At 43.6% G+C, this 144,179-nt stretch overlaps 2 protein-coding genes across 3 annotated transcripts; one reads left to right on the top strand and one right to left on the bottom strand.

The window, feature by feature from the left end:
- Positions 1-43,895: 43,895 nt before the first annotated feature.
- nanp (N-acetylneuraminic acid phosphatase) lies at positions 43,896-63,528 on the top strand. Of its 2 annotated transcripts, XM_068019477.1 has the most exons (3): positions 43,957-44,043; positions 50,506-50,533; positions 61,801-63,528. In XM_068019477.1, exons 2-3 carry the CDS (start codon positions 50,519-50,521, stop codon positions 62,437-62,439), a joined length of 654 nt encoding a protein of 217 aa, XP_067875578.1. In that variant the 5' UTR covers positions 43,957-44,043; positions 50,506-50,518; the 3' UTR covers positions 62,440-63,528. The 2 variants fall into 2 exon arrangements, with proteins under 2 accessions (XP_067875570.1, XP_067875578.1); XM_068019469.1 differs by lacking the exon at positions 50,506-50,533 and having other exon boundaries at positions 43,896-44,043.
- A 16,446-nt stretch (positions 63,529-79,974) lies between these two features.
- polr1b (RNA polymerase I subunit B) lies at positions 79,975-133,106 on the bottom strand. The gene is made up of 15 exons (XM_068027648.1): positions 132,894-133,106; positions 131,110-131,277; positions 129,441-129,587; positions 122,909-123,041; positions 118,732-118,868; positions 116,812-117,035; positions 113,726-113,897; positions 109,067-109,238; positions 106,742-107,023; positions 103,585-103,718; positions 99,944-100,114; positions 99,225-99,381; positions 83,329-83,525; positions 81,714-81,967; positions 79,975-80,975 (listed from the first exon to the last, which is right to left on the bottom strand). Exons 1-15 carry the CDS (start codon positions 133,071-133,073, stop codon positions 80,093-80,095), a joined length of 3,411 nt encoding a protein of 1,136 aa, XP_067883749.1. The 5' UTR covers positions 133,074-133,106; the 3' UTR covers positions 79,975-80,092.
- Positions 133,107-144,179: the final 11,073 nt, after the last annotated feature.

The following is a 144,179-nucleotide window of genomic DNA, read 5'->3' as shown; positions in this document are numbered from 1 at the left end:
CTGCGCCAGTTCTCGGTGCTGTGCTTTTGGAAGGATGTGAAGGAATTAGAGATGGTGCAAAAAATATTCACAAGAATGATTCCAGGGATGAGAAACTTCAGTTATGAAGACTGATTTGAGAAGTTGGGACTATTTTCCTTGGAGAAGAGAAGGCTGAGAGAAGATTTGACAGAGGTATTCAAAATCACAAGGGTTCTGGACAGAGTAGAGAGAAACTGTTCCCACTTGTGAAAGAATCAAGAACGAAAGGGCACAGATTTAAAGTAATTGGTAAAAGAAGCAAAAGTGACATGAGGAAAAACTTTTTCATGCAGCGTGTAGTTAAGGTCTGGAATGCACTGCCTGACAGTGTGGTGGAGGCAGGTTCAATCGAGGCATTCATAAGGGAATTAGACAGTTATATGAAAAAGAATAATTTATTTATTTAGAGATACAGCACTGAAACAGGCCCTTCAGCCCACCGGATCTGTCCCGACCAACAACCACCCATTTATACTAATCCTACATTAATCCCATATTCCCTACCACATCCCCACCATTCTCCTACCACCTAACCTACACTAGGGGCAATTTACAGTGGCCAATTTACCTATTAACCTGCAAGTCTTTGGCTGTGGGAGGAAACCGGAGCACCCGCCGGAAACCCACGCGGTCACAGGGAGAACTTGCAAACTCCGTACAGGCAGGACCCAGAACTGAACCCGGGTCGCTGGAGCTGTGAGGCTGTGGTGCTAACCACTGCAGAGTTACAGGAAGTAGCACTAGGTGAAATGCTCGTTTGGAGAGCCGGTGCATACACGATGGGCTGTAACAATTCTATGATTCGGTGATTCAGTTCTTTGGTCCATGTTTGGGCCAAGGCTGTGATGAGGTCTGGATCCAAGTGGCCCTGGCAGAACCCAAACTGAGCATCGGTGAGCAGGTTATTGCTGAGTAAGTGCCGCTTGACAGCACTGTCAACGACACCTTCAATCACTTTGCGGTAATTGGCCAGATTGGATTTGTCCTGTTTTCTGTGGACAGGACATACCTGGGCAATTTTTCACATTGTTGGTAGATGCCAGTGTTGTAGCTGTACTGGAACAGCTTGTGACTAAAACCTCTGCAGTTTCACCCTTATTTTGCCTAGAACCTAGGATACATCCCATCAACTGACTTTCCTACTTTGTGCGCTGCCAACCATTTAAGTAGCTTCTATTTGCTTATTTTTATCCTATCCAATTCCTCTACCACCTTCTTCCTTACTGTGATATTGGCAGTCTCCTCTTTTGTGAAAACATACATAAAATATTCATTCAAAATCTCAACCATGCTCTCTGCCTCCACAAACAAAATTTATTGTTAATCCCTAATCAGGCCCACCTTTCCTTTGTCTAACTTTTTGTTGCATTATCATAGGTTCTAACCACAAACTCCAGTCGACAGCCACCCACTCCATTCCTCTCCTAGCAACTATCTGAACCAAACTGTTCTCAACCCTGGTGTCATATTTGACCCCAAGATTAGCTTCCAGCCGCATATCCATGCCATTACAAAGACTGCCTACTTTTACCCTTTTATCACCAGTTCCCACCTGTGCCTCAGCACATCTGCTGCTGAAACCCTCATCTGTGCCTTTCTTACCTCTAGACTTGACTATTCCAATGCTCTCCTGGCCACATTCTATTTTCTCTAAGCTTGAGATCATCCAAAACTCTGCTGCCAATGTTCTTACTCACACCATCCCATTCAACCTTTGCGCTCACTGAAGTTAGGCAATGCCCCGATTTTAAAATTTGCATCCTTGTTTTCAAATCCCTCGATGGCCTTGCCCCTCCCTGTCTCTATAATCTTCTCCAGCCCTCCAATCCTCTGAGATGTCTGTGCTCCTCCAATTCTGGCCTCTTATTGTTTTGTTTTACGATTTGCATGTTTGTAAGAGACTTTAATGTTCCCTTTTATGTTACCCACTAATCTTTTCTCATCTACTTTCTTTGCCCCTCTTATTTTCATTTTCAGTTCTCCTCTGCACTTTATGTATTGTGACCTTGAACCATTCAGAAATCAAGGCGTCCAAGAATACAGTGAATTTTATACCTTGGAGACCTGGAATTGAGCCCAGGATAAGGAGTGTTTTTTTGGCAGGCATTTAATTGCCCACATTGCCAATATAGACAAAATAGCTGTGGAACAAGGTATCTAATAGAGGAAACGTCGTACAAGTATGCAACTAGATGAAACACCTGGGCCGGATGGCTTCATCAGAATTTTATAACTATTCTTGCTGTAACTTGCTTCTCTGCTGATTAAAGTGCTTAACCAACTTATTCCTTTTAACTGGGATAAGAATATATTTTTCATTTTAAAAGAAAGGATATTTGCTGTTTATGTAAGTCATTAGGTTTACTAACAAAAAGTGAGAAACCAAAAATTCTTACACTCCACTTGCAAGATAATTTATTTAAACAAAGAACACCAAACCATCAATTATGTAGGAAGCTGACTGAATTTTAGTCACACAATAGTCTGGATAAAGACAAATAGAACAGTTTCAAGCATTTGTAATAAAAACTTCATCACTATGAGAAAAAAGGGTCGAATGCTATTGACATCTTTGTACACTGGATTCAAATACTATACTCAGGCCAATAGCTTCTAAGTGAAGGTAACAGAACGAAGCCCCCATGCCCACCTACCTAAAGCTGCAAAGAAGCACAGGACAAGTAGATTCTTCAATGTCAATGCCCCTTCTTTTTACCTGGTTATTATGTCCTGCCAGTCCTGCAAAGATCTAGTAAAAACAATAGTGGCTATGTTACTGGACTAGTAATCCAGAAGCCTGGACTAAAAACTCAGAGAACAGGGCTGAATGTTTGCTCTGGGTAGGGACCGCAACATCGGGTGAATTTCAGGGCCACCTGTGCAAGTTTTGACCCTCTTTTGGGGCCGAGGTGCTGCCCTGGGACTGCCTTGACTGGCTCCCCACTCTCTACCCACCTCCCTTTAGCTGATCAGAAGCTGACAGCTCCTGAAGCCCATGCGCCCCTTTAAATAATCCACCCTCCCCCTTCAACAAGCTCTTCATGGGCTTTGTGACAAACTTAATTGGCATCAATAGGAGGGAGAAAAGGATCCCTGCCCTACCCTCCCCACCCCCCGCCCTAGTGAATATTCTGGCATCCTGTAACGGTTATGTCACACGGCGCCGGTATTTTCTGGCCCCCCCTCCCCCACCCCACTGCCTCCTTTCCTGACTTTGTGAGGGGGGCCAAAAATCCAGCCCAACGTTTCAGGTCGATGACCTTTCATCAGTTCGGATGAAAGCTCATTGACCTGAAACATTCACTCTATTTCACTCTCCATAGTAGATGCCAAACCTGCTGAGCATTTGGAGCATTTTCTGCTTTTATTTTAGATTTCCAGCAATCTGCAGTATTTTGCTTTTTATAGAGTTTGAGAATTTCAATTCAGTTTATAAAAAATATGAAAATAAAAAGATATCAGTTAATGTGGCCAAGAATGTCATTAAAACCCTGCTGTTTCAGTAGCATCCTTTAGGGAAGGAAACCTACAATCCTCAACAGGACTGGCATTTATGTGACACCAGTCCCATACCAATGTGGTGTCTCTTAGCTGCCCAGAAGTGGCCTAGCAAGCCATTCAGTAAGGCCACTAGGGGGTGAGCAATAGATGTTGGCCTTACCAGTGACGTCCGCATCCCGAGATGAAATACATGTTAAAATAAATTCCAGTGAGTTGTGTTCAAGGTGTGGATCATAGCATCTTATTTTACATAGACTATTCATTGCTATTCATAGAGTCATAGAGTTATACAGCACAGAAACAGGCCCTTCGACCCATCGTGTCCACGCCAGCCATCAATCCTGTCTATTCTAATCCCATTTTGATCGAAGATTTTACATTATGTAGTGTCATAGCCCGTGACACATGCAGAGCCACTAAAGTTAAATTTTCCAAATTTGCTAAGGCCAGTAAAAAGACAGATCTTCCCAGTCACCAGTTTTAGTGAATCTGGAAATGATATCTTTTATATTGCCACAGTTCTGTGGGACCTGCCTGTCAGGAGCCAGCTAAAATAGCACAACATAAAAGTAACTTGATACTCTAATAGTCATCCCTAATATAATGAGCAATTAAAGGAATCTCACCACAAAATGGAACTAAGTGTACTGACATCTAGTCTTCTTTCTTTTTTCTTTTTTTCTTCTTTTGGGCCTCCTTATCTCGAGAGACAATGGATACGCGCCTGGAGGTGGTCAGTGGTTTGTGAAGCAGCGCCTGGAGTGGCTATAAAGGCCAATTCTGGAGTGACAGGCTCTTCCACAGGTGCTGCAGAGAAATTTGTTTGTTGGGGCTGTTGCACAGTTGGCTCTCCCCTTGCGCCTCTGTCTTTTTTCCTGCCAACTACTAAGTCTCTTCGACTCGCCACAATTTAGCCCTGTCTTTATGGCTGCCCGCCAGCTCTGGCGAATGCTGGCAACTGACTCCCACGACTTGTGATCAATGTCACACGATTTCATGTCGCGTTTGCAGACGTCTTTATAACGGAGACATGGACGGCCGGTGGGTCTGATACCAGTGGCGAGCTCGCTGTACAATGTGTCTTTGGGGATCCTGCCATCTTCCATGCGGCTCACATGGCCAAGCCATCTCAAGCGCCGCTGACTCAGTAGTGTGTATAAGCTGGGGATGTTGGCCGCTTCAAGGACTTCTGTGTTGGAGATATAGTCCTGCCACCTGATGCCAAGTATTCTCCGAAGGCAGCGAAGATGGAATGAATTGAGACGTCGCTCTTGGCTGGCATACGTTGTCCAGGCCTCGCTGCCGTAGAGCAAGGTACTGAGGACACAGGCCTGATACACTCGGACTTTTGTGTTCCGTGTCAGTGCGCCATTTTCCCACACTCTCTTGGCCAGTCTGAACATAGCAGTGGAAGCCTTACCCATGCGCTTGTTGATTTCTGCATCTAGAGACAGGTTACTGGTGATAGTTGAGCCTAGGTAGGTGAACTCTTGAACCACTTCCAGAGCGTGGTCGCCAATATTGATGGATGGAGCATTTCTGACATCCTGCCCCATGATGTTCGTTTTCTTGAGGCTGATGGTTAGGCCAAATTCATTGCAGGCAGACGCAAACCTGTCGATGAGACTCTGCAGGCATTCTTCAGTGTGAGATGTTAAAGCAGCATCGTCAGCAAAGAGGAGTTCTCTGATGAGGACTTTCCGTACTTTGGACTTCGCTCTTAGACGGGCAAGGTTGAACAACCTGCCCCCTGATCTTGTGTGGAGGAAAATTCCTTCTTCAGAGGATTTGAACGCATGTGAAAGCAGCAGGGAGAAGAAAATCCCAAAAAGTGTGGGTGCGAGAACACAGCCCTGTTTCACACCACTCAGGATAGGAAAGGGCTCTGATGAGGAGCCACCATGTTGAATTGTGCCTTTCATATTGTCATGGAATGAGGTGATGATACTTAGTAGCTTTGGTGGACATCCGATCTTTTCTAGTAGTCTGAAGAGACCACGTCTGCTGACGAGGTCAAAGGCTTTGGTGAGATCAATGAAAGCAATGTAGAGGGGCATCTGTTGTTCACGGCATTTCTCCTGTATCTGACGAAGGGAGAACAGCATGTCAATAGTCGATCTCTCTGCACGAAAGCCACACTGTGCCTCAGGGTAGACGCGCTCGGCCAGCTTCTGGAGCCTGTTCAGAGCGACTCGAGCAAAGACTTTCCCCACTATGCTGAGCAGGGAGATTCCACGGTAGTTGTTGCAGTCACCGCGGTCACCTTTGTTTTTATAGAGGGTGATGATGTTGGCATCGCGCATGTCCTGGGGTACTGCTCCCTCGTCCCAGCACAGGCATAGCAGTTCATGTAGTGCTGAGAGTATAGCAGGCTTGGCACTCTTGATTATTTCAGGGGTAATGCTGTCCTTCCCAGGGGCTTTTCCGCTGGCTAGGGAATCAATGGCATCACTGAGTTCCGATTTGGTTGGCTGTATGTCCAGCTCATCCATGACTGGTAGAGGCTGGGCTGCATTGAGGGCAGTCTCAGTGACAGCATTCTCCCTGGAGTACAGTTCTAGGTAGTGCTCAACCCAGCGGTCCATCTGTTTGCGTTGGTCAGTGATTATGTCCCCCGATTTAGATTTGAGGGGGGTGATCTTCTTGATGGTTGGCCCAAGAGCTCTCTTCATGCCATCATACATTCCTCTGATGTTTCCGGTGTCTGAGGCCAGCTGAATATGACTGCATAGGTGTTGCCAGTAGTCGTTTGCGCAACGCCTAGCTGTTCTTTGTGCAGTACTTCTGGCTGCTTTAAGTGCTGCGGATGTTAAATCGCTGGGGGCTTTCTTGTAGTTCAAAAGTGCAATGCGCTTAGCGGCTATGACAGGTTCCAGCTCTTCATTATGAGATTGAAACCAGTCTGCATTTCTCTTCGCACTTTTGCCGTAGGTGGTCAAAGCTGACTCATAGATGGCGTCTCTGATGTGGGCCCACTTGGTCTCAGCATCCCCTGTGGGAGTGTTTTGAAGGGCTGTTACAAGTGAATTTAGAAATTTTTGTAACAGCTGTGGGTGAGAAATTCTGCTCGTGTTGATGCGCGGGTGGCCCTTCTGCTTGGAATGATGCAACTTCTTTGGTCTGAGTCTAACCTTGCTGCACACCAGGGAGTGGTCGGTGTCGCAGTCCGCACTGTGGAAGCTGCGTGTGATTTGAACACTGTTTAAGGCGGCTCGCCTTGTGACAATGAGGTCTAGCTGGTGCCAACGACGTGATCTTGGGTGCCTCCATGAAACCTGGTGACAGGGTTTAGTGTGAAAGAACGAGTTGGTGATGCAGAGGTTATGATAGGTACACAACTCAAGCAGTCTCTGCCCGTTCTCATTCATCCTTCCAACGCCATAGCGCCCAAGGCAGGAGGGCCATGAGTCATGGTCGGCCCCAACCCTGGCATTAAAGTCCCCCAGCAGGAATAGGTGTTCGGTGTTGGGGATGCTGCTAATGATGTTATGGAGTTGTTCATAGAACTGGTCTTTAGCTTCAGGTGCGGAACAGAGTGTTGGAGCATAGATGCTGAGTAGGTGTACTGGACCAGAGGTGGTGAGCAGTCGGATGGACAGTATGCGTTCCGAGCCATTTGAGGGAGGCTCTATCATGCTGAGCAAGGAGTTTCTGATGGCGAAGCCCACTCCATGCTGTCTTGGTTCTTCAGGATCCCTGCCCTGCCAGAAGAAGGTGTAGTCTTGCTCTGCTAGAGAGCTACTCGCGGGGAGGCGAGTCTCCTGAAGTGCTGCAATGTCCACATTGAGTCTACTGAGCTCGTTGTTAATGATGGCGGTCTTCCGAGAATCGTTGATTTGTGTAAGGTCTTCCGACAGGCCAGGACACATAGTTCTGACGTTCCAGCTTGCAAAGCGAAGGGCTGGTACCTTCTTTCCTTTTTTCATGTTGTTTGGTGCGGTGTATCAGTCCACCTTTCGGGCAATGACCCTGAGCTCCAAGCACCCATTGAAGCAGGCAGACTGTGGCGGGACAGAACCTTATTGACCGGGGGCTGCCCGGTTTGAGGCGGGCGGTAGCTGTCCAGTGAGGTGCAATGACCTCTTCCACCGACAAAGGCAACCCGTGGTGCCCAGTTTCTACGCCAATTTATCTGGACTTATAACCCGTAACTGCTGCCTTCCGTGTTGTTTCAGTCGCTGTGAGGCAACTATGGAGTGACCTCTCCATGGCGCATGCCTGGGCAAATTTATGGAGGTTGAGAGTTGCCCAGTCGTCAAAACCCCCCTCTCGGCCTTTCTGGTGGGGTCCAAAGGAGTGCAGGACACGACGTTTGGCACCAGTATGGCTGCAGGAACTGCCGGAAACATGCCAAAGGTGACACATGACCGCCTACGGGGTTCCGCTCCGGATTTTCTGTTAGGGTTTACTCCCTTAGCCTTGGTCTCTCCCGAGACGCCCACAAGGCAGTGGGGTTGACATCTAGTGGCATAACATAAATACTGCATCATATTTCATTTTTATATCATTCCAATTTGAACGCCTTGCAAAAGACATCAAATTCAAAAATCAACCATCCACTGAACACTTTAAAATATTACTAGATCTGTTTCCCACAGGCTCATTCCGATCTCCTTTAAAAGGCTTGTCTCCTGGACCTCTCTGCTAAAATGGATAATTTTACAGCTTTTAATGGATAATTAGTGTCTGAATCTATAGCAAGTATGGAGGTAAATAAGCAATGGGAAACATTTAAAATACATTCCATTGAAAAACAAAAACTTAGCAAGAAAGATCCATCCTGGCTCACTCAGAGAGTTAAGGATAGTATTAGATTAAAAGAGGCTTACAATGTTGCAAAAAGTAGTTGCAAGTCTCAGGATTGGAAGTATTTTAGAAACCAGCAAAGAGCCACCAAAAAGTTGGTAAAAAAAAAAGGAAAAAGTAGAATGAGAGTAAATTAGCCAGGAATATAAAAACAAGTTGTAAGAGCTTTATAAGTATATAAAAAGGAAGAGAGTAGCTAAGGTAAACATTGGTCCCTTAGAAACAGAGACAGGAGAAATTATCATGGGGAATGAGGAAAATGGCAGAGGCATTGAACAAATATTTTGTGTCTGTCTTCACAGTAGAAGACATAAGTTTCATACCAGAAATAGTCGGTAACCTAGGGACTAAAAAGAGTGAGGAAATTAAAGAAATTCATATCAGTAGAGAAAATGTACCAGAGAAACTTAAGGGGCCTGATGGTCTACACTAAGATTCTAAAAGAGATAGCTGCAGAGATAGCGGATGCTCTAGCTATAATTTTCCAAAATTCCTTAGATTCAGAAACGGTCCCATCAGATTGGAAGTTGGCAAATGTTACACTACTTTTCAAGAAAGGAGGGAGTGAGAAAACAGTGAACTACAGGCCAGTTAGCCTAACATCAGTCGTTGGGAAAATGCTGGAAACCATTATTAAGGAGTCTTAACAACGTACTTAGAAAAGCACAGTATGATTAGAACAAGTCAACATGGTTTTACTAAAGGGAAATCGTGTCTGACAAATTTATTAGAGTTTTTTGAGGATGTAACTAGTAGGGCAGATAAAGGAGAACCAGTAGATATAGACGTCGGCATTCAATAAGGTACCACACAAAAAGTTAATAGGCTAGATAAGGGCTCATGGAGTTGGGGATAATATATTAGCATGGATAGAGGATCGGATAATGGACAGGAAGCAAAGAGTGGGCATAAACAGAGCATTTTCAAATTGGCAGGCAATAAATAGTGGGAAGTGCCGCAAAGATCAGTGCTGGAGCCTCAGCTATTTACAATTTATATCAATGACTTAGATGAAGACACAGAGAGTAATGTATCTAAGTTTGCTGATGATACAAAGGTAGGTGGAAAGGTAAGCTGTGGGGAAGACACCGAGAGGCTGCAAAGAGATATAGACAGGTTAAATGAATGGCAACAAGATGGCAGATGGAGTACAATGTAGGGAAGTGTGAAGTTATTAAACAAGATGGCAGATGGAGTACAATGTAGGGAAGTGTGAAGTTATTAAACAAGATGGCAGATGGAGTACAATGTAGGGAAGTGTGAAGTTATTAACTTTGGTCGTAAGAATAGAAAAGCAGAATTTTTTTGAAAGTGTGAAACTTGTAAGTGTTCCTGTTCAAAGAGACTTGGGTATGCTCATACAAGGAACACGGAAATTTAACATGCAGGTTTTTTTTATTCTTTCATGGAATGTGGGCATCACCAGCAAGGCCAGCATTTGTTGCCCATCCCTAATTGCCCTCAAACTGAGTAGCTTGCTGAGCCATTTCAGAGGGCAGTTAAGGGTCAACCACATTACTGTGGGTCTGGAGTCACGTGTAGGCCAGACCAGATAAGGACAGCAGATTTCCTTCCCTAAAGGACAGCAAGCAATTAGGAAGGCAAATGGTATGTTGATCTTAATTGCAAGGGGATTGGAGTACAGGAATAAAGAAGTCTTACTACAATTGTACAGAGTTTTGGTTAGACCACCTCTGGAGTACTGTGTGCAGTTTTGGTCTCCACATTTAAGAAAGTATACACTTGTACTGGAGGCAGTACAGCAAAGGTTCACTAAATTGGTCCCTGGGATGAGCGGGTTGTCCTATGATGAGAGGCTAAGTAAATTGGGGCTATATTCTCCGGAGTTTAGAAGAATGAGAGGCGATCTCATTGAAACATACAAGATTCTGAAGGGGCTGGTTAGGGTAGACGCTGAGAGATTGTTTCCTGGTCAGAGGAATTTGTCAGAGGCACAGTCTCAGGATAAGGGCCCAATCATTTTGGACTGAAATGAGGATAAATTACTTCACTCAAAGGGTTGTGAATCTTTAGAATTCTCTACCCCAGAGGGTTGTGGATGCTGCATCAATGAATGCATTTAAGGCTGGGATAAACCGATTTTTGGTCTCTCAGGGAATCAAGGGAATGTGGAATTGAAGCCTAAGATCAGACACAATCATATTGAGTGGCGGAGCAGGCTTGACAGGCCATATGGTCTACTCCTGCTCCTATTTCTTGAGTTCTTGAGTAGAAAATTGTTTTTTAAAATTTGTAATCTTATTAAGTTGTACTGTAATAGAGGAACAATGTAAAGTAATGCTATGTTAAGGCATTCATGTTACTCAATCCTTCTGTTTGTATAGTTTGAAATATTTGTAAACTGATGTGTACTTAATTTTTCAACAGAACTTTATCAGAAATGCAACTATGGGATGAAAACAAACTAATATTCCAACAGAAACATTGTGCATCATATCACTTTACATCGCCCTTTTCTCTTCATTATTCCAGCCCCTCCATTTTTTTTCTTTTCCCTTTCCAGATGCTGAAAGGCAGGTTTCTCTGTATTCCAAACGGTCAGGGCTAGACCTCACATTCTAGATTTCCCTCCTTAAACCTCTTTGACTCACCATCACACTTCAATCATTTAAGACCATTCTTAAAATCCACTTCTCCTTCTCCGCATTTAAGTCATTCCTCTTAATATTGCTTTCTTTAGCTTGACAGCCATTTCTTTCTGAGTATGCCTCTGTGAGGCACCCAAAGACGTTGCACATCAATAAAGGTGCTTTATAAATGCAAGCTGTTGTTGTTATGGATCATTTACACTACCCAGCATGTGTCCCTCCATTGCCTTCTCCTAGAAAAGGCAGTTCAGTTGGTCTGGTTCCAGAACTAAAGGACATTAGTGAACCAGATGGGTTTTTATGACAATCGATGATAGTTTCATGGCATCACAACTGAGACTAGCTTTCAATTCCAGATTTTTATTAATTAATTAAATTTAAATTCCACCAGCTACCATGGCGGGATTTGAACCCTTGTTCCCAGGGCTTTAGTCTGGGCCTCTGGATTACTAGTCTAGTGACATTACCATTTTGCCTCACCGTTGATATATGAACCAATAAAATTCAACTACAACATATGAAAGTAAAGACACAGAGGCAGAGAAAAGAAAGACTTACATTTATATAGTGTCTTTCATCCCCTCAGGACACCCGAAAGCACTTTACAGCTAGTGAAGTACTTTTAAAGCATAGTCACTGTTGTAATGTAGGAAAAGCAGCAGCCAATTTGTGCATAGCAAGCTCTCACAAACAACAATGTAATAACGACCAGATTATCTGTTTTTTAGGTGATGTTAATTGAGGTATAAATATTTGCCAGAATACCAGGAATAATTCACTGGCTTTTCTTCGAAATAGAGCAATGGGATTTTTTTATATCCATCTGAGAGAGCAGACAGGTCCTCAGTTGAAAGTATCATCCAAATAGGTTGAAAATGAACAAAGATACATGCTTTGGTTCAATCAAAAATATGAACCAATAAGTAGGAAAGCGTATAAGGGAAAAACAGTTCACAGCAGTACTTTTGTTTATCATACTCCTTCATTCTATATGAAGTAATTCTACTTCGCATTTTACAAATGTGTCAATTTTAACACCATCATGAAAATGCTCATGCCAGGTTCTCTCATTGCCAAGCTTTCCTGTGATGTCACTGATAAAGAGAACCTTTGTTTTATTCCATAGTAAATAGTGGGGGGTGCAACTTTAGACATGGCTCAAAGTCACTTTGGATCACAGGACACAGAACCTGCTAGCTGAGAATGCAAATTTCTCAGACTGTTAAATAGATTGGGTGTTTTTTGAGCTGCTCCTGGGATGTCCGAATAAGGTGATTCTACAATAGCTCTCAGGCTACTCTGAACCTGACCGCAGCCAGCTGTGGGCCATCAATGCCCACTATAAACTTTTTCTCTGATAACACATATTGATTGGTATAAAAGTTTTGAAAGCATCTGATACAATCCAGATGTTGCAGTTTCTGGAAGGTTTCTGAGACTTTAGAGATGGCACGAATTCAACCTGCTACCTGATAGGAGGAAATGTATGCTCCAACCCAAGGCTACCCGTGACTCATGCCGTGAAACACGTACTTTGAACAAAAAGTACTCTCCAAAAATTTCTTCCACTGTTTTGATTCCTAAAGAGGAAATGATGACAGAGCAGGTTTACATTATTTCCATCGGGAAAATATTTTTCCAATGCACTGACAAATTCCTACATGATTTGCATTTTTGAATTCAACTTCTTAACACAAAAAATTTCAAACATTTTAAAAGCATATGCAAAAAAGCTAGGGTTCTAGTCCTTTCAAAATAGGATTTGTGCCTGGCTAGTCTTGGAATGAGAGCCCAGTTTTTGAGCCAGTTGCTAGGAAATTTGTAGCATGACATGAAAAGTGCAATTTGCAAACAGATTAATTTTTCCACCTCCTTCTGTATCATAAAATGCTCAGGTATTGATTTACTGAAAACCTTAAAAATTATTATCTGAAAAGGAAAACACAAAATTAAGTTCAATACTTCAGATTTGGTCCATCCAAATGGATGGGAGGGACATCTCCTCAGGAATAGACAGGAACTTTTTTTATTCTTTCATGGGATCTGGGCGTTGCTGGCAAAGCCAGCATTTGTTACCCATCCCTAATTGCTAGGGGTGAACCACCTTCTAACTGAGTGGTTTGCTCGGCCATTTCAGAGGGCAGTTAAGAGTCAACCACATTGCTGTGGGTCTAGAGTCACATGTAGGCCATACAGGTAAGGATGGCAGATTTCCTTCCCTAAGGACATTAGTGAACCAGATGGGTTTTTAGGACAATCAATGATAGTTTAATGGTGCCATTACTGGGACTAGTTTTCAATTCCAGATTTATTTTTATTAATTAATTGAATTTATTAATTCATTGAATTTAAATTCCACCAGTTGCCATGATGGGATTTGAACCCATGTCCCCAGAGCATTAGCCTGGGCCTCTGGATTACTAGTCCAGTGAAATTACCACTATGCCACCATTTCCCCTGATTTTTGGATTGGGAGGGGAAAGATCCAGTTGTCACGGTCCACATAAGTACCAACAACATAGGTAGAACTAAGATGTTCCGCTGAGAGAGGTATGAGCAGATAGTGGCTAAATTAAAAAGCAGAACCACAAAGGTAATAAATCTAGATTATTACCTATGCCATGAGCAAATTGTCATAGGGTTAATAAGAGTTGAATACGTGGTCTCAAAGATTGGAGTGGAAGAAATGGGTTTCAATTCATGGGGCACTGGCATTGGGACGGGCTTCACTTTAAACATGCTGGGACCAGTGCTCTGGTGAATCGAATAACTAGAGCTGTAGATAGGGTTTTAAACTAAATAGTGTGGGGGAGGGTTCAAGTGAGGAGAATGTATAAAGTTAAAGAAAAAGGACAAGTCAATAGTGCAGGGTTACAGACGGAGCGTACAAACATAAGAATGCACCAGCAAATAGGGTCAGAGTAGCGAAAAATGGTAAAAGACAAAACTAAAGGCTCTTTATCTGAATGCACCCAGCATTCATAACAAGATAAATGAATATTTGACACAAATAGAAAGACATGGGTATGATCTGATAGCCATTACAGAGATGTGGTTACAAGACGGCCAAAGCTGGGAACTGAATATTCAAGGGTACTTGACATTTCGGAAGGCAGAAAGGATAAGGGGGTGGGGTAGCTCTGTCAATAAAGGATGAGATCAGTACTGTACCTCAGAAGATCAAAATGTAGAATCAGTTTAGGTGGAAATAAGCAGCAGCAAGAGAAAGAAAGTCACTGGAGAAAGTAGTCTATAGGCCCCCTAACAGTAGCTACACTGCAGGACAGTGTATAAATCAAGAAATAATGGGGGCCTGTAAGAGAGGTACTGCAATCATTTTGGGTGACTTCAATCTTCATATAGATTGGACAAATCAAATTGACAAAGGTAGCCTTGAGGACTAGTTCATAGTGTGTATTCAGGACAGTTTCTTAGAACAATGCTTTGTGGAACCAACCAAGGAATAGGCTATGTTAGATCTGGTAATGTGTAAAGACAGGCTTAATTAATGATCTCATAGTAAAGGACATGATATGATTTAACCTCCATTACCCGCACCACCTCGTCCCCTTCCCACGGCACCTTCCCCTGCAAGCGTAAGGAGGTGTAATACCTGCACATTTACCTCCTCTCTCCTCACTAACCGAGGCCCCAAACACTCCTTTCAGGTGAAGCAGTGATTTACTTGTACTTCTTTCAATGTAGTATACAGTATTCGCTGCTCACAATGTGATCTCCTCTACACTGGGGAGACCAAACGGAGACTGGGTGACCGCTTTGTGGAACACCTCTGCTCAGTCCAAAAGCATGATCCCGAGTTTCTGGTTGCTGGCTATTTCAAAACACATCCCTGCTCTCATGCTCACATCTCTGTCCTGGGATTGCTGTAGTGTTCCAGTGAACATCAAATCAAGCTTGAGGAACAGTGCTTCATTTACCAATTAGGCACGCTACATCCTGCCGGACTGAACATTGAGTTCAATAATTTCAGAGCATGATAGGCCCCCCATTTTACTTTTATCTATAGTTATTTTTTCTTTCTTTTTTTATTTTTGTGTTTATTTTAGTTTAGTTTGTTCCTACTGTGCCTACCTACCTTTTCATGTTTGTGCTTGTGGCTGTTCATTAGTTTTCAGTCCATTAACACCCTATCTGCACTAATGTGTTGTCTTTCAGCACACCATTAACATATTGTTTGCCTTTGCTCCATGACCTTCTGGTCAGCTGTTCTGTGACTTTGTCCTAGCAATACCTTGTCTTTTGTTATCTCTTGCCTTACCCCTGCTTTACTTGCTTAAAATCTTTTACATTTCTTATATTTGCCAGTTCTGAAGGGTCACTGACCTGAAATGTTAACTCTGCTTCTCTCTCCACAGATACTGCCAGACCTGCTGAGTTTTTCCAGCACTTTCTGTTTTTATTTCAGATTTCCAGCATCTGCAGTATTTTGCTTTTATATTTGATATAATTTAACATTCAGTTTGAGCATCAGAAACTTGAATTTGAAACTAGTGTCTTAAACTTAAATAAAGACAATTTCAAAGGTATAAAGACAGAGTTGGCTAAAGTGGAAAAAGAAAGATAGTAGATAAGCAGTGGCAGACATTTAAGGAGATATTTCATAATTTTCAACAAAGATAAATCCCATTGAGAAAAAAAGACTCTACGAGCAGATGAACCATCCATGGCTAACTGAGGAAGTTAAGGATGGTATCACATTGAATGATGATAATGTTGCAAAGAGTAATGGTAGGGCAGAAGATTGGGAAAATTTTAGAAACCAGCAAAGGGTGACTAAAAAAAAGCAGCGAAAATAGATTGAGAGTAAACTAGCAAGAAATAAAAAACAGACAGTAAGAGCTTCTACAAGTATATAAAAATAGTTGTTTGGTAGTACAGAACTTGAGTATTGCTGAAAACAGAGACATTTTGTCGAAGTTTTTCATCTTGCACTCATCAGGACAATCTGAAAGAATACCAATGTAAGGTAAGCAACAAATTTATACTATATGAGAAGAGAGTGCTGATTAGTTGGCCAGTGGACTCTAATTGGTAGAGGCATTTCCATGGAGAATGCACCAGTTTATGGTGACTGACAGTTAACTGCCAAGCTTTGTTTGTAATTTAAACCAGGCGGCTTGATTCTGAATGGTCAAAGCATTGCTCTGAGGAATGAACGAGCAAATGGCTGTCACTTATTTTGTTTAGCTGCAACAGGTGCAATGTTCGTACATGTATTTTCTGTCTGCAAATAACAGGGCCCTGTGTATTAATATATGTAGTTTCCAGTACATGCAAATGCGCCACACTGTGAGCCCGACTGACGATCTTAAATTGATTGTGAGTTTAATTCGTAGCACACTGAGGATTATTTAGCAAATATTGTCCAATCGCAGAATCACATCTAATGTTGGACACCGTGTTTTGAGTTTTGCAAGCACAGGCTGGTTGGGTAAGGTCTGCACCTTGCCCGTTGCGAACAGAGGAAGGGACATGTGGCCTATATACCTAGCATCACACTGGCATTGAAATTCATATGTCATATTACTCATTTGTATGATAGGCAGAATGTCTTTTTGGCTTGACGACAGTATCCTGTTAATGGTGAAAACCACATGTGTTGCTACTGCATAGTAGCAGTGTGAAATAGCTAGCTTCACCTGTTGCTCAAATTCTTGGGATACATTACCCTTCCAGGGTAATCTGAGGTAGACTAGGTACTTTTCAGGCCGAAAATGAAGGACTTGGGCCATTCATAAGTTTGCACGATATACAGCAAGAGATGATCTGATCAGGGTAGCCACTGTCACGCAGGATGGCTTTGATTCACCCTATTTCAGCATCAAGCTTGCATGGTGAGCAAATGGCTCCGGCCCTATTTATGAGGTTGTCGATAAGGCCAATCTTATAGCGTGTGGAACAGTATGAATCCCAATGCATGTATTGACCTGTGTAGGTAGGCCTGTGGTAGACCATGGTAGAGAATCCCTAAGCAGATTTCTCAACTAGTACATCAAGGAAAGGGAGCTCATTTGACTGCTCCATTTCAAAGGTGAATTTGAGAGCAGGATGGAGCCCATCAAGACGTGTAAGGAAATTATTACATGCAGCTGCGGATCCAACTATAGCAAATGTAGCATCTGCTCTCTTCTCATATAGTATAAATTTGTTGCTTCCCTTACATTGATATTCTTGTGAATTGTCCTGATGAGTGCAAGACGAAAAGCTTTGACAAAATGTCTGTTTTCAGCAATACTCAAGTATATAAAAAGGAAGAGAGTAGCTAAAATAAATGCTGGTCCCTTAAAGGATGATACTAGGGATTTAATAATGGGAAACAAGGAAATGGCAGAGACTTTAAACAAATATTTTGTATCTTTCTTCATGGTAGAAGGCACTAAAAGCATCCAAATAATAACAGATTACCCTCTGATGTTTTCTGAGTCTGAACCAAATGCCCAGTGGAAGAATGAAGTGGATATGTGAACATGCGCGAAGTCCCTACTAAAGAGGAAATCAGGTATGGCCTAGGCATTGTCATTTCCTACTAAAAGTAAAATCAGAAGTAAAGTGTTTTGTGAACTGGATGCTCATCAGTTGGATACTGATGAAGGTTCATGTCTTCTCTTAGAATTCTTGGATGAAATTTTACAAGAAAGATGACCTACTGAAGCCTATGAGGCATGGTCAGACTTTGATAGATTTTGGAAAATTGATTGTTATTCAATGGAGGAATATATCATGCACTTTAACAGACAGTATAGAAGATTGAGGAAATTCAATTTGGAGATCCCTTGTTCAGTGGTAGCATTTAAATTACTAGATTGTGCTAGGGTGTCACATATGGACAGGCTCCTGGTTCTAACTGGGGTTTGGTTCTTGGAAAAAGACTCCCTGTTAGATCAGATGACTGCTGCCTTAAAGAAATTCCTGGGGAAACTGTCATTTCCTGCAACCCTAGTAGAATAAACAGGGCATTCTGCAGTCACACAAAGAATGGAGGACTCAATGTTTACTGGATTTTGAAATTGTCCAGATACTGGATGCAGGCATAAGTACAATAGAACAGTTAAAGACAGGAAGAATGAGGATGAAAGCACTTTTAGCAGGTCTGACTATTACAGTGGAAGACAGAATTGGAACAGTAATCATAGGTGAACGAATCCCAGGATTGACCAAGGAACCGTTAATAGGTACTTCAGGTGTGACTCAAAGTATCATTATGCAATGAACTGCCCAAAGTGGAGAGGCAGAGTCCTCAAAATAACACATGACACAGAAACGTCTGAGGCAGAAGAGGAAGATAATGATGAATCTGAATGAATTGTACTAGTTACAAGGAGTTTTAGTCCTGTGATGAATGTGTTAATTGAAGATTCATTCAACTGTGCTGTATTAGATAGTGCTTGCACATCAACAGTATGTGGAACTCATTGGTTACAATGTTATCTGGATTCACTTTGTAGTGAGGATCAATGCAAGGTTAAGGAGTATAAAAGTACCATCAGTTTAGGTTTGGTGATGACAATACATTTAAGTCACTGAAGATAGTGTAAAATATGCAAAATATGTAAAATAGCTGGAGTGAGCCACTTCATCAGTACTGATGTAGTCTCCAGTAAAGTACTTTTTACTGTTGAGTAAACCTTCAATGAAAAAGGCACAAATGAAACTTGATATAGAGCACAATAAGGCAATTGTTTTTTGAAAGTCAGTGAATTTGCAGTTTACCCAGTCAGGGCATTATTGCACCCTTTAACAAAACCTGATGTTTCTAGTCAGAGTGTTAGAGTAATATTAATGGCATCAGGTTATAAGAATCAAAAAGATAAAAATCAAATTATCTAAAAGTTACACAGACAACTTGCTCACCCTTCTTGTGTTACAACCAAGGCGGGAGTAATGCACTATTAATTCAGTTTCACTACTCCACAGGTCACAGCATATCAAGAAAGTCTACCAAAGAATAGCCAAATTAGACAGTCTATTTGTTCCCCAGAATAAAGCACCCCAAAACTATGTTTCTTTAAACAACATTAACTATTTATTAGAAAAGAAGTAATAAGTCTTAACTACTAACAAGATAAATCTTTATATATGAAAAACTCCTTATTTGCTTAACCCTCATGCACACACACATAAATTAAAAAAAAAAGTTAACTGGGGAAAATGGATTTTGGTTTACAGCTGTTTCTTAGGAATAGAAGGAATAATAAAAATAATTAAGTTTATCACATTCTGGTAGGATGTTTTCAGTACAGTGAGGTATCCCAAAGTCGAATAGTCGGATGCCATTGGAAGTCTCTCCAGGTGAGGTTGATGAACAGTCTGTGATGGGTAGTTGTTCACAACAATTTAACTGCAGCAAGCGTCACATAGGTCTTCTATCAAGGGTGTAGCAACAGGTCAGCAGCAATCTAGCAGTAGAAAAATTCTTCAGAATTCAGGATTTCTTGGAACACAGGAAGCAACAGGAAACTCACTGGATGCAGGAATTCTTCAGAGACAGGAGGCAACAGGAATCTGCCACCTTTCAAATGTAGGATTCTTTTTCTTGAGATGCAAGTCTCCTTCACAGAGAGTGGTAACATTTTTCTGGGTCTTCCTCTCCTGCTCCTGGCAGGTCAAAACAAAGATTTCAAATTCCTGCTCTTTGTCCAACTCACTGGCCTTTTAAAGGTCCAAAGTGAAAAAAAACTTCCTGAACATGGTCACATGTCCAGACTCAGTGTCTCTTGTCATTCAAAAAAAAATTGCTCTGAGGAAGGCCAAATCTCTGTGGTTTCATTAAAACTGCCTGCTTTCCTGTCCTTGTACAAGTTCAACTTCTTTTCAGAGTACCCATCAAGTTCATCTTTTGTTATGAACTTCCTTTCAAAACATTGCAGAAATTCCAACTATTTGCAGATGTCCCAGTCTACTGGAAATCCATTTTTCAGTTTTTAAAACACACAGAAGTCCAAGATTTTAGTACAAAAATAAAGCCTTTTGTAACACTTGTCAGAAATTAAAAACCATGCTTAAGGATGCAGGTGTGATTGATGAAGAGTATATGGGGATAATAGAAGAGATTAGTGAAGTGTGAAATCTGTAAAAGTATCAGAGAACATCATCACATCCTGTTGTAAGCCTTCCATTGTCATGTGGCTTTAAGGAGGTGGTTGCCATGGATTTAAAGATATGGGACAAAGACAAGAATATTTTCATTTCACATTTTATAGACCCAGCAACTAGATTTAATCTTTCTACAATAGTAAATAGCAAGGACAAAAGGGTGATTATAGACAAAATTATGGAGAAATGGATAGTGACTTGACTTGGGGCACCAGCTAAGTTTCTGACTGATAATGGAGGAGAAGTTGCCAATGACGAGTTCAAAGACATGTGAAAACATGAACATTATGGTTATGAGATACGCCGAGCTCAACCATGGTTTGGTAGTATTTTGAAGAATGATTGAAAAGCAGCTCGATGTATATCATCTGCTGAGGAACTCGTCAGCCGCCTGGGTTGTGGAGTTCTACTCATCCTGTTGAGGCCACTGTGTGAGCTACATGCCCACCTGGAAGGCGCTGGCCAGGGACATGAAAGGCAGCCCGAGTGCCCATAAGACGGTCATCGAGGCTCAGGGCCTCAATCCAGCCTCGGTCGCCCTTCCGCCGTCACAGCTGGGAGCTGGGAAAGAAGCTCCATCGTGAGCTGGATGGTGACCACGAGCACAGCGTCAGCCTGGAGGACGGTGATATCGAGGAGGCCATGCAGGCTGTGGGCTGGCCCGCTCGCCAGGGTCTCGACCCCCGCCAGACGCCTGCCCCTTCCCCCCGCACCCCCTCCCCCTCGCACCCCCGCACTCCTCCGCACCCCCTTCCCAGCTCACCCCCTTCCCCCCACCCCTCGCACCCCTTCCACCTTCTTCTGGCAGGGTAGGGAACCTGAAGAACTGAGACAGCATGGAGTGGGCTTCGCCATCAGAAACTCTTTGCTCAGCATGATAGAGCCACATTCAAATGGCTCGGAACGCATACTGTCCATCCGACTGCTCACCGCCTCCGGTCCAGTACATCTACTCAGCGTCTATGCTCCAACACTCTGCTCCGCACCTGAAGTTAAAGACCAGTTCTACGAGGAACTCCATAATATCATTAGTAGCATCCCCAATACCGAACATTTGTTCTTGCTGGGGTACATAAAGCCAGCGTTGGGGCCGACCATGACTCATGGCCCTCCTGCCTTGAGCGCTATGGCATTGGAAGGATGAACAAGAATGGACAGAGACTGCTGGAGCTGTGTACCTATCACAACCTCTGCATCACCAACTCGTTCTTTCATACTAAACCCTGTCACCAGGTTTCATGGAGGCACCCAAGATCACGTCATTGGCACCAGCTGGACCTTATCATCACAAGGCGAGCCTCTATAAACAGTGTCCAAATCACACGCAACCTCTACAGTACGGACTGCGACACCAACCACTCCCTGGTGTGCAGCAAAGTTAGACTCAAACCAAAGAAGCTACATCACTCCAAGCAGAAGGGCCGCCCGCACATCAACACTAACAGAATTTCTTATCCACAGCTGTTACATAAGTTTCTAAATTCACTTGATAAAGCCCTTCAAAACACTCCTACAGGGGATGCAGAGACCAAGTGGGCCCACATCAGAGACGCCATCTATGACTCAGTAATGACCACCTATGGCAAACGTGAGAAGTAGAGTGCAGACTGGCTTCAATCTCACTTTGAACAGCTGGAACCTGTCATAGCCATTAAGCACATTGCACTGTTGAACTACAAGAAAGCCCCCGGCGAGTTAACATCCATAGCACTTAAATTAGCCATAAGCACTGCACAAAGAACAGCCAGGCACTGTGCAAACACCTATACAGTCATATTCAGCTGGCCTCCGACACCGGAAACATCAGAGGAATGTATGATGGCATTAAGAGAGCTTTTGGGCCAACCATCAAGAAGATCGCCCCCCTCAAGTCTAAATCAGGGGACACGATCACTGACCAACGCAAGCAAAAGGACGGCTGGGTGCAGCACTACCTAGAACTGTACTCCAGGGAAAATGTTGTCACTGAGACAGCCCTCAATGCAGCCCAGTCTCTGCCAGTCATGGATGAGCTGGACGAACAGCCAACAAAATCGGAAATCAGTGATGCCATTGATTCTCTAGCCAGTGGAAAAGCCCCTGGGAAGGACGGCGTTACCCCTGAAATAATCAAATGTGCCAAGCCTGCTATACTCACAGCACTCCATGAACTGCTTTGCCTGTGCTGGGATAAGGGAGCAGTACCACAGGACATACGCGATGCCAATATCATTGCTGGCACAGTGGCGCAGTGGTTAGCACCGCAGCCTCACAGCTCCAGCGACCCGGGTTCAATTCTGGGTGCTGCCTGTGTGGAGTTTGCAAGTTCTCCCTGTGTCTGCGTGGGTTTCCTCCGGGTGCTCCGGTTTCCTCCCACATGCCAAAGACTTGCAGGTTGATAGGTAAATTGGCCATTAGCAATTGCCCCTAGGATAGGTAGGTGGTAGGGAAATATAGGGACAGGTGTGGATGTGGTAGGAATATGGAATTAGTGTAGGATTAGTATAAATGGGTGGTTGATGGTCGGCACAGACTCGGTGGGCCGAAGGGCCTGTTTCAGTGCTGTATCTCTAAACTAAACTAAACGTCATCCTCTATAATAACAAGGGTGACCGCGGTGACTGCAACAACAACTGTGGAATCTTCCTGCTCAGCATGGTGGGGAGAGTGTGGGAAAATGGCGCACTGACGCGGAACACAAAAGTCTGAGTGTATCAAGTCTGTGTCCTCAGTACTTTGCTCAACGGCAGCGAGGCCTGGACAACGTACGTCAGCCAAGAGCGACGTCTCAATTCATTCCATCTTCGCTGCCTCCGGAAAATCCTTGATATCAGGTGGCAGGACCTTATCTCCAACACAGAAGTCCTTCAGGCGGCCAACATCCCCAGCATTTACACCCTACTGAGCCAGCGGTGCATGAGATGGCTTGGCCATGTGAGCCGCATGGAAGATGCAAGATCCCCAAGGACACATTGTACAGCGAGGTCGTCACTGGTATCAGATCCACCAGCTGTACATGTCTCCGCTTTAAAGACGTCTGCAAACGCGACATGAAGTCCTGTGATAATGACCACAAGTCATGGCAGTCAGTTGCCAGTGATCGCCTGAGCTGATGGACTGCCATAAAGGCGGGGCTAAAGAGTGGCAAGTCAAAGAGACTTAGCTGTTGGCAGGAAAAAAGACAGAAGCGCAAGGAGAGAGCCAACTGTGTAGCAGCCCCGACAACAAATTTTATCTGCAGCGCCTGTGGAAGAGTCTGTCACTCTAGAATTGGCCTTTATAGCCACTCCAGGTGCTGCTTCGCAAACCACTGACCACCTCCAGGCACTTACCCATTGTCTCTCGAGACAAGAAGGCCAAAGAAGAAGAAGAAAGAAGACAAGAAGACATGGTTATGAATACTACAGCTGAAAATTCTTTCAGCAATGGGCTCTGTGAAAGGAATCACGCACTGACTGATGAAATTTTGCATAAAATCTTAGCTGACCAACTGAACTACAATTGACAACCACCCTGGCATGGGTTCATGCAAAGAATTCACTTCAGATGGTTGGAGGATACAGTCTCCATCAACTGGTCAATGGGTGGAATCCCAAATTGCCTTCTGTACTGTACAACAGTTCTCCTACTTGAAGGTACAATTAGTTCCATTTTCCACATTTAAATGCTTTATGTGCGGGGAGACGGGCTTTCATCTAGGCTGAGGTCCCTGAGAAAATTCAGAGAGCTCTGAGGCATCATATAAGACCATCTGAGGTAGAATTTAATTCAGGAGATTTGGTGTAATAAAAGAGAGGGTCATAGGGAATAGAAGGGCCCTGGTAAGGCAATAGGTCATGATGGTAAGACAGTAGTTATCAAGCATGGAAATCAAACTGTTAAGGTTCATTCCTTGCAATTAATCGAGATTGATTACAAAATCTCAGAATCTGAGCAGCTGATAGAGGGAAACGAGGCACCTTGTACCTCAAATGCTCATGTGTTTTGTGATGAAGGTCCTGATGAACAGAATACGCTAGATCAAGGGTTGGATGGGTAATGTGAGCAATCATGATGCTCAGGAAAGAGCAATCGCATCCAAAGGACAATTGCCCCAAGTAGGTACTCAAGTAACATATATTCCAGAGGGGGGGTCTAATAAATGAAGGGATGCAACAATTGTGGGACATGCAGGAAAATCTACTGGCACGTTTAAACATTGGTTGACTGTTCAAGATAATGGCCAAGAAGCAAGGTCCATGGACTGGCAAAATGCAGTGAAAGAGTGGAGAGTAAGAAAGTGCAGTACAAGTTCTAATAATGAGTCTTGAAGCGACTCTTGCATAAGGAAGCGACCATGTACTGGACAAAGAGCCTCCAACAGTGTGCAAGGGAGATCCTTATAGTAGTAGTCCCGAAAGACATCAAAGCGCTAATAGAGGCTGTCGTTTGAACAGAATGCACAATGAAAGAAAGCTAGATGCAGAAGTCCTCATGACCGTGAAGTTTTAGTGGCTGCCAATAAACTTGAGGATAAACTATTAAGAGATGCAAAACATAAGGAATTAGAGAGTTTGGAGTTTATTCTGAGGTACCAGATAGGGGACAGCCAGCCTTGTCACATAGATGGATTTGTACTGAGAGAGTCCTTCCCAGTGGGACTTACAAGGCTAAAGCAAGGCTAGTTGTGAAGGGTTTTGAAGAGCGGCTGAATGATACTTATGTTAGAGTGGACTTTCCCAGAGCTGGAAAAGTAATCTTGAAAATCTTTTTGGCTCTTTTGGCCAAATATTCATGTGTAGATTGTCACAAGAGATTTGCTTTTTTTAAAAAAAACTAAGAGGTGCGTGTCTTTAAGACTGAGAAAAGGATTTCTCTGAGAACAGTGAATGCTGAACTGGGTGGGGCAATTGTAAGGTAATCTGTTTTTCCAAGCCACTCGGCAGAGAGAAATGACTGTCACACGACTGGCTACTAGGGAGTTTTTTTTAGTTTCTCTTTTGCAAGAAGAGACCAGTTTTGGCTGGAACCTGTTTGGAGACCAGAGAAAGAGATCTCTCTCTGAAAGAAAGTAAAAGACCAGTTTGCTGCTACAAACCAGGAAGGAAGGTAGCCCAGAAAATCTTTCTCTTGAAAAATAATTCCTGTATCAAGGGAAATTCTAATTTCTTCATGAAGCTAACAGAACTTTAAAGGAGTTGCAAATCTAAGGTATGGGAGCTAAAACCCTTGTTGCTGTTTATGCCTGAAGAGAGAGAAAAGACCCAGCAAGAGGAGTTGCAACACTCTATGGAGATTCACTACTTTGGTGAAAGGCTCCTTTGCCGATAGGAAGCCTTGCATTGTTAAGGGTGGAAAGATTCCTGTTGTCTCCAGTCTCTGGAAACTGCCTCAAAAGTGAGTCCAGTTGCCTTTTCTGTGTGTTGGAAAGATTCTGAAACCTCAGGAAAGTTTCTGCTGTTGGACTGCTACTTAGAAATCCAAGTAGACCTGTTGCTACACCTTTTGCTGGGTGATCTTTGTGACGCCTGCTGCAGACAAATTTCCTTGAACACCTACCCATATAAACTGTTCATTAATTTCACCTGGAAACTTCGAGTGGCATCTGACTATTCAACTCTGGGACATCTCACCGATCCAGAAATATTCTACCAGAAGTTACAATCCAATTAGTTTATTATTTCTAAGAAACAGTTCTAATTTAAAACATCATTTTAAAACAGGTTAACTGTTGGGTTTTGAACGTATGTGTGTGGATGAGGGTTAGGAAGAATAAGAAGTTATAAAATCTGTTCATACATATAGATCTATCTAATTATCATTTAAAATTGGTTTATTAATAAATAGTTAATTTGTTATTGTTTAAAGAAACCTGGTTTGATGTGCTTTTTTTCTGGGGAATAAATACTGTGTTTAATTTGGCTAATTTCCAGTAGGTAGGAAACTTTATTAATATGCTGTGACCTGTGGAGTGGGACTGAATTAACAGTGCATTATTCCCGCCTTGGTCACAACAAGATCCATTAACATAAAAGCCGCATTTCTGCAGCGTGATACTTTTCAGAGAGAAGTTTTTCTGAAACCACCTAAAGAGGCAGCAGATGCTGAAGGAAAATTATGAAACTGAAAAAATGCATTTATGGCCTTAATGATGCTTCCAGGGTGTAGTATTTCTCGGTGAGATCTATTTTGCTGAAAATTGGTTGTGTTCAATTAAAATCAGATCCTCCAATGTTTTATTGGTATCATAAAGGGAAACTTTCAGTCATCTTCATGATGCATGTTGATGATTTCTTATGGGGTGGTACTATGGATTTTGAGAAGTATGTTATTAATAAGATTAGGGCAGAATTTAAGATTGGGAGTCAGGCTTGTGGGACCTTTGAACATATTGGTTTAGGGATAAAGCAGACTAAGTTTGGAATAACTTTAAATCAACAATCCTATTTAGAGAGTGTTACTCCCATCCCTGTTAATCATACTAGGTCATTACAGAAAGATGATGATATATCTCAAGCAGTCTCTGAGCAATTGTGAAGCTTGCTTGGTCAATTAAACCGGTTGTGCATTCAGACTAGACTGGACGCTAGTTTTGATGTGCTGGAGTTAAGTATAATGATGAAATATCTGAAAGTTGTGAATGTTTTAAGGGCAAATAAAACACTAAAAAATTAAATCTGGAGAAATGTGTACTGAAGTTCATATCCTTAGGTGGCCCAAAGAACATGAAGCTAGTAATTTTTACTGATGATTCACATGCTAATCTTCCTGATGGGTATTTGAGTACAGCTAGTTTCATAATATTTCTAATGAGTGAAAATGGGAAATGTTGTCCTTTAGCTTAGGAAGCTAAGAAAATAAAATGGGTCTTTAAAAGCATTTTAGCTGCAGAAACATTGGGTCTTGTGGCGGCAGTGGATATGGGTTGATGTCAAATTTTGGGTCAAATTTTGAACAAGGGACATACTGAAGATAGGATGCCCATTGAATGTTATGTGGATGATCATTCTTTATAGGATGATGTACACTCTACAAAATGTGTGAGTGACAAAAGACTACACATTGACAGAAAAACAAGAAATGCTGGATTCACTCAGCAGGTCTGGCAGCATCTGTGGAAAGAGAAGCAGAGTTAACGTTTCGGGTCAGTGACCCTTCTTCGGAACTGACAAATATTAGAAAAGTCACAGATTATAAACAAGTGAGGTGGGGGTTGGGCAAGAGATAACAAAGGAGAAGGTGCAGATTGGACCAGGCCACATAGCTGACCAAAAGGTCACGGAGCAAAGGCAAACAATATGTTAATGGTGTTTTGAAAGACAAAGCATTAGTACAGATTAGGTGTGAATATACTGAATATAGAACATCAGCAAGTGCAAACCTGAAGAAAAACAACCTGAAAAAAACAGTGGGTAAGCAAACTGAACAAACTAAGATGAAATGAAATAAATGCAAAAAAAGATTGTAAAAAATGTAAAAAGGAATGCAAAAAAAAGGAAGAAAAAATAACTAAAAATGACTAAAGTGGGGGGCTGTCATGCTCTGAAATTATTGAACTCAATGTTCAGTCCGGCAGGCTGTAGTGTGCCTAATCGGTAGATGAGATGCTGTTCCTCGAGCTTGCGTTGATGTTCACTGGAACACTGCAGCAATCCCAGGACAGAGATGTGAGCATGAGAGCAGGGGGGAGTGTTGAAATGGCAAGCAACCGGAAGCTCAGGGTCCTGCTTGCGGACTGAGCGGAGATGTTCCGCAAAGCGGTCACCCAGTCTGCGCTTGGTCTCCCCAATGTAGAGGAGACACATTGACATTGCTGGATTGAAACAAATGCTGGAGAGAAAGGAAATCTCCAAACTTAAATGGTTCGATGCAAGTCACCAGCTATCCAATTGTTTCACCAAAAAAAAGGCTCGTAGAAAGAAATTGTTAGGGGTATCTCATAATGTAATACTTTGTACCGAATCTGGAATTTATTTTGATTTATTTGAAATGTTCTTTGAGCATGTTAATACTTTGTACATAAGAATGGAATTCAATTTGAAATGTTATTTGAGCATGTTAATCTAAGTTTTATTATAAAAGCTAATCTGTTAATTGCATATCAATGTTTTAATTATATGCAGGTGAGTGTCAATTGGGGTCTTACTTGAGCATTTATAAGCAGACACTTCCTGAGAATGGTGGAAGTTTTTTGAGTGAGGAGCTACATGTTTGTAATCCTTTTACTCTGTACAATAAATGTGAAACTGAGTAAAGATAGGTTCCAGCATCATCCTTCCATAACAAGCTTTCAGGAATTTAACAGGAGATGGAATATAATGTGGGAAAATGTGAGGTTGTCCACTTTGGTTGGAAGAATAAACAAACAAAATAATATTTAAATGGAAAGGCTACAGAATGCTGAGGTGGAGAGGGATCTGGGTGTCCTCGTACATGAAATTCAAAATGTTAGCATGTAGCTACGGCAGCTAATTTAGGAAGGCAAATGGAATGTTGGCCTTTATTGCAAGGGAGATGGAATATGAAATAGGGAAGTCTTGCTGCAACTGTACAGGTGAGACTGCACCTGGGGTACGGTGTAGTTTCAATCTCCTTGTTTAAGAAGGGATATACTTACATAGGAGGCAATTAAAAGAAGGTTCACTAGGTTGACTACTGGGATGAAGGGGTTGTCTTATGAGGAAAGGTTGAGCAGGTTGGTCCTATACTCATTGGAGTTTAGAAGTTTGAGAGGTGCTCTTATTGAAACTTTGACAGAAATCTTTGTATCCTCATTGGCTACAGGTGAGATCCCAGAGGGCTGGAGAATAGCTAATGTTGTTCCTTTGTTTAAGAAGGGGAGCAAGGATATTCAGGAAATTATAGGCCGGTGAGCCTTACATCAGTGGTAGGGAAATTATTGGAGCGGATTCTTCGGGACAGGATTTACTCCCATTTGGAAACAAATGAACTTATTAGCGAGAGGCAGCATGGTTTTGTGAAGGGGAGGTCGTGTCTCACTAATTTGATTGAGTTTTTTGAGGAAGTGACGAAGATGATTGATGAAGGAAGGGCAGTGGATGTTGTCTATATGGACTTCAGTAAAGTCTTTGACAAGGTCCCTCATGGCAGACTGGTACAAAAGGTGAAGTCACACAGGATCAGAGGTAAGCTAGCAAAATGGATACAGAACTGGCTCGGTCATAGATGACAGAGGGTATCAATGGAAGGGTGCTTTTCTGAATGGAGGGCTGTGACTACTGGTGTTCCGCAGGGATCAGTGCTGGGACAAACAAACATAGAACAAAGAACAGTACAGCACAGGAACAGGCCAATCGGCCCTCCAAGCCTGCGCCGATCTTGATGCCTGCCTAAACTAACACCTTCTGCACTTCCAGGGACCATATCCCTCTATTCCCATCCTATTCATGTATTTGTCAAGATGTCTCTTAAACGTCGCTATCGTATCTGCTTCCACCACCTCCCCTGGCAGCAAGTTCCAGGCACTCACCACCCTCTGTTTAAAAAACTTGCCTCGCACATCCCCTCTAAACTTTGCCCCTCGCACCTTAAACCTATGTCCCCTAGTAACTGACTCTTCCACCCTGGAGAAAAGCTTCTGACTATCCACTCTGTCCATGCCGCTCATAACTTTGTAAACCTCTATCATGTCGCCCCTCCACCTCCGTCGTTCCAGTGAAAACAATCCGAGTTTTTCCAACCTCTCCTCATAGTTAATGCCCTCCAGACCAGGCAACATCCTGGTAAACCTCCTCTGTACCCTCTCCAAAGCCTCCACGTCCTTCTGGTAGTGTGGCGACCAGAATTACACGCAATATTCTAAGTGTGGCCTAACTAAGGTTCTGTACAGCTGCAACATGACTTGCCACTTTTTATACTCTATGCCCCGACCGATGAAGGCAAGCATGCCGTTAGCCTTCTTGACTACCTTATCCACCTGCATTGCCACTTTCAGTGACCTGTGGACCTGTACGCCCAGATCTCTCTGCCTGTCAATAGTCCTAAGGGTTCTGCCATTTACTGTATACCTCCCACCTGCATTAGGTCTTCCAAAATGTATTACCTCACATTTGTCCGGATTAAACTCCATCTGCCATTTCTCCGCCCAAGTCTCCAACCGATCTATATCCTGCTGTATCCTCTGACAATCCTCATCATTATCCGCAACTCCACCAAACTTTGTGTCGTCTGCAAACTTACTAATCAGACTAGTTACATTTTCCTCCAAATCATTTATATATACTCAAACAACAAAGGTCCCATCACTGATCCCTGCGGAACTCCACTAGTTACATCCCTCCATTCAGAAAAACACCCATCTACTGTTACCCTCTGTCTTCTATGACTGAGCCAGTTCTGTATCCATCTTGCCAGCTCACCTCTGATCCCATGTGACTTCACCTTTTGTACCAGTCTGCCATGCGGGACCTTGTCAAAGGCTTTACTAAAGTCCATATAGATAACATCCACTGCCCTTCCTTCATCAATCATCTTCGTCACTTCCTCAAAAAACTCAATCAAATTAGTAAGACACGACCTCCCCTTCACAAAACCATGCTGTCTCTCGCTAATAAGTTCATTTGTTTCCAAATGGGAGTAAATCCTGTCCCAAATAATCCTCTCTAATAGTTTCCCTACCACTGACGTAAGGCTCACCGGCCTATAATTTCCTGGATTATCCTTGCCACCCTTCTTAAACAAAGGAACAACATTGGCTATTCTCCAGTCCTCTGGGACCTCACCTGTAGCCAATGAGGATGCAAAGATTTCTGTCAAGGCCCCAGCAATTTCTTCCCTTGCCTCCCTCAGTATTCGAGGGTAGATCCCATCAGACCCTGGGGACTTATCTACCTCAATGCTTTGCAAGACACCTAACACCTCCTCCTTTTTGATAATGAGATGACTGAGACTATCTGCACTCCCTTCCCTAGGCTCATCATCCACCAAGTCCTTCTCTTTGGTGAATACTGATGCAAAGTACTCATTTAGCACCTTGCCCATTTCCTCTGGCTCCACACATAGATTCCCATCTCTGTCCTTTGCTCTTTGTAGTATATATAAATGATTTGGAGGAAAATGTAGCTGGTCTGATTAGTAAGTTTGCGAACGACACAAAGGTTGGTGGAGTTGCGGATAGTGATGAGGATTGTCAGAGGATACAGCAGGATATAGATCGGTTGGAGACTTGGGCAGAGAAATGGCAGATGGTGTTTAATCTGGACAAATGTGAGGTAATGCATTTGGAAGATCTAATACAGGTGGGAAGTATACAGTAAATGGCAGAACCCTTAGGACTATTGACAGGCAGAGAGATCTGGGCGTACAGGTCCACAGGTCACTGAAAGTGGCAATGCAGGTGGATAAGGTAGTCAAGAAGGCATACAGCATGCTTGCCTTCATCGGTCGGGGCATAGAGTATAAAAATTGGCAAGTCATGCTGCAGCTGTACAGAACTTTAGTTAGGCCACACTAAGAATATTGCGTGCAATTCTAGTCATCACACTACCAGAAGGACGTTGAGGCTTTGGAGAGGGTACAGAAGAGGTTTACCAGGATGTTGCCTGGTCTGGAGGGCAGATGCTATGAGGATAGGTTGGATAAACTCGGATTGTTTTCACTGGAACAACGGAGGTGGAGGGGCAACATGATAGAGGTTTACAAAGTTATGAGTGGCATGGTCAGAGTGGATAGTCAGATGTTTTTTCCCAGGGTGGAAGAGTCAGTTACTAGGGGACATAAGTTTAAGGTGCGAGGGGCAAAGTTTAGAGGGGATGTGCGAGGCAAGTTCTTTACACAGAGGGTGGTGAGTGCCTGGAACTTGCTGCCGGGGGAGGTGGTGGAAGCAGGTACAATAGCGACATTTAAGAGACATCTTGACAAATACATGAATAGGATGGGAATAGAGGGATACGGTCCCTGGAAGTGCAGAAGGTTTTAGTTTAGACAGACATTAAGATCGGCGCAGGCTTGGAGGGCCGAATGGCCTGTTCCTGTGCTGTACTGTTCTTTGTTCTTTAAGATTCTGAGGCAGCTTGACAGAGTAGGTGCTGAGAGGATGCTTCCCCTTGTGAGGGAATTTAGAACTAGGAGGCATAGTTTCAGAATAAGGTGTTGCCCTTTTAAGACTGAGGTGAGGAGCAATTTCTTCGCTGAGTCATGACTCTTTGGGATTCTCTACTCCAGACAGCGATGGAGGTTGAGTCATTGAATATATTCAAGGCTGAGATAGACAGACTTTTGAACTATAGGGAAGTAAAGTGTTATGGGGAACAGACGGGAAAGTGGAGTTGAGGCCAAGAACAGATCAACCATGATCTTATTGAATGGCGCAGCAGGCATGGGGGACCATATGGCCTACTCATGCTCCTATTTCTTATGTTCTTGTAAATTAGAAGAGGGTGTTATGATCAGGTGAGGAGGGGTCAAAGGGCTCCTCTCTTTTCCCTCTCCTGTTTGACCACAACAGGTTTATTTCTTTTTGAAGAGGATATACTTGCCAATTCAGTAAATTATTAACTATTTACGTGCTCTGATCAGAGTTGGTGACTCAGCTAGCTTCAGGCTGAATTCGGTGGTCGTGCGACTTTCCTTTTATGGTCCTGAGACTGTTGTTGAAGATGTGGACAGCTGATTTGGCTGGAGACAGTAGTGCGGCTGACTTCCTGCAAGGAGCCTCTGTCTGCAGCAGGAGCATCCCTGGGCGATCACAGTCAGCAAACAGGCTTTGAAGTTTGCAACATGGATTGGAGAGAGAGAAAGGAAGGAAGGACCCCACTCCTCGGGTCTTCTCTCACCAGCATCAAGCTGCTTGTCTCCTTATAGCAGAGAAAACAGAAGCTTAAGCACACGAAGGGTGGGCCTGTCATATGACCATCACCCAGTGATTCAAGCATGGTCATAACTAGTGTATTCCCTCTTGCAACTTAATTAATCCATGTCTAGAAATTCCCTTCTTACAGCTATGGTCTCATTGCTCAAGTGATTAGGCTTGAGTGGTTCGTCTCTATCAGTTGAATACCTCAGTTAATGGCCTTGACGCCCTGCTAATGGCAATAGGATAGGTGGTTCACTCAGATTCTCCAAGTCATTGTCCTTTATGAATCTGTGCAGATGTGCTGTCTCCATCTGAATGTATTGGAATGTGTAAGGTACAGTGATACAATTTGGGGTAGCCAACTTTAGCGGCAAGCATCGAGTCACCTTAGAATCTCAGTTTTTTAAAATTCGGGTTTCCAACCAGTGGATAAAAATCATCGTTCGACACAAAGCACATTTTCGTGACAATAGGTATGAAGGAGAAAGGTCAGATCTGCTTTAGATAGTTTCAGACTTTAGCAGCACTGATCAGTCCCACATGGATCCGCACATCCACACACATTTGGGAGTTTGTACACACTGCCCAATATCTAGTAATATGATAACATAATGCATGGGCTTTTTTATTCTTTCATGGAATGTGACCATCACTGGCTAGGACAGCATTTCCTGCCCATCCCTAACTGCCCTTGGGAGGTGGGGGGGTGGGGGTGATGGTGGTGGCGGCAATGAGCCGCCTTCTTGATCCGCTGCAGTCCATCTGGTGTAGGTACACCCGTAGGAACATTGGAGCAGGAGTAGGCCATTCAGCCCATCGAGCCTGCCCCGCCATTCAATATGATCATGGCAGATCTTCCACTTCAATGCCTTTTACCCACACTATCCTCAATTTCCCCTTATGTCATTTGTATTTAGAAATCTGTCAATCTCTGCTTTAAACATACTCAATGACTGAGCTTCCACAGCCTTCGGAGGTAGAGAATTTCAAAGATTCACAACGCTCTGAGTAAAGAAATTTCTCCTCACCTTTGTCCTAAGTGGCTGCCCCTTACTTTGAAATTGTATCCCTTGGTTCTAGACTCACCAACCAGGGGAAACATGTTAGCTGCATGTACCCTATCTATCCCTTCAAGTATTTTGGAGGTTTCAATGAGATCACCTCTCATTCTTCGAAACTCTAGAGAATCCAGGTCCAGTTCCCCCAATCTCTCTTCATAGGATAGTCCCACCATCCCAGGAACAAGTCTGGTGAACCTTCTTTGCACTCCCTCTATGGCAAGGTAAGGGGGCCAAAACTGCATACAGGACTCCAAGTGCAGTCTAACCAAGGTTCTATACAATGAAGCAAGACTTCACTAATCCTGTACTCAAATCCTCTTGCAATAAATGCTAACATACCATTAGCCTTCTTAATTGCTTGCTGCGCCTGCATGTTGGCTTTCAGTGACTTATTGACGAGGACACCCAGGTCCCTTTATACATCTACACTTTTCAATCTTTTACCATTTAAGAAATACTCTGCACATCTATTCCTCCTACCAATGTGGATAACCTCACATTTTCCCACTTTATATTCCATCTGCCATGTTCTTGCCCACTCACTAAGTCTGTCCAAATCCCCTTGAAGCCACTTCGCATCCTCCTCACACCACACATTCCCACCTTTTGTGTCATCTACAAACTTGGAAATACTGCATTTGGTCCCCACATCCAAATCAGTGATATATATTGTGAACATGGTGCTGTTAGGAAGTGAGTTCAAGGTTTTGCACCCAGTGACAGTGAAGAAACGGCAATATAGTTCCAAGTCAGGATGGTGTGTGGCCTGGAAGGGAATTCGCAGGTGGTGGTGTTCCCATGTGTCTGCGACACTTTTCCTTATAGGTAATACAGGTTGCAGGTTTGGAAGGTGCTGTCGAAGGAGGCTCGGAGTTGCTGCAGTGCATCAGTATATGGTACGCACTGCTGCCACTGAAAGCTGATGGCGGAGGGTGTGAATGTTAAAGGTGGTAAATGGGGTGCCGATCAAGCAGACTGCTTTGTCTTGGATGCTATCGAGCTTCTTTATTGCTGTTGGCACTGCAGTCATCCAGGCAAGTGGAAAGTATTCCATCACACTCCTGACCTGTGCCTTGCAGATGGGGGACAGACTTTGGGGAATCAGGAAGTGAGTTACTCGCTGCAGAATTCCCAGTCTCTGACCTGCTCTTCTAGCCACAGCTGGTACAGTTAAGTTTCTGGTCAATGGTAATCCCCAGGATGTTGTTGGTGGGGGATTCAGCAATGAAAATGCCATTGAATGTCAAGGAGAGATGGTTAGATTCTCTCTTGCTGGAAATGGTCATCGCCTGGCACTTGTGTGGCACGAATGTCACTTGCGTTATGACCAGGTGAGAAAGGGGTCTAGGGGTTCCCTCTCAGCCTTTGCCTGGTTTGACCATAACTGGGTTCAATTTTTAAAACACCGTGTTTTTATCTCCCCCTCAGTAAATCCTTGTTCACTACTCTCCAATTGTAAGGCAAAGAAATCAATCAGACAGGTTGTCTTAGATTTAAACAAGAAAGGTGAAGTTTACTAACCTTAACCTCTAATTCGGTTAACGACTACAAATACGCGACACAACCATGCTAGCATGCATACACGATAAACAAAAATGCAGATAGAGACAGAAAAGTAGAAAGAGTAAAGGGGAAAAGTTTGAGGCAATAGCTGGGATTTATTTATGATCCCTTACTTCGAAGTAGAGTCTTTGCTTGCCGGTAAGTCTTGCCATTTTGTTGGGGCCCAGTGCACGCTTTAAAACTTGTTTTCATGTAGGAGTCTTTTCTCTTTTGAGGTTTAAGTGACTTCAGTGGATCCAGAGATTCGTGTGAGAGAGAAAGCTCTCCAAGAGAAAGGCTCTCTTTTTCCAAGTTCAGTTGCAATCTGACCCAAACTGTTCTGTGAGCAGTTCAAAACCAAACCTGGACCAGCAGGTTAGTCATCTGACTAGTTTTTTAACAACCCCTCCTGCTTTTCTGTGCATTCCTTTCATCTTAGCAGACACCTGCAGTGGTGGTGGTGGGTGGAGGGGGCGTGGGGATTGGTGGTGGAATGGAATGCTGGGTGGTTCCACATTCAATGTCTGGTGATCAAAATCCATTTGGGTTAATTGGATCAATTAATTGTCCCTCCAAAAATGTTTCCAGCCACTGCTGTGAATTCTTTTAACAAATTATCTTTTCAGTCCAGCAGCAATTTAAAATTAATGTTCATATAATGAAATTAATATGCCTTGTTCTTGGCAGGTGGGGTCTACATGATACTTGCCACTTGTCAGCCCAAGCCTGAATGTTGTCCAGATCTTCATTATCTGAAGAGTTGCGAATGGTACTGACCATTGTGTAATCATCAACAAACAACCCTCCTTCTAACCTGATGATGGAGAGAAGGTCATTGATGAAGCAGCTAAAGACTGGGCCTAGGACACTACCCTGAGGAACTCCTGCAGCGATGTCCTGTGGCTTAGATGTTTGACCTGCAGCAATCACAACCATCTGCCTTTGTGCTGGGTTTAACTCCAACCAGTGGAGTTTTCCCTCAATTCCCATAGACCTCAATTTTGCTAGAGCACCTTAATGCCACACTCGGACAAATGCTACCTTGATGTCAAGGGCAGTAACTCTCACCTCACCTCTTGAACTTAGCTATTTTGTCTATGTTTGGACCAAGGCTGTAATGAAGGCTGGAGCTAAGTGGCCCTTACAGAACCCAAACTGAGCAATGGTGAGCAGGTTATTGCTATGTAAGTGCCACTTGAGAGCACTGTCAACGATACCTTATTACTTTGCTGATGATCGAGAGTAGACTTATGGACGGTAATAGGCCAGATTGGATTTGTCCTGCTTTTTGGGGACTGGAAATACCTGGACAATTTTCCACACTGTTGGATAGATTCCAGTGTTGTAGCTATACTGGAACAACTTGGCTAGCAGCGTGGCTAGTTCTGGAGCACAAGTCTTCCGTGCTACTGCCGGGATGTTGTCAGGGCCCATAACCTTTGCTGTATGCAGTGCCTTCAGCCATTTCTTGATATCAATGGAGTAAATTGAATTGGCTATAGACTGGCATGTTGCAAACCTTAGGAGGGGACCGAGATGGATCATCCACTTAGCACTTCTGGCTGAAGATGGTTGCAAATGCTTCAGCCTTGTCTTTTGCACTGAGGTGCTTGGCTCCCCCATCATTCAGGATGGGGATGTTTGTACAGCCTCCTCTTCAATGTCCACCACCATTCACAACTGGATGTTGCAGGACTGCAGAGTTTTGATCTGATCCGTGTGTTGTGGGATTACTTAGCCCTGTCTATCACATGCTGCTTCTACTGTTTAGCATGCATGCAGTACTGTGTTGTTACTTCACCCAGTTGGCACCTCATTTTTAGGAATGCCTAGTGCTGCTCCTGGCATGCTCTCCTGCACTCCTCATTGAACCAGGGTTGATCCCCTGACTTGATGGTAATTTTAGAGTGAGGGACATGAGGTTACAGATTGTGGTTGAATATAATTCTGCTTCTGCTGATGGCTTACAGCACCTCATGGATGCCCAGTTTTGAGATGTCAGATCTCTTCTGAATCTATCCCATTTAGCACGGTGGTAGTGCCACACAACACGATGGACAGTATCCTCAGTGTGAGGATGGGATTCATCTCCATAAGGACTGTGCAGTGGTCACTCCTATCTATTCTGTTATGGACAGATGCATCTGCGACAGGTAGATTGGTGAGGGCGAGCTCAAGCAGGTTTTTCCTTCTTGTTGGTTCCCTCACCACCTACTGTAGGCTCAGGCTGGCAGTTATGTCCTTCAGGACTCAGCCAGCTCGGTTAGTAGTTGTGCTACCAAGCAACTCTTGATGATGGTCATTGAAGTCCCCCACCCAGAGTACATTCTGTGCCCTTGCTACCCTCAGTGTTTCTTCCAAGTGGTGTTCAACATGGAGTACTGATTCATCACAGAGGGAGGGTGGTAGGTGGTAATCAGCTGGAGGTTTCTATGCCCACGTTTGACCTCATGCCATGAGAGTTCATGGCGACCATCATGGAACAGGACGTCAGAAATGCTCCATCCATCAATATCGGCGACCACGCTCTGGAAGTGGTTCAAGAGTTCACCTACCTAGGCTCAACTATCACCAGTAACCTATCTCTAGATACAGAAATCAACAAGCGCATGGGAAAGGCTTCCATTGCTATGTCCAGACTGGCCAAGAGAGTGTGGGAAAATGGCGCACTGACACGGAACACAAAGGTCCGAGTGTATCAAGCCTGTGTCCTCAGTACCTTGCTCTATGACAGCGAGGCTTGGACAACGTATGTCAGCCAAGAGCGACGTCTCAATTCATTCCATCTTCGCTGCCTCTGGAGAATCCTTGGCATCAGGTGGCAGGACCGTATCTCCAACACAGAGGTCCTCAAGGCAGCCAACATCCCCAGCTTATACACACTACTGAATCAGCAGCGCTTGAGATGGCTTGGCCAAGTTAGCCGCATGGAAGATGGCAGGATCCCCAAAGAAACATTTTACAGCGAGCTCGCCACTGGTATCAGACCCACTGGCCATCCATGTCTCCACTTTAAAGATGTCTGCAAACGCGACATGAAGTCCTGTGACATTGATCACAAGTTGTGGGAGTCAGTTGCCAGCGATCGCCAGAGCTGGCGGGCAGCCATAAAGACGGGGCTAAAGTGTGGCGAGTCGAAGAGACTTAGCAGTTGGCAGGAAAAAAGACAGAAACGCAAGGGGAGAGCCAATTGTGTAACAGCCCCGACAAACAAATTTTTCTGCAGCACCTGTGGAAGAGTCTGTCACTCTAGAATTGGCCTTTATAGCCACTCCAGGCGCTGCTCCACAAACCACCGACCACCTCCAGGCGCTTACCCATTGTCTCTCGAGACAAGGATGCCAAAGAAGAGAAGAAGAAAGTGCCACACAACACGATGGACGGTATCCTCAGTGTGAGGATGGGATTCATCTCCATAAGGACTGTGCAGTGGTCACTCCTATCCTGTTATGGACAGATGCACCTGCGACAAGTAGATTGGTGAGGGCGAGCTCAAGCAGGTTTTTCCTACTTGTTCGTTCCCTCACCGCCTACTGTGGGCTCAGGCTGGCAGTTATGTCCTTCAGGACTCAGCCAGCTCGGTTAGTAGTGGTGCTACCAAGCAACTCTTGATGATGGTCATTGAAGTCCCCCACCCAGAGTACATTCTGTGCCCTTGCTACCCTCAGTGTTTCTTCCAAATGATGTTCAACATGGAGTACTGATTCATCACAGAGGGAGCGCAGTAGGTGGTAATCAGCTGGAGGTTTCTATGCCCACGTTTGACCTCATGCCATGAGAGTTCATGGCGACCAGAGTCAATGTTGAGGACTCCCAGGGCTACTCCCTCCTGACTGTATTTCACTGTCCTGCCAGTGGGACAAGACATACCCAGGGATGGTGATGGAGGACAACACAGAATCACAGAATTGTTACAAGAGACCATTCAGCCTGTCGTGTCTGCGCTGGCTCTCCGAAAGAGCAATTCATCTAGTGCCACGCCCCAGCCTTCTCCCCGTAGCCCTGTACATGCTTCCTTTTCAGATAATAATCCAATTCCCTCTTGAATGCTTCCACTATACTCTCAGGCAGCCATTCCAGCTGCTAGTCACTCGTATGAAAATATTTTTTCTCATGCTTCATTGCTTCTTTTGCCAATTACCTTAAATCTGTGCCCTCTTGTTCTTGATCATTTCATCAATGGGAATGGTTTTTCCCTATCCACTCTGTCCAAACCCCTCATGATTTTGAATACGTCTATCAAATCTCCTCTCAATCTTCTCTTCTCCAAGGAAAACAGTCCCAACTTATCCAATCTATCCAAGTAACTGACGTTCCTCATCCCTGGAATGATTCTCATGCATTTTTCTGTACTCTCTCCAATGCCTTCACATCTTTCCTAACGTGTGGCGCCCAGAACTGGACACAATACTCCAGTTGAGACCAAACCAGTGTCTTATACAAGTTTTACATAACTTCCTTGCTTTTGTATTCTATGCCTCTACTAATAAAGCCTAGGCTGCTCTATGCTTTATCAATCACGCTCTCAACCTGTCCTGCCACCTTCAATGACTTACACACCCAGGTCCTTTGCTCCTGCACCCACTTTAGAATTGTACCCTTCATTTTATATTGTCACTCCGTGTTCTTCCTACCAAAATGAAACACTCCACATTTCTCTGCATTAAATTTCATCTGACACTTGTCCGCCTATTCCACCAACCTGTCTATGACCTTTTGAAGTTCTACACTATCCTCCTCACTGTTCACAATGCTTCCAAGTTTCGTATCGTCCACAAATTTTTAAATTGTGCCCTGTACACCAAGGTCTAGGGTCTCTTGGTCATCAATATGTATCAGGAAGAGCAAGGATCCTAATACCCCTGGAGAACTTTACTACAAATCTTCCTCAAGTCCAAAAAATATCCATTAACCACTACCACAAAACCAAAATACAGTTGATTAATTGAGAGGTGATCTTATTAAAACGTATAAGATTCTGTGGGGGTTTGGCAGAGTAGATGCTGAGAGGATGTTGCCCCTCGTAGAGGAGTCTAGAACTAGGAGGCACAGTTTCAAACTAAGGGGTCTCCTATTTAAGATGGCGATGAAGAAGAATTTCTTCTCTCAGAGGGCTGTTGGTGTTTGGAATTCTCTTCTCCAGCGAGCAGTGGAGGCTGAGTCATTGAATATATTCAAGGCTGAGTTAAACAGATTTTTGATTGACAAGTGAGTCAAGGGTTATGGGGGGCAGGCAGGAGAGTGCACTTAAGCCATAATCAGAGCAGCCATGATCTTATTGAATGGCGGAACAGGCTCGAAGAGCCAAATGGCCCACTCATGCTCCTAGTTATGTTCAGATGCTGGAAGTCTGAAATCAAAACAGCACAGTGGCGCAGTGGTTAGCACCGCAGCCTCACAGCTCCAGCGACCTGGGCTCAATTCTGGGTACTGCCTGTGTGGAGTTTGCAAGTTCTCCCTGTGTCTGCGTGGGTTTCCTCCGGGTACTCCGGTTTCCTCCCACATGCCAAAGACTTGCAGGTTGATAGGTAAATTGGCCATTATAAATTGCCCCTAGTATAGGTAGGTGGTAGGGAAATATAGGGACAGGTGGGGATGTGATAGGAATATGAAATTAGTGTAGGATTAGTATAAATGGGTGGTTGATGGTCGGCACAGACTTGGTGGGCCGAAGGGCCTGTTTCAGTAAAAAAAAACAGAAAATGTTAGAAAATAGTCAGCAGGTCTTGGCAGCATCATTAGAGAAAGAAACTAAGTTAATGTTTCAGGTCAATGACCTTTGGAAGCATGTGAGGAGGAATTGCATGGGGTCAATTCTGTGTTTGTTGTGATTTTTCCAGCAGCACCCACACAGAATCGTTACAGTGAAGAAGGAGGCCATTCGGCCTATTGTGTCCGCACTGGCTCTCTGAAAGAGCATTCCCTCAGTTCCATTCCCCCGCCTTCTCCCCATAATCCTGCACATTCTTCCTTTTCATTGAACTGTCTAATTTCCTTTTGAATGCTTCAATTGAACCTACCTCCACCACACTCTCAGGCAGCACATTCCAGACCTTAACCACTCACTACTTGAAAAATCTTTTCCTCATGTCACTTTTGCTTCTCTTATCAAATACTTTCAATCTGTGCCCTCTCATTCTTGATCCTTTCACAAGTGGTAACAGTTTCTCTCTATCTATTCTCATGATTTTGAATACCTCTATCAAATCACCTCTCGGCCTTCTCTTCTCCAAGGAAAACAGTCCCAACTTTTCCAAACTATCTTCATAACTGAAATTCCTCATCCTTGGAACCATTCTCATGAATCTTTTCTGTACTCTCTCCAATGCCCTCACGTCTTTCCTAATGTACACTGCCCAGAACTGGATGCAATACTCCAGCTGAGGCTAAACTAGTGTCTTCTACAAGTTCAACATAACTTCCTTGCTCTTGTACTCTATGTCCCTATTAATAAAGCCCAGGATACTGTATGCTATATTAACCGCTCTCTCAATCTGTCCTGCCACCTTCAAAGATTTATGCACATATACACCTAGGTCCCTCTGCTCCTGCATCCCTTTTAGAATTGTACACTTTATTTTATATTGTCTCGCCATGTTCTTCCTACCAAAATGAATCACTTCACATTTCCCCACATTGAACTTCATCTGTGACCTGTCCGCCCATTCCACCAACTTGTCCAAGTCCTTTTGAAGTTTTACACTATCCTCCTCACAGTTCATAATGATTCCAAGTTTCGTATCGTCTGCAAACTTTGAAATAGTGCCCTGTACACCAAGGTCTAGATCATTAATACACATCAGGAAAAGCAAGGGTCCCAATACTGATCCCTGGGGAACTCCACTATAAACCTTCCTCCAGCCCAAAAAACATCCATTATCCGCTCTTTGTTCCTGCCACTTGGCTAATTTCATATCCATTTTGCTACCTTCCCTTATATTTCATGAGCTACAAGTTTGCTCACAAGTCTGTTGTGTGGCACTGTATCAAACGTCTTTTGAAAGTCCATGTACACCACATCAACAGCATTGCCCTCTCTGTTGCCTCCTCAAAAGATTTCAGCAAGTTAGTTAAACATGATTTTTCTTTAAAAAATCCATGCTGGCTTTCTTTAATTAACTCACATTTGTCCATGTGACTATTGATTTTGTCCCTCATTATTTATTCTGGAAGGATTCCCACCACCGAAGTTAAACTGACTGGCCTGTAGTTGCTGAGCTTATCTTTACATCCTTTTTTGAACAAGGGTGTAACGTTTGCAATTCTCCAGTCCTCTGGCACCAACCCCAAGCCTAAGAAGACTGAAAAATTATGGTCAGTGCCTCTGCGATTTCCACCCTCACTTCCCTCAGTATCCTTGGATGCATCTCATCTGGTCCTGGTGCCTTATCAACTTTAAGTACAGACAGCCTATCTAATACTTCCTCTTAACTAATTTTAAATCCCTTGAGTGTCTGACTTAACTCCTCTTTCAACATTGCCTGGGTTGCATCTCCTTCCTTGGTAAAGCCAGATGCAAATTATTCATTTAATGTCAGCTATGCCCTCTGCCTCCATGTGTCAATCACATTTCTGATCCCTAATCGGCCCCACGCCTCCTTTTACCACACTTTTAGTATTCATATGCCTATAGAAAACATTGGACTCAGGTCAACAATTTAAAGTGAGGCTAGTAATAGAGATTATTGGTAGAAACTCCACATCTGGAGGGGCAAGGGGATTTAACCCAACTCTTGAGTCTCTGAGTGGAAGCAACCCTCCAGACAATGGGGAAACCAGCTGACTGGAGATCCTCAGGTAGGTTCCGAGCACATTCGATGAGCGCATCCTTTCCTCCCCCAGCCACCAAAAAGTTTGTATCTCAAGCAATGGACGCGACGTGTACAGAAGTTTTTAAAATATATAAAATGTACTATATATCTTCTTCTTTGGCCTCCTTGTCTCGAGAGACAATGGGTAAGCGCCTGGAAGTGGTCAGTGGTTTGTGGAGCAGTGCCTGGAGTGGCTATAAAGGCCAATTCTAGAGTGACAGGCTCTTCCACAGGTGCTGCAGAAAAAATTGATTGTCGGGGCTGTTACACAGTTGGCTCTCCCCTTGCGCTTTTGTCTTTTTTCCTGCCAACTGCTAAGTCTCTTCGACTCGCCACACTATATCGCCGCTTTAATGACTGCCCGCCAGCTCTGGCGAACGCTGGCAACTGACTCCCACGACTTGTGATCAATGTCACAGGACTTCATGTCGCGTTTTCAGACGTCTTTGAAGCGGAGACATGGACGGCCGGGGGTCTGATACCAGTGGCGAGCTCGCTGTACAATGTGTCTTTGGGGATCCTGCCATCTTCCATGCGCCTCACATGGCCAAGCCATCTCAAAAGCGCGTGCACCTCACGACAACTAACTACGCATGGGCGCAGCCCTCCGAACAGCCGCCTGCCGTGGAATGCGCACGCGCAGACCTCCGGACTGTCAACTGCCCCCGAGTGCGCGCGACTCCTGAGATGACGTTGCTGGTACGATGGCCGCTGCGAGAACCGGAACCGGGATCCAAGCGCTGTTGTTCGACTTGGACAACACCTTGATCGATACGGTCGGGGCCGGAAAGCGGGCGGAGCGGCAGGTACAGCATCGCGGGAGGGGGACGTGCTTCTTCATACAATAACTGATTAGCATCTGGAATAAGTTAGGGAGATGCGGACTAACCTGCAGTCTTGGTGTATTATCTGGAGTTGCATAGACTAAGCAACACAGAATCCGGCCATTTGGCCCAGCCAGTCTATGCTTCACTCGACCTCCTCCCATCCTCATCTAACTATCAGCATAAACCTCTACTTTTCCTCATGTACTTATCAAACCACCCCTTAAGCATAGCTATACTGTCTTCCTCAACTCCTCCCTGTGGCAGTGAGTTTCACATTCTCACCACTCTCTGGATAAGGAAGGTTCTCCTGCAGTTCCTATTGGCTTTCCTGGTGACTGACATATTGATGGCCTCTAGTTCTGCTCTTTCCCACAAGTGGAAATGCTGCAAATACTGAGCAGGTCAGGCAACATCTGCTGGAGAGGGAAACAAGAGTTTCAGGTCGATGGCCCTTTGTCAGAGTGAGATGTAACAGTTGTTTTAAAAGGCAGGAATAGGGGTGACGATCTCACATTGTAGATCTATTATAAATTTCTGAAATAAACACAGAGCACTACCATTTTGGATTGCTGCTGTAAACTGAAATTTTTATCAGCTTTCTCTATTGGCACTTTGCACACGCTACAGCGAGCACATATTGTGGCCTCAAATGGCCTCAATACACTGCATCCCTCCCCTTCTTGGTAAATGAGAGTTTCAGTGGTTTGCTTACATTGTTCTATTTGGACATTACTTCAGTTTGTAACATAATCACTTAAATATGGCGGGCGTTTTTGCTCACGAGTAGGATATCAACGTGACATCAAGTGTTGTCTCCTTTAACTCGTGCTGCATCTGAGGTGTCGATGTGGAGATCAGATGCAATGCTTGCGGATGGTGTTCGCAACACTTTGAAGATGCGTTTCGTGTGATGATTTGCGAAGCACGCTCATCAGCGATCTGCCATCCTTTTGTGTTGGTCACGACAAATGGCTGGATGTCATAGGTTGTTTGCTTTTCAGCATAAATCACGTTTTACAAGCACTTTGTCTCCTGGCTTTAGCAATGTCGTTCTGCTTTTGCTTTCATGTGATCTTTCTGTCCTCGATCACACACACATACGTGTTGATCATTAGCTTTGCGGGGTAGCTCAGGAAGACGTGTGCATGAGATGTGTGGAGATGAAAGTAGCTAGAGGCTTTCCAGTGGTCGACTGAGGAGTTTCTCTAATTGCGGGGAAAAAATACAACTCCTGTTTCCGTGACTTGCTGTCAGCAGTATTTTTCAAGGTACGCATGAATCTTTTAACTTCTCCGTTAGCTCTTGGCCCAACAGGGTGTGATTTTTCGGTGAGTGAAGCCTAGGTAGTTCATGAATTTACAGAACTCATCACTTTGAATGGGGGCCCACTGTCACATCACAGCATTTAAGGGGTCCAAACAAAGCAAAAATCTGGTCAAACTTTAGGACAACTGCTTTCACTGAAGTAGACATAACTATTTCTACGACTGGGAATTTACTGTAGTCAATGACAACAAGGAAGTGTTCATCAGTATGCAAGTCTGCGAAGTCTACACTAACTTCAGTCCATGTTCCTGCGGGTAGATCAGACATGTTGAGCTGCTCATGAAGGTGCGACATTACTGTTGCTTGACATGGCAGACACTGATTTTGTGCTCCACAGTGCAGTCAATTCCCAGGAACCATACCTTTTCCCGAAGAAGTTGCTTGGTTTTGACAATTCCCTGGTGACCCTCCTGCTGTTTCTACAAGGCACTCTCTCAATGACTGCGGAATGACAATGCAGTTGCCACATAACACGAGATCTTAAGTGGTTGCAACTGTGTGCTCATTTCGAATATTGTGAAGACGTACCATGTGAGCAACTTCGTTTGTAGATGCTCTCTCAATCATGTCTTTCAAGTTTTGTGATTCCAAAGCTGTCATGCATAGCTACATTCGTGGGATCTACAGCATTTGCAATGGCTTCGGCTTTCCTTGGATCAGGTGATACTCCGCCACCGCTGAATACGTGACCAAAGAATTCGATTCTGCTTTCATTGAACAGGCATTTGTCTTTGTTCAGGGTCAGGTTGCATATAGGTATGTCTCAAGTTCAGTTTCAGTGCGACCAAAGATGAGAATGTAATTACTGATATTCAGCATGCCCTCAAGTCCTTGCAGTGCAGACTGAATCAAGTGCTGAAATACTTCAACTGATGAGTTGACTCAAGTTGAGCCTCTTGTATCAAAAGAGCCTGTTGTTTGTGGAGAACACGATAAGGTAACCTTGATTCTTTTGCAAGATCGATTTTGATGGCAGCATACATTGAAACGTTTGGCATCAATCACTTTATGATAGCATCAATTGTCTGAGTCGTATTGCTTGGTTTGGTGACTGCATATCAACGCAGATTCTGATCTTGTTCTTGCTGTTGGGTTTCTTGACAACTTGGGTGAGTGAGATCCAAGGGGGAGGTGTTCATGTCTAACATGCTCAATGATGTAGAGGTCAAGCAAACGCTGAAGTACCTTCCCTGACATGGAACGATCTTCGTCTATGACGCACCTTGGGATCTATATACAGCTGGCATGTAGGACCCTACAATTTGCCGATACCCGTGAAGTGGTCAGCATACAGTTCAAGAACGTTGTTGGTATGCATAGGAACTGCATATATGAGTACAATCATGCGCAGGTCTGTTGTTGTGTGGAAACTGAGCGTGTCACTTTCTCCAGATATGACATTGAATACAGCATTTGGTCTGGTGTCTTTGAATATGACTGACGTTTCAGAAGTCCCAAGAACTTTCAGTGGTTTGTTACTGTTGTAGGGAAAGATTTTTATATTCCCTGGTTTGCAAAGGATGGGGCAGTCCTGAAGTTTGCTGAACGTTTTATCTCCCATGACATCAACAGATTCTCCTGTTTCTATAAGAGCATCTACTTTCGAGCAGTCAGTGGTCACTGTCACACATGGCTGGTTCCTGTGACTGGAGGAGAGCACAAAAGTATATTCAGGATCATCTATCCCTACATTGGCTCCATTCTCGCACTTTTGGTGTGGTACGCATATGTGGCATCCTTTTGGTCTTAACAGTTGATTTTGCTGATGAGTGGCAAACGTGAGCAAAATGGTTGAGTTTCCCACAAGCTTTACACTGCTAGTCAGCAGCACAGCATACTGTCTTGTGGCTAAGCACTGCCACAGTGGAAGCATTGTTTGGACAAGTCATGATCCTGTTTGCAAAATTGCTGTTGTTGCTTTGCAGGTGGTTGCCTGGCACATGAGCGGTGAACACTTGAAGTGTGACAGTTGCTGTTGGCAGCCTCAACTTCAGCTCTGCACTTTGAAAGGGATAGTGATCTTGCTAACTCCAACAGCTCTGACAGCTTTCTGTCTTTCTCAAGTGCTTTTCTACATATTTGACTGGAGAAGCAACCTTCAATAATTTGTGTTCTGATTTCTCATTCAATGTCACCTTTGGTTGCCTGTTGTCTCAGTCCTGTGCAATATTGATCAATTGTCTCATTTGTTTCTTGCTCGGTTTGTCACACAATAATTGGTCCGTATATTGCATTTTGCTTGGGTGTGAAATAAGTTGTTGGTGCATTTTTTGCTGACTCATAGACTTGAACAGGTGTGAGTATATCAAAAATATTTTTCAATTCTTCACCTCCATAGTGGAGAAGTAAGGCCTTTTTTCTCTTTTCGGTGATTCCAAAGCACCCCCCCCCCCCCCCCCCCCATTGCACCTTTGAATCATCGCAGCCACTTCTGCCAACAAGGGAACATAGATGAGGGCTTGGAGTGCACATCAAATTATGATAGGTTGGGCATAGCCATCACCATCTTGATCATCAATGCAGCGATAGTGTGTAATCAAGGATCCAGGATAGCATGCCGCAGGTACAATCACACAGATGTTACCAAAAGTAATAATGGCAGGTGGAAGAAAAGAATTCTAATGTTCTAATGCACATTTCGTGGGGTGCTACAATCCTGCAATAAATTCTTCTCTAAGGTCTAAGCAGACCAAACTACCCTTGTATTAGTGTATGAGACAAAATGCCTGTCCTGTATTCACTGCACAAAAATATGAGGACTACTGTGCACAAACCCCAACACACTCTGTATTTGACAATCTGCATTCCTTGGGGTTCATGTCTGAAAGCACAGCGAATTATACCTGGCTTTAATGGAGCCATTGTAAGGTCTCACATTGTAGATATGCTACTGTCAATCTCTGGAAGAAACACACGGCACTAGCTTCTGGATTGTTGCTGTTAACTGAAACTTTATAATCAACTCCCTCCAGTAGCACACTGCACATGCTACACCAAGCATGTACCTCAAATGATCAATATACTACAGGGGGGAAATAACTAAAAGGAAGCTCTGTGATAGGGTGGAAGGCAGGAGAGGTTTAATGACAAATGGGATAATAGTGCAAGGGAAAAGGAGATAGTAATGGGTCTAGAGGATGTGTAAATGGGAATAGCAGAATCATGACCAACAGCTGCTTTCCGGAAAAAATATCGGGGCAGAGGTTATGATGTGAAATTGTTGAAAGCAGTGTTCAGTCTGGAAGGCTGTAAAATGCCTAGTCGAAATATAGAATGGTTATAGCACAGAAGAATACCATTTGTCCTGTCGTGTCCGTGCCAGCTCTCTGTAAGAGCTATTCTGTTAGTCCCACTCCCCTGCCTTTACCTTGTAGCCCGACAATTTTTTTTCTCTTCAGATAATTATCCAATTCCCTTTTGAAAGCCACAGTTGAATCTGCCTCCACCACACACTCGGGCAGTGGATTCCAGATCCTAACCACTCGCTGCGTAAAAATGTTCCAATGTTGCCTCTAGTTCTTTTGCCAATCACCTTAAGTCAGTGTCCTCTGGTTCTAGACCCTTTTGCCAATGGGAACAGTTTCTCTCTATCTTCTCTGTCCAGACCCCTGTTGATTTGAAAACCTCTATCAAATCTCGTCTCAACCTTCTCTGAAGAGAACAACCCCAGCTTTGCCACTCTATCCAAGTAACAGAAATCTCTCATCCCTGGAACCATTCTTGTAAATCTTTCCTGCACCCTCTCCAATGCCTTCACATCCTTCCTAACGTTTCATGCCCAGAATTAGACACAATACTCTAGTTGAAGCCGAACCAGTTCTATAAAGGTTCACCATAACATCTGTCTTAGATTTAGTATTGTGTAATGAAGCAGGGTTAATTAGCAATGTCATAGTAAAAGGTCCACTGGGAAACAGTGGTGATAATACCATTGAATTCCATGTTAAGTGTGAAAATGATATGCTCCAATCACAAACAAGAATCTTAAACTTAAAGCTAATTAGGTAGGCACGAGGGGAGAACTAGCTAAGGTAAATTGGATAAATAGACTGAAAGGTATGGCGGTAAATGAACAGTGTAAAACCTTTATAGAAACAATTCAAAATGTTCAACAAAAATACATTCCATTGAAAAACAAAAACTCAGCAAGAAAGACCCATCCGTGGTTCACTCAGGAAGTTAAGGATAGTATTAGATTAAAAGATGAGGCTTACAATGTTGCAAGAGAGTAGTAAATCTGAAGATTGAGAGTGTTTTAGAAACCAGCAAAGGGCCACCAAAAGGTTGATTTTTAAAAATGGGAAAAAATAGAATGAGAATAAACTAGCCAGTAATATAAAAACTGATTGTAAGAGCTTTTATAGGTATATCAAAAGTAAGAGAGTAGCTAAAGTAAATGTTGGTCCCTTAGAAGCAGAGACAGGTGAATGAGGAAATGGCAGAGACATTGAACAAATATTTTGTGTCTGTTTTCACAGTAGAAGACACAAGTTTCATACCAGAAATAGATAGTTACCTAGGGGATAAAAAAAGTGAGGAAATTAATATCAGCAGAGAAAAAACTTTGCAGAAACTTAAGGGACTAAAATCTGACATCTCCAGGACCAGATAGCCTACACCCTAGGGTTCTAAAAGAGATAGCTGCAGAGATAGTGGATGCGCTAACTATGATTTTCCAAAATTCCTTAAATTCAGAAACGATCCCATCAGATTGGAAGCTGGCAAATGTTACACTGCTTTTCAAGAAAGGAGGGAGAGAGAAAATGGAACTACAGGCCAGTTAGCCTAACATCAGTCATTGGGAAATGCTGGAAACTATTATTAAGGAAGTCTTAACAATGCACTTAGAAAAGCACAGTATGATTAGAACAAGTCAACATGGTTTTACTAAAGGAAAATTCTGTTTGACAAATTTATTAGAGTTTTTTGATGATGTAACTAATAAGGTAGATAAAGGGGAACCAGTAGATGTAGTGTACCTTGATTTCCAAAAGGCATTTGATAAGATGCAACGAGGGCTGAGAGTCTTTGGAATTCTCTACCCCAGAGGGTTGTGAATGCTCCATTGTTGAATAAATTTAAGGCTGGAATAGACCGATTTTTTTGGTCTTTCAGGAAATCAAGGGATATGACAAGCGTGTGGGTAAGTGGAGTTGAATCCTAAGATCAGCCATGATCGTTTTGAGTGGGGGAGCAGGCTTGATGGGCCATAAGGTCTACTTCTGCTCCTAATTCTTGTGTTTTCCTTGCTTTTGTACTCTCTGCTTCTATTTATAAAGCCCATGATTCTGTATGCTTTATTGACTGTTTTCTCACCTGTCCTGCCACCTTCGATTTGTGCACATATACCTTTGGACTTTCAAGATGGCTCCTGGGCTGGAAGCTCCCTCGGAAGCTCCCTTGCTGTTCAACTCTATCCATGGCCATCTGCTCCCATCCCTAACGTTTTCTCCCCCAATCTGCCCTCTTAAACTGTTTAAATTCCCCTGGCTCTTTAAATCAGTTCATTTTAGCCCTATCTAAAAGTTAACAGTTAGTTTAGTGTATGTTACCTGGGCCCACTGCCCTCCCCCAGCCACACCTGCTCTTTGTTTTCTCAATGAAATTGATCCGGATGAAACTGACGAGAACAGCTGCCGATACTTTAATCTCCGATCCTGCTGTCTTCACAGTCCAGAGTGTCTGCAGCCACGGCATGCGGTAAGTCCATTGAGGTGAAGAAGGAGCTGCGGGACCCGAGAGAAGTCCTGTGAAAAGGTGCCCCGAACACCCAAAACATCCACGAACGGCCCCCCCGGCCGCAACTTCAAAGCGCCCGCGGGAGATGGCTCGGAGAGCATCTGCAGCGCACTGTCGGCAATGCTGCATGCCTTTATTTAAACCACTGCAAAAAAAAAAACCCTTAACAAATGTAATCACCTCTAAGTCTGCCAAATGATGCTTCACCTCCCGAAGGACGTGGATGAGCTTTCCGGACGTCGATGGTGGGCACTGAGGAAATGGCTTATTACCTGCACCAGATTCCACCCCCCCTCCCCCCCCCCTTTACCCCCCTTCCACCCCCCCCACCCCCGTCCCCTTCCCTGCTCCACCCTCTCAGCTCACCCCCTCACAACCCCGTCCCAGCCCGCCCCCCCCTCGCACCATCTTCACCCCGCACCCCCTTCCCCTGCACCCCCCCCACCCCCTCCCTCTACCCCTCCCCCTTGCATCCCCTCCTCCCACCGGCACCATCCTACACCTGTGTAGGGGCCCCAACAACCCCACTGCCTTGTGTGCGTCTCGGGAGAGACCAAGGCTAAGGGAGTAAACCCTAACAGAAAATCCGGAGCGGAACCCCGTAGGCGGTCATGTGTCACCTTTGGCATGTTTCCGGCAGTTCCTGCAGCCATACTGGTGCCAAACGTCGTGTCCTGCACTCCTTTGGACCCCACCAGAAAGGCCGAGAGGGGGGCTTTGACAACTGGGCAACTCTCAACCTCCATAAATTTGCCCAGGCATGCGCCATGGAGAGGTCACTCCATAGTTGCCTCACAGCGACTGAAACAACACGGAAGGCAGCAGTTACGGGTTATAAGTCCAGATAAATTGGCGTAGAAACTGGGCGCCACGGGTTGCCTTTGTCGGTGGGAGAGGTCATTGCACCTCACTGGACAGCTACCGCCCGCCTCAAACCGGGCAGCCCCCGGTCAATAAGGTTCTGTCCCGCCACAGTCTGCCTGCTTCAATGGGTGCTTGGAGCTCAGGGTCATTGCCCGAAAGGTGGACTGATACACCGCACCAAACAACATGAAAAAAGGAAAGAAGGTACCAGCCCTTCGCTTTGCAAGCTGGAACGTCAGAACTATGTGTCCTGGCCTGTCGGAAGACCTTACACAAATCAACGATTCTCGGAAGACCGCCATCATTAACAACGAGCTCAGTAGACTCAATGTGGACATTGCAGCACTTCAGGAGACTCGCCTCCCCGCGAGTGGCTCTCTAGCAGAGCAAGACTACACCTTCTTCTGGCAGGGCAGGGATCCTGAAGAACCAAGACAGCATGGAGTGGGCTTCGCCATCAGAAACTCCTTGCTCAGCATGATAGAGCCTCCCTCAAATGGCTCGGAACGCATACTGTCCATCCGACTGCTCACCACCTCTGGTCCAGTACACCTACTCAGCATCTATGCTCCAACACTCTGTTCCGCACCTGAAGCTAAAGACCAGTTCTATGAACAACTCCATAACATCATTAGCAGCATCCCCAACACCGAACACCTATTCCTGCTGGGGGACTTTAATGCCAGGGTTGGGGCCGACCATGACTCATGGCCCTCCTGCCTTGGGCGCTATGGCGTTGGAAGGATGAATGAGAACGGGCAGAGACTGCTTGAGTTGTGTACCTATCATAACCTCTGCATCACCAACTCGTTCTTTCACACTAAACCCTGTCACCAGGTTTCATGGAGGCACCCAAGATCACGTCGTTGGCACCAGCTAGACCTCATTGTCACAAGGCGAGCCGCCTTAAACAGTGTTCAAATCACACGCAGCTTCCACAGTGCGGACTGCGACACCGACCACTCCCTGGTGTGCAGCAAGGTTAGACTCAGACCAAAGAAGTTGCATCATTCCAAGCAGAAGGGCCACCCGCGCATCAACACGAGCAGAATTTCTCACCCACAGCTGTTACAAAAATTTCTAAATTCACTTGTAACAGCCCTTCAAAACACTCCCACAGGGGATGCTGAGACCAAGTGGGCCCACATCAGAGACGCCATCTATGAGTCAGCTTTGACCACCTACGGCAAAAGTGCGAAGAGAAATGCAGACTGGTTTCAATCTCATAATGAAGAGTTGGAACCTGTCATAGCCACTAAGCGCATTGCACTTTTGAACTACAAGAAAGCCCCCAGCGATTTAACATCCGCAGCACTTAAAGCAGCCAGAAGTACTGCACAAAGAACAGCTAGGCGTTGCGCAAACGACTACTGGCAACACCTATGCAGTCATATTCAGCTGGCCTCAGACACCGGAAACATCAGAGGAATGTATGATGGCATGAAGAGAGCTCTTGGGCCAACCATCAAGAAGATCACCCCCCTCAAATCTAAATCGGGGGACATAATCACTGACCAACGCAAACAGATGGACCGCTGGGTTGAGCACTACCTAGAACTGTACTCCAGGGAGAATGCTGTCACTGAGACTGCCCTCAATGCAGCCCAGCCTCTACCAGTCATGGATGAGCTGGACATACAGCCAACCAAATCGGAACTCAGTGATGCCATTGATTCCCTAGCCAGCGGAAAAGCCCCTGGGAAGGACAGCATTACCCCTGAAATAATCAAGAGTGCCAAGCCTGCTATACTCTCAGCACTACATGAACTGCTATGCCTGTGCTGGGACGAGGGAGCAGTACCCCAGGACATGCGCGATGCCAACATCATCACCCTCTATAAAAACAAAGGTGACCGCGGTGACTGCAACAACTACCGTGGAATCTCCCTGCTCAGCATAGTGGGGAAAGTCTTTGCTCGAGTCGCTCTGAACAGGCTCCAGAAGCTGGCCGAGCGCGTCTACCCTGAGGCACAGTGTGGCTTTCGTGCAGAGAGATCGACTATTGACATGCTGTTCTCCCTTCGTCAGATACAGGAGAAATGCCGTGAACAACAGATGCCCCTCTACATTGCTTTCATTGATCTCACCAAAGCCTTTGACCTCGTCAGCAGACGTGGTCTCTTCAGACTACTAGAAAAGATCGGATGTCCACCAAAGCTACTAAGTATCATCACCTCATTCCATGACAATATGAAAGGCACAATTCAACATGGTGGCTCCTCATCAGAGCCCTTTCCTATCCTGAGTGGTGTGAAACAGGGCTGTGTTCTCGCACCCACACTTTTTGGGATTTTCTTCTCCCTGCTGCTTTCACATGCGTTCAAATCCTCTGAAGAAGGAATTTTCCTCCACACAAGATCAGGGGGCAGGTTGTTCAACCTTGCCCGTCTAAGAGCGAAGTCCAAAGTACGGAAAGTCCTCATCAGAGAACTCCTCTTTGCTGACGATGCTGCTTTAACATCTCACACTGAAGAATGCCTGCAGAGTCTCATCGACAGGTTTGCGTCTGCCTGCAATGAATTTGGCCTAACCATCAGCCTCAAGAAAACGAACATCATGGGGCAGGATGTCAGAAATGCTCCATCCATCAATATTGGCGACCACGCTCTGGAAGTGGTTCAAGAGTTCACCTACCTAGGCTCAACTATCACCAGTAACCTGTCTCTAGATGCAGAAATCAACAAGCGCATGGGTAAGGCTTCCACTGCTATGTTCAGACTGGCCAAGAGAGTGTGGGAAAATGGCGCACTGACACAGAACACAAAAGTCCGAGTGTATCAGGCCTGTGTCCTCAGTACCTTGCTCTACGGCAGCGAGGCCTGGACAACGTATGCCAGCCAAGAGCGACGTCTCAATTCATTCCATCTTCGCTGCCTTCGGAGAATACTTGGCATCAGGTGGCAGGACTATATCTCCAACACAGAAGTCCTTGAAGCGGCCAACATCCCCAGCTTATACACACTACTGAGTCAGCGGCGCTTGAGATGGCTTGGCCATGTGAGCCGCATGGAAGATGGCAGGATCCCCAAAGACACATTGTACAGCGAGCTCGCCACTGGTATCAGACCCACCGGCCGTCCATGTCTCCGTTATAAAGACGTCTGCAAACGCGACATGAAATCGTGTGACATTGATCACAAGTCGTGGGAGTCAGTTGCCAGCATTCGCCAGAGCTGGCGGGCAGCCATAAAGACAGGGCTAAATTGTGGCGAGTCGAAGAGACTTAGTAGTTGGCAGGAAAAAAGACAGAGGCGCAAGGGGAGAGCCAACTGTGCAACAGCCCCAACAAACAAATTTCTCTGCAGCACCTGTGGAAGAGCCTGTCACTCCAGAATTGGCCTTTATAGCCACTCCAGGCGCTGCTTCACAAACCACTGACCACCTCCAGGCGCGTATCCATTGTCTCTCGAGATAAGGAGGCCCAAAAGAAAGAACCTTTGGACCCCTGTCTCCTGCGTCTCCTTTAGAATTGTATCCTTTGTTTTATATAGCCTTTCCTGGTTCTTCCTACCAAAATGTATCACTTCACACTTCTCTGCATTAAATTTCATCTGCCACGTATTCCACCAGCCTGTCTACATTCTCTTGAAGTCTATCGCTATCTTCCTCACAGATCACAATACTTCCAAGTTTTGCCATCTGCAAATTTTGAAATTGTGCTCCCTGCACACCCAAGTCTAGGTCTTTAATAAAGATTAAGAAAAGCAGGAGTCCTAATACCAACCCCTGGGGAATCCCAATATGTGCCTTCGTTCAGTTCGGGAGACAGTGATAATGACACTACTGATAATCCAGAGGCCCAGCCTAATACCCTGGAGACACTGGTTCAAATACCACCATGGCAGCTAGTGGAATTTAAATTCAATTAATTAATAAAAATCTGGAAATAGTAGTGGTGATTATGAAACTATATCGATTGTTGTAAAAAAACATCTGGTTTGCTAATGTCCTTTAGGGAAGGAAATCTGCTGTCCTTGCCTGGTCTGGCCTACATGTGACTCCAGACCCATGGCAATGTGATTGACTCTTAACTGCCTTCTGAAATGGCCTAGCAAGCCACTCAGTTGTCAAGGGCAATTAGGGTTGGGCAACAAATACTGGCGTTGCCAGCGATGCCCACATCTCATGAAAGAATACAAGAAAAGAGAAACAACCAATCCCCACTGCTCTGTTTCCTGTCACTCAGTCAACTTCATATCCATGCTGCCACTGTCCCTTTTATTCCATGGGCTTCAACTTGCTGACATGCCTGTTCTGTGTCACTTTATCAAACATCCTTTAGAAGTCCATGTATACCACATGCATTACCCTCATTAACCTGCGGTGGTGCTGTTGTTGTATGGCGTATCGACCTCTACCTTGCAGAAACTGAACGTCAACTCACAGACACTTCGTCCTACCTCCCTCTGGACCATGACCCCACCACCAAACATCAAGCCACTGTCCAAAGGACTGTCACTGACCTCATCTGGAGATCTTCCGTCCACAGCTTCCAACCTCATAGTCCCGCAACCCCGGACAGCCCGCTTCTACCTCCTTCCCAAAATCCACAAACGGGACTGTCCCGACAGACCCATTGTGTCAGCCTGCTCCTGCCCTACTGAACTTATTTTTTCCTATCTTGACTCTATCTTTTCTCCGCTGGTCCAGTCTCTTCCCACCTACATCCGTGACTCTTCTGACGCCCTACGTCATTTTGACAATTTCCAGTTTCCTGGTCCCAACCGCCTCCTCTTCACTATGGACGTCCAATCGCTCTACACCTCCATTCCCCACCAGGATGGTTTAAGGGCTGTCCGCCTCTTCCTTGAACAGAGGCCCAACCAGTCCCCATTGACCACCACCCTCCTCCGCCTGGCTGAACTTGTTCTCACATTGAACAACTTCTCCTTCAACTCCGCTCACTTCCTTCAAGTAAAAGGTGTTGCTATGGGTACCTACATGGGTCCTAGTTATGCCTGTCTTTTTGTGGGATATGTCGAGCATTCTTGTTCCAGTCCTACTCAGGCCCCCTCCCCCAACTCTTTTTCCAGTTCATTGATGACTGTAGCAGTGCCGTTTCCTGCTCCCGCCCTGAACTGGAAAACTTTATCAACTTTGCTTCCAATTTCCACCCTTCTCTCACCTTTACATGGTCCATCTCTGACACTTCCCTTCCCTTCCTCAACTTCTCTGTCTCCATCTCTGGGGATAGGTTGTCTACTAATATCCATTATAAGCCCACCGACTCCTACAGCTACCTGGACTACACTTCTTCACACCCTACCTCCTGTAAGGACTCCATTCCATTCTCCCAGTTTCTCCGTCTCCGACGCATCTTCTCTGATGATGCCAACTTCCATGACGGTGCTTCTGATATGACCTCCTTTTTTCTCAACCGAGGATTCCCCCCCACTGTGGTTGACAGGGCCCTCAACCGTGTCCAGCCCATTTCCCGCACCTCTATCCTCACCCCTTCCCCTCCCTCCCAGAACCGTGACAGGGTTCCCCTTGTCCTCACTTTCCACCCCATCAGCCTCCATATCCAAAGGATCATCCTCCGCCATTTCCGCCACCTCCAGCGTGATGCCACTACCAGTCGCATCTTCCCCTCCCTTCCCCTGTCAGCATTCCGAAGGGATCGTTCCCTCCGCGACACCCTGGTCCACTCCTCCATTACCCCCACCACTTCATCGCTGTCCCATGGCACCTTCCCCTGCAATCGCAGGAGGTGTAATACCTGCACATTTACCTCCTCTCTCCTCACTATCCCAGGCCCCAAACACTCCTTTCAGGTGAAGCAGCGATTTACTTGTACTTCTTTCAATGTAGTATACTGTATTCGCTGCTCACAATGTGGTCTCCTCTACATTGGGGAGACCAAGCGCAGACTTTGCGGAACACCTCCGCTCAGTCCGCAAGCAGGACCCTGAGCTTCCAGTTGCTTGCCATTTCAACACTCCCCCCTGCTCTCATGCTCACATCTCTATCCTGGGCTTGCTGCAGTGTTCCAGTGAACATCAACGCAATCTCGAGGAACAGCATCTCATTTTCTGATTAGGCACACTGCAGCCTGCCGGACTGAACATTGAGTTCAATCATTTCAAAGCATGACGGGCCCCCCATTTTACTTTTATTTTTCGTTATTTTTTCTTCTTAATTTACATTTTTTACAATTTTTTTTTCTTTTGTTTATTTCATTTCATTGTAGTTTGTTCAGTTTGCTTACCCACTGTTTTTTTTCATGTTTGTACTTGCTGCTGTTCAATCTTCAGTTCGTTAACACCCTATCTGTACTAATGCTTTGTCTTTCAACACACCATTAACATATTGTTTGCCTTTGTTCCATGACCTCTTGGTCAGCTATTCTGTGACTTTGTCCAATCTACACCTCCTTTGTTATCTCTTGCCCCACCCCCAGCTCACTTGCTTATAACCTTTGACATTTCTAATATTTGCTAGTTCCGAAGAAGGGTCACTGACCCGAAACGTTAACTCTGCTTCTTTTTCCACAGATGCTGCCAGACCTGCTGAGTGGTTCCAGCATTTCTTGTTTTTATTTCAGATTTCCAGCATCCGCAGTATTTTGCTTTTACCCTCATTAACCTACTTCATCAGAAAACTCCCATCAAATTAATGAAACACAATTTGCCCTTAACAATCTGTGCTGGTTTTCCTTAATCCACATTTGTCCAAGCAACATTAATTTTGTTCTAGATTATCATTTCTAAAAGCTTTCATGCCACTAAGGTTAAACTGGGTGGCCTGTAGTTTCTGGGTTTATCCTTTCTCCCTTTTGAACAAGGATTTAACATTTCTAATTATGCAGTCCTCTGGCACCACCCCTTTTTCTAAGGAAGATTGGAAAATTATGGCCAGTGCCTCTGAAATTTCAGCATTACTTCCCTCAGTATCCTTGGATGCATTTCATCCGGTCCTGGTGACTTATCAACTTTAAGTGCAACCAGTCTTTCTAATACCTCCTCATTATCAATTTTTCGCCCAAACAATGTCTCAATTACCTCCTCTTTCATTAGATCTTCATAAAGACAGGTGCAACGGACTCATTTAGTAACTCAACCATGCCCCCTGCCTCCATTCATAAGTCCCCTTTTTGGTTCCTAATCAGCCCTACTCCTTTTACCATCATTTTACTATTTATATGCCTTTAGAAGACTTCTTTTGGATTCCCTCTTATGTTAACTGCCAGCCTGTTATACTCTCTCTTTGCATCTCTTATTTCTTTTCTCACTCACTTCTGAACTTTCTATATTTCAGCCTGATTCTCATTTGTATTATTAATCTGACATCTGTCATATGCACCTTTTTCTCTGCTTCATCTTCCTCTCTACCTCTTTCATCATCCAGGGAGCTCTGTCTTTGTTTGTCCTGTTTCCCCCCACCCCCGTGGGAAAGTACCTTGACTATATCTGAACTGTCTTCCTCTTTAAAGGCAATTCATTGTTCCATTAAAGTTTTGTCTGCCTATCTTTGATTCCAATTTACCTGGACCAAATCTGTTTTCACCCCATTGAAATTAGCCCTCCCCTAATTCATTATTTTTACTCTGGATTGCTGTTTGTCCTTTTCCATAGCTAACCCAAACTTCATGATGCTATGATAACTGTCCCCTAAATTATTCCCAACTGACACTTGATCCACCTCATTCCTTTGAACCAGATCCAGCAATGCCTCCATCCTCGCTGGACTGGAAACATACTGATGTAGAAAATTCTCCTGAAGACACTTCATAAACTCATTATCCGTTCTGCCCTTTACACTGTTACTATCACAGTCTATATTAGGATAATTAAAGTCCCCCATTATAACTATTGCTAGTTTTTGCATCTCTCTGTAATTTCCTTGCAAATTACTTCCTCCATCTTTCCCACTAGTTGGAGGCCTATAGAGTTTAATGGTACCTCTATTGTTTCTTAGCTCTAATCAGATCGATTCTGTCCTTGACCCCTCTCCGATATCCTCTCTTTCCAGCACTGTATTATTATCCTTAATTAACACTGCCACCATCCTCCTTTCTTTCCTTCCCTATCTTTCCTGAATACCTTGTATCAGGAATATTTAATATCCACTCCTGCTCTTTTCTTGAGACAGGTCTCCGTATCGCCACAATATCAGACTCCCACTTGGCTACCTGCGCCTGCAGTTCACCAACCTTATTTACCATACTCCATGTGTTCATATGCATGCATTGAAAACCTACCTTATTGCATTTCCTCTTCCTCTGACGCCACCTAATACCTTACTATTTCTAACTGTCTCTCCCAAATCTTTGTGCCCCTTGTTTTTCCTCTCTACTGTTACCTCCGGATTCCTATCCCTCTGCCAAGTTAGTTTAAACTCTCCCCAATAGTACTAGAACTGCCTCGCAAGAACATTGGTCCCGGTGCTGTTCAGATGGAAACCATCCAGCCTGTACAGGTCCCATCTTCCCCAGAACTGGTCCCAATGTACCAGGAATCTAAAGCACTCTCTCCTGAATCAGCTCTCCAGCCATGCTTTCGTTTGCTCTATACTCACTAGCACATGGCACCGTGAGTAAACCAGAAATTACTACATTTTGAGGGCTGCTTGCTAGATTCTTTCCTAACTCCCTAAATTCTGCCTGCAGGACCTCTTTCTTCTTTCTACCTATGCTGTTAGTATGGACCACAGCCTCCCTCAAATTGCTCTGCAGCCACTCAGTGACATCCTTGACCTTGGCACCAGGAAGGCAACATACCATCCTGGATTGACGTCTGTGGCCACAGAGATGCCTGTCTGTTCCCCTGACTATAGAATCCCCTATCACTAATGGTCTCCCAATCTTCCTCCTACCACCACCCCCACCCTCCCCGACCTCCCCACCCTCCCCGACCTCCCCAAACTGCTGAGCTAGCCATGGTGTTGTGGACTTGGCTCTGGCAGGATTACCCAGAGGAACTTCACTCTTGCCAGTCTTCAGGATACTTGATTGGAGAGCAAGATGCACTCTGGGGACTCCTGCACTACCTGTTTGGTCTTCCTTGACTGCCTGGCAGTCACCCATTCCCCCTCTGCCCCCACTCTTTTAAGCTGCAGGGTGACCACATCCTGAAACATGCAATCCATGGAACTCTCAACCTCACTGATGCACCGCAGTGACGCCAGCTGCGAATCATGCTCCAAAACACAGAGTTCAAGCTGCTCCAGCCGATGACATTTCCTGCACATGTGGTTGTCCAGGACACTAGAAGTGTCCTGAAGTTCCCACATGGAATAGGGTGTGCACTCCGCGGGACTGAGATGCCCTGCCATGCCTCTATTTATTTGACTGGTTGCTTCTGTCTCAGACAGTCTTCTGTCCTGGCATTTACATTGGGCGAAAGTTGCACTGTCTTCTGGAGGCAGCAGCAAAAAGCCATTTATGCAGTTGATGGCAAGCAAACTATATAAATGGGTGTGAAGCTGATGTGTTGCCAGCTGGTGGCAAGCTTTTCTGGGGTCAGGCAGCTGTCAGACCACCCCAAAATCTTACTTTTCATTGCTTTCAATCGAACTATTCTTGGAATGCTCTCCATTGTTAAGCAGCCTTGCAAGAGTATGGGGAATCTTCCTGGCAGGTAAATAATTGAGTTTGTTTTAAAGTAAAATACCTTTATGTAAAAATTGGGAATACTTTGAACAAGATCATACATTCCCTCATAGACTTTAAGGACTAAGGTTCATGAAAGTAACTTGTGGGTTTGTATATAGAAGACTTGCAGTCCTGGTTTAAGAGGAGTGATGAAGAAAGTTTATTTAAAAGGTGAAAACCTGTAAGTTTGAGTTTATTCTTCTTCCCCAAAAAAGGTTAAGGATTTATTGGTATCGCAATATGGTTATGAAGAGTCTGCTGCTGCCCTGGTTATTGCGAAGTTTAATACGAAGTTAGAGAACGAGCATCTTGATTCCTCTGCAGAGATAGATATTGATGAAGAACGCACATTACTTTTGGAGCAGGCTATACAAGAAACAAACGGACATAACCCAGATCATGGTTTGGCTACTGAATGTTATTTTCTATGGAAAACTACAAGGCTTCAACACATCCACATTCCAGATAAGGTGAAGGCTATGCTGAAGAAGCTGCGTCAGTCCTACAGGTTGCTTTTATTAACCAATGGGAGCTCCTCGGTACAAAGGGAGAAGATTAATATTTGCCAGTGCCAGCAGTACTTTGATGTGATAGTTGTAGGTGGTGAATACCAGGAGCAGAAACCAGCTCGCTCTATATTCCAGGAATGTTTCAGGCTCTTGGGAGTGAAGCCTGATAACTGCGTGATGGTCGGTGACAATCTAAAGACAGACATTAAAGGCGGGCTGAATGCTGGCCTCAGTGCAACTATCTGGATAAACAACACTAATTTAATGCCTGAAGGAGAAAGTGCAGTGCCTGACTATACTGTGAAATCTGTACTAGATGTTATGGATATTTTGGAAAACATTTAAGTATAATGTTTAACTAGAAGTAGCAGTCTCCTGTTTGTGTACATTGCACAATTTTAATGGGGAAAATGTTTAGAAATAAAAGTTTAAGGATGTACTCTGTAGACTTTCTATCTTAATTATCAGGAGGACATCTTATGTTTACAAAAACATCATACAATTACCCAAACCGGATAAAATTATTCTTTTCCAAAAACACAATTTAGAAGTATAGTGGGTCCTAAAAATCTTAAGTTTTAAAACTTAATGGTGGAAGTTATACAAGTACTTTGGACATATCTTTAGACTTTTGTGGTGGAAGCTTTACAAATGTTTTGAACATTTTAAAAAATGTGTAGAATTGTATTGTTCTTTCTGATATCAAGGTTAATATTCAATGTAATAAAAAAATCAACTAGAAGAGATGCAATAAAGGGCCAAGTTATTTTGGCTCTTCAGAGCATTCATTTTGTTTTTAGAATGTGTCATCCGGCAGCAAGTAATTTGTGCCAATTATCAATATCCAAGATTAAATCACCTGCCAGTACTTATTGTCCAGCCCCAAACAAATGATAAATCAGCACTCCGGTAAAGCGAAGAGACTTTTTTAATCTCCCTGAAGTTGTGACGGATGCAGTACAGTTCCACTCAATTATTTCAAGTGGATTCAGACTTCCTAATGGCTGATGGGTTATAAAGCTTTCAAGAAATATCATGGAATATAGAACAAAGACATTACATTGTGGGGAGTGGAAACTGAGGTGAAACATAAACTTGTAATGGTTGGGATAAAAATAATACAAAATAAAGTATGGTATCTAAATGGGATTATCAGCCTACTCTGCTTTAGTTCTTTTAGTTGAGGCGTTTATTAAAAAAACATTAAATTACTTGTTGAGGGTGTTATATTTATGTTTCCACTGCTGAATTATTGGTGTACTGTTCCACAAATGAAGTGTTTCAAAGTTTAGTGCATTTAATGTCTCAATTTTATTTATCTGAAAATCACAATGCAGTTATTTGAGGCGGGAAAGAAGCCAGATTAGTGTTTGTATTGAATTTCTCGATCCAGTATGTAATAACAATTATGATGCATTAAAATATTAAAACTGTCATGAGCTGCATATGGATAATGTTTGCATCTGAAACACAATGTTTTTCATTCATTGTTTGGCAGATAATTAAATATTTTTACAAGTGCAATTTATTTTTTGAAACACACTAAGAATTTTAGCCAATGCTTCACTGAAGGAGAAGCTAAATTAAAGCCTGGCTACCTGACCCGAACCCGACTACGTATGTCGGGTTCCGGTCGTGTCTATATTCTCTGTCCAGCATTTGGGCTTGGGTCAGGTCGGGCTGGACTGTACTGTTTTGTTTTATATTGTTTTCTTTTAAATCTACGACTTTTTTATGTTTCAGTAATATGTTTGATATTGTCGGGTCGGGCATGAGAAAAAAATTAAATGACTCTGGTTCGGGTTGGCTGTTGTCGGGTCGGGCCCAGGCCAGGCTTTAAGCTAAATTGATTAAAAAGAAATCAACTATGTAGGAACTTTCAAAAATTAAAATGTCACTTCAACCATTTACCAGCTGGTCTGTTCTGCTGAAGGCTACAATAAGGAAACTGCTCAGCATTTCTTGAACTAACTTCTTCTGCCCCACATCCAATCATATACAAGCGGGGTTGGATAGTTTTAGTTTGATGGGCACAACATACCTGTGATGCACTTCAGCTGTGAGGTAAGAGGACCAGGTGTACCGGTTAGATACAGTACTGGAAACCAGGTAGAATTTCCAATCCTGGATTGTCAAAGTGTCTACTGGAGTAGAAGTTTGCTCTCCCAGGTACCAGGACTAGCCTGGGAGAAAAGTACTTTGCGTTCTTAGAACTTTGCACCAGCCTGTCTTCCTGCATGGTGGCCCCGTCACCATGTTACTTCCAGCAAAGTTAGTGTAGAATGCGATCAACCACCAGGGAATTATCTGCCTGTTTTCAATCATACAAATTTAAAATATGTTGTCTCTAACTAACCAGCCTGTGATACTTGAATTTTGTTCATTTTTCTTTTGTCCTTTCGTGAGCATCACAGGCAAGGCCAGCATTTGTTGCCCATTCCTAATCATGATCCCAAAGAGGGGTGGGTGGTGACAGAAATGGACGATGTGTCCATTAACTTGTAACCCAGTCACTGGTGACTGAAGAAAAAAGAGGAACCACTAGAGCAGTGCAGCTCCTGGGAGGACTAACCTGAGCTGTTGGAAGGGAAAGTTCATGTCAGCCTGTGCTGTACACTGTGTGTTTGTTTGTGTTTTTTACATAGAAAATAGCAGCAAGAGTAGGCCATTCGGCCCTTCGAGCCTGTTCCGCCATTCATTTTGATCATGGCTGATCATCCAACTCAGTAAACTGTTCCCACCTTCGCCCCATACGCTTTGATCCCTTTAGACCCAAGAGCTATATCTAACTGCTTCTTGAAAACATACAATGTTTTGGCCTCAACTGCTTTCTGTGGTAGCGAATTCCACAGGCTCACCACTCTCTGGGTGAAGAAATTTCTCCTCGTCTCAGTCCTGAAAGGTTTACCCTGTATCCTTAGACTATGACCCCTGGTTCTGGACTCCCCCACCATCGGTAATATCCTTCCTGCATCTACCCTGTCAAGTCCTGTTAGAATTTTATAGGTTTCTATGAGATCCCCCCTCACTCTTCTGAACTCCAGTGAATATAATTCTAACTGACTCAATCTCTCCTCATACGTCAGTCCCACCATCCCAGGAATCAGTCTGGTAAACCTTCGCTGCACTCCCTCTATAGCAAGAGCATCCTTCCTCAGATAAGGAGACCAAAACTGCACACACTATTCCAGGTGTAGCCTCACCAAGTCCCTGTATAATTACAGCAAGACAACCCTACTTCTGTACTCGAATCCTCTCGCTATGAAGGGCAACATACCATTAGCGTTTTTTATCGCGTGTTGGACCTGCATACTTACCTTCAGCGACCAGGGTATGAGAACACCCAGGTCTTGCTGCATAATCCCCTCTCTCAGTTTATAGCCGTTCAGATAATAATCTGCCTTCCTGTTTTTGCTACCAAAGTGGATAATCATTTATCACATTATACTGCATCTGCCATGCATTAGCCCACTCACTCAACTTGTCCAAATCACCCTGAAGCCTCTCTGCATCCTCCTCACAACTCACCCAGTTTTGTGTCATCTGCAAATTTGGAGATATGACATTTCGTTCCCTCATCTAAATCATTAATGTATATTGTGAATAGCTGGGGTCCTAGCAGCAATCCCTGTGGTACCCCACTAGTCACTGCCTGCCATTCGGAAAAAGACCCATTTATCCCTACTCTTTGTTTCCTGTCTGCCAACCAATTTTCTATCCATCACAATACCCTACCCCCAATCACATGCACTTTAATTTTACATGCTAATCTCTTATGTGGGACTTTGTCGAAAGCCTTCTGAAAGTCCAAATAAACCACATCCACTGGCTCCCCCGCATCAAATCTACTAGTTACATCCTTGAAGAATTCTAGAAGATTTGGCAAGCATGATTTCCCTTTCGTAAATCCATGCTGACTCTGCCCGATTCTACCACTGTTCTCTAAGTGCTCTGCTATAAAATCTTAGATAATGGACTCTAGAATTTTCCCCACTACCGACGTCAGGCTGACTGGTCTATAATTCCCTGTTTTCTCTCTACTTCAGTTTTTAAATAGTGGGGTTACATTAGCTACCCTCCAATCTGTAGGAACTGTTCCAGAGTCTATAGAATCTTGGAAGATGACCACCAATGCATCCACTATTTCCAGGGCTACTTCATTAAGTACTCTGGGATGCATATCATCAGGTCCTGGGGATTTATCAGCCTTCAATCCCATCAATTTCCCCAACACCATTTCTCAACTAATACTGATTTCCTTCAGTTCCTCTCTCTCACTAAGCCCTGTGTTCCTCAACATTTCTGGTGTGATGTTTGTGTCCTCCTTTGTGAAGACAGAACCAAAGTATGCAATTAGTTGGTCAGCCATTTCTTTGTTCCCCATAATAAATTCCCCTGTTTCTGACTGTAAGGGACCTTGTCTTCACCAATCTTTTTCTCTTCACATACCTATAGAAACTTTGACAGTCAGTTTTTATGTTCCCCGCAAGCTTGTTCTCGTACTCTATTTTCCCCTTCTGACTCAATCCCTTGGTTCTCCTTTGCTGAATTCTAAACTGCTCCCAATCCTCAGGTCTGTTGTTTTTCCTGGCAAATTTATATGCCTCTTCCTTGGATCTAATTCTATCTCTAATTTCCCTTGTAAGCCATGGTGTGGCTACCTTTCCCGTTTTACTTTTGCACCAGACAGGGATAAACAATTGTTGCAGTTCATCCCTGCGTTTTTTTAAATGTTTGCCATTGCCTATGCACCGTCATCCCTTTAGGTAACGTTTCCCAATCCGTCATGGCCAACTCACGCCTCATACCTTTGTAGTTTCCTAAGATTCAGGACCCTTGTCTCAGAATCAACTACGTCACTCTCCATCTTCATAAAGAATTCTATCATATTATGGTCGCTCCTCCCCAAGGGGTCTTGCACCACTAGATTGTCAATTATTCCTCTCTCATTACACAACACCCAGTCTAGGATGGCCTGTTCTCTAGTTGGTTCCTCAACGTATTGGTCCAGAAAACCATCCTGTATACACTCCAAGAATACCTCCTGTATGGCATTGTGACTGATCTGCCCAATCTATATGCAGATTAAAGTCACCCAGAATTACAGATGTTCCTTTATCGCATGCCTCTCTAATTTCCTGTTTAATGCCATTCCCAACATCACCACTACGGTTTGGGGGTCTATATAAAACCCCCACTAACATTTTTTGCCCTTTAGTGTTTCTCAGCTCTACCCATACAGATTCCACATCGTCAGAGCTAATATCCTTCCTCACCAATGCGTTAATTTCCTCTTTAACCAGCAATGCAACTCCACCATCTTTTACTTTTTGTCTGTCCTAATGCAAGTCAGGTAGCTTTGGTACTTCTGAAACACAGTCTCGCCTCCCTGTCTGCAGTAGGATGTGATAGTGAGTGAATTTCTTTACTATTTTTCTCACTTGCTGTGTTGTAAAAAGTCATAAACTTGCAACAAAACGTCATTGACAAGTTACGTTTACCACTGACATTTACGTAAAATCAGTGGAATTTATTTGGTGTTTCATTAAGATGGATACTAGTTGACCCTGAGCTGAGCTTCAGACCCACATCTTCTCCATCACGAAGACCACCTACTTTCACCTCTGTAACATTACCCATTCCAACCCCTGCCTCAGCTTGTTTGCTGTTGAAACCCTCATGCTTTTGTTGCCTCTAGTCTCAACCATTCCAATGCTCTCTTGCCTGGCCTGCTATCTTCTATAAACTTGAGCTTGTTCAAACCTCAGCTCACCTGAGCCACGTGCAAATTGGCATAGGGCAAATAAGATTAGAGAAATTAATGCATGGTTCAAAGACTGGTGTGGTAGAAGTGGGTTGCTGTTTGTGGGGCACTGGCACCAGTACTAGGAAAAGTGGTGGCTGTACCGTTAGGATGGTCTACACCTGAACCGTGCTGTGGCCAGTGTTCTAGCAAGCCATATAACTAGGGAAGTAGAGAGGGTTTTAAACTGAATAGTTTAATGGAAATAGCAAGGGATCAAATTTGGGAAGATATGGTAAATCAAGGAGTAGAAACAAGGCAAGAGAGAAAGGTATTAATATGTGAAATGATAGACTGTGACAGGAAGGGGCAGAGCGTACAAATCTAAAAGTAAATCAACAGAGCAGGCTAGAGGTTACAAAAATAATAAAAGGATAAAACTAAAGGCTCTGTATCTGAATGCATGTAGCATTAGAGACAAAACAGATGAACTGAGAGTGCAAATAGAAGCAATCGAATAGAAATAGAAATAATAGAAACGATCTGATAGCCATTGCAGAGACATGGCTGCAGGACAACATAGATTGGGACCTGAATACTGAAGGGTACATGACATTTAGGAAGGACAGGAAGCTAGGAAAAGGTGGAGGGGTGCTCTGTTAATTAATGATGATATTAGTGCAATAGAGAAGAATGACCTCAGTTCAGGAGACCAGGATGTAGAAGCAGTTTGGGTAGAGATGAGAAATCATAAAGGCAAAAAGTCACTTGTGGGAGTGGTGTACAGGCCATCTAACATTAACCACACTGTAGGACAGAGTATAAAGGAAGAAATAATGGCAGCTTGTCAGAAAGGTACAGCAATAATTATGGGGAATTGTAACCTACATATAGACTGGAAAAATCAGATGAGCAGAGGCAGCCTAGATGAGTACATAGAATGTTTTCAGGATAATTTCTTGGAACAATATGTTCTAGAGCCAACCAGAGAGCAGGCCATACTAGACCTGGTATTGTGCAACGAGATAGGATTAATTAAAGATCTCCTAGTTAAGGTGCCCCTAGGTAGCAGCAATTATAATATGATTGAATTTTACATTCAGTTTGAGGGAGAGAAGAGTGGGTCCAAGACTAGTATTTTAAACTTAAGGGCAATTATGAGGGCATGAAAGCAGAGCTAGCTAAAGTGAACTGGCAAATTAGATTAAGGGATAGGCCAATAGAGATGCAGTGACAGACGTTTAAGGGGATATTTCAGTATACACAGAATAGATACGTTTCAATGAGAAAAAAAATTCCAAGGATGGGACCTGCCATCCCTGGTTAACTAAGACAGTTAAAGATAGTATCGTCCTGTGTAAAATTGAAGTAGGGGTGGGAAGACACCGGGAACGGCATGCCCGCCACCAGTCTGCTCAATGGGAGCTATAAAATTCCGGCCTCTGTCTCTTGCTGTCTCTCACAAAAGACTATTTGCCTCATCATTATTTTAGCGGCAAAATGTGGCCCAATATTTTTCCATGATGGATCCAACATTACTTTAGTGATCAGGTTAACATTAGAAATCCAGCATCACCTGCAGGCCAGGGTTACAGGTAAGTATGGACACCTATGACATGGGAAAGTCCATAGGAAGATATATAGATAGAACTTTTCAATTACATGGCAGCCATCATGATTTTAATAATATAAAATAGCTGATTTTCTTTTAGTATTTGTGTGGTTCATTTTTATGGGATCAGAATAAATTGCCAAAAAGTGTCTAATCAGTTGAAATTCCCAGCAAAATATCACAATATTTCAGCATCTGCTATAATACCAAATAACTTTTCATGAGCTTGGAGAAATTTGTTTCTACTGAGCACCCAACTTAACTCTTTCAGAATACTATAAATGCATAAAATAAAAAATGCCAAAGCACCAATTTTTTTTTATTTTGAACTATGGTTAGAATTTGTTTTGTTCTGTTTAGGTTAACTTTAAATATAGGACCTCTCACAATGAGAGGAAAAGCTATTACAAGTTTTATGAAACCTTTTATGTAATTCTTTGACTTACAGCTGAAAATTGATAGTACTGTAACTAGCTGTGTAAAAGTAAATCCAGGTAAAAGAAAGTTTATGCCTAAAAAAGTGATGGTTTATGGTCTGTTGGGTAAAAAGTTAAATTCTGATTGATTGTCCGTAGTTGGGAAGCTAGAAAAGGTTGTTTGATCTCTTGGTTACATACCAAATTAACTAGGAAGAAAAGACTGAAAAGGCTAGGGTTGTTTTCCTTGGAGCAGAGAAGGCTGAGGAGGGACATGATTGAGGTATACAAGATTATGAGGGACATTGATAGGTTAGATAGGAAGAAACTTTTTCCCTTAGCGGAGGGGTCAAGAACCAGGGGGCATAGATTCAGGGTAAGGGGCTGGAGGTTTAGAGGGGATTTGAGGAAACATTTTTTCACCCAGAGGGTGGTTGGAATCTGGGATGCACTGCCTGAAGAGGTGGTGGAGGTAGGAACCCTCACAACATTTAAGAAGTATTTAGATGAGCACTTGAAATGCTATAGCATACAAGGCTATGGGCCAAGTACGGGAATATGGGATTAGAATAGGTGCTGGATGGCCGGCACAGACACGATGGGCCGAAGGGCCTGTTTCTGTGCTGTATAACTCTATGACTCTAAACTTAAAGAAAAAGCCTATATTTGTGCAAAGATAGGAGGCAGGTCAGAAGATTGGACAGAATATAAAACACAGCAAAGAATCACTAAAAGATTGATAAGAACAAAGAACAGTACAGCACAGGAACAGGCCATTCAGCCCTCCAAGCCTGCGCCGATCTTGATGCTTGCCTAAACTAACACCTTCTGCACTTCCGGGGCCCATATCCCTCTATTCCCTTCCTATTCATATATTTGTCAAGATGTAAAGGAAGGTAAAATTAGAGAGAAAGCTAGCTAGAAATATGAAGACTGATAGCAAGAGTTTCTATAGATATTTGAAAAACTGTTAAAGTTTAAAAAGAGTTAAAGTGAGCGTTGGTCCTATAGAAAGTGAGTCTGGGGAATTAATAATGGATAATAAGGAGATGGCAGATGAATTGAACAGATATTTTGCATTGGTCTTCACTATTGAGGATACAAGTAACATCCCAGTATTAGCTGTAAGTCAGGAAATGGAAGGGAGGGAGGAACTCAAGAAAATTACAATCACCAGAGAAGTGGTACTGAACAAATTGTTGGAGTTGCGGGCTGACAAGTCCCCGGGTCCTGATGGACTTCATCCTAGGGTGTTATAAGAAGTGGCTAGTGGGATAGGTGATGAGTTAGTTTTATGGGTATAAGCGCTGCCATCATGCAAAATGATCTCAGCAGTGCAGCCACTGACGTCAGAAGTGGGACCACCAGGTGAATCATAAAATTCAGCCCCCTGACTTTTTTTATATGCTCTTTTCAATCGTAATATCCACTAGATGTGGGACTTGTCCCTTCACCTTGGTTTAACCCCACCCTCCATGTAATCTCCCCAACCTATATTCTTGCCATCTCACATGGTCTTGCTACCCCCATAGCAGCAATCACAGATAAGGCCATCTCTGATCACTTCCTTGTATCATTCTCCACCCACATCCCACTTCCCCTCCTACCTCCTTCTTTATCCGCCCCTGGAAAAGCTCTTGCCCCAATTTACTTAGAACTGCCCTGTCAAGTTTCCAGTTGTCTAGCCTTTGGCCCTCTGTTCACCATGACATTTCTGCAGCTACGGATCTGCTTAACATAACCCTCACCTCCACCTTCGATACCCTCGTCCCCCTTAAAGACCATTACTCTCTCTCACCCTGACCATTCCCCCAGTATGGCCCTCATCTCCACTCCCTTAAGTCCAAGGGATGCAGTTTGAATGGATATGGTAGATAACTGGTTTAGCCATTCACCACCAAATCTGACAGTGCCTTACGTGGTCCAATCAGGTCCTGCTCTTATCTGTGAAAACTACTCACTGTTCCAGTATCATCCTAGAATGCAAATGTAACTCTCAGGCTCCTTACTGGAACCCTTCTTCTTAAACCCCTTTCCCCTGTCTCCTCCACCCTCACCTGCAACAAGTGCAAGGAGCTCATGTATTTCTTTGTCACCAAAATTGAGACCATCTGATCAGCTGCCCGCCCCACCTCACCTAACCCACTGGGCCAGACTCTAAGTCCTCTAAGACTTTCCCCTGCCCTAGCTTTGAACTTGTTTCCTTCTCTAGTTTCTCTCCGAGCTCATCTTGTCCATGAGACCCTCCTCCTTCTCTCTAAACCCTAGTCCCACTAAACTACTAACCACCCACCAGCCTTCCTGGCTCCCATGTTAGCTGGCATTGTTAACGATTCTCTCACCTCAGAAATCTGGAATAAAAAGCTAGTCTCAGTAATGATGATCATGAAAATACCAGATGGTCGTAAAAACCCATCTGGTATATTAATGTCCTTTAAGGGAAGGAAATCGGCCATCTTTACGCAGTCTGACCTACATGTGACTCCAGATCCACAGCAATATGGTTGGCTATTAACTGCCCTCGGAAATGCCCGAGCAAGCCACTCAATTGTATCAAACAGAAAGGTTAAATAATAAAACCGGGCAGATCACCCGGCATCGACCTAGTGCCCGGAAATGGACAAAGGCACACCAAGTCCAGATGACTCTGCATAGTTCTCCTCAATGACATCTGGGGACTTGTGACAAAATTGGGAAAGCTGTCCTACAGGCAATAGCCCAGAGTCCGTCACCAATCACTGGGTATGCCCTGACGCACCAGCAGGACAGCCGCAACAGAGGTAGCAGCACAGTGCAAGACAGTCAGCGGGGTATGGCCCTGAGAGTCCTCATTATTGATTCTGGACCCCATGAAGTCTCATGGCATCAGGTCAGACATGGACAATGAATCCCTCTGATTACCACCTACCATCCTCCCTCAACTGATGAATCAATGCTTCTCCATGTTGAACACCACTTGGAAGAAGCGCTGAAAGTAGCAAGGCACACAATTTACTCTGAGTGGGGGACTTCAGTGTCCACTTTGCCATGTGGATGCCAGCATTATAGCTGTAGTGGAATAGCTTGGTTAGGATCATGGCTAGTATGAAGCACAGGTCTTCAATACTACAGCTGTGATGTTGTTGGGACATCATAGCCTTTGCTTTATCCAGTGCACTCAGCTGTTTCTCTATCACGTGAACGCAATCAAATTGGCTGAAGACTGGCATCTGTGATGCTGGGGACCTCAGTATGGCTCAGTGGCACCATTGTTGACCAAGCTAGCCAAGTCCAGAAGGAAATGTCTGCCAGACTGGACCTACGGAAGGTGATGAGGAAACCAGCATGAGGGAAAATCCTACTGACCTCATCCTCAGCAATCTACCTGTCAAAGATGCATCTGCCCATGATAGCACTGGTAGGAGTGACCAGTGCACAGTCCTTCTGAAGACAAAATACCTGTCTTCACACTGAGGTCACACTCCATCATCGTGTATGGCACTATCACTGTAATGGAATAGATTAAGTAGCAGCTCAAAACTGGGCACAATGAGGTACTGTGGGCTAGCAGCAGCAGAATTGTATTGCGCCACAATTTGTAACTTCATGGCCTAGCATATCCCTCACTCCGCCATTGCCATCAAGCCAGGGGACCGACCCTGGTTCAATGAGGAGTGTAGGAGGGCATGCCAGTAGCAGCACCAGATGTACCTACAAGTGGTGAAGCTACAACACAGGACTACATGCATGCCAAACAGCAGAAGCAGCATGCTATAGCCAGAGCTAAGCAATCCCACAACCAACAGATCAGATCAAAGCTTTGCAGTCCTGCCATATTCAGTCATGAATGGTGGTGAACAATTGAACAGTAAGAGGCTCAACGACCATCCCCATCTTCAGTGATGGCAGGGCACAGCACATAAATGCAAAAGACAAGGCTGAAGCAATTGCAACCATTTTCAGCCAGAAGTGCCAAGTTGATGATGCATCTTGGCCTCCACCTGAGGTCCCCAGCATCACAGATGCCAGACTTCAGCCAATTCAATTCACTCCACAAGATATCAAGAAATGGCTGAGTACACTGGACACTGCAAAGGCTGCAGACCCTGACAAAATCCCGGCTGTTGTGCTGAAGACTTGTGCTACAGAACTAGCCATACTCCTAGCCAAGCTGTTCCACTACAACACTACCATCTAACCAACAATGTGGAAAATTGCTCAGGTATGTCCTGTCCACAAAAACAAAAGGACAAATATAATCCAGCCATTTACTGCCCCATTCTCAATTGTCAGCAAAGTCATGGAAGGTGTCATCAATAGTGCTCACTCACTATTCACCAACAACCTGCTCACCGACACACAGTTTGGGTTCTGCGGCCACTTGGCTCCAGACCTCATTAAATCCTTGGTCTAAACATGGACCAAAGAGCTGAATTCCAGCAGTAAGGTGAGAGTGGTTGCCCTTGACATCAAGGAGCCTTAGTCAAATTGAAGTTAATGGGAATAAGGGGGCAAACTCTCCATTGACTGCAGTCATGCCTAGCAAAAAGGAAGATGGTTGTGGTTATTAGAGGCCTATCATCTGAGCTCCTGGACTACAGGGAGTTCCTCAAGGATGTGTCCTAGGCCCAACCATCTTCATCTGCTTCATCAATTACCTTCCTTCCATTATAAGGTCAGAGTTGGGTTGTTCGCTGATTGCAATGTTCACAGTTTCAGTCGCAATTCTACAGATAATGCAGCAAAGCCTTGGCAACGTTCAGGCTTGGGCTGATAAGTGGCAAATAATATTCACGCCACACAAGTGCTCGGCAATGACCATCTCCAAGAGAGAATCTAATTATCTCCTCTTGACATTCAATGGCATAATTTAATCCCCCACCAACAACCTGGAGACCACCATTTACCAGAAACTTAACTGGACTAGCAATATAAATACTGTGGCTGCAAGACCAGGTCAAAGGTTGGGAATTCTGCAATAAGTATCTCACCTCCTGACTCCCCAACGCCTTTCCACCAAGAGTGCTTTGGAATATTCCCTACTTGCCTGGATGAGTTCAGCTCCAACAAAACTCAAGAAGCTCAATAACATCCAAGCCAAAGCAGCCCGCTTGATTCGCACCCCATCCACCATCTTAAACATTAACTCCCTGTACTACAGGCACACAGTGGCAGCAGTGTGTACCATCTACAAGATGCACTGCAGCAACTTGCCAATGGTCCTCTGACAGAACCTTCCAAACCCACAACATCTGCCACCCAGAAGGGCATCAGGCACATGGGAACATCACCACCTGCAAGTTCTCCTCCAAGTCACACACTATCCTCACTTGGAAATATTTCCACTATCACTGGGGAAAAAACTCCTGGAATGCCCTGAACAGCATTGTGGGTGTACCTTGCACCACAGGGACTGCGGTGGTTCAAGGGGGCAGCCACCACTACCTTCTCGACGGCAATTTGGGATGCACAGTAAATGCTATCCTTGCAAGTGATGTCCACATCCAATGAATGAATTTTTAAAAAATTCTATCGATTTTGGCTTCAAATCTGCCATCATCACCCCTCTCAATAAAAAAACCTCGACTCCTCTGTCCTTGCAAACTACCGCACCATCTCCAACCTCCCTTTCCTCTCCAAAGTTCTTGAACTTCTTGTCACCTCCCAAATTCTAGCCAGTCTTTCCCAGAACTCCATGCTTAAATCCCTGCAGTCTGGTTTCCACCCCTGCCAGAGTACCAAAATGGCTCCTGTCTGTCACAAATTACACCCTATGTGATTGTGACAAAGGTAAATTATTCCTTCTCAACCTGTCTGCAGCCTTTGACACAGTTGATCACACCAACTTCCTCCAATGCCTCTCCACTGTGGGACTGCTTTCACCCAGTTCCATTCTTGTCTATTTAATCATAGCTAGAGAAGCACCATTAATGGCTTCTCTTTCCATTCCTGCACCTCTGGTATCCCCCCAAGCATCTATCCTTGGCCCCCTCCTATTTCTCATAGATATGCTTCCCCTCGGCAACATCATCCGAAAACAGGGCTTCAGTTTCCACATGTAAGCTGACGACACCCAGCTCCACCTCACCAACTTTCTTTCTCAACTCCTCCACTGTCTCTTAAATTGGTCAAGACAGCTTCTCTGATACCCAGTATCGATGAGCAGAAATTCCCTCCAATTAAATATTGGGAAGACTGAAACCATTATCTTCAACCCCACGAGACTCCACTCCCTCACCACCAATTTCATCCCTCTCCCTAGCAATTGTCCAAGGCTGAATCAGACTGTTTGCAACCTCGGTGTCACATTTGACCCCAAGATGAACTTTCAACCACATATCTTTGCCATCACTAAGACTGCCTATTTCCACCTCTATAACATCGCTCATCTCTTCCCCTGCTTCTCATCAGCTGCTGAAATCCTCATCCATCCATGACTATTCTAATGCACTGCTGGCTGGCTGCCCAAATTCTACCCTCTGTAAACTTGACGTCATGCAAATCTCTTCCCATATCATCTCATAGCAAATACCAATCACCCATTAGCCCTTGCTCGCCGACCTACATTGGCTCCCAGTTAAATGATGCTTCCATTTTAAAATTCTCATCCTTGTTTCAAATCCTCCTGGCCTGGACCCTCCCTATATCTATGATCTCCCCCAGACCCATGACCCCCTGATATCTGCGCTTCTCTAATTCCAGCCTCTTAAGAATCCCCAATTTTAATCGCACCACCATTGGTGGCAGTGCCTTCAGTTGCCTAGGCATTCAGCTCTGGAATTCCCTCTCTAAATCTCTCTACCTAATTTTCCTCCTTTAAGACACTCCTTAAATCCTACTTCTGTGACCAAGCTTTTGGTCATCTGACCCAATAGCTCACGTGGTTCAGTGTCATATTTTGTTTTATAATGTCTCTGTGAAGTGCCTTGGTGCATTTTATTACGTTAAAGATACTATATAAATACAAGTTGTTGTTGCCGTTGTTCTCAATTTTTAAAAAAACAAGCATGACTGAATTGTTTTCCCAAATAGTGCAGTATCACTCAACTGGTACTAAAGTGGCAGAAAGCAGGTTTTACAGGCAGCAGTTTAATTTTCATTATTGTTGCAAAAGCAGACAACCTGTTAAAAGTCTAGCCATGGTGATTTTTAAAAAAATAGGGAAATAAGATTGGTCCTCCAAACATCCTCAGGATATTAAACTTACAGTCAAGTTCAAATGTTCACTACAGTACTCCCAAAGTCAACCTCACAAGGAAGGAATTCATCTGTTACTTTTCCATAGTCCTAGTTTAAAACCACTAGAAGTTTACAGGACAAAGGATGCCCGGATTTCTTTGAGGTTTCACACACATTCATGGAATGAATCCACTGCATCCAAGTTGCATATTCACAAATTATAATGGATGTTCTGCAGTTATATGCATCTCAAATAACCATAGGTTGACTGAAAGGTAAGAATGTACCTAGGAACATAAGTGCACGTAGCTGTAGATGAAATCAGTGCATAAATCAGATAATAAGGATAAATTGATGGCACAAAGCTTTTGGTCGGAGCAGAATTTTAAAATATGATGAAAGGCACCAGTCTGCATTATATTATGAACTGATTAAAATCAGATATTGCACAACTTTTGGCATGATCTTATGTCGCAGTTTCTAATCCACAATACAGGAAAGATTTCAAAATGCAGCCTACTTTGCCTGTCTTTTTTAAACCTGCAGATTTCAGCAACCCACCTTCAAGTGCCCAAAAACACTATATAGAAAAAAAGCAAAAATCTGCAGAAAAAGGTATAGACTGGGTAGTGCCGTCATACCATAATGTCGTTTTTTATTAATGAACTGTTAGAAGTTAGGTTATCATTATAACCTGATCAGCTGATTCAGCCTTTTAAAATGCCAAATATGCAATTTGCATTAGGTAATTATGCACGAGGAAGGCAACGTGATCCATCTCAATTCATCTATCCGGAGAAGTCTGGAAATACACCTCAAGTGCCTTAATCTGCAGGGCTACGGACCAAATGCTGGAAGGTGTGATTAGAATGGGTGGATCGTTTTTTGGCCGGCACAGACACAATGGGCCAAGCGGCCTCTTTCTGTGCCGTAAACTTTCTATGATTCTAATATCCATAAACTCCCTACCGCTCCGTAGCATCCAATTTTTTCTTTAAAAAATGATTCTAATGTTTTTGCCCTATTACTTGGATTCTGTTCCACATATTGATAATTTATGAAAAATATTCTGCGAGTAATCCTAAAATAACCTTTTACTAGTTTAAATCTGTGTTCCCTTGTTGTACAGGTATTGCAGCATCAGGATTATGATACCAGACTGGTAATTCAGAGAATAGTTCCAATGTGTCAATTCGAGAACTGAATTTAATTTTAAATCTGGAAATAAAAGGATGGATTTGGAAATGTCAGATTGTCATAAAAACTGGTTCATTGCTATACTTTAGGTAAGGAAACTTAGCGATCTGGTTAGCATGTGATTAGTAACATACCAATATGGTTGGTTCTTAACTATTCTGAAATGGTCTAGCAAGCCACTCAGTTGTATCAAATTACTACATAGAATTGTAATAGCGTTGTGGAGCACCTCACCACACAGACTGCAGCAGTTCAAAGAGGTCTCCCACCACCACTTTCTCAAGGCAACTCGGATAGGAAATACATTTTTAGAATCCTTGAGAATTTTTTAAATCCCCACAATTTAACGTAAAATTCTGGGTTAACTTTATACCCTTACCAATCTTAAATATATCCATAAGATCACCCTTCACCCCTTTCAAGGCTGGAAGTCCCAAGTTTCTCCAGTCTTTTGCCAAGACCCAGACCCCTGATGGTAAGAAACAGCTTCATAGCTCTTCTCTACACTGCCTCTAATATTTGAATGTTTCCCTTGTGTCATAGCGACCAGAAGTGAGCTCAAGTGAAGTACTTAAGGTGTGGTGCCAATGTGAATTATTTAAAATGATCATTTTCTTGTGAAATTGTGATGGTATCACTTTTATCAGGAATTTCCTCTTAAGTACAACAGCCTTTTGAAAATTTAAGAGCAGCAGCTGAAAGTTTTCTCGTAAAATTTTTGTACATAATAGCTCGTTAATATCAGATCCTTGTAGATGCTCAAACATCTGTAAAGTGAAAGACTCACATGTGCTAACATTTTATACTTCAAACCATAGCTCAGATTTGTGAACCAGCCACAAGGTAACAAAAAAGTCCTGCTAGGACTTCTTCTACAGTACTTGAAGAGTTGTATTTGTATACTACCTTATCATAACTCCCAGAAATGCGTAATAGCATTCCATGTACAGCAAAATGCAGTCTCAATTATTGTACAGAGAAATATAATAAGTCTCACAAGCAATGAGATGAACGACCAATTAAAGTTTTTTCTATTTTGGTTTAGGGAGAAATATTAAGCAGGACACAACTCCCAGTAAAATGGAATCTTTAACGCCTGCCTGAATCACTAGGACAGGTGGAAAGTACCCAGTTTAATATCTAATTTACAGGACAGAGCAGTCTCAGCAGCGAAGCATTCTTTGAATCATCAGCTAACATCACAATTTCAAATTCCCAAAAGCTTTTGATTTCCCATTTTCTGTAACGGGGTAAGGTAACAAGCAAACAAGGCAGCAATGAAGATCAGAATAAACTGGTGCACTGCACCCCAGAGTGGGAGAGTGGAGATTTGGGAGCAGGCTGCAGCACAGCCTCATAGACTTGAAGAAGCCCTATTGGCAAGGAGGAAATGCTTGGGAATAAAAGTCAAAGCAACTTTTCTTTAAAAATAAATGTGATTTACTGTTGTACTATTTCCACAGCAGCACCCCTCAGACCTTCACAACCAGGTCTTCAGACTGTGCATTAAGACTGCAGTTTTTTGGGAGACATAACAAAATGGTCACTATGAAAGATTCTGTAGATATTGCCATTATTGTATACAATTCACTCTAAAGCTCCTCTGACAATGCAACTGCCAACCCATTATCAGCAGCCAGTTAAAAGGAACTTAATTCTCAAAGAAATCCCATGAAATACCGATGCGTGTGCTGCCACCAAGAGTCTGCAGCAAGATCTGAATACAAATCAGTTTGAAACAGTTTGCACTGATCTTTCAGCACAGTACAGCTTTTACTATATGTCATCTTTCCCCACCCTCTGTACAAAAAATACAAATTGAGTGAAATCCATTTATTTAGAAGAAAACTCCACTAAAATGATTCCGCCAGATCATCTCACATCAAGTCGAACGCAAATGTTCATCGCTGCTAGTTCAGCTACGAAGTATCGGAAAACATAGGGAACAGAGACGATCTCAATGGTGTCCGATTGTCGACACACAGTACACTGATATTTCCTGTGACGTGTGGCAGACCACGATGGCGGGGGCTTTTCCAGTACTGGTGACAGAAGGCTGCCACACTTGATGCACACATGGGCCATGGATCGGTCGGAGCAATTGAAGAGGCGGTCTTGAAGCAAGAAGGACGTTCCATGAGCCAGCAGGGCGTCACGTTCCATCTCTCCAAATCGAATGCCGCCTTGGACGTTTCTCCCTCCCAGGGGCTGGTTAGTCACCTTATCCCTTGCCCCAGTAGTTCTAACCTGGAACTTGTCAGACACCATGTGACGCAAGCGCTGGTAGTAAACCACCCCAATGAAAATGTCTGCCTCCAGCTCCACCCCACTGATGCCACTGTACAGCCTTTCCGTCCCATAGTAGTTGTACCCAGCAGCCTGCAGCATCTTCCCAAAATATTCCAGGGCAGAGTTTTCCTCAGAGAACGTGAACGGCGTGGCATCATGGCACAGGCCGTGCATGGCGGCAGACTTGCCCGCCATGCTCTCGATCAACATCCCTATGGTCATACGGGAAGGGAAGCCATGCGGATTGAATAGAATGTCTGGCATCATTCCGCTCTCCGTGAATGGCATGTCCTCTGCTGGCCACAGTCGACTCAAGATGCCCTTTTGTCCATGTCGACTAGCAAACTTATCTCCAATAGTAGGGTTACGAGGGACCCTCATAGTGATGCACACACGCTTAAACGGCGCTGTTCCATTATCATTGCTACAGACTTTGATGTTATCCACAACGCAGCCTTCTTTGCTTCTGTGGGAAAATAAGCAACATAAAAAATGTAAATCTATTGACAATCTTTAAAGCTCAGTGTCTGGCTAAAAGGTACAGATCCACAAGCAGGTAAATTTTATGAATGTTACCATTAGTTTCACAATGCTCACTTCACCTGCAGCCTAAACTCTAACCTGGAAACAAAATGTAACCAAGTTAGAAGTGACCATTCTATCCCAGAATTTCTGGAGATCCAAATGCAATATTGTTAGAAAAAAACATCGTTAAATTTTCTGACTGCATCCCTGGGCCCATGCATTAGAAAAAGGGAAGGATTTGCATTAGTACAGTGCTTTTATCAGGTCATCGAAACATCTCAAAATCACATCACACAACAAATTACTTTTTGAGGTGCAGTCACAGTCGGTATGTAGCCTGACACAGGAGTCTAATCTGCATGAGCAACATCCCATAAATGGCAACAGAATGAATTACCAGTTAGTGCGTGTGTGGTTTTTTAAAAATATGGTATATGTTGAAACAAAAATATGATCCATATCGGTCAGCAAGTGTACAGAGGGCAAAAATACAAAAGAACACATCTAGCCATCTTGCACAATGTACAAGGTTACAGGAAACTAATTCCAGCTCAGGTCTCACTTGGATCTGTTGCCAAAAGCAATGCAAATAAACTCAGAACAAATTTCCCACACTTTACATTATCAGTGTGGCAATGTACTGAGTATTCACACCAGATATGATCTAATTTTTACTTACTTGTAGTACATCACAGAACTATCCCCAGTGTTGAGATTCATGTAACTATAAAACGGATCACCATACTCCAGTACGGCCCCAATAAATGGTAGTCCATCGTCGTCGAGTTTCTGCGCTGTGCGCTTATCACCAGGTTTGACACCAAACACAAAGTTACCATCACTTTGCTTAACCTTTTGGTCAAGGTCTATCATTTCAGTCTTATAAACACTTCCATGGGCAAATCCTCGCTCCCAAGATGCCTTGTTGACTATCTTTTTTATATAAAAAAAGAAAACACATGCTGTTAGAATCAGTAATGCATACAGCTAGTTCAACATATAAAAACATTTCCCAAAACTAAACTCCACATATTGGAAATATATTTTTCCCCAAATTGTTTATAATTTAATCATCTATAACGATGAGCATAATTACTATAGGGCTTTATTTTTATTATGTAATGTTTTTGAATTACTTGCTAATTAAGGTAAGGAATGCTTAGATTGCACAATTTCCACTTCAAGCATCCAGTGCCATTACCAAGCAATCCCTAGTCAGATGCAGACTAAAGCTCCTTCTATACTGCATCATCAATGCATCTCAAAACAAACTTCAGAGAACATCACAAACTGAGCCAGTGCGTCAACTTCCATTTCCTACACCAGCTGTCCTTTTGAGTCACACTGCTCATTTTACCCCAGTTTTCACATTGGATCCTTTCATCTGAAGATACTTTCATCGCATCAGACTAAGCTAGATTCAGACCCTGGTCCAGAGTCCACTGTCTTAACTCACTGGTTAGTGCTCCATGATAGAGAAGAACAGTCCTGTGAAAATGAGATTTATCAACAGCTGATGGTCTTTAGCACACTTGTGGTCTGTGTGTTTGCATATAGTGTATTCAGTGCATCAGTAACTTGCATGTGTTTTAATTTTAATGCAGTGCTTGGTGACTCCGGTCTTGCCCAGTAGAATTGCTGCTTTTATCTAAATGGAAATTTTACTTCCCAAGTTAAATCATGTGGAGGAGCTAGACAGAATATACTGTATGAAACTACTAAAATAAGCATAGTAAAATTCAGGAAATAAAACAGGAGACAGGCAGAGGTTACTCTCATAGGTTTAGCTTGATGGTTTCTAAATGCAGAGAAAGACCTGGTGAAATTGGGTTTCCTACAGTATTGGAACAGGCAATTGTTTAAATCTAAAAACAATCAAAACAAGCTTCTCTATGTAAGACAACAGGATTATGTTGCATAGCATTTACAGCAGAGAAACTGGTCTATGCCAGTGTTGATCCGCATGAACCTCTTTCTACTGAGCCCTGTCAACATATGTTGCTGCAACAGGAGTTGGGATAGACTAGTTGCTAACACATGCCTCTTGGAAACTGTCCCCAAACTAACAGAAGTCTGTGAGCAGCTGCCGACTGTCCCTCTCAATAGTAGAAGTGACCGACCCAGGCGAGACTTTCAATCACCAACAAAGAAAATTGAAGAGGTGTGTGCCATTTAGTGACAGGTAAAGAACATTACTTGTTGCAAACATTAAAGACACTAGTCACCCCACTGGTTATGAGTGTAGGGGTGCATTCTCAGCAGAGTTCAGATTAGTTCAAGAAGCAAATACATACCATAGCATCTTCCATGTCATATCCAGTGTATGAGATGACAGCTACAATAGCATTTGTCCCTGTGGGATAGTTATCCATATTAAAATAATCATACATGTGCGGTCGCACCAGAGGGCTCTGAGGAGTTTGAAGGCGATAGAGTTTGTTATCAGATCTGTCTGGGTAAGTATGTAATGGAAAACCCATTGTTTGCTTCCCTAAAAGGAAGGAAGAGTGGAAGTAAATCATTTACTAGGCTACAATATATAATCAACACAGAAAAAGACCATGTCGCAAATTCACATAAGAATAAGCTAAGAGTTTGCTATACACGTATTTTATTACATTATTTACATTTTTTCTGAACAGAAATCAGCAATACTTTGCAGAGTGAAAAATAAGATAAACTGACATAAAAGATTAAGAAAATATCACTAGAGGAAAAAATTGAAATATGTTCATAATTACACTTCGGTACTTAGTACTGACTGAAAGGCATGATTTTAAAAATCTAAATCCTCAATTAATTTAATATCCTTTCCCACCTCACCACCTTAACAATTTATCCTGTTCTCATCTCCTGAAGATCTTGACTTCTAAAGTAATTGACCTCTCTGCTAAGCTAAATAGGTCCTTCCCATCCACTCTATCCAGGCCCCTCACAATTTTGTACATCTCAATCAAATCTCCCTTCAGCCTCCTCTGTTCCAACAACCCCAGCCTATCCAATCTTTCCTCATAGCTGCAATTTTCCAGTCCTGGCAAGATCCTCGTAAATCTCCTCTGTACCCTCTCTAGTGCAATTACATCCTTTCTGTAATGAGATGACCAGAATTGCACACAGTACTCAAGTCATGGCCTAACCAATGAGTTATGCAGTTCCAGCATAACCTCTCTGCTCTTGTATTCTATGCCTCGGATTCTATACACCTTCTTAACCACCTTATCGACCTGTCCTGCTACCTTCAGGAATCTGTAGACATATACTCCAAGGTCCCTCACTTCTTCTACACCTCTCAGTATCCTCTCATTTATTGTGTATTTCTTTGCCTTGTTTGACCTCCGCAAATGCATCACCTTACACTTCTCTGGGTTAAATTCCTTTTGCCACTTTTCTGTCCACCTGACCAGTCCATTGATATCATCCTGCAGCCTCCAGCTATCCTCCTCGCTATCAACTACAAGGCCAATTTTTGTGTTGTCCGCAAACTTCCTGATCATTCCCCTTACATTTACATCCAAATCATTCATATATACCACAAAAATTAGGGGACCTAGTATTGAACCCTGCGGAACCCCACTGGAAACAGCCTTCCAGTCGCAAAAACACCCGTCAACAATTACCCTTTGTTTCCTGTCACTGAGGCAATATTATAACCAGCTTGCTACATTCCGCTGGATCCCATGTGTTTTTATTTTTTAAAACCAATCTGTCATGTGGAATCTTGTCAAAAGCCTTGCTAAAATCCATGTAGACCACATCAACTGCACTACCCTCATCAATCCTCCATGCTGACTAACCTTGATTGATCCACACCTTTCTAACTGACTGACAGTTTATCCTATCTCTCAGAATTGATTCCAATAATTTGCCCACTACCAAGGTTAGACTGACTGGCCTGTAATTATTCAGTATATCCCTCAGTCCCTTTTTAAACAAAGGTACAATGTTAGCAGATCTCCCCAAATCATCTAGCATCACACCTGTATCCAGTGAGGATTGGAAAATGATGGTCAGGCCTTCCATTATTTCTTCCCTAGGGTACATTTCACCCGGCCGTGGTGATTTATCCACTTTCAAGCATGCTAATCCCTTTAATACTACTTCTCTCCCTATGTTTATCACATCCAACACTTCACACTCCTCCTCTTTAACTCCTTCTCTGGGTTAAATTCCTTTTGCCACTTTTCTGTCCACATGACCAGTCCATTGATATCTTCCAGCAGCCTCCAGCTATCATCCTAACTATCAACCACAAGGCCAATTTTGCCTGTGTCTGCATCGTCCCCCTCTTTTGTGAAGAGGGATGCAAAGTGTTCATTAAGAACCATATCCACATCTTCATCCTCTACACATACATTACCTTTTTAGTCTTTTATGGGCCCTATTCTTTCCTTAGTTATCCTCTTCATCTTAATGTATTGATAAAACATCTTTAGGTTCTCCTTGATTTTACTTGCCAAAATTCTTTCATGCCCTCTCTTTGCTTTCCTAGTTTCCTTTGTGATTTCACCCCTCCACTTTCTATACTCCTCTCAGCTTTCTGTATTATTGAATTCTCGGTGCCTGACATAAGCTTTCCTTTTCTGCCTCATCATACCATGTAAGCTCCTTGACATCAGGGGAACCTAGACTTGGCCGTCCCACCCTTTTTCTCTATGGGGCCATGTTTACTCTGAACCCCCTAAATCTCCGCTTTGAATGTCTCCCACTGCTCTGTTTCCAGTCCACTTTTGCTAAATCACTTCTCAGCTTTGAAAAATTGACCGTACCCCAAGTTAGAACATTAACTCCTGTTCTATGTCCTTTTCCATAATTATGTTAAAACTACCTGATTTATGATCACTACCACCAAAAATACCCTCCTGCTGCCAACTCCTTCCACCTGCCCAGCTTCATTACCTAAAACCAAGTCCAGAACCGCACCGTCTCTTGTTGGACTTGCTACATACTGGCCAAAAATGTTCACCTGAATGCACCTTAAGAATTCTGTTCCCTCCATTCCCCTCACACTAAAACTATCCCAGTCCTACTTTCCCTTCCTTCAAGGAGGCACCCGACACCTCTTTGCTATTCACCTTATAACAGCAAAGCCAAGATAGGGAACTCACTGCTAGACCTCCCAATGTAGGAGCATAGGAGCAGAAGTAGTCCATTCAGCCCATCAAGCCTGCTCCGCCATTCAATTAGATCATGGCTGATCATCTACCTCAACGCCACTTTCCCATGCTATCCTCATATCCCTTAATGTCATTAGTATCTATATATCTATCAATTACGGTCTTGAACATGCTCAATGATTGAGCTTCCACAGCCCTCTGGGGTAGAGAATGTCACAGATTCACCACCCTCTGAGTGAAGAAATTCCTCCTCATCTCAGTCTTAAATGGCCTGCCCCTTATTCTGAGACTGTGTCCCCTGGTTCTAGACTCACCAGCCAGGAGAAACATCCTATCTACATCCGCCCTGGCAAGCCCTGTAAGAATTTTGCAAGTTTCAATGAGATTACCTCTCATTCTTCGAAACTCTAGACAATACAGGCCCAGTTTCCCCAATCTCTCCTCATAAGATAATCCAGCCATCCCAGGGATTAGTCTGGTGAACCTCCGTTGCACTCCCTCTATGGCAATTATATCCTTCCTTAGATGAGTAGACCAAAACTATACAATACTCCAGGTGCGGTCTCACCAAGGCTCTATACAATTGCAGCAAGACATTTTTACTCCTGTACTCAAATTCCCCTGCCTTCCAAATTGCTTGTTGCACCTGCATGCTAGCTTTTAGTGACTCATGAACAAGGACACCCAGATCCCTTTGGACATCAACACTTCCCAACCTCTCACCATTTAAGAAATACTTGGTCTTTGTTTTTTTCTACCGAAGTGGATAACTTCACATTTATTCACATTATATTCCATCTGCCATGCTCTTGCCCACTCACTGAGCCTGTCCAAGTCCCCTTTAAGCCTCTTTGCATTCTCCTCACAACTCACATTACCTAGTTTTGTGCCATCAGCAAATTTGGAAATATTACATTTGTCCCCACATCCAAATCATTTATATAGATTGTGAACAGCTGTGGTCCCAGCATAGATCCTTGCAGTACCCCACTAGTAACAGTCTGCCATCCTGAGAATGATCCGTTTATTCCTACTCCCTGTTTTCTTTCTGTTAACCAATGCTCAATCCATACACGTATATTACCCCCCAATCCCATGTGCTCCAATTTTGTTTACTAATCCCCTGTGTGAGACTTTATCAAAAGCCTTCTGAAAATCCAAATACACCACATCCATTGGTTCTCCTTTATCTATGCTACAAGCAACATCCACAAAAAACTCCAACAGGTTTATCAAACATGATTTCCCTTTCATAAATCCATACTGACTCTGCCCAATCATATTATTTTCTAACTTCTAGTTATAACATCCTTTATAATAGATTCTAACATTTTCCTACCACTGATGTCAAACTAACAGGTCTATAGTTCCCATTTTCTCTCTCCCTCCCTTATATGATGGGGTTACATTTGCTACTTTTCAGTCTGCAGGAACCTTTCCAGAATCTATAGCCTTTTGAAAGATAACCACCAATGCATCCACAATCTCTATAGCCACCTCCTTCAACACTAGCTCATCTGGTCAAGGGGATTTATCAACCTTAAATCCAGTTAATTTTTTTTAGTACTACCTCTATTATTACATATTTCTTTCAGTTCCTCATTTTCACAAGTCCCTTGGTTTCCTGGTATTTCTGGAAAATTTCCTGTATCTTCCTAAATGAAGACAGACACAAAGTAATTGTTTACTTTCTCCAGCTATGGGCCAAGTGCTGGAAAAAGGGATTAGAATAGATAGGTGCTTGATGGCCGGCATGGACACGATCGGCCGAAGGGCCTGTTTCTATGCTGTATAACTATTACTCTATTTCCCTATTCTCCATTATAAATTAGACTTGGTATTGTGCAATATGACAAGATTAATTAATGACCTCAGAGTAAAGGCACCTCTGGGTAGCAGCGACCACAATATGATTGAATTTTACATCCAGTTTGAAAGAGAGAAGAGTGGGTCTAAGACTAGTATTTTAAACTTGAATAGGGGCAACTATGTGGGCATGAAAGCTGAGCTAGCTGAAGTGAACTGGATTACTAGGCTTGGAGATAAATCAATAGAGAAGCAATGACAGACATTTAAGGGGATATTTCAAAATACTCAGAATAAGTATAATCCTACTATAAAGGAAAATTCTAAGGGGAGGACCCATCATCCATGGTTAACTAAAGAAGTTAAGGAAAGCATCAAACTTAAGGAAAAGGCATATAATTGCACAAAGATGACTGGCAGGTCAGATGATTGGTCAGAATATAAAGAACGGCAGAGAATGACTAAAAAGTTAATCAGGAGAAAGAAATTAGAGTACGAGAGGAAGCTAGCTAGAAATGTAAAAACAGATAGCAAGAGTTTCTACAAGTATTTAAAAAGGAAAAGAGTAAGTCAAGTAAGTGTTGGGCCTCTAGAGAGTTAGAATGGGGAGCTAGTGGTAGATAGTAAGGAAATGGTGGCTGCAATGAACAAATATTTTGCTTCTGTCTTCACTATAGAGGATACAAAAAACATTCCGACAATAGCTGTAAATCAGGAGATGGAAGGAAGAGAGGAACTTGGTGAAATTATAATCACCAGGGAAGCGGTACTGACCAAACTGATGGAGCTGTGGGCTGACAAGTCCCTGGGTCCTGATGGACTTCATCCTAGGGTCTTAAAAAAGGTAGCTAATCAGGTAGTAGATGCGTTGGTGATAATTTTTCAAAATTCGCTAGATTCTGGAAAGGTTCCATCAGACTGGAAAGTAGCAAATATAACCCCCCCTATTCAAGAAGGGCAGGGGGGGAGGGGGGAGGCGGGAAAGACAGAAAACAGGTAACTATAGACCAGTTAGCTTGACACCGTCTTGGGGAAGGTGTTAGAATCCATCATTAAGGAGGTTGTAGCTTGGCACTTAGAAAAACTCAAGGTAATCGGGAATAGTCAGCATGTTTTGTGAAAGGGAAATCATGTTTAACCAATTTGTTGGATTTCTTTGAAGGGTTGACATGTGCTGTGGATAAAGGGGAGCCCATTGACATACTGTACTTGGATTTCCAGAAGGCATCTGACAAGGCGCCACATAAAAGGTTAATATGGAAAGTAGGAGCTCAAGGTGTAGGGGGTAACATATTAGCATAGATAGATGATTGGCTGGCTGGCAGAAAACAGAGAGTATGCAAAAATAGGTCCTTTTCTGATTGGCAGGATGTGACGAGTGGAGTCCCACAGGGCTCTGTGCTGGGGCCTCAACTTTTTACAATTTATATCAATGACTTAGATGAAGGGAGCAATGGCATGGTAGCTAAATTTGCAGATGACACAAAGATAGGTAGGAAAGTATGTTGTGAAGGAGGTTGCAGACAGATATAGATAGGTTGAGTGATTGGGCAAAAATCTGGCTGATGGAGTATAATGTGGGAAAATGTGCAGTTGTTCACTTTGGCAGGAAGAATAAAAAAGTAGAGTATTACTTAAATGGGGAACGACTGCAGAATTCCGAGATGCAGAGGGATTTAGATGTTCTAGTCACAAAATGTTAATATGCAGGTACAGCAGGTAATAAACAAGGCTAATGGAATGCTATCCTTTATTACAAGAGGAATTGAAAATAAAAGTAAGGATGTTATGCTTCAGTTATACAGGGCATTGGTGAGACCACACCTCAAATACTGTGTGCAGCTTTGGTCTCCTTATTTAAAGGAAGGATGTAAATGCATTGGAGGCAGTTCAGAGGAGGTTTACTAGATTTATACCTGGAATGAGCGGGTTGTCTTATGAGGAAAGGTTGGACAGACTGGGCTTGTTTTCATTGGAGTTTAGAAGAGTGAGAGGAGACTTGATTGAAGTCTATAAGATCCTGAACGATCTTGACAAGGTGGATGTGGAAAGATGTTTCCTCTTGTGGGTGAGTCCAGAACTAGGGGGCACTGTTTTAAAATTAGGGGTCACACTTTTAGAACAGAGAGAAGGAGAAATATCTTCTCTGAGGGTTGTGACTTTGGAACACTCTGCCTCAGAAGGTGGTGGAGGCGGGGCCATTGAATATTTTTAAAGCGGAGGTAGGTAGATTCTTGTTGGGCAAGGGAATCAAGGGTATCAGGAGTACACAGGAGTATGGAATTCGAAACAGAAACAGATCAGCCAGATCTTATTGAATGGCGGAGCAGGCTCAAGGGGCCGAATGGCCTACTTTTGCTCCTAATTCGTATGTTTGTAAATTCTTCTGTCGCCACCTGTAATGGACCCACATTTGTCCTTGCTAATGCTTTCCTTTTCACATACCTAAACAAGCTTTTACAGTCCACCTTTATGTTTCTCGCTAGCTTGTATTCATATTCTCTTTTCCCTTCATCAGTTTCTTGGTCTCCCTTTGCTGGATTCTAAATTGCTCCCAATCCTCAAGCTTACCACTTTTTTTGGCAACCTTATAAGTCACTTCCTTTGATCTAATGCAATCTTTAACTTCTGTTAGCCATGGTTCATTCATCAAACGGCATGCAGGTTGTAAGCAGAGTGTAGAGATACGAATTTGGGGAATGGGGATTTTTAAGTGTTAATATCTTTTTAAAAATCTGGTCTGCAGTTAGCAATCAACTGCGATTTACCCTCAAAAGAAAGTAAAGTTAGTTAAGCAAGTAAGATTCTTCCAGCCTTAGGCAGGGACTAACAAGTTCTACTGCACAGTAACTGATTACTTAAGTAGCTATCCAGTCCAGTCTGGTTGCTGCAGTTTCAGCTTCTGAGTTACTATAAATATAGAGGTCTGGGTGCAGCTTGCAAGCAGCGTGCAGATTGTAAGCAGAGTGTGGAGATACGAGTTTGCTGAGCGGGGAGTTTGGTGAAAGGGGAAGAAGGTGCTCCTTTTTTCTTAAAGCCTCCAGCATTTGGTTCTTACTTCGGTGCAGTAGAAGGAGCTGGTTGGAGAATAAATGGTAAGCTATTCTACTTATAATAAATAGTCTGTAAAGTTAAGGTATGACCGGGAAGCTCGGCTGAGTGGAATGTACAGCCTGTAGCATGTTTTTGTTGGTCCCAAACTTTCACCCGCAAACTTTAATATCTTTGACCATCAACCCCTTTCCACCATCCCCTCACCCAATCGTCACAGTTTTCCCAGCTCCCCACACCACCCTGAAAACTTCACTCCTTCCCCCCCCCCCAAAATGGAGATCCGAAGGCACGGGACTTCCGGGAACCGGCTGGAATACTGGTGTGGGACGGCCGTCATGGAAAGGTAAGTAATGATTCGTGATTTAAATGTATTTAAATATTGAAATTAAGGTACCAGCGCCAAGCGGCAGGCAGGGCCTTCCCGACGTCAAGGCCCATGGCGGGCCTCTCCCGGAAGGATTTTCCAGGACCCCCGCCACGACCCCCCAAGTCAGGGGGCTGGTAAAATTCAGCCCGCCATGTGTCATAGAAACATAGAAAATTGGAGCAGGAGTAGGCCATTCGGCCCTTCAAGCCTGCTCCACCATTCAATATGATTATGGCTGATCATCCAACTCAGTAACCTATTCCCGCTTTCGCCCCATATCCTTTGATCCCTTTAAACCCAAGAGCTATATCTAACTCCTTCTTGAAAACATACAATGTTTTGGCCTCAACTGCTTTCTGTGGTAGCGAATTCCACAGGCTCACCACTCTCTGGGTGAAGAAATTTCTCCTCATCTCAGTCCTGAATGGCTTACCCCGTATCCTTAGACTATGACCCCTAGTTCTGGATTCCCCTACCATCGGGAACATCCTTCCTGCATCTGCCCTGTCAAGTCCTGTTAGAATTTTATAGGTTTCTATGAGATCCCCCCTCACTCTTCTGAACTCCAGCGAATATAATCCTAACCAACCCAATCTCTCCTCATACGTCAATCCCACCATCCCAGGAATCAGTCTGGTAAACCTAAGCTGCACCCCCTCCATAGCACGAACATCCTTCCTCAGATAAGGAGACCAAAACTGCACACAATATTCCAGGTGTGGCCTCACCAAGGCCCTGTATAATTGCAGCAAGACATCCCTGCTCCTGTACTCGAATCCTCTTGCTATGAAGGCCAACATACCATTTGCCGTTTTTACCACCTGTTGCACCTGCATGCTTAACTTCAGCGATTTATGTACGACAACACCCAGGTCTCGTTGCATATTCCCCTCTCTCAGTTTATAGCCGTTCAGATAATAATCTGCCTTCCTGTTTTTGCTACCAAAGTGGATAACCTCACATTTATCCACATTATACTGCATCTGCCATGCATTTGCACATGCACTCAACTTGTCCAAATCACCCTGAAGCCTCTCTGCATCCTCCTCACAACTCACCCTCCCACCCAGTTTTGTGTCATCTGCAAATCGGGAGATGTTACATTTAGTTCCCTCATCTAAATCGTTAATATACATTGTGAATAGTTGGGGTCCTAGCACCGATCCCTGCGGTAACCCACTAGTTGCTGCCTGCCATTCGGAAAAAGACCCATTTATCCCTACCCTTTGTTTCCTGTCTACCAACCAATTTTATATCCATTGCAATACGGGGTGGCGCAGTGGTTAGCACCACAGCCTCACAGCTCCAGCAACCCGGGTTCAGTTCTGGGTACTGCCTGTGCGGAGTTTGCAAGTTCTCCCTGTGACCGCTTGGGTTTCCACCGGGTGCTCCGGTTTCCTCCCACAGCCAAAGACTTGCAGGTTGATAGGTAAATTGGCCATTGTAAATTGGCTCTAATATAGGTAGGTGGTAGGAGAATGGTGGGGATGTGGTACGAAATATGGGGTTAATGTAGGATTAGTATAAATGGGTGGTTGCTGGTCGGCACAGACTCGGTGGGCCGAAGGACCTGTTTCAGTGCTGTATCTCTAAATAAATAAATACACCACCCCCAATCCCATGCGCTTTAATTTCAGTCCAATAAGTCCAAATAAACCACATCCACTGGCTCCCCTCATCAACTCTACTAGTTAAATCCTCAAAGAATTCTAGTAGATTTGTCAAGCATGATTTCCCTTTCGTAAATCCATGCTGACTCTGTCTGATTCTACCACTGTTCTCCAAGTGCTCTGCTATAAAATCTTTGATAATGGACTCTAGAACTTTCCCCACTACCGACGTCAGGCTGACTGGTCTATAATTCCCTGCTTTCTCTCTACCTCCCTTTTCAAATAGTGGGGTTACATTAGCTACCCTCCAATCTGCAGGAACTGTTCCAGAGTCTATAGAATCTTGGAAGATGACCACCAATGCATCCACTATTTCTAGGGCCACTTCCTTAAGTACTCTGGGATGCAGCCCATCAGGCCCTAGGGATTTATCAGCCTTTAATCCCATCAATTTCCCCAACACCATTTCTCTACTAATACTGATTTCCTTCAGTTCCTCTCTTTCACTAAACCCTGTGTTCCCCAACATTTCTGGTATGATATTTGTGTCCTCCTTTGTGAAGACAGAACCAAAGTATGCAATTAGTTGGCCAGCCATTTCTTTGTTCCCCATAATAAATTCCCCTGTTTCTGACTGTAAGGGACCTACATTTGTCTTCACTAATCTTTTTCTCTTCACATATTTATAGAAACGTTTAGAGTCAGTTTTTATGTTCCCCGCAATGTTCCTAGACAAACAAATCTGCAAGACGTGTCACCGGCTGCACTAGCTTGAGCTCCGGATTCCAGAACTCGAGTGGCGGCTGGAGTCATTGTGGAGCATCCGCGAGGCAGACAACTACATGGATAGCACATTTAGGGAGGTGGTAACACCGCAGGTTAGGAGCATGCAGGCAGATAGGGAATGGGTGACTGCCAGGCAGTCTAAGAAAACCAAGCAGGTAGTGCAGGGGTCCCCTGAGACAATCTCGCTTGCTAACTGGTTTTCCATTTTGGATACTGGTGAGGGCGATGGTTCCTCAGAGGAGTGCAATCAGAGCCAAGCACCACAGGTGGCTCAGCTGCACAGGAGGGCAGGAAGAAGAGTGGAAGAGCAGTAGTGATAGGGGATTCGTTAGTTAGGGGAACAGGCAGGCATTTCTGCGGCCGTAAATGTGACTCCAAGATGGCTTGTTGTCTCCTTGGTGCCAGGGTCAAGGATGTCACGGAGCAGCTACAGGACAATCTTTTGGGGGAAGGTGAACAGCCAGAGGTCGTAGTCCACGTTGGCACCAATGACATAGGTAGGAAAGGGGGAATGAGGTCCTAAAAGCAGATTTTAGGGAGCTAGGAAGGAGATTAAAAAGTAGGACCTCAAAAGCAGTAAACTCAGGATTACTCCCTATCCCACGTGCGAGCGAGCATAGGAATAGGAGAATTGAGTGATTCAACGTGTGGCTGGAGAACTGGTGTAGGAGGGAGGGCATCAGATTTCTGAGGCATTGGGCCAGGTTCTAGGGCAGGTGGGACGGGTACAAGATAGATGGGTTGCATCTTAGCAGGACTGGGACTAATATCCTCGCAGTGAGATTTGCTAGTGCTGTTGGGGAGGGTTTAAATTAGATTGGCAGGGTGATGGGAACCTGAAAGGGAGCTCAGATTGAAGGGAAGCAAAAACTGGTAACAGGTGTATGGGATCTTGGAGGAAATATCAGAGAGGAATATCAAGGTGCGCAGAACACAGAGATAGATAGCACTAGAGTAGGGACTAGTCAATTTTTATGTGGGGTTAGAGTAAGGGAAAAATTAATAAAGTCTAAATCAGGGTTAATGTCCATGTATGTGATTGCATGGAGTGTGGTTAATGAGGCTGGTGAGGTACAGGAGCAAAATGCCATGTGGAAATATGATGTTGTGGCTATAACAAAGACCTGGCTGAAAGAAGGGCAGGACTGGATGTTAAATATTCCTGGATACAAGGTGTTCAGGAAAGGGGAAAAAAGGGGGAGGGGTGGCGGTATTGATTAAGGAGAGCATTGCAGTGCTGGAGAGAAAGGATGTCCCAGAGGAGTCGAGGACAGAATCAATTTGGCTAGAGCTAAAGAACAAAAAAGGTACAGTTACATTGTTCGATGTTGTCTACAAGCCACCAACTAGTGGGAAAGACGTGAAGGAACAAATTTGCAAGGAAATTACAGAGGTGCAAAAACTATAGGGTAGTTATAATGGGGGACTTTAATTACCCAAACATAGCCTGGGATAGTAGTTATGTAAAGGGCAGCGAGGGGCAAGAGTTCCTAGAGTGTGTTCAGGAAAATTTTCTACAGCAGTATGTTTCTAGTCCAACAAGAAAGGGGGCACTGCTAGACTTGGTTCTTGGAAATGAGGTGGGCCAAGTGGATCAAGTATCAGTAGGAGAGCATTTAGGAGACAGTGATCATTGTATCATAAGATTTAGGCTTACTATGGAAAAGGACGAAGAACAATCCAGAGTAAGAATAATTAACTGGGGGAAAACCAACTTCAATGGGGTAAGAATGGAGCTTGGCCGAATAAATTGGAGTCAAAGGTTATCAGGAAAAACAGTAGCTGAATAATGGGCTACCTTCCAAGAAGAGATAGTTCGGGCACAGTCCAAGTATGTTCCCTCTAAGGGGAAAGGTAGGCAAACAAATCCAGAGCTCCCTGGATGACAAAAGAGGTACAGATTAAGATAAAGAAGAAAAAGTGTGCTTATGACAGATGCCAAGTAGCAAATACTATTGTGAACCCGGCTGAATGTGAGCAAGGTTATAGTTCATGGAATAAAAGGGACGGTAGCAACATGGAAGGATACGGAATTGGCTGAGTGACAGGAAACAAAGAGTAGTGCTTAATGGATGTTTTTTGGGCTGGAGGAAGGTTTGTAGTGCAGTTCCGCAGGGGTCAGTGTTGGGATCCTTGCTTTTCCTGATATATATTAATGACCTAGACCCTGGTGTACAGGGTACAATTTCAAAGTTTGCAGATGATACGAAGCTTGGAAGCATTGTGAACTGTGAGGAAGATAGTGTAGAACTCCAAAAGAACACAGACAAGTTAGTGGAACGGGCAGACAGGTGGCAGATGAAGTTCACTGCAGAGAAATCTGGTGATTCATTTCATTAGGAAGAACATGGAGAAACAATATAAAATAAAGGGTACAATTCAAAAGGGGCTGCAGGAGTAGAGGGACCTAGGTGTATATGTGCATTAGTCATTGAAGGTGGCTGGACAGGTTGAGAGAGCGGTTAATAAAGCAGACAGTATCCTGGGCATAGAGTACAAGAGCAAGGAAGTTATGTTGAACTTGTATAAGACACTAGGTCGGCCTCAGCTGGAGTATTACGTACAGTTCTGGACACCGCACTTTAGGAAAGATGCGAGGGCACTGGAGAGAGTATAGAAAAGATTTATGAGAATGGTTCCAAAGAAAAGTACAGCACAGGAACAGGCCATTCGGCCCTCCAAGCCTGCGCTGATCTTGATGCCTGTCTAAACTAAAACCTTCTGCACTTCCGAGGTCCGTATCCCTCTACTCCCATCCTATTCATGTATTTGTCAAGATGCCTCTTAAACGCCGCTATCGTACCTACTTCCACCACCTCCCCCGGCAGCAAGTTCCAGGCACTCACCACCCTCTGTGTAAAAAACTTGCTTCGCACATCCCCTCTAAACTTTGCCCCTTGCACCTTAAACTTATGTCCCCTAGTAACTGACTCTTCCACCCTGAGAAAAAGCTCTGACCACGCCACTCATAACTTTGTAAACCTCTATCAGGTCGCCCCTCCACCTCCGTCGTTCCCGTGAAAACAATCCGAATTTATCCAACCTCTCCTCAAAGCTAATAGCCTCCAGACCAGGCAACATCCAGGGATGAAAAATTTCAGATATGAAGATAGGCTGGAGAAGTTAGGACCGTTTTCCTTGAATAGAAGGCTTAGAGGTGAATTCACAGAGGTATTCAAAATCATGAGGGGTCTGGACAGAGTAGATAAAGAGAAACTGTTCCCACTCGTGAAAGGATCGAGAACGAGAGGGAACTTAAAGTATTTGGTAAGAGAATCAAAAGTGATATGAGGAAAAACTTTATCATGCAGCGATTGGTTAAGGTCTGGAATGCGCTGCCTGAGTGTGTGGTGGAGGCAAGTTCAATTGAAGCATTCAAAAGGAAATTAAACTGTTATATGAAAAGGAAGAATGTGCAGGGTTACGGGGAGAAGGCGGGGGAATGGAAATGAGTGAATTTCTCTTTCAGAGAGCCGGTACGGACAGAATGGGCCGAATGGCCTCCCTCTCAGCGGGTCTGCGGCATCTGTGGAAAGAGAGGCGGAGTTGACGTTTCGGGTCAGTGACCTTTTGGATTATACTTCATGGTGGATTTTCTTCATTGTTAGTTCTGTTTATGGGCGGCACAGTGGCGCAGTGGTTAGCACCGCAGCCTCACAGCTCCAGCGACCCGGGTTCAATTCTGGGTACTGCCTGTGTGGAGTTTGCAAGTTCTCCCTGTGTCTGCGTGGGTTTTCTCTGGGTGCTCCAGTTTCCTCCCACAAGCCAAAAGACTTGCAGGTTGGTAGGTAAATTGGCTATTATAAATTGCCCCTAGTATAGGTAGGTGGTAGGGAAATATAGGGACAGGTGGGGATGTGGTAGGAATATGGGATTAGTGTGGGATTAGTATAAATGGGTGGTTGATGGTCGGCACAGACTCGGTGGGCCTGTTTCAGTGCTGTATCTCTAAACTAAAAAAAAACTAAACTCTGCACTGTAACAATTTTGTGATCTTTCCTGTTGGGTTTTGTGTCTTAGAGGAATATATATTTGTTGAGACCATGTAATAATACTTTAAATACTAGCCATTGCCTGTCTACTGTCAAATTTTCTAGCGTAGTTTCCCAATCCACCATAGCCAACTTGCTCCTCATACCTTCATGGTTTCCTTTGTTCAGATTTAAGGCCCTAATTACAGAATGAACTATATCACTTTCAAAATTAATGTAAAATGATATATTATGGTCAATATTTCCCAAAGGCTCCTTTAAAGCAAGATTATTAATTGGCCCTTTCTCATTATATAATACTAAATATAAGATAGCCCGATCCCTAGTTTGTTCTTCAACATAATGCTCCAGAAAGCCATCTCATACACACTCCAGGAATTTATCCTCTACAGCATTAGTGCTGATTTGGTTTACCGAGTTTATATGTAAATGGAAGTCGCCCATTATTATTGTATTACCCATGTTACATGCATCTCTAATTTCCTGATTTATACCATGCCCAACATTACCACTATTGTTTGGTGGCCTATAAATTCCCACCAATGTTTGCTGCCCCTTGCGGTTTCTTACCTCCACCCAAACTGATTCTACATCTTGATCCTTCGATCTAAGATCCTCTCTCACTAATGTACTGATTTTGTCTCTTATGAAGAACGCTACCCCTACGTCCTTTTCCTGTTTGCCTATCCTTCCTGAATGAGGAATATCCTTGAATATTCAGTTCCCAATCTTGGTCACCCAGTAACCACATCTCTGTAATGGCAATTAGCCATTTACTCTATTTGTGCCTTCACATCATCTACCTTGTTGTGAATGCTGTGTGCATTCAGATAGAGTGCCCTTAACTTTGTAATTTTAACATTATTCCACATTCTGATCCTATTTGATGTTTGTTTTCGCTTCGTCTGTCTTCTAATTTCGCTTACTACTTTTCTACTTCCCGTTACCAGTTTTGCTTCCCTCCAATCTGAGCTCCCTCTCAGGTTCCCATCCATATGCTAAATACACTCATTTGAGCAGACTGCATACCTTTGCCACTGTTACACACTGAGTCAATGCAATCTCATCCTGCACATTTAAAATGAATAAAAACTGCTGTGCCATACCTCATTACATTTTTTTTGATCATTAACATCATCTCCTAAATCCATCGAGCATGGCACCAGAGGCACAGAACATCACCACTACCACCCGCACCCCCAACCTCCGGTAACATGTCCAATCAACCAGCCAATTCCTCCACTACTATTTTCTTTCTAATCCACTGGACTCCTTTGCAGAGGGTTGTACCATCTTCACTTAAGCAGAGCGGTGGATGCTAAATCATTCTTTTCAGTTGCAGACGTTCATGCGATTTCAGTATCTCAACTACTGCTGATTTTTGGCATAGGCTTTAATGTTAAGAAGGTGGTTTGAACAGTATGGAATAAACATTGTACAATTTCTGCCATATTTACTTACCCATCTGACACTGGTACATGTTCCTAGGACTTTGATTATGATCAGAGTATGGGATGAAATTAGCCACTACACTCAGCATGCTATGGGGAAAGAGCTCCTGATGGCTGGTTACTCCAGGCAAGATATCCGTCTCTGTGATAGCAATATTCATGTACAGCTGCAGTGACAACAGAATGTAAGATAAACACCTGCATGTTTTTTTTCAGCATTATAGTCAAATTGTGTTCATTATTAAAAGAATGTACCTTAATGTAACTTAATGTGACTTGGACCTGATTGCCCCAAACGACTTTCATGTACTTTAGCCTGTTTTCTTTGAAATACTTTCCTCTCTAATCCACTGTCCCCTTTGCAGAGGGCTGTATCATTTGCACTTAAACAGAACAGTGGATGGGCTGGACACAAGGTAAATAAATGCTCGGGGAGCATCTACATGCCTCCCCACTGGTGTTGCACAAGTAATGGGCTGTCTGGCGATTATCCCAACTCCTCCCACTGGTACAATTGGAGTGCAGTTTAAAAACGTTATCATTTACATTGCAATGTGTCACTTGTCAATAAATTTTGATGCCGGAATGGGAAAAAGTAGGGTTAGCATGCCGGATATCAATTAGGCCAAAGGCCCATCTTCATCCAAGTCTATTTTTCCATCTTATGAGCAATGGGTTAGACTTTTTCAAAGCTCACAAATAAAAATGCTACTACTGGGAGATTATTACCTGCTCAAGTGTCCCAATAAGCTCCTCTTTTCCCAAGGCCAGGTTTCTCACGGGCCGCATCATCCGACTCATGGTGGTAAACAGGTACAATCCTGGGTAAATGCTAGGCTTACCCATCATCGGAATAAGAACGATTTCAATCCATGGAGGGACTTTTTTCACCTGTAGCACCTGTCGGCAAAACAAACCGCAGGCAACACTATTAAGATTTCTTCCTCATGTTCCAGTCATTTTATTCTTACATTAATTATAAATATGTCGACTCAATTAGTTTTTCCTGCGAGCAGCAATAACCGAACAGATTAGACAAGGTGTAGGTCTGTTGAATTGGCTGAGCTCAGCAGAAATAGGGGCCTTGTAATTGGTGTCAACACCATAAGCTAGGAGGGGAGAGAAGGGAAGGGAAGTAAAGGACAGAACCTGTCCCTGACCACTAACCAGGACAATGGGGACTGCTGTGTTGCCCTCCCTAACATCTTGCTTGCTGTCATTTACTATCCAAGTTCACACACGAAGGAGGCCACTTAGAGCAAGGACACCCGACATGCATTGAACTTTGCCCTTGCAAGAGTTAGTGACATCAGGAGAGGGAGAAAGTGTGTTGGGGCTGGGAGTAGGAGGTGGAAATTGGATCCATTACTTAATTAAAACCTTCAAACTTTCTGCTCTACGATCACACTCCCTCAATTGTTCACATCAATCCATTTCTGCTTTTGATGGACAATGGAGAAACTCTGAGGTTTTTTAAAATTTTTGTTCATGGGATGTGGGGATCGCTGGCTGGGCCAGCATTTATTGCCCATCCCCAATTGCCCTTGAGAAGGTGGTGGTGAGCTGTCTTCTTGAACCGCTGGAGTCTATGTGGGGTAGGTACATTCACAGTGCTGTTAGGAAGGGAGTTCCAGGATTTAGACCCAGCGACAGTGAAGGAACAGCGATATAGTTACAAAATCAGGATGGTGTGTGGCTTGCAGGGGAACTTGCAGGTGGTGACGTTCCAATGCATCTGCTGCCCTTGTCCTTCTAGGTGGTAGAGGTCGCGGGTTTTGAAGGTGCTGTCTAAGTAGCATTATTGCAGTGCATCTTGTATATGGCACACGCTGTTGCCACTGTGCGTCGGTGGTGGAGGGAGTGAATGTTTGTAGATGGAGTGCCAATCAGGCGGGTTGCTTTGTCCTGCATGGTGTTGAGCTTCTTGAGTGTTATTGGAGTTGCACCCATCCAGGTAAGTGGACAGTATTCCATCACACTCCTGACTTGTGCCTTGTAGATGGTGGACAGGCTTTGGGGAGTCAGGTGAGTTACTCGCCACAAGATTCCTAGCCTCTGACCTGCTCTTGTAGCCACGGTATTTCTACGGCTACTCCAGTTCAGTTTCTCATCAATGGTAATCCCCAGGATGTTGATAGTGAGGGATTCAGCAATCATAATGTCAAGCGCAGTTGGTTCAATTCTCTGTTGTTAGAGGTGGTCATTGCCAGGCACTTCTGTGGCATGAATGTTACTTGCCACTTATCAGCCCAAACCTGGATATTGTCTACATTTCTGCATGAACTGCTTCAGTATCTGAGGAGTCCCGAATGGTTCTGAACATTGTGCAATCATCTGCGAACATCCCCACTCCTGACCTTATGATTGAAGGAAGGTCATTGATGAAGCAGCTGAAGATGGTTGGGCCTAGGACACTACCCTGAGGAACTCCTGCAGTGATGTCCTGGAGCTCAGATGATCACGAGGAGTTAATTGAATTGGCTGAAGACTGGCATTTGTGATGCTGGGGACTTCAGGAGGAGGCCAAGATGGATCATCCAGTTGGCACTTCTGGCTGAAGATTGTTGCAAATGCTTCAGCCTTATCTTTTGCACAAATGTGCTGGGGTCCCCCATCATTAAGGATGGGGATATTTGTGGAGCGACCTCTTCCAATAAGTTGTTTAATTGCCACCACCATTCACGACTGGTTGTGGCAGGACTGCAGAGCTGAGATCTGATCGGTTGTTTGTGGGATCGCTTAGCTCTGGCTATCGCATGCTGCTATGCTGTTTGGCACGCAAGTAGTCCTGGGTTGTAGCTTCACCAGGTTGACAGCTCATTTTTAGGTGTGCCTGGTGCTGCTCCTGGCATGCCCTCCTGCAGTCTTCATTGAACCAGGGTTGATCCTCCAGCTTGATGGTATTAGTAGAGTGGGGGATATGCCAGGCCATGAGGTTACAGATTGTGGTCGAGTACAATTCTGCTGCTGCTGCTGATGGCACACAGTGCCTCATGGATGCCCAGTTTTGCGTTGCTAGATCTATTTGAAATCTAGCCTATTTAGCATGATGGTAGTGCCACACAACACGATGGAGGGTATCCTCAATGTGAAGATGGGACTTTGTCACCACATGGACTGTGCGGTGGTCATTCCTACCAATACTGTCATGGATGGATGCATCTACAACAGGCAGATTGGTGAGGTCGAGGTCAAGTATGTTTTTCCCTCTTGTCGGTTCCCTCACCACCTGCCGCAGACCCAGTCTAGTAGCGATGTCCTTTAGGACACAGCCAGCTCAGTCAGTAGTGGTCCGCCACCCAGAGTACGTTCTGCGCCCTTGCCACCCTCAGTGCTTCCTCCAAGTGGTGTTCAACATGGAGGAGTACTGATTCATCAGCTGAGGGGTGGGGGGGGGGTGGGGGGGGGGGGGTGCAGTAGGTGGTAATCAGCAGGAGGCTTCCTTGCCCATATTTGACCTGACGCCATCAGACTTCATGGGGGCCCAAGTCGATGCTGAGGACTCCCAGGGCAACTCCCTCTCGACTGTATACCACTATGCCTCCACCTCTGCTGGGTCTGTCCTACCGGTGGGACAGGACACACCCGGGGACGGTGATGGTGGTGTCTGAGCCATTGCCTGTAAAGTATGATTCGGCGAGTATGACTGTGTCAGGCTGTTGCTTGGCTAGTCTGTCAGACAGCTCTCCCAGGTTAGACACATGCCCCCAGATGTTAATAAGGAGGACTTTGCAGGGTCGACAGGGCTGGGTTTGCCGTTGTGATTTCCAGTCCCTAGCTCGATGCTGGGTGTTCCACTGTGAACACCACATGCAGAAGGTGTTTCTAAACAAGGATGAAGGAAAAGAATAGAGGTGCTCCCTCCCCTTTTTCCATCGTCTGAAGTAATGGTTTTCAGTGTGTGGACACCCTATGCAATCACTGACACACTCTCATGAACCCAACCTCCAATATACACTGTCAGCTATTGAAAAGGAAAAGGGTACTGTAATTGCCAGGAACACAATTACAGTATAAAGCAACAAGAACAGCGTGTTAGGAATTTACAGAATGCTTAAAACACAGTCCTAGTGGCACATAGTGTAAGAAAGGGCATCTCTTACGACTTAAGGTTCCCTGAGACACTCAAACCCCCTAAACTCCACAGCCCCTTATTTGAAAACTTATGATTGGAGATTAACTTCAGAATGTGGATAAAGTTGAAAACAACTGCAAGTCTCAGCAGTGAGGTAGGGGGGATGGCAGTGTCAGAAAAGGGGGTTGAGGCAGGAGAAAAGGGTTAATTCATTTCAAGGGTGCCTTTCCCTCTGGTAACCTCAAATTATAAATGTGAAACAACATGAAAATCACAAAATAAAACAGATACATACTTTAAAATTGCGTAGTGCATCAGCAATACTTGGTCCCATTTCTCTTTCTACCCAGCCAACTACAGCACCATCCAAGAGAACTGGGTAGCATTCACAATATGGCTTGCTGGGTGTACCGTCCACTGGTGTAATGCCTGCAAAACATGTGGTACCAAACAGTTCATAGCTGGGCTCCTATTGACAATGAAAGGTAAAACACACAGCTCTACAATCGCAGCATCATTATTGACTATCCTAAATATTGCCACTTCTTTGATCATAGCTTATGTGGGACAAACATCCCATCACACCACAGCATAATCATTCTTCTCTTCCTTTACGTGTGAAGCCACTAGCAACATGGTGACATGATGAGCCATAACGTACCCAAGATCCAGCTCCTTTGCTCCTAGGGCGTCCTTTGCTGCAGCAAGTGATTTGTTTTTGCTCAGTTTCCCTGCCTTCAGGACATCCCTATGCAAAACTCAAGCGCTTCAGCAGTTATAGGTGGGTAAGTGCAAGAATATCGCTGAGTTTTTCATGGGATGTCGCACTACTCCAAATCATTGCCCACCCTTGTGACAGACTCTCAGTCTCGATACTTTCCTCCCGACAGAGCAGCAAGCGCAGGGAAGGTGCTTCCTTTCCTACAGGACAGAGGGAAAAGGAGGACCAGTGTTCTTGTCTGCTTAAAAATATAAAGCTTCAACCGGGAATAGCAGTCAACTGTTAATTTATACAAATCGTCAGAACCAAAACCACTGTCCACTGTTGAGACATTAAAGTTTTTGTTTTTAAATGTATGCTGCATATCATTTTTAAACTGACAAAAAACAAATCCAGCTGTAATCAAATTACTGTGCAAGGTTTTAAAGTACTGTAGAGCTACCCACTGCAGTTACTACCTGGAATCATAGAATGATACAGCACAGGAGGAGGCCATTCATCCCATGGTGTCTGTGCCAGCTCTTTAGTAGAACAATCCAATTAATCCCACTCCCCTGCAAATGTTCCCCGCTTCAAGTATTAATGAGACTCCCTTTTGAAAGTTACTACTAAATCTGATTCCACCACCCTTTCTGGCAGTGCATTCCAGATCATCATAACTTGCTGGGTAAAATGTTTTTTCCTCTTATCACCTCTGCTTCTTTTGCCAAGTATCCGAAATCTATATCCTCTGGTTACCAAACCTCCTGCCACTGGAAACAGTTTCTCCTTAATTACTCTATCAAAATGCTTCGTGATTTTGTATCAAATCACCTCTTAACCTTCTCTGGGAGAACAATCCCAGCTTCCCCAGTCTCTCCACATCACTGAAGTCCCACATCCCTTGTACTATTGTAGTAAATCTCTGCACCCTCTCCAAGACCTTGACATCCTTCTTAAAGTGAGATGCCCAAAATTGGAAACCTGGTGTCTAATCAGTGTTTTATAAAGGTTTAGCACAGGGAGCAGCACCAACATATTGCACTACAGACATCTGACAAAATTATTGGACTCTGCCATGGACATGGGGGCAATTAATCTGTTTGTAAAGTGTATAGCCAACCTAATGCCATCAAACCACAGTCCAATTTAAAATATATTTCTCTCTAAATTGGCCAAGGATACAAATATCAATGGAGAGTAGCACAACTGTATTAGATAGCTAGCACGCAAGCAAATTAATATGCAACGCCAATGCGAAATTACTTTTGTTGATAGAATAGAGCCAACTACACCATGTGCCAATGCTGCATTAACATGTAGCCAGGTAGCAAAACCATTCCACGATAAAAACCAGGACTGAGAAGTAACTTTATATCATTCAACAGTAAAATAACAAATAATTTTCCACACACTGGAAAAACTAATTATCGAGCTCTCCTAGTTAGCTAGCAAGCTAATAATAATAAATTCAACTCACTTTAATGTTTTCAAATGTACCTCGCCACCGCAGCTACAAGAGAAAAATTCTCGTTCCCAAGCTGGGTTGAACGATCTTATTTTTGAATTCGACGCCATGTTTTTTTTCCACAGGTAAGAAAAAAAACCATGAAAAACATGGACTTGGATAATGCTTGGATAACAAAGTTTCTTTGGTTTAGTGTCATCAAGATTCTACATTAACCACAGTTACTGTAGAATCTTGACGTCATTGTCAGTTTACGAGGAAAAGCAGAAGCCAAAGTGCAAGACGTACAGAGATAAATCATATCTTTTTTTGACAGAGCTTGTAAGTCGTATATTTTTTGAATAAATTACACAGGCCTCAACATTTTTACCATGGACACTGGTGTCCATGTACGGAAACGTTGCCAACCCCTGGTTTAGCATAACTTCATTGCTTTTGCACTCTATGCCTCTAATTATAAAGTCAAAAGAACCCTTATGTCTTTTTTTTTTAAAGACACTTCACAACTTATTCTTTCACTTTCAAAGATTTGTGTACATACACCCCCAGATCTCACTGTTCTGCACCCTTTTAACATTGTATCATTTATAGTTCACATTGCCTTTCTTCATTCTTCCTACTAAATGAATCACTCCACATTTTTCTGCATTGAATTTCATCTTCCACATGGCTGCCCACTTCACCAGTCTGTCTATGTCCTCCTGAAGTCTGTTACTATCCTCCACATTGTGTTACATTTGAATTTTGTATCATCTACAAACATTGAAAGTATGCCCCCTATACCCAAGTTCAGGTCATTAAAATATATATCAAAAAGACCAGCGGTCCTAATACTGACCCACGGGGAGCATCACTGCATATTACCCTCCAATCTGAAAAACAACCACTACTCCCTGCTTTCTGTCTCTTGGCCAATTTTATATTCACGCTGCCACTATTCCTTTAATCCCATGAGCTACCCACTGAAATGTACTCACACAATGAGCACAGCCAATCTTCAGTGTACGAACAGCTAGTACAGTTGTGAGACACTCTTACATTCAGCACTCTGCTTACGTTTCAATGTACAGACCATGGCTGCATCAGGAGTCTCTACAAAACTTGTAAATAAATTATACGCTAGACAAAAAAACTTTAAATCTTCCTCCATTTTTGGACAGCTGCATATAAATGGACAAAACACCCATACACAAACTAGTTTGTTTTAAGCAGCTTACTCTGTATTTGGCATCTGTTATAAACAAACCAATATATAATTTTACATACAACTCCCTCATCACTTACCTAGTGCACAAAGCAGAGCTGGCAGAGAGACTGTACTTGACGTCTGGGTCACAATCTCACAAATGGCAGTCAAATGATTCATTAGCCCACAGGGCTCTCCATCTGGAGTGTGTACAGGGCACAGGAAGCCCCAGGATTCTGGCAGTAACTTGCGTACAGAGGTGGTTCTCATCTTAGCAAAAGCAGCCCCTCTATGCACACAGCGGAAATGGGAGAGATAACGGATAAAATTCAGCTTGTCTGCCACAATGCACAAACCCGAATCCTGTAGCATTCCCAGACCTGGTATAAGAGAAGAGAAATAAATTTGAAATTACCATGTACAATTACCCAGTATTAAGATTATCACTCAGAGCCTTAGTTTGCATATATATTTTACATAATGGTTAGAGATGCCTAATTTTTGTGAAGATTCAATAAAGAATATTCAGGTTTGTTTTTGTTGGTTTATGCAAGCAGCATTTTGAAAATAATTCTGCAGCTCTGATTCTGAAATGTATTTATTTTGAGATAAGGCAAAACTTTAGGTACCTTTTTCCTTCCCTTAGATCTACCTACACCTCACAATCGCCATGGCTACTATATATAGAGTGCATCATGTAGATGAAATCAGCCACCAATCCTGTGTGCTGTAAGATAATCATCAAGGATTATCTGCATCAAAACTGTACTTTCTTTTGAACTGGTACATTTATGTCAATTGTCCCATTTGTAATAATTCATCAATGCTTGTGAGTGGCTGAGAAATACAATCTAAATTGTTTATTTCACTGCAGGTTTAGCATACAGAATGTTTAATTTCTTACTGAAAAAAAATTTAATTTTCCTAGAGTGAAGCCCCTGAACCCCTCAGACAAGGGAGAAATTAAATTTTCTGTAACCTTCCCAAAAAGAGATTCGTTTTTGGACCATGGTGCAGCCTCTAGTATGTTTGCAACGTTGGTCCCACACTGGAAATCTAGATTAGCGGGGACATGAGAATAATAACCCTCTCTTCCTGTGCGGAACCATCTTGCCTCTGTTCAGCAAATCCCACTGTGGCACAGCCCAGATAGGGGACATAGCATATTAATGATGCAAAGTATTACTATCTACAATCCACCAGACGTCACAGTAGAGTTGCTCCACTATTCAAATCTGAATGAATTATTCTATGTTAATGAACATAATCAATATACAAACCTCTTTCATCCAAAATAATTAAGCAAACTGGCAGGATCTCGATGCATGCATAAATATTTAATTGTGATAGAACACAATATATTGCAGTTATGTTACTGGACCAATGAGGTCCAGAGGGTTGGGCAAATAATCCAGAGAATGGGAGTTCAAATCCCACTGTGGCAGCTTGAGAATTTTAATTCAGTTTTATTTTTAAATCTGGAAATAAAATTCTTGGAAAACTGACCATGAATTGTTAGATTGTCATAAAAACCCAATTGGTTCACTAATGCCCTTTAGGGAAGGCAGCATGCCATCTTTACTCAACTTAGCCATGTGTGACTCCAGTCCCACACCAATGTTGTTGACTCTTAAGTGCCTTCTAAAATAGCTTAGCAAGCCACTCATTTATCAAATATATGTCCCCACCACCATCTTCTCAGGGCATTTAAAGATAGGTAATAGCAACACCGAAGTCCAGAGAATTAATTTTTTTTAGTTATCTATATAATCAGTTCCCACAGGGAACAAAGATCAACTGCAGTATATGTGACTGGTTATCCAAATATCCAGACATAGGTGTTTCCCAATAAATATCATCTGACTGTACAGTCAACAGTCTAAATCTGGAACTCCAAAGAGCACAATGCTTGTGATACACTGTCCACCAGCACATGGGCAAGATCAACCAAATGTTTAATAAAAACAAAAAGTGCTGGAAAATACTCAGCAGGTCTGGCAGCATCCGTGGAGAGAGAAGTAGAGATAACGGTTCAGGTCTGTGACCTTTCATCAGAGCTTTTATCAACCAAATGTTTCTTGCTTGAAGCATGTTTCAGCAAATCTTGCTTTTCAACATTCGAACAGAAGTGGTAACACCTTTAGCCACTGCTGGAAGAGTTTACGTTCAAGTTGTACGAACTACTGATTATTGCTTCAATTACAATAATACAAACTTTACAAATATGTACAAATCTGCAGCAAGTTGAATATTTTGTGCAGTTTACTCTCCTAGTCTACAAATATATGTATATTTTTTAAATTACATTTGCTGACAGAAAACAAAGAGAAACCAGATTTTCCAAAGTAACTTTATTAAAACTGTCTATTGCAAGCAGCTCTAAACATGTTGTTATAATAACTTTTTATAAGCAGAGTGCTCACCTGATTTTGAGCGCAGGTTTCCTGTGGCCAAAAGATATTCAAATGGTCGTGATAAATCCGCCACTAAATTAAACACTTTCATCAGGTTTTCAGAATTAATCTGGATAGTTCCTTTTTGACTCTTTTTGTCCAATGCTAATTTTATGGACTGTAACCAAAACTCCATTTTCTCCTGTCAACAAGAATCAGGGGGAAAGAATTCAATTTTGTTTTCCAAAATTTGTACCATCAGGGCTTGAGTGATCAGTTAAAATCATCCTGCGTTGATTACATAAAATGTAAGTTTAGCTCAGTTGGTAGCACTCAATTAGAATGTTGACGATTCAAACATGATTTCAGGACTGAACACCTAACCTAGACCGATGCTTCAGTCTAATATCAAGGGAGCAGTGGACTGAGAGAGAGAGAGACAGACAATCTTTCAGCAGAGACATTAAACCTGTGTGTCTGTTCAGATAGATGTAAAAAGATTCCATGGCACCTTTATTGAAAAGCAGGGAAGATTTCCTGGTGTCCTGGCCAACATTCTTCCCTCAACTAACAGTAATAAAACAGATTAATTGGTCATTTATCTCATCTGCTGTTTGTGGGACCAAGACGTGTGGAAATTGGCTGTAAAGTGGCTTTAATGTGGTAGCTGTGCAGCACTTTGAGACATCCTGAAAGCCTAGAAAATGCTAATTCTTTCAGTTTTTTCTTTTTTTTTTACAAACAAGAACTTTGAAATTGTTCATGTGCTTATAAATATTTTATTAAAGGGGATTCACCTTTTCCCTCAAAGGCTGAGCTCTCCTTTATAAACTGTTCTTCTCCAATTTTGCCCACATCTTCTCCTGTAGGCATTGATTTCTTGCTTCCCTGCAGTCCTACAGCCTCCAGTCACACTCTGGTACCAATTGGCCAATAATAATGTGAGCTTAGACAGCAAGTGTGAACAAATCATTTGACGGGCACAAGGTTGCTGGATAACAATCATGAATTGGGAGCACTGGATGATGATTCCCTTTCAAACCCAGGGGAGCCTGGACAATTGCACCTCCAGCCAAAAGCAAAATACTGCAGATACTGGAAAGGTGAAATTAAAAAGAAAATGTTGGGAACACCCAGCAGGCCAGGCAGTATCTGTAAAAAGAGGAACAGAGTTATTGGGCTGAACTTTACACCGCCCCAGCGGTTCGAACGGTGGCGTGGGGGTGGTGTAAAATTGAGCAGGAGGCTCTAAGAGGCCAACCCCCAACCCGCTCCCACCTCTGGTCAACTTTACGGCAGTCGGGCGGGGAGGAGGGGGGAACTGCTCGCCCGCCCGAGGCCAATTGTGGCCCTTAAATGGCCACTTAAGGGCCCTCGCCTGCCTCCTTGGCTAGCGGGCATGCTGGGGACGTGAAAATTCTGTAGAAACTTTGAAAGCCAGACACAAGTTAACCCTCAAGCAAAGCAAAGCAATGGCATTCCCTATGATTCTGAAGAAATGCAATACTTAAAGCCGAGTTTCTGTGGGACATAAGATGATGATTTTTAGCGCTGGACAGAGAATTTTGTTTCTGAGCAAGCTATTGAAATTTACTTTATTTCCCCCAACAGAAGAGAATTCCAATTCAAAATCCAAGCTTAATATTGCTCATTTATAAAATACTTCATATAACTTGTACTTAATAAGCAGGAAGCAAATGCACATTTACTCTACCAAACGTGCATTTAGTCAGCTCACTGAGCGTAATCAACCTGCTAAATATTGCAGTAATTCTCCTTTCCTGTATCTCTAGTTGATCTCTACTAAAAATTTGAACTTTGCCTAAACACAAAAATTAAGACATAACTTTATGTAAATCATGATTAATTATATGTATATTTAATATATATTTTGGCACCTTAATAGGATTTGCCTTTATAAGGCTAGCTACCTGCACATTTCTACCACGAGATGTAGCTTGCAAAGCTTCAGGAACTGTAAATCCCCATACCCACACTGCCAGTGAAACTAATAAATTCGGAGGGGAATTCACTTTGTCCTGACTTTCGATAGGTTACACCATAGGAGGTCCACTAGTATGGTATATACATAAACTCTGGTTCACCCAGATATGGTAGCATAGTGGTTATGTTGCTAGACCAGTAATAAAACAAAATATGGAATTTTTAAAAACTAGCTGTCCTTTACAGAAGGAAATCAGCCTACCTTATCCAGTCTGGCCAATATATAACTCCCTTAACTACCCTCTAAAATAGCCTGGTAAGCCATTCAGTTCTATTCAAGAAGGCAGCTCATCACCACCTCAAGGGCAATTAGGGACGGGCAATAAATACTGGCCTTGCCAGTGACGTCCACATCCCATGAATGAATAATAAAAAAAAAATCAGTGAGTTAGATACTGTTGTTTCACCTCTTGAAAAAAGACTTGCATTTATGTAGTGCCTTTTACAAACTCAGAACATCCCAAAGTGCATGAAGTGTAGTGTTTCAAGCGAAGTTTGAAGCCCCTGTTTTAATATAGGAAATAGAGCAGCCAATTTGCCAATGACCAGATAATCAGTTTTAGTGATGTTGACGGAGCGATAATTATTGGCCAGGACACTGGGAGTAACATCCCTGCTCTTCCTCAAAATAGTGCCATGGGATCTTTTATATCCAACTGAGAAGACAGACAATGGGATGTAGTTTAAAAATAGGTCTGGCGTGAAAGTCTCCCCTGCCTGAGACTGTTAGGGTCCTTTGAGTTTGGACAGCTTCGTTCCAGTTCCAAGCAAGCCCACAGCTCAAAACTGCTCCAAACTTGACATTAAAAAAAATTTTGCATCAGACACCAGAAAATCTGTGGCTCTCCCAACTGAAGGATGAAATATGACACATTGGAACAGCAGTGTAGGGCAACAAGAAAAGGAAAAGCAAAAAAAAATTGTTATCATTAGAATTTGACTGAAGTGGCTATGCGAAACATTAATACTATGCCCGATTGAAGTATGAAAATCAATGATTCTGCTGGATTCCCTCCAAAGTTGGCTGGTTGGCCATCTGGTGCAATAAACAATATCAGGGTGAAGTACCCACGTTACATGCTCATTACAGATGACAGCAATCCAAAGTGACGGATTAAGAGCACAAAAGGAAGCACAATGCCGGACAGAATGCCAAAAATCCATTTAAGTGCCATTTTCCCCACAGTGCTAAGTATATGATAGCAGTGTAATAGGAGAGAACTCTAATGGGAAACAACTTTAGGTTATTAAGGTTATTAAGAGCTACCACGTTAAGTTGCCTGAGGCCTACTTCGTAAAGTAACCGAAAAAAAATTAAGTCAATCTCAGACTCTGTATGAGCCAGATATTGGTGCACATGAGAAGCTAACATCACAGCTTCTCTATACAGGACTTGTGCTAACCAATATATTACTGAAAAGGTTATAATTCTTAATTTAATTTCCATTACTTTATCAGTTTGGTTCGTTGCAGTACTGAGAAAGTGCTGCATCAATAGAAGTAAAATAAAGACTTGAGTTTTTACAGGGATTTCTCAACCTCAGGATGTCCCAAAGCCAATGAATTACTTTTGCAGTGGAGTGACTTTTGGAATGTAGGAAATGCAGCAGCCAATTTGTGCACAACAAACTCCTACAACAGCAATGTGAGAATGACCAGATAATCTGGTTTTTTTTTGCAATGTTGACTGAGATATAAATATTGATCAGGATACCCGAGAGAACCCCCCCCGCCTCATCCTTTGGATGAGGGGAGATGAAATTGAGGCCGTGTCTATCTGTTCCAGTAGCTCAACTTGACATTAGAAGATCACATGGCATTATTCAGGGAATTTACCTGGTAACCGAATTCTTCCCTCAACCAAAAACAGATTAATCTGCCATCCAACTTAGGCTGTTTGTGGGATCTGGCTGTGCAGTAAATGGCTGCCACGTTTGCCTACATAACAAGAGGCTGCATTTCAAGATGAAGTGCTTTGAGATGTGATGCCGTTGTCTATAAATTAATATCTTTCTTTTGACCTTAATAAACCACTAGAGGACACTGCAAACAAAGATTACTCTGCATGATACAGTAGTAAGACGTGAAAAGCAACTTAACAGGAAATCTTCTCCATCTGTCATTGAATTAGCCCATTATATACTGAAAAAGAAGCATTAGTTCACAATATCTGGCAAATGAACAGTAGCTCAAGCTTGCTTCAACAACGCCTCTCTTTTCTGTGATCTCTACCACCAAGAACAGCAGGAGCCAAGAACATGAGAACACCATCAGCAACAGCACAAGGACTGAAGATCTACCACCAGCAACGCAAGGTGGGCACATCCTCAGAACAAATAAAAGGCAAATAAAAATAACATTGAAACTACCAGGGGTAATTTGAATTTTATATTAAAAAACTTATTGCCAAAAATTATTATTGGAGCACTGGTGAGATTGACAGCAGACTGTAAATATACACTGTGAAAAATGCTAAAAGCTCATTCTCAGATAGTTGATAAAAGTATCACACTTTACCCTCTCCCCTCACAGAGAAATTAATTAAAATCATAAGTTGGAATGATCGCAACATTAGGCAGAAAGATTTTAGTTACAGTAGTATGGGTTTTAGGTGGATATTGCAAGTATAATCTACATAGATATATAAATACCAGCCCATTCCTAGTCATTCTGCAGTAGACGAACCTTCAAAAACATCAAATAGAGCTGTCCAGGGGCCAACACTTCATGATTTATCAAGCTATCTGGATTCTCTGCCTGACATTCATCCTTGGCAAATGCAAACAGCTTCCGGGTCATCATGCAGAGTAAGTAAAACTTCTCCACACTGGATTTTAGATGTACACACAGGCACTGACTGCAGATGAACAAAAAGAGAACCACAATCTTATATACAGAATATTAACTGTAGCAAAGGTTTACCAATAAAATCAACAACTATATATCTTGTTCTTTGTTACACGCATTATTGGAAAAGTAGACAGCTGGGTAGACACCCAATTCTTTTCCAATCACCACACACCTCTAGCAGAAATAATTCACTTCTCCCACCTCAGTTTTCACTGTGACGGTGGATATACAGATTGTAGAACCACCAGGACTGGATGCAGAACTACTGGTGAGAGTTATTATTCAAATATAGATGCTACAAAAGAAGTCACTCAATCTTAAGATAGACAAATCCACTTTTCTAAGTTCCCAAAATGCTCCTTAATTGAAAATTTGACCAGAGGATGAAGAGTGACAAATATGACACTCCTTTTCAAAACAGGAGAGATATAATCCAGGAAATTCTCAGCCAGTTAACCTTACTTTAGATGTTGATATACTATTAAAGTCTATAATACAGAATAAGAAATGAGAGTTAATCAAGGGTAATCAGCACAAACTTCTATCAGGCAGGCCATATTTGACCACCTTTGCGGAATTCTTGGTTACAATAGATAAAGTGTCACATAGACTTATGACAAAGATCTTGCCTGACTAACAATCAAATTTTTTGAAGTAGTAACAAGGAAGATTGATGGGGGTAGTGCAGTTGATGTGGTCGACATGGATTTTAGCAAGGCTTTTGACAAGATCCCTTATGGCAGACAGGTTAAAAAAAAAGCCCATGGGAGCTAGGGAAATGTAGCAAGGTGAATACAAAATTGGCAGTGACAGGAAACAAAGGGTAAATGTTGACAGGTGTTTTAGCGACTGGAGGGCTGTTTCCTGTGGGGTTCCACAGGGCTCAGTACTGGTTCTCCTACTTTTTGTGGTTTATGTTAACAATTTGGGCGTAAATTTAGGGGGCATGATCAAGAAGTTTGCAGATAACACAAAGATTGGCCGTGTGGTAGATAGCGAGGAGGGTAGCTGTAGACTGCAGGAAGATATCGATGGACTGGTCAGGTGGTCAGAAAAATGGCAAATGGAATTCAACCCGGAGAAGTGTGAGGTGATGCATTTAGGGAGGTCAAACAAGGCAAAGGAATACATGATTAATGGGAGAATACAGAGAGGTGTGGAGGAAGTGAGGAATAAATGTCCACAGATCCCTGAAGGTAGCAGGACAGGTCAACAAAGTGGTTAAGAAGGCATATGGAATCCTTTCCTTTATTAACCGAGATATAGAATATAAGAGCAGGGAGGTTATGCTGGAACTGTATAACTCATTGGTTAGGCCACAACTTGAGTACTGTGTGCAGTTCCTCTAACTGTTCTGGTTGTGATGTCACCTCATTACAGAAAGGATGTAATTGCACTAGAGAGGGTACAGAGGAGATTTACGAGGATGTTGCCGGGACTGGAAAAATGCAGCTATGAAGAAAGATTGGATAGGCTGGGGTTATTCTCCTTGAACAAAGAAGGCCTAGGGGAGATCAGATTGAAATGTCCAAAATTATGAGGGGCCTGGATAGAGTGGAGGCGAAGGGCCTATTTGCCTTAGCAGAGAGGTCAGTGACTAGGGGGCATAGATTTAAAGTGATTGGTAGAAAGATTAGAGGGGAGATGAGGAAACATTTTTCACCCAGAGGGTGGTGGGGGTCTGGAACTCTCTGCCTGAAAGGGTAGTAGAGGCAGAAACCTTCAACTCATTTAAAAAGTGCCTGGATATGCACCTCAAGTGCCGCGACCTGCTACGGACCAAATGCTGGAAAGTGGGATTAGACTAGGTGGCTTTTTTTTCTGGCCGGCGCAGACACGATGGGCCAAGTGGCCTCTTTCTGTAGCATAAAGTTTCTATGATAGTGCATGAAATTAAGGGAAATTAAGGAGTATTGACAGGCAGAGAGATCTGGGCGTACAGGTCCACATGTCACTGAAAGTGGCAACGCAGGTGGATAGGGTAGTCAAGAAGGCATACGGCATGCTTGCCTTCATCGGTCGGGGCATAGAGTATAAAAATTGGCAAGTCATGCTGCAGCTGTACAGAACTTTAGTTAGGCCACACTTAGAATATTGCGTGCAATTCTGGTCGCCACACTACCAGAAGGACGTGGAGGCTTTGGAGAGGGTACAGAAGAGGTTTACCAGGATGTTGCCTGGTCTGGAGGGCATTAGCTATGAGGAGAGGTTGGATAAACTCGGATTGTTTTCACTGGAACGACGGAGGTGGAGGGGCGACATGATAGAGGTTTACAAAGTTATAAGTGGCATGGACAGAGTGGATAGTCAGAAGCTTTTTCCCAGGGTGGAAGAATCATTTACTAGGGGACATAGGTTTAAGGTGGGAGGGGCAAAGTTTAGAGGGGATGTGCAAGGCAAGTTCTTTACACAAAGGGTGGTGGGTGCCTGGAACTTGTTGCCGGGGGAGGTGGTGGAAGCAGGTACCATAGAGACGTTTAAGAGGCATCTTGACAAATACATGAATAGGATGGGAATAGAGGGATACGGACCCCGGAAGTGCAGAAGGTTTTAGTTTAGGCAGGCATCAAGATCGGCGCAGGCTTGGAGGGCCGAATGGCCTGTTCCTGTACTGTACTGTTCTTTTGAAATGTGGCCATATGGATTGAAGGCAGAAAACAAAGTTCCTCACACTTTAAAAGATGAGAAACATTCCACAGGAATCTGTGCCAGGGCTACTGAATGGGAAGCAGTGTGGAGAAACAAGACTCCCACCAGCCTGACCGCCTAATGTCACGTCCCTCTCACTGTTGTGGTTTTGACGTTACTCATCCGTACTGTTGCCTCTCTTCCAGGCATCAGTTTAATTCAATTCAGGACTCTGGCTCCAGGTCTGGACATACACAAAAGTATAAAGCATCTACATGAAAAGCAGCACTTACTCGAGCAGGAATTCTGCAGCTTGTTCATTCGTGTACCACTCTGGAAGGTAAAGTTTCACACGGAATCGCTCCCCAAGGTAATTCAGGACCTGCTTCTTTGTAGTGCATCCTTCCATCATCACCATTCTCAACATCTGTGCCACACAGCTCTTGAAGAAGGAGTTGTCCTCTTTTCCTTTAATCAACTCCTGGTAAATCTGGTAGTCTGTGAAATCAACCATTCCCTGAAAAATAAGGGGGATGTCAGGGGAAGGTTCTTTACCCAGAGAGTGGTCGAGGCATGGAATGCCTTGCCCGGGGAAGTTGTTGATTCAGAAACTTTAGGGACTTTCAAAAGGCTTTTGGATAGGTATATGGATAAAGGAGAATGATGGGGTATAGATTAAATTGTCCTTGACAGAGGACAAAGGATCGGCACAACATTGTGGGCCGAAGGGCCTGTTCTGTGCTGTATGTTCTATGTTCTATGTTCACAGGATAAACACTACTCGGTGAGGATGAAATAAAACACTGAATACTGGAAGCACATAGCAGGTCCAACAACACCTGGACAGAGAAGAGTCACGTTATCGTTTCAAAAACTGAAAAAGAAAGCTGATATAGGATTGAACAAAGGTAAAAAGTTCCTGAATACAGAAAAGCCAACTGTTATTACAAAGGGGCAGCTAATAGGATTTACAGCCCTATATAGATTTACTGTATTATGTAATATGCCATGAATAAAGACATAATGTATATTTGAAAATTCAAATTGATTTGTATTCTGGGACCCTTATTGTTTCAAAATCTTCCTCCCTTTTCTTTCCTCCATTCTATTCATTTATCAACCCCACCTTATGTTTTCCCACCATCAATTATAGAGCAAGCCTGCATCTAAAATCCCTGGTAATGCCTTTCGCGAACCAGCACCTACACGATTAGGAATGTTTCCTTTGATGGTTTCACTGACAGTTTTCCACACTGATATTATAAATAACCAATACAAAATAACCTCTACAAATCAAAGAATCTTACAGCACAAATGGCGGCTATTCATCCCATCGTGCCTGTGGCATCTCTGAAAGAGCTATCCAATTAGTCCCACTCCCCTCCTCTTTCACGATGGCCCTGAAAATACTTCCATTTCATGTATATATACAAATACCTTTTAAAAGTTAACAGTGAATCTGCTTCCACCACCCTTTCAGGCAGTGCATTCCAGGTCATTATAATGCACTACATAAAAACAATGTTCGTATCTCCCCCCAGTTCTTTTACTAATAATCTTTGGTTATTTTGTAGTTTTTGTAAATTCTCCATGGCCAATTCCCATCTTCAGAATATCCACCTTTGACTGCTCCACAAACTGTGTATTCATCTAGTGTCTTTAATGTAATAAAGTGTCCCAAGGTGCTTCACGTAAGGCGATATTAGGGCAGATGGCCGAAAGCCTGGTCAAAGAGGTAGGCCTTAAGATGCACCTTAGAGGAAAGAGAGGTAGAAAGGCAGAGAGGTTGCTGAGAAGGAGACCAGATAGTCTATTCCCATGCCCTCCACAAAAGGCAACAGGAAGCAGCAATATCCAACTCTCCCCTCCCTTGTAGAGAGGTGTGGAATCAGCCCATTGTGCCTGTGCCAGCTCTTTGAAAGAGCTGTCCACAGTCTCCACACAGTGGACCACCATTCAGCACAGCTCATACCAGGAATGGAGAAGTGCAAAGACTGAATTTACTCTTTTTCTACTGCATAACTCTAAGCCTTAGTGTCCAGCACCAACCCATTCCCCTCCAAAACTCCAGTGGTTTAGTGAGATTCTTGTCTGTAAAGCAAACAATATACGCTGTGGGACTGCAAGATTGAATACCAAAGCACATCCTTCAAAAGGAATCAGGTTTTTCTTTCACCCAGTCCAAATACAGCCAATGCAATATTTCATCTCACCTTAAGTGCAAAGCAAAGGGGTATGAAGAAGAGTTCCTTCTGGTAAATGAAGTTGACCATTACGGTGCCATTGTCCAGATAATGGAGGTTCATGTTAATAGCAGTGTGTTCATCCTTCACGCAGTGCATGCTGATACCTGGCAGAAAAATGCAACACCAGAAGATAAAAGCAAAATACTGCGGATGCTGGAAATCTAAAATAAAAACAGTAAGTACTGGAAATACTCAGCAGGTCTGGCAACATCTGTGGTGGGAGAAGCAGAGTTAACGTTTCAGGTCAGTGACCTTTCATCAGAACTGGCAACGGTTAGAAATGTAATAGGTTTTAAGCAAGTAAAGTGGGGGTGGGGGGAAAGAGAACAAAAGGGAAGGTGTGTGATAGGACAGAGGGCTGGAGGAATTAACTGACGAGGTCATGGGGCAAAGACAAAGAGAGTGTGCTCATGGTGTGGTGAAAGACAAAGCATTTGTGCAGAGAGAGGGTTAATGACAAAATATTGAACAGCCCTAGCCAAAAGCACACACATGAAAAACGCAGTTTAAGGCAAGCACATGGTAAAAAAAAAAGATAAAACAAATGAAATAAAATAAAAAAGGGGCCAGTCATGCTCTGAAATTATTGAACTCAATGTTCAGTCCGGAAGGCTGTAGAGTGCCGAATCAGAAAGTTAGGTGCTGTTCCTCGAGCTTGCGTTGATGTTCACTGGAGCACTGCAGCAGGCCAAGGGCAGACATGTGGGCATGAGAGAAAGTGGCAGGGGGTGGGGGTGTGTTGAAATGGCAAGCAACTGGAAGCTCAGGATAATGCTTTCGCACTGAGCAGTAATGTTCTGCAAAACGGCCACCGATCTGGGTTTGGTGTGCCCAATGTACAGGAGATCGCATTGTGAGCAGCGAATACAGTATACTAAATTGAAAGAAGTACAAGTAAATTGCTGCTTCACCTGAAAGGAATGTTTAGGGCCATGGATGGCGAGGAGAGAAGAAGTAAAAAGGCAGGTATTACACCTACTGGAAGGTGGAATTAGATTGAACGGCTGTTTCTGCACTGGCTGAAAGAACTAATGGGCTGAATGGCCTTTCTGTGCCATAACTTTTCTATGGTTCTACCTCCTGTGATTGCAAGGGAAGGTGCTGTGGGAAGGGGACAAGGTGTCGGGAGTAATGGAGGTATGGGGCCAGGGCGTTGCAGAGGGAATGATCCTTTCAGACGGCTGACAGGTGAGGGGAAAATGCGTTTGGTGGTGGCATCACACTGGAGGTGGTGGAAATGGTGGAGGATGATCCTTTGGATGTGTAGGCTGGTGGGGCACAAAGTGAGGACAATGGGAATCCTGTCAATTCATCACCACCCTCCTCCACCTGGCTGAAATTGTTCTCACATTGAATAACTTCTCCTTCAACTCTATTCATTTCCTCCAAATAAAAGGTGTTGCTATGGGTACCTGTATGGGTCCTAGTTATGCCCGTCTTTTTGTGGGGTATGTCAAACATTCCTTGTTCCAGTCCTACTCAGGCCCCCTCCCCCAACTCTTTTCCTGATACATCAGTGCTACTTCCTGCTCTCACCCCGAACTGGAAAACTACATCAACTTTGCTTCCAATTTCCACCCTTTGCTCACCTTCACATGGTCCATCTCGGACACTTCCATTCCCCTGAACTGTGGTTGACAGGGCCCTCGACTGTGTCCGATCCATTTCCCGCACTTATGCCCTCACCCCTTCCCCTCCCTTCCAGAACTGTGACAAGATTCCCCTTGTCCTCACTTTCCACCCCACCAGCCTCCACATCCAAAGGATCATCCTCCGCCATTTCTGCCACCTCCAGCATGATGCCACTACCAAACACATCTTCCCCTCCCTCAGCATTCCAAAGGGACCGTCCCCCCGCGACAACCTGGTCCACTCCTTCATCACCCCCGACACTTTGTCCCCTTTCTACGGCACCTTCCCATGCAATCGCAGGAGGTGTAATACCTGCCCTTTTACTTCCTCTCTCCTTACTTCTTTCTTTCGGGCCTCCTTATCTCGAGAGACAATGGATACGCGCCTGGAGGTGGTCAGTGGTTTGTGAAGCAGCGCCTGGAGTGGCTATAAAGGCCAATTGTAGTGCGACAGGCTCTTCCACAGGTGCTGCAGAGAAATTTGTTTGTCGGGGCTGTTGCATAGTTGGCTCTCCCCTTAAGCCTCTGTCTTTTTTCCTGCCAACTACTAAGTCTCTTCGACTCGCCACATTTACTATGCAAGGCCCTAAACACTAATTTCAGGTGAAGCAGCGATTTACTTGTACTTCTTTCAATTTAGTATACTGTATTCGCTGCTCGCAATGTGGTCTCCTCTACATAGTGAGACCAAACATAGATTGGGTGACTGCTTTGCAGAACACCACTCAGTCCGCATCATCCTGAGCTTCCGGGGTTGCTTGCCATTTTAATTCACCACCTTGCTCTCATGCCCACATTTCTGTCCTCGGTCTGCTGCAGCGTTCTGGTGAACATCAACACAAGCTCGAGGAGCAGCACCTCATCTTCCGATTCGGTACTCTACGGCCTTCTGGACTCAATATTGAGTTCAATAATTTGAGACCATGAGCCCCGTTATTTTTTTTATATGTACATTTTCATCTTTTTGTAATTATTTATTTTTTAACCATATGCTTATTTTTCATGTTTTTCTTTCACACAGAGCTGTTCATTATTCTGCCATTAGCACTCGCTCTGGACTCGTGCTTTGTCTTGCACTACAACTATTTAGCACTCCATCTGCATTCTGCTTCATGACATCTCTGTCATTTAATGTCTCCCCCTCCATCCTATCACAGTTCTTCGCTCTTCTTATTCTTCCCCCCCTTCCCTCCTTTCACTTGCTCAAAGACTTACATTTCCAACTTTTGCCAGTTGTGATGAAAGGTTACAAATCTGAAACAAATCTCCCTACACAGATGCTGCCAGACCTGCTGAGTATTTCCGGCACTTTCTGTTCTCATTTCAGAGTTCCAGCATCCACAGTACTTTGCTCTAACTTTATGGAGGCCTTTGTCACAAAGAAAATATGGGGTCAGAAGACTGACAAGGACACTGATATTGCAAAAAGTCTGGTTCAGCCTGCAATAGCTGCCAGGGAGAGGGGCAAAGTTTGTGGTAAATTTTCCCAGGGCAACTAGGTATGGACAATAAAATCCAATCATGTCAGCAGGTGTACACATCCAGAGAATTAATTTTTGAAAATAAAAAAGATTCAGAATCCCTACCACTGTCCCAGCTACCCCAGAGATAAACAGCGGGATCTTCCTGGCACATTTTGGTCAGGGACTGACTGGATAAACGCAGCGAATAATTGAGGGAATTGTGCTATTTCCTTTATTGCAAAATTGTTGCAGTTATATGAAGGATCACGTTCAGGATCAAGAGTTTTAAACTTACTAACATGCTGGGCAGTGACTATCTATAGTTACATTAAAATCAATACGAATGCAGCAACACAGAGCATCTTTAGTACCTTTCAGTTACGGCTCTGCAGATGTAGGAACTCTTGGTGCAGAGGCAACAACCTACATATTAATGAGGAACACACACAACAACCACCTCAATCAGATAGCAATTCAGCTGCACACTATGCACAAAGCAAAGATCACAACAGGAACCGCAAATCAATTCATATCGATTACAGCCACTCAACCCCCACACCAATGCTGGGAAAATAGCAACAAAAACAAACATATCAGCTATGGTTCTCACTCCTGTTTGAGTGACCCCTCCTGGAAGTACATGTAGATGGATGTCAGGTGAGGACCGGTTCAAACTCAGCTCTATAAGTCTGACAGTCTAGCAACACCCATTGTTATAGCTTATACCTGACCAAGGGCCAGTTGAGAAAAGGTGCCCTGTGGACAAGGAATTAAGTAGGAATCATTAAGTCAGGCAGAGGGAGGAAAATTGGGGGTGGATAAGGGGATAAGAGAAGATTGCCACTACTGGCGACACACATGGACTTGAAGTGATATGGCTTTGGGAATCAAATGAGTGGAGGAGTCAGAAAGAAATCTTCCATGAACCAACCACTGGTGCAGATAACACAAAATCTAATATTCTGTTAACCAAAGTTCAACAAAATAACAAGGATTAAAATAACGCACAGTTATCAAGCTTTGAATTTATTTTTTAAAATTTACAATTACCATATTGGGTATAGCTAGGGCCTCTGCTCTTCCACTTGGGTCTCACCATAGCAATGGGAAAATTTCGTCGTGGCATGATGAGCATCCGAATGATTTTTTCTATACCATTTATTATGAAATATCCTCCCATCTCCTGTTGAAAAAAGTATAAATATCAGTTTCCATTATCTCTTCTCTAAAATCACAGTACATCAAGTTGCTCATAATTTTCAACTCAAAGCAGTAATTCTACAGGACAGTATGTCAATGGTAATTATTCACGTCACCTCTTTCTTTAAATTTTACTTTTCAAAACACAATCTCGTTCATAGAGATCTTAATCACCTGTCTCATGCTGAAAGTTTGCGATATGCTGACGTAACAACACCCGAGAAAGTCTGCTTCCAGGATGTGTATTCTGCATAATCAGCAAATAAAACCAGATTCTTCAGCAGCATTTGTGTGGGGTTTTTTTTAAGGATCTTCATGACACATAACAGATCTGTGTCTGTGGCAAGGGGATGGTTGGGAAGACTTTCACTGGTAATGATGTTTGAGGGACAAGTAACCCAGACCCCAGGCTAATGCTCTGGGGACATGGGTCCAAATCCGATGATGGCAGGCAGTGGAATCTGAATTCAATTAATAAATCTGGAATTTAAAAAAAAGCTTGTCTAGTGGTGATCATGAAACCATTGTAAATTGTTGTATAAACCTATTTGGTTCACGAATGTCCTTTGGGAAGGAAATCTGCCGTCCCTAACCAGCCTACCCTACGAGCAATGTAGTTGACTCTTAAATGCCCTCTGAAATGGCCTAGCAAGCCACTCAGTTGTATCAAACCACTACAAAGCCTAAGAAAACGAATGAAACTGGTTGGACCACCCAGCATCGACTTAGGCACTGGAAACGACAACAGCAAACCCAGCCCTGTCGACCCTGCAAAGTCCTCCTTACTAACTTCTGAGGGCTTGTGCCAAAATTGGGAGAGCTGTCTCACAGACTAGTCACGCAACAGCCTGACATAGTCATACTCACAGAATCATACCTTGCAGACAATGTCCCAGATACCACCATCCCCAGGTCAAGAGATGGACCATGACCACCTCCACAAACCACTGACCACAAACCATCTCCACAAACCACTGACCACCTCCAGGCACATTTCCATTGTCTCTCGAGATAAGGAGGCCCAAAAGAAAGAAAGAAGTAAGGAGAGAGGAAGTAAAAGGGCAGGTATTACACCTCCTGCGATTGCATGGGAAGGTGCCGTAGAAAGGGGACAAAGTGTCGGGGGTGATGAAGGAGTGGACCAGGTTGTCGCGGGGGGACGGTCCCTTTGGAATGCTGACGGGAGGGGAAGATGTGTTTGGTAGTGGCATCATGCTGGAGGTGGCAGAAATGGCGGAGGATGATCCTTTGGATGTGGAGGCTGGTGGGGTGGAAAGTGAGGACAAGGGGAATCTTGTCACAGTTCTGGAAGGGAGGGGAAGGGGTGAGGGCATAAGTGCGGGAAATGGATCGGACACAGTCGAGGGCCCTGTCAACCACAGTTCAGGGGAATGGAAGTGTCCGAGATGGACCATGTGAAGGTGAGCAAAGGGTGGAAATTGGAAGCAAAGTTGATGTAGTTTTCCAGTTCGGGGTGAGAGCAGGAAGTAGCACTGATGTATCAGGAAAAGAGTTGGGGGAGGGGGCCTGAGTAGGACTGGAACAAGGAATGTTTGACATACCCCACAAAAAGACGGGCATAACTAGGACCCATACAGGTACCCATAGCAACACCTTTTATTTGGAGGAAATGAATAGAGTTGAAGGAGAAGTTATTCAATGCGAGAACAATTTCAGCCAGGTGGAGGAGGGTGGTGATGAATTGACAGGATTCCCATTGTCCTCACTTGGTGCCCCACCAGCCTACACATCCAAAGGATGAAGCCACCGTCCAAAGGACTGTCACAGACCTCATCTCCTCTGGAGATCTTCCCCCTACAGCTTCCAACCTCATAGTCCCACAACCCCGGACAGCCCGCTTCTACCTCCTTCCCAAAATCCACAAACGGGACTGTCCCGGCAGACCCATTGTATCAGCCTGCTCCTGCCCCACTGAACTTATTTCTTCCTATCTTGACTCTATCTTTTCTCCGCTGGTCCAGTCTCTTCCCACCTACATCCGTGACTCTTCTGACGCCCTACGTCATTTTGACAATTTCCAGTTTCCTGGTCCCAACTGCCTCCTCTTCACTATGGACGTCCAATCACTCTACACCTCCATCCCCCACCAGGATGGTTTGAGGGCTCTCCGCTTCTTCCTTGAACAGAGGCCCAACCAGTCCCCATCCACCACCACCCTCCTCCGCCTGGCTGAACTTGTTCTCACATTGAACAACTTCTCCTTCAACTCCACGCACTTCCTTCAAGTAAAAGGTGTCGCTATGGGTACCCGCATGGGTCCTAGTTATGCCTGTCTTTTTGTGGGATATGTCGAGCATTCTTTGTTCCAGTCCTACTCAGGCCCCCTCCCCCAACTCTTTTTCCGGTACATTGATGACTGTATCGGTGCCGTTTCCTGCTCCCGCCCCGAACTGGAAAACTTTATCAACTTTGCTTCCAATTTCCACCCTTCTCTCACCTTTACATGGTCCATCTCTGACACTTCCCTTCCTCGACTTCTCTGTCTCCATCTCTGGGGATAGGTTTTCTACTAATATCCATTATAAGCCCACTGACTCCCACAGCTACCTCGACTACACTTCTTCACACCCTACCCTGTAAGGACTCCATTCCATTCTCCCAGTTTCTCCGTCTCCGACGCATCTGCTCTGATGATGCTACCTTCCATGACGGTGCTTCTGATACGACCTCCTTTTTCCTCAACCGAGGATTTCCCCCCCACTGTGGTTGACAGGGCCCTCAACCGTGTCCGACCCATTCCCCACACCTCTACCCTCACCCCTTCCCCACCCTCCCAGAACTGTGACAGGGTTCCCCTTGTCCTCACTTTTCACCCCACCAGCCTCCATATCCAAAGTATCATCCTCCGCCATTTCCGCCACCTCCAGCGTGATGCCGCTACCAGTCGCATCTTCCCCTCCCTTCCCCTGTCAGCATTCCGAAGGGATCATTCCCTCCGCGACACCCTGGTCCACTCCTCCATTACCCCCACCACCTCGTCCCCTTCCCATGGCACCTTCCCCTGCAATCGCAGGAGGTGTAATACCTGCCCATTTACCTCCTCTCTCCTCACTATCCCAGGCCCCAAACACTCCTTTCAGGTGAAGCAGCAATTTACTTGTTCTTCTTTCAATGTAGTATACTGTATTCGCTGCTCACAGTGCGGTCTCCTCTACATTGGGGAGACCAAGCGCAGACTGGGTGACCGCTTTGCGGAACATCTCCGCTCAGTTCGCAAGCAGGACCCTGAGCTTCCGGTTGCTTGCCATTTCAACACTCCCCCCTGCTCTCATGCTCACATCTCTGTCCTGGGATTGCTGCAGTGTTCCAGTGAACATCAACGCAAGCTCGAGGAACAGCATCTCATTTACCGATTAGGCACACTACAGCCTGCCGGACTGAACATTGAGTTCAATAATTTCAGAGCATGACAGCCCCCCATTTTACTTTCATTTTTGGTTAGTTTTTTTTTCTTTTTACATTCTTTTTTACAATCTTTTTTTTTTGCATTTATTTCATTTCATCTTAGTTTGTTCAGTTTGCTTACCCACTGTTTTTTTTCAGGTTTGCACTTGCACTCAATATTCAGTGTATTTACACCTAATCTGTACGAATGCTTTGTCTTTCAACACACCATTAACATATTGTTTGCCTTTGCTCCGTGACCTTTTGGTCAGCTATGCGGCCTGGTCCAATCTAGACTTCCTTTGTTACCTCTTGCCCCACCCCCACCTCACTTGTTTATAACCTGTGACTTTTCTAATATTTGTCAGTTCCGATGAAGGGTCACTGACCCGAAACGTTAACTCTGCTTCTCTTTCCACAGATGCTGCCAGACCTGCTGAGTGGTTCCAGCATTTCTTGTTTTTATTTCAGATTTCCAGCATCCGCAGTATTTTGCTTTTATCCCCAGGTATGTCCTGTCCCACGAGCAAGACAGACCCACCAGAGGTGACAGCACAGTGGTATACAATCGGCAGGGAATTGCCCTGGGAGTCATCCACATTAACTCCGGACCTCATGAAGTCACATGGCACCAGGTCAAATATGGACAAGGAAACCTGCTGATTACCACTTACTGCACCCACTGCCCCCACCAAACCCTCAGCTGATGAATCAGTGCTTCTCCATGTTGAACACCAACTGGAAAAAGCACTGAGGGTAGCAAGGGCACAAAATGTACTCTGGGTGGGGTACTTCAATGTCCATCACAAAGAGTGGCTCAGTAGCACCACTACTGACCAAGCTGGCCGAGTCCTAAAGGACAAAGCTGCTAGAATGGGTCTGCGGCAGGTGGCGAGGGAACCAACAAGAGGAAAAAACCTAGTTGACCTCGTCCTCACCAATCTACCTGTCACAGATGCATTTGTCCATGACAGTATTGGTTGGAGTGACCACTGCACAGTCCTCAAAGATGAGGGAGCCCAGCACATCAGTGCGAAAGATAAGGCTGAAGCATTTGCAACAATCTTCAGCCAGAAGGGCTGACTGGATGATCCATGTCAGCCTCCTCCTGAAGTCCCCAGCATCACAAATGCCAGACTTCAGCCAATTCGATTCACTCCGTGATATCAAGAAACGACTGAAGACACTGGATACTGCAAAGGCTATCGGCCCCGACAATATTCCGGCAATAATACTGAAGACTTGTGCTCCAGAATTAGCCGAGCCCCTAGCCAAGCTGTTCCAGTACAGCTACAACACTGGCATCCACCCGGCAATGTGGAAAATTGCCCAGGTATGTCCTATACACAAAAAGCAAGACAAGTCCAACACGGCCAATTACCGCCCCATCAGTCTACTCTCAATCATCAGTAAAGTGATGAAAGGTGTCATCAACAGTGCTATCAAGCGGCACTTGCTTAGCAATAACCTGCTCAGTGACGTCCAGTTTGGATTCTGCCTGGACCACTCAGCTCCTGACCTCATTACAACATGGACAAAAGAGCTAAACTCAAGAGGTGAGGTGAGAGTGACTGCCCTTGACATCAAAGCTGCATTTGAACGAGTCTGGCATCAAGGAGCCCTAGCAAAACTGGAGTCAATAGGAATCGGGGGAAAACTCTCCACTGGTTGGAGTCATACCTAGTAAAAAGGAAGATGGTTTTGGTTGTTGGAGGTCAATCATCTCAGTCCCAGGACATCACTGCAGGAGTTCCTCAAGGTGGTGTCCTAGGCCCAACTATCTTCAGTTGTTCCATCAATGACCTTCCTTCAATCATAAGGTTAGAAGTGGGGATGTTCGCTAATGATTGCACAATGTTCAGCACCATTCACAACTCCTCAGATACTGAAGCAGCCCATGTCCATATGCAGCAAGACCTGGACAACATCCAGGCTTGGGCTGATAAGTGGCAAGTAACATTCGCATCACATAGGTGCCAGGCAATCACCATCTCAAACGAGAGAGAATCCATCCATCTCCCCTTGACATTCAATGGCTTTACAATCGCTGAATCCCCCACTATCAACATCCTAGGGGCTACCATTAACCAGAAACTGAACTGGACCAGCCACATAAATGCTGTGGCTACAAGAACAGGTCAGAGGCTGGAAATCCTGTGGCGAGTAACTCATCTCCTGTCTCCCAATGCCTGTCCACCATCTACAAGGCACAAGTCAGGAGTGTGATGGAATACTCTCCACTTGCCTGGATGGGTGCAGCTCCAACTACACTCAAGAAGCTCAACACCATGCAGGACAAAGCAGCCCGCTTGATTGGCACCCCATCTACAAACATTCACTCCCTTCACCACCGACGCACAGTGGTAGCAGTGTGTACCATCTACAAGATGCACTGCAGAATCTCACCAAGCCTCCTACGACAGCACCTTCTAAACCCATGACCTCTACCACCTTCGAAGGACAAGGGTAGTAGATGCTTGGGAACACCACCACCTGCAAATACCTCTCCAAGCCACTCATCATCCTGACTTGGAACTATAGCGCTGTTCCTTCACTGTCGCTGGATCAAAATCCTGAAACTCCCTTCCTAACAGCAGTCCTACACCCCAAAGACTGCAGCGGTTCAAAAAGGCAACTCACCACCACCTTCTCAAGGGCAATTAGGGATGAACAATAAACGTAGGCATAGCCAGCGATGCTTACATCCCCCGAGCAAATAATAACAAAAAAATCTGAACAGTAATTGTTCTTAACCCGACTGGAAATAATCAGCTTCCCACCAAGTTTACAATGTCATTAACATGGCGACCGAGGTAATTAAGGTTTGTATACTACAAGAAACATGATCCCAGAAAAGATGAATGACTACATAGAAACTTTCCTCTCTTCCTTCCCCTAATACGCTGCCCAAATCCCCCGAAGTCAGAACATCATACGAGGAGAAAAGGAAGTTGGGCTAAAGGTGTTAATTCAATACCTCTGCTTCTTCGTGATGTTTAATGAGATCTTGAGGAGAGAGGCGGTATAGGTTGCAGAGTTTTGATTTTACCATAATAGGAATCAAACCCAGGCTCTGTTTAATAATCCCTTTCGGTACGCCATTCACTGACCAGCTTATGTCTGCCTAAAAAGGGAGAAGAAATTAAAGTTAAAGAATTGCTGAAAAAGACCAGATACTTCAGTCTGTCTCTTATTAAAACTAAAAACGCAGTGTAGCCTATCGAATAGGTCACAGGTGGAACTCTCCAATAACATATGAACTCTGTTCATGTCAGATGACCAGTTTACACCAGAGCTGCCAGTAACGCTGAATGACATCGAATGATCAGGTATCAACAGTATACAGTCCTTTTATTCAAAGACAATTCAGGGTTAAAATCATGCAACACAAATGTTCCTGGATTAGGAATAAGGCAGGGAGGGTACATCATCAAGGGTGCCCTCTCCTGATTACTACTGCCTCCTACTGGAGCGTACACACATAAAAATGTCGGCTGAAAACATGATCGTGAAACAGCTGTGAACAGGACAAACAGCTTACTGATGCTCACTGACAAGCATAACTCATGCAGAATGGCCACTTGGGTTAAAGTATCAGAGGACTCCCAATACAAGTCATTGTTCTCAGATAGCATAATGGTCATGGAGCTGGGCTAGTAACCCAGTGGTTGAGAGTTCAAATCCCACAATGACAAATTGTGAAATTAAATTCAATAAATTTGCACCGAAACAATTTTGGCAGCAGGGTCATTTGAGACATTAGGGGAAGGTCGTCCCTGCCCTTTTGCAAGTCGCCCCGAGCCCAGGTAAGGGACCCACGCTCAGGGTTACGAGCCATGGCCAACAGCAGCACAAGCACATTTTCAATGGTGATGGTGGAAGAGCTAGAACCTTGAGGGACAATGGCTGCTTTGCAGGCGGAGGATCCTTCTGGAAGAGGTCTTGTTTTCTTTAAAGCACATATAAGGAAGGCAACAGGAAACCAGCGCATGTACTTTTTCCCCTTGTCATATTGCTCATTTCTCATGTAAGTTCAAAAATGGGAGGCTCTTACGAGCAACTAAGCAGGAAAGTGCAGGACTGCGAGGCATGGAGAAAAGAGCAGAGGACCTGTCCTTGGGCAGATCACTACTACAACCAAAGAAAAATGACCAAGCACCTACCAGAGTGTCATTAACAACGCAACTGGTTCAGTGATGCTCCTCTATCCTCTCTTGGCCTACATGTGACTCCAGTCCAACACTTTCTGCTTGGTTTTTAATGCCCTTAGGGCAAGTGGAGTTTGTCAACAAATGCCAGCATCACAAGAACAAATTTCTAAAAATTGAGCTTAAAAGCAGAAAAATCACATGGTTGACATAACTCTGGATGCAAATCCAGTTATGTGTCAACTTGCATCTCTGTAGGATCATCTCAAGGTGTCTCAAGGGGCTGTAAATACAGAAGCTAGATTTTTCAGATCATTGTTGTTTTAAATTGCTTGTACCAGTGTTAAAAGTAGCAGCAATTGAAAAGACCTAGGCTGACAAGATCATATTAGTATTTAGCCCAGTACCAAAACAATTCCCACTCCTGCAGCACGTTATGTGATTGCTGCATTTTTTGACCTATATTGAAAGCTATGGGTCAGAACTAACTATACTTACAGTTAACTTTCCTTTGTAAGTACTCCGTCGTCCTCTACACTCTGCTGGGTAGACTTTCAGGTCACTGCAGATGCTGCCTTTCGGCACCATGGGGGGGTTGATGAAAGCATCCACAAATGCCAGGCTGATCTGCTCATTTCTATAATTGAACTCCAATGGAGGAATAGCCTGTGATGAGCACATTTAAACCAAGTGTGTCAGTAGGAAGTTTGAAGAAAGTCACATCTCTACGGTGCACTATTACACACACAGCGCTATTTTAGAAAGAAGGTCTTGACAGCGAGTTCAGCTCTGAGGAAACAACAATAACTCGAACTTATATAGCACCTTTAACTTAGTAAAACATCCGAAAGCATTTCACAGGAGCATTATCAAACAAAATTTGAAACCAAGCCACATAAAGACATATCAGGACAGATTGCCAAAGGCTTGGTCAAACAGATAGGTTTTAAAAATCGTTTTAAAGGATGAGAGAGGTTTAGGGAGGGAATTCCAGATCTTAGGACATAGGCAGCTCAAGGCGTGCCGCCAATGGTGGACTGATTGAAATCAGGGATGCGCAAGAGACCTGAATTGGAGGAACGCAAAGATCGTGAGGGATGTACGGCTGGAGGAGGTTACAGAGATAGGAAGGGAATGTGGCCACAGAAGGATTTCTAAACAAGGAGGATAATCTTAAAATCAAGGCATTGCAAGACTGGAAGCCAGGTCAGTGAGCACAGGCTAGTGGGGGAAAGGGAGTTAGGATACAGCAGAGTTTTGGATGAGCTCAAGTTTAAGGAGTGTGAAACAGCGAAATTGCAGGGGTGGGGGGTGGGAGAGGTAATGTTAATGCACAAATCTTGGAAGGTGACAGAGCAGACCAACAGAACAGTTAAGAAAGCAGTTGGGACCTGGGCTTTATAGCCAGGGGCAGAGTACAAAAACCAGGATGTTATGGTCAACCTATATAAAACACTAGTTTGGTCCCAGCTGGAGTACTGTGACCAATTCTGCGCATCACACTTTAGGAAGGATGTGAAAGCTTTTGAGACAGAACAAAAAAGTACACTAGAATGATTCCACGGTTGAAGGATTACAATTATGTGGGTACACCGGAGAAGCTGGGGTTGTTCTCCTTTAGAACAGAGGAGGCCAAGAAGAGATTTGAAGAAGGTATTTAAAATCATGAAGGGTTTAGTGTAAATAAAGAGAAACTGCTTCCAATGGCTGAAGGGTCGATAACCAGAGGGCACAGATTTAAGGTGATAGGCCAAAGAAACAGGATTTGGAAGACAACTGCCTGATAGGGTGATAGAAACAGATTCAATAGTAATATTTAAGGAGAAATTAGATAAATAATTTCAGGGATGATGGGAAAGAGTGGGAGTAATTGGATTGCTCTTTGAAGCAGCTGGCGCAGTCTCAATGGGGCAAATGGCCACCTTCTGTGCTGTACTATTCTAGGGTAAATGGGCAAGCGTGCAGAGGTCAAGGAATAAAACCCTTCCCAGACAAATGAAGGGCTGTGCCTCTCCAGGCCCTGGCTGATGCCATGGAGCTACGCAGTCAGTCTCACTCCCCAGCTTGATCCCTGTAGCCCTGCAAGTCTATTTCTCTCAGGTGGCCATCCAACTTCCTCTTGAAATTCCAGGCCGCTGCCCCGACTCCGGCCTGCCTCCCCTTGTCTCCCTCCCCCGGTCCCGGTCCCAGCTCCAGCTCCAGCTCCAGCTCCAGCTCCAGCTCCAGCCCCAGCCCGCCTCTCCCTGCCCAGGCACTGGTGCACGTGCTCCGGGCCCACTCACCTGCACGGCTCGCGTCAGCCCCTCGCTCACCGCCTGATCGAACGAGTCCACGTGAGCTCTGACCAGCTCCTGCAAAGCCTGTTGCTGCTGCTGGCCGGGCCCGAGCCCCGGCTCCGTCAAGTTCTTCAGGCTCGGCCGGAGCCTTTCCTCGCCGCACAGGCTCTCCCACTTACCGGCCATGTCCAACCCAGGCACAGGGACCGGAGGGGAACAACTGTAGCAGCGACAATAGTTCCGCTTCTGGATCGCACAGTGCAACTGAGTGTGCACAGGAGAGAGGGGAGTGCATTGAATTTTCAACTCAAGTCATTTGGAGTAAGGCTTACTGATATTCATTTTAAACATGTAGCCTGTTTTCATATATATTCCAAAAAAATACACACAGTTTCTAAAAGAAAATATTGCAGATATATACAGATTATTTGGATGGAAAAAACAGGATGACTTTTACATTGAGCTAGCTGTTTGTTTTAAGGGTGGTATGCAATCATAAAATAAATGTAACCTGCTCTGTTGATCGTCCTACTTGAAAAGTAAGCACAGCTCCATATATTTAAATCGTTTATGATTTGATGGTATGCATTGAAGATCAGAAAATTCAGACCATCAACTCTTTTTCACGTGCATTTAAAAATGTGACTCATTCTGCCAAGATCAATTTTAAATAGCAAATTTCATACTGAGCTTTCTGAAAATGTTATTAAGATTTTTATAGGAAGTTCCACAGTACAAATTGTCTACTTGAAAATCCTCAGGTCTTAAATTACATACCTGCATCTGATAGTTCCCTTCCACTTGGAGAACTGTTCATTTGTGATTAGCATTATCACTAAGAAAGGTATATGTGCAATAGAAAAGAGCAACAAGACTGATTTCCAGCATAAAAGGGATAAGCTATGAAGTAAAATTAGACAGACTTAAAAGTTACAGTCTAAAAGAAGGTAGTTAAAAGGGAAACTGTCATCAATATATATAAAATGTTATAAAAAGATAAACATGTATTACTTCAAAGCCTGCCAAGTAAGTGTGAACAGAGGGCAGAAATGGAAATCAGGGTTTAGAATAGGTATCAGGAGAAACTTTCTCCGTGATGAAAATGTTTGAAATAATCTACCAAGCAAGGAAATAGAGGCAAACAATTATGTACCGTGATGGAAAGTTAATGAAATAGAAAGATGAACTTCAATGGACTGAATGAACGACTTTCTTCTCAATTTTTCCTATTTTGTTGTCAAGGTCATGAAGTTTAAAATGTAAACAGATTATAGAATATAAAGAAGAATTGCCTAGCTCTTAAATTTAAAGCAATAATTCAATAATAGTTCTGCTGATCATGAGCCACTCAAGTGTCACCTTTCTAGTTTATCATAGCAACCTGACTGAATTATCATGTCCTGTCTTACTGTCAGAATGTATTTGTACTGAAAGGACATGTGGTTATTTAAAAGACAATCTCCTATGTAATTGTAAAAGCAGAATAAAACCAACTGGATAGAACTGGAAATAATCTCAGCCACCTTGGACATAATATCTCCAGTGCCACAAAACAAGCCAATGTATATGATAAAATTTGGTTTTTGCAAACATGAAATGGAGTTTTGTTGTTCAGTCCCCTTCCTTGTCGAATACACTCCCCTGTGGTGATTTGTTTTTCCTTGTGTTAAGGCCATATTTAGATCAACTATATTCAGGACAATGGATGCTCCCTTATCCACACTCCTATTATCCACCATCCCAGAATCTTTGATGGACAAATCCTCGCACCGGGTGTCACCACTTTGCAGGGCTTCCTTTTGTCATTTGGTACTTGATCTTTTCTTGATTAATCTGTGTAATTGCTGCATGATATTTGTAAAAGTAAAATTTGGGTATCTTCAATTATCTGCACCGGGAGTGGTGGTGATGTTCCTTTCACTCTAGCAGATACCGAACATACAAAGTAGGAGCAAGAGTAGGCCATTCGACCCCTTGAGCCCACTCCGCCATTCCATAAGATCATGGCTGATCTGTTTGTGGAGTCAACTTCACTATCCTGCCTACCCCTGATACCCTTTCACTCCCTTGTTTGTCAAGAATCTATCTACCTCTGCCTTAAAAACAGTTAATGACCCTGCATTCCCCACTGTCGGGCGAAGAGAGTTCCACAGACTCACGACCCTCAGAGAAAAAATATTTTCTCATCTCTGTCCTAAATGGGAGACCCCTTATTTTTAAACAGTAACCCCTAGTTTTAGTCTTTCCCACATCCACCCTGTCAAGTCCCCTCAGGATCTTGTATGTTTCAATAGGATCACCTCTCATCCTTCTAAACTCCAATGAATACAGACACAACCTGTCCAAACTTTCCTCATAAGATAATCCTCTCATCCCAGGAATCAGTTGAATGAACCTTCTCTGAACTGCTTCCGATGCAATTATATCCTTTCTATTTTTCTGGTCAAAGTGGACAAGTTCACACATTATACTCCATCTGGCAAATCTTTGCCCACTCACTTAAACTATCTATATCCCTTTGCAGATTCCTTATGTCCTCTTCACAACTTACTCTCCTACCTATCTTTGTGTCGTCAGCAAATTTAGCAACCATACATTCTATCCTTTCATCCAAGTCACTGATATAGATTGTAAATAGTTGAGGCCCCAGCACTGATCCCTGTGGCACTCCACTAGTTACAGCTTGCCAACCTGAAAATGATCCATTTATCCTACTCTCTGCATCCTCTTAGCTGACTAATCCTCTAACCATACTAATATGTTACCCCTATACCATGGTCTCTTGTTTAGTAACCTTTGATGCGGCACCTTGTCAAATGCTTTTTGGAAATCCAAGTGCACCACATTCACTGATTCCCCTTTATCCACATTGCTTGTAACTTCCTCTAAAAACTCTAATAAATTAATCAAACACGGTTTCCCTTTCACAAAACCATGTTGACTCTGCCTGATTGCGTTGAGATTTTCTCAATGACCTGCTATAATTTCCTTAATAATAGATCCCAGCAATTTCCCTATGGCAGATTTTAAGCCAACTGGCCTGTACTTTCCTGCTTTCTGTCTTCCTCCTTTCTTGATTAATGGAGTTCCATTTGCTATTTTCCAATCTGATGGAACCTTTCCAGAATCTAGGGAATTTTGCAAAATTAAAACCAACGATCTCAGCAGCCACTTCTTTTAAGACCCTAGGATGAAGTCCATCAGGACCTGGGGATTTGTCAGCTTTTAGTTCTAATAATTTTCTCAGTACCCTTTCCCTGATGATGGTAATTGTGCCAAGTTCCTCCCTCCCTTTCAACTCTTGAGTCACAATTATTTCTGGGATGTTATTTGTATCCTCTAAAGTAAAAATAGATGCAAAAAGAATCTGTTCAATTCCTTGGCTATTTCCTTATTTTCCATTATTAACCCCCCAGAATCACTCTCTAGAGGACCAACACTCGCTTTACTTACTCTTTTCCTTTTTAAATACCTGTAGAAACTCTTACTATCCATTTTTATATATCTAGTGAGTTTTCTCTCGTACTCTAATTTTTCTCTCATTCTTTTAGTCATTCTTTGCTGTGTTTTATATTCTGTCCAATCTTCTGACCTGCCACTACTCTTCACTGAATTGTATGCTTTTTCTTTCAGTTTGATACTATCTTTAACTTCCTTAATTAGCGGGTGCGTCCTTCTCCCGGAGTCTTTCTTTCTCACTGGAATGTATCTTTGCTAAGTGTTATGAAATATTTCCTTAAATGTCTGTCACTGCATCTCTATTGACCTATCCCTTAACCTAATTTCCCAGTTTACTTTCGCCAGCTCTGTCTTCAAACCCTCATAATTGCCCTTATTTAAGTTTAAAACACTAGTCTTAGATCCACTCTTCTCACCTTCAAACTGAGTGCAAAATTCAATCATGTTGTGATTACTGCTACCTTGTGGCACCTTTACTATGAGGTAATTAATTAATCCTGTCTTGTTACACATTACCAGATCTAGAATAGCCTGCTCTCTGGTTGGCTCTAGAAAGTGCTGCTCTTAGAAACCATCCCGAAAACACTCTATAAACTCATCATCCAGGCTACCTTTGCCAATCTGAATCGTTCAATCTAAATGTAGATTAAAATCACCCATAATTATCACCGTACTTTTCTAACAAGCCCCCATTATTTCTTCCTGTTGTTACAACCAGGTGAGAAAGGTGTCTAATGGTCCCTTTCAGCCTTCACCTGGTCTTACTGTAACAGGATTTAATTTTAAACACACCATATTTTGAGCTCCCCCTTGGTGAATCCTTGTTCACTACTTGTCAATTATAAGGTAAAGAAATGAGTACAAACAGGCTTTCTTAGGTTTAAAGAAGAAAAGTGAAATTTATTAAAATTTAAACACTAATTCGGTTAACGCCTATGGATGCATACATGATACACACGCAAATAGAGACAGAAAAGAGCAGAAGAAAAATAAAGTGGAGAGGTTTGAGACAATATCTGAAGAGTTTCTTGTTACTATGCTTCGAGCTCACTGTAGAATCCTTTTGTAGGTAGTTCTTGCTTGTAGGTAATTCTTGCTTTTCGTTGGGGCCTTCTTAAACGTTGTTCGCTGTAGGAGACTTTTTTCTCTTAGGGTTCCTGTGTCTTCAATGGATTCCAAAGCTGGTGAGAAAGAGATGAGAACAGACAGGAGGAGGTCTTTTCAATCCTGACGCACACCGCTTTCTGTCTTCAAACACTCTTTCTTTGATTTAAAAAACTCAGTTCAAAACTCTGCAACAGCCAGTTAGTCATGTGACTAAACTGGTCTGACCCTGTCCGTTCTATGTATTGGGAGCAGAGGCTGGTTCCTTTGTTCCAACACTGTCTGCCAGTATGCAAAAATGTCTTTCCTGGCGATTCCTTGTAACAGGCCCTCTTTTCTTCCCAGCAACAATTTGAAGTTTAATGTCCATGTGGCAAAATTAGTATGCTTCATTCTTGGCAGGTGGGGGCCTGCATGACACTGTATACCCTGTCCTTCAGTGTGGTTACTGTAAGGAGGCCTATAAACTATTCCCAAAAGTGACTTTCTACTTTTACTATTTCATATCACTACCCAAACTGATTCAACAGTTTGATTTTTAGAACTAAGATCACCTCTGTCAAGCTTGACTAACAGAGCTACCCCTCCACATTTTCCTAGTTTCCTGTCCTTCCAAAATGTCATGTATCCTTGAATATTCAGGTCCCAGCCTTTGTCATCTTGCAGCCATGTCTCTGTAATGGCTATCAGATCATACATATTTTTTTCTATTTGAGATATCAATTCCTTTGTTAGGAATGCTGTGTGCATTCAAATACAGAGCCTTCAGTTCTGTCTTTTTACTACTTACGCAACTCTAACCTTAGCTGCTTGCACACTCTTAATTTTGTACATTCTGTCCCTTCCTGCCACGCTCTGATTATATTTCCCTTATTGTTACCTATTCTCTTGCCTTGTCCTGTCTAATTTAACATATCTTCTCTCACTTGATCCCTCTCTCTCACTATTTAGTTTAAAGACCTCTCTACCGCCCTAGTTACATGACTCGCAGAACACTGGTCACAGCACAGTTCAGATGAAGACCGTCCCAACGGTACAGCTTCCACGTTCCCCAGTATTGGTGCCAGTGCCCCATGAATCGAAACCCATTTCTCCCACACCAATCTTTGAGCCATGTATTTAACTCTGTAATCATATTTACCCTATGCCAATTTGCTCATGACTTTGAGGTTCTGCTTTTTACCATTACTAAGACTATCTTTCAATTCCAGATTTTATTAATTAATTGAATTTATTAATTAATTGAATTTAAATTCCACCAGCTGCCATGGTGGAATTTGAATCTGTCTGTCCAGGACATTAGACTGGGCCTCTGGATTATTAGTTCAGTAACATTACCAGTATGCCACGATCTCCCGTTTCCTGCTCCTAACCAGTAACCAGAGATCTGGTGGAAGTTTGCATGTGATGGCATCAACAAGGGCAGGACCAGTCTAGCAATTACCCCACCACACCTCAATGGTTAAATCACTGGCTGACACCGACCATCAAGACTCACCAGAAAAATGAACGCTCACTGAGGTACGAGAGAGTATTTGAAATCAGTGTAACAGGTTCTCACTTACCTGAAGACAGGAGCAGCGGCGGCTGGCGGACCTGCTCTCTCTCTCGGCACGCGCTGAGACTTGAAAACAAAACTTAGAGTGACATCACGGGAAATCTGCAAGGTGTTTGGTTGGGTGAGTAGCAGCTGTTAGTGCATTTAAATAGCTTTAAAAGATAAGGGGAAAGTTTTTTTTGTTGATAAAAGAACTCGTGATAAGGTGAGTACTAAAGTGTTTTTTTTTAATTCTGTGTAACTTATTAAGGACTTTAGATTGTAAGGGGTAGAACAAGGCCCCTAGTGTAATTAGTATTTTTTAATTAGGGGAGTAACTAATTAATCTAAGGGTAAGTCATGGCAGGAGAGCTCAGCCCCGTGATATGCTCCTGCTGTACTATGTGGGAAAACAGGGACGCAGCAAAGGTTCAATGGGGAAAGACCACTGTGTAAGGTCCCCCCACCAAGCTGAACTGAGGGGCTGGATCCATGGGAAATCTCTCGAACTGTATCGGGAAAATTTTGTCTGCTGTAAAATGTAAAAATGTATCTGGCACGACAAATGAAATGGAAGGGTTATGAGGCAACACATGATTGTATTGAAGGAAACTGATCACCTTTGCACTGTTTGTATTTTTTTGACTTGGTGCTGTTTGAAACTGTTTGGTAATGTATTTTTTACAGATTTTTATGAATAAAGTATATTTTGGAAATAAAATAAAAGGGACGTGTCCCTGACGACTATGTGTGCAGGAAGTGTATCCAACTGCAGCTACTGGCTACCCGCATTACGGAGCTGGAGCTGTGGGTAGATTCACTGTGGAGCATCCGCGATGCTGAGAACATCGTGGATAGCACATTTAGTGAGGTGGCCACACTGCAGGTAATGGCTGCACAGGCAGAAAAGAGATGGGTGACCACTCTTAGTAGGCGCAGGCAGGTATTATAGATATACCGCTTTGGATACTGGTGGGGGGGGTGATGACCTCCTAGGGGAAAGCGGCAACAGCCAAGTTTGTGGCACCATGGAGGGCTCTGCTGCACAGCAGGGGAGGAAGAGGGGTGGAAGGGCTATAGTGATAGGGTATTCTATCATAAGGGGTGCACATAGGGGTTCTATGGGTGCAAATGTGACTCCAGGATGGTATGTTGCTTCCCTGGTGCTAGGGTCACAGAACAGCTGCAGGACATTCTAAAGGGGGAGGGTGAGCAGTCAGAAGTCGTGATACACATTGGTAGCAACGACATAGGTAAAAAGAGGGATGAGGTCCTGCAACAAGAATTTAGGGAGCTAGGTAGCAGATTAAAAAGTAGGACCTCAAAGGTTGTATTCTCTGGATTTCTCCCTGTGCCACGTGCTAGTGAGTATAGGAATAGGAAGATAGAGCAGATGAATGCGTGACTGAGGAGATGGTGCAGGAGGGAGGGCTTTAGGTTCCTGGATCACTGGATCTGTTTTTGGCAAAGGTGGGACCTGTACAAGTTGGACGGTTTGCACCTGAACCGGAACGGGCCCAACATCCTTGCTGGGAGGTTTGCGAGTGCTGTTGGTGGGGGTGGGGGGGGGGGGGGGGGGCGGTGGGGTGGCATTTAAACTAATTTGGCTGGGGGATGGGATACAGAGTGGAGGTACAGTAGGGGGTGAGGCACAGCCAAATATAGAAAAGAAACTGAGTCAGTCTGGAAGGCAGAGCAAATATAGACCTGTGAAGGCACAAGTGAAAAATGCAAGGCTGGATTGCATTTACTTTAATGCAAGGAGTCTTACTAATAAGGCAGATGAATTGAGGGCATTGATTAGCACATGGGATTATGATATTATTGCTATCACAGAGACATGGCTGAGGGAGGGGCAGGACTGGCAACTCAATATTCCAGGGTATAGAATCTTCAGGTGTGATCGGGGAGGGGATAAAAGAGGGGGTGGCATTGCACTGTTGATCAAGGAGTCAATTACTGTAGTAAGGAGGGTTTAAACTAAAATGGCAGGGGGATGGGAACCTTTGCAAGGAGTCAGAGGAAGGGGGATCAAAGACAAGAACAAAAGACAGTAAGGGGAATAAGAAAAGTGATAGGCAGAGAAATCAAGTGCCAGAATCAAACAGGGCCACAGTGAAAAATGGTGGGAAGAGGACAAGTAATGTCAAAAAGACAAGCCTGAAGGCTTTGTGCCTTAACGCGCAGAGCATTCACAATAGAGTGGATGAATTAATCGTGCAAATAGATGTAAACGGGTATGATATAGTCGGGATTATAGAGACATGGCTGCAAGGTGACCAGGGATGGGGAATGAGCATCCAGGGATATTCAGTATTTAGGAAGGACAGACAAAAAGCAAAAGGCTGTGGAGTTGCATTGCTGGTTAAAGAGGAAATTAACGCAATAGTGAGGAAAGATATTAACTCTGACGATGTGGAATCTGTATGGGTAGAGCTGAGAAACACTAAGGGGCAAAAAAACCTTAGTGGGGGGTTGTATATAGACCCCCCCAAACTGTAGTGGTGATGTTGGGAATGGCATTAAACAGGAAATTAGAGATGCATGCGATAAAGGAACATCTGTAATTATGGGTGACTTTAATCTGCATATAGATTGGGCAAATCAAATTAGTCACAATACCGTAGAGGAGGAATTCTTGGAGTGTATACGTGATGGTTTTCTGGACCAATACGTTGAGGAACCAACTAGAGAACAGGCCATCCTAGACTGGGTATTGTGTAATGAGAGAGGAATAATTGACAATCTAGTGGTGCGAGACCCCTTCGGGATGAGCGACCATAATATGATAGAATTCTTCATCAAGATGGAGAGTGGCGTAGTTGATTCTGAGACAAGGGCCCTGAATCTTAGTAAAGGAAACTATGGAGGTATGAGGCGCGAGTTGGCCATGACGGATTGCGAAACGTTACTTAAAGGGATGACGGTGGGTAGGCAATGGCAAACATTTAAAGAGCGCATGGATGAACTGCAACAATTGTTTATCCCTGTCTGGTGTAAGAGTAAAACGGGAAAGGTAGCCAAACCATGGCTTACAAAGGAAATTAGAGATAGCATTAGATCCAAGGAAGAGGAATATAAATTTGTCAGGAAAAACAACAAACCTGAGGATTGGCAGCAGTTTAGAATTCAGCAAAGGAGGACCAAGGGATTGATTAAGGAGGGGAAAATAGAGTACGAGAGCAAGCTTGCGGGGACATAAAAACTGACTGTAAAAGTTTCTATAGGTATGTGAAGAGAAAAAGATTAGTGAAGACAAATGTAGGTCCCTTACAGTCAGAAACAGGGGAATTTATTATGGGGAATAAAGAAACTAAATGCATACTTTGGTTCTATCCTCACAAAGGAGGACACAAATATCATACCAGAAATGTTGGGGAACACAGGACTTAGTGAGAGAGGAACTGAAGGAAATCAGTATTAGTAGAGAAATGGTGTTGAGGAAATTGATGGGATTGAAGGCCGATAAATCCCCAAGACCTGATGATATGCATCCCAGAATACTTAAGGAAGTGGCCCTGGAAATAGTGGATGCATTGGTGGTCATCTTCCAAGATTCTATAGACTCTGGAACAGTTCCTACAGATTGGAGGGTAGCTAATGTAACCCCACTATTTAAAAAGGGAGGTAGAGAGAAAGCAGGGAATTATAGACCAGTCAGCCTGATGTCGGTAGTGGGGAAAATTCTAGAGTCCATTATCTAAGATTTTATAGCAGAGCACTTGGAGAACAGTGGTAGAATCGAGCAGAGTCAGCATGGATTTACGAAAGGGAAATCATGCTTGACAAATCTACTAGAATTCTTTGAGGATTTAACTAGTAGAGTTGATGAGGGGGAGCCAGTGGATGTGGTTTATTTAGAACTTTCAGAAGGCTTTCGACAAAGTCCCACATAAGAGATTAGCATGTAAAATTAAAGCGCATGGGATTGGGGGTAGTGTATTGCGATGGATAGAAAATTGGTTGGCAGACAGGAAACAAAGAGTAGGGATAAATGGGTCTTTTTCCGAATGGCATGCAGTGACTAGTGGGATACCTCAGGGATCGGTGCTAGGACCCCAGCTATTCACAATATACATTAATGATTTAGATGAGGGAACTAAATGTAATATCTCCAAATTTGCAGATGACACAAAACTGGGTGTGTGGGGGGGAGGGGGAGGGTGTGTGGGGGGGAGGGGGAGGGGGGTGGGGTTGTGTGGAGGATGCAGAGGGGCTTCAGAGTGATTTGGACAAGTTGAGTGAGTGGGCTAATGCATAGCAGATGCAGTATAATGTGGATAAATGTGAGGTTATCAACTTTGGTAGCAAAAACTGGAAGGCAGATTATTATCTGAACAGCTATAAACTGAGAGAGGGGAATATGCTGTGAGACCTGGATGTTCTCGTACACCAGTCGCTGAAGGTAAGCACGCAGGTCCAACAGGTGGTAAAAAAGGCAACTGGTATGTTGGCCTTCATAGCGAGAGGATTTGAGTACAGAAGCAGGAATGTCTTGCTGTAATTATACAGGGCCTTGGTGAGGCCACACCTGGAATATTGTGTGCAGTTTTGATCTCCTTATCTGAAGAAGGATGCTCTTGCTATAGAGGGAGTGCAGCGAACGTTTACCAGACTGATTCCTGGGATGACGGGACTGACGTATGAGGAGAGACTGAGTCGGTTAGGATTATATTTGCCGGAGTTCAGAAGGGTAAGGGGGGGTGATCTCAGAAACCTATAAAACTCTAACAGGACTTGACAGGGTAGATGCAGGAAGGATGTTCCCGATGGTGGGGGGAGTCCAGAACCAGGGGTCATAGTCTAAGGATACGGGGTAAACCATTCAGGACTGAGATGAGGAGAAATTTCTTCACCCAGAGAGTGGTGAGCCTGTGGAATTCGCTACCACAGAAAGCAATTGAGGCCAAAACATTGTATGTTTTCAAGGAGTTAGATATAGCTCTTGGGTCTAAAGGGATCGAAGGGTATGGGGTGAAAGCCGAAACAGGCTACTGAGTTGGATGATCATAATGAATGGCAGAGCAGGCTCGCAGGGCCGAATAGCCTACTCCTGCTCCTATTTTCTATGTTTCTATGATATCTTAGAATAACAAAAGGGAGGCAATCACTTGACTGGGAGTGTACTACAGGCCTCCAAACAGTCAGGGAGAGATAGAGGAACAGATATGTGGGCAAATCTCAGAGAGGTG

The sequence above is a fragment of the Heterodontus francisci genome, chromosome 3 (assembly GCF_036365525.1).
Source record: "Heterodontus francisci isolate sHetFra1 chromosome 3, sHetFra1.hap1, whole genome shotgun sequence".
In the NCBI taxonomy this organism is placed as follows: domain Eukaryota; kingdom Metazoa; phylum Chordata; class Chondrichthyes; order Heterodontiformes; family Heterodontidae; genus Heterodontus; species Heterodontus francisci.
Note: the sequence above shows the minus strand (reverse complement) of the source record. Positions and strands in the feature narration are given on the sequence as shown.

Bases quoted from the DNA above. Each gene is read 5' to 3' on its own strand.
- nanp (XM_068019469.1), top strand. From the start codon at position 43,942: ATGGCCGCTGCGAGAACCGGAACCGGGATCCAAGCGCTGTTGTTCGAC. The intron at 44,044-61,800 runs GTACAGCATCGC...TCCCCAAAAAAG, and splicing joins GAAAGCGGGCGGAGCGGCAG to GTTAAGGATTTATTGGTATC.
- polr1b (XM_068027648.1), bottom strand. From the start codon at position 133,073: ATGGCCGGTAAGTGGGAGAGCCTGTGCGGCGAGGAAAGGCTCCGGCCG. The intron at 109,239-113,725 runs GTTCGTCTACTG...TCTTGTTGACAG, and splicing joins TCTATTTGATGTTTTTGAAG to GAGAAAATGGAGTTTTGGTT. The intron at 100,115-103,584 runs GTATGTATCTGT...TTTTGCCGACAG, and splicing joins ATGCACTACGCAATTTTAAA to GTGCTACAGGTGAAAAAAGT.